This window comes from Pyrus communis, chromosome 10, assembly GCF_041283825.1.
Source record: "Pyrus communis isolate YQ-2024b chromosome 10, ASM4128382v1, whole genome shotgun sequence".
Classification (NCBI taxonomy): Eukaryota; Viridiplantae; Streptophyta; class Magnoliopsida; order Rosales; family Rosaceae; genus Pyrus; species Pyrus communis.
Genome location: NC_142574.1, coordinates 32,012,185 through 32,135,445, shown reverse-complemented (window position 1 = coordinate 32,135,445; position 123,261 = coordinate 32,012,185). Strand labels below are relative to the sequence as shown.

Below are 123,261 nucleotides of genomic sequence, written 5' to 3'. Positions count from 1 at the left end.
TTAAAACCTAAATTTAAAGATATTCTCATATTTTCAACTTTAAAAATCAATAAAAAATAATTTCATGAAAAGAAATTCAATGGAAAAAGAAAAAGAAAAAGACAAAAGGAGGGGTAAAAATGTTACGATCGGTACTTTTATTCCTATTGTCCTTGAAGTGAGTTGCTAGTTAGCTAGCGATCATATACAAGTACAATCGCTACGTAACTAGCCGTTGTTATCAAAAAAAGTCGCTACGTTCATACCGATCATCTCCTTTTCAATTTTTTTCTTTTTTTTTTATTTCTCTTACCATAACTACAACCTAATCATATTCATGTTCTTCAAAATATATTTTCCCATGATAAATCTATTATAATTAATATTTAAACAATTGAAATTAATGATTTAAAACCTAAATTTAAAGATCGTCTCATATTTTCAACTTTAAAAATCAATAAAAAATAGTTTCTTGAAAAGAAATTCAATGGAAAAAGAAAAAGAAAAAAGGAGGGGTAAAAATGTTATGATCGGTGCTTTCATTCCTATCGTTCTTGAAGAGAGTTGCTAGTAAGCTAGCGATCGTATAGAAATGTAATCGCTAACTAACTAGCAATTATGATCGGATAAGGTCGCTAATGTCTTACAGATCCTCCTCTTTTCAAATTTTTTTTATTTCTCTTACCATAACTACAAATTATCATATTCATGTTCCTCAAAATATATTTTCCCATGCTAAATCTATATAATTGATATTTAAACAATTGAAATTAACGATTTAAAACCTAAATTTAAAGATATTCTCATATTTTCAACTTTAAAAATCAATAAAAAATAATTTCATGAAAAGAAATTCAATGGAAAAAGAAAAAGAAAAAGAAAAAAGAAGGGGTAAAAATGTTACGATCGGTACTTTTATTCCTATTGTCCTTGCAGTAAGTTGCTAGTTAGCTAGCGATCATATACAAGTACAATCGCTACGTAACTAGCAATTATTTTCACATAGAGTCGCTACGTTCATACCGATCATCTCCTTTTCAATTTTTATTTTTTATTTTTTATTTCTCTTACCATAACTACAAACTAATCATATTCATGTTCTTCAAAATATATTTTCCCATGCTAAATCTATTATAATTAATATTTAAACAATTGAAATTAATGATTTAAAACCTAAATTTAAAGATAGTCTCATATTTTCAACTTTAAAAATCAATAAAAAATAGTTTGTTGAAAAGAAATTCAATGGAAAAAGAAAAAGAAAAAAGGAGGGGTAAAAATGTTATGATCGGTGCTTTCATTCCTATCGTTCTTGAAGAGAGTTGCTAGTAAGCTAGCGATCGTATAGAAATGTAATCGCTAACTAACTAGCAATTATGATCGGATAAGGTCGCTAATGTCTTACATATCCTCCTCTTTTCAAATTTTTTTTATTTCTCTTACCATAACTACAAATTATCATATTCATGTTCCTCAAAATATATTTTCCCATGCTAAATCTATATAATTGATATTTAAACAATTGAAATTAACGATTTAAAACCTAAATTTAAAGATATTCTCATATTTTCAACTTTAAAAATCAATAAAAAATAATTTCATGAAAAGAAATTCAATGGAAAAAGAAAAAGAAAAAGAAAAAAGGAGGGGTAAAAATGTTACGATCGGTACTTTTATTCCTATTGTCCTTGAAGTGAGTTGCTAGTTAGCTAGCGATCATATACAAGTACAATCGCTACGTAACTAGCCGTTGTTATCAAAAAAAGTCGCTACGTTCATACCGATCATCTCCTTTTCAATTTTTTTCTTTTTTTTTTATTTCTCTTACCATAACTACAAACTAATCATATTCATGTTCTTCAAAATATATTTTCCCATGATAAATCTATTATAATTAATATTTAAACAATTGAAATTAATGATTTAAAACCTAAATTTAAAGATAGTCTCATATTTTCAACTTTAAAAATCAATAAAAAATAGTTTCTTGAAAAGAAATTCAATGGAAAAAGAAAAAGAAAAAAGGAGGGGTAAAAATGTTATGATCGGTGCTTTCATTCCTATCGTTCTTGAAGAGAGTTGCTAGTAAGCTAGCGATCGTATAGAAATGTAATCGCTAACTAACTAGCAATTATGATCGGATAAGGTCGCTAATGTCTTACAGATCCTCCTCTTTTCAAATTTTTTTTATTTCTCTTACCATAACTACAAATTATCATATTCATGTTCCTCAAAATATATTTTCCCATGCTAAATCTATATAATTGATATTTAAACAATTGGAATTAACGATTTAAAACCTAAATTTAAAGATATTCTCATATTTTCAACTTTAAAAATCAATAAAAAATAATTTCATGAAAAGAAATTCAATGGAAAAAGAAAAAGAAAAAGACAAAAGGAGGGGTAAAAATGTTACGATCGGTACTTTTATTCCTATTGTCCTTGAAGTGAGTTGCTAGTTAGCTAGCGATCATATACAAGTACAATCGCTACGTAACTAGCCGTTGTTATCAAAAAAAGTCGCTACGTTCATACCGATCATCTCCTTTTCAATTTTTTTCTTTTTTTTTTATTTCTCTTACCATAACTACAACCTAATCATATTCATGTTCTTCAAAATATATTTTCCCATGATAAATCTATTATAATTAATATTTAAACAATTGAAATTAATGATTTAAAACCTAAATTTAAAGATCGTCTCATATTTTCAACTTTAAAAATCAATAAAAAATAGTTTCTTGAAAAGAAATTCAATGGAAAAAGAAAAAGAAAAAAGGAGGGGTAAAAATGTTATGATCGGTGCTTTCATTCCTATCGTTCTTGAAGAGAGTTGCTAGTAAGCTAGCGATCGTATAGAAATGTAATCGCTAACTAACTAGCAATTATGATCGGATAAGGTCGCTAATGTCTTACAGATCCTCCTCTTTTCAAATTTTTTTTATTTCTCTTACCATAACTACAAATTATCATATTCATGTTCCTCAAAATATATTTTCCCATGCTAAATCTATATAATTGATATTTAAACAATTGAAATTAACGATTTAAAACCTAAATTTAAAGATATTCTCATATTTTCAACTTTAAAAATCAATAAAAAATAATTTCATGAAAAGAAATTCAATGGAAAAAGAAAAAGAAAAAGAAAAAAGAAGGGGTAAAAATGTTACGATCGGTACTTTTATTCCTATTGTCCTTGCAGTAAGTTGCTAGTTAGCTAGCGATCATATACAAGTACAATCGCTACGTAACTAGCAATTATTTTCACTTAAAGTCGCTACGTTCATACCGATCATCTCCTTTTCAATTTTTATTTTTTATGTTTTATTTCTCTTACCATAACTACAAACTAATCATATTCATGTTCTTCAAAATATATTTTCCCATGCTAAATCTATTATAATTAATATTTAAACAATTGAAATTAATGATTTAAAACCTAAATTTAAAGATATTCTCATATTTTCAACTTTAAAAATCAATAAAAAATAGTTTCTTGAAAAGAAATTCAATGGAAAAAGAAAAAGAAAAAAGGAGGGGTAAAAATGTTATGATCGGTGCTTTCATTCCTATCGTTCTTGAAGAGAGTTGCTAGTAAGCTAGCGATCGTATAGAAATGTAATCGCTAACTAACTAGCAATTATGATCGGATAAGGTCGCTAATGTCTTACAGATCCTCCTCTTTTCAAATTTTTTTTATTTCTCTTACCATAACTACAAATTATCATATTCATGTTCCTCAAAATATATTTTCCCATGCTAAATCTATATAATTGATATTTAAACAATTGAAATTAACGATTTAAAACCTAAATTTAAAGATATTCTCATATTTTCAACTTTAAAAATCAATAAAAAATAATTTCATGAAAAGAAATTCAATGGAAAAAGAAAAAGAAAAAGAAAAAAGAAGGGGTAAAAATGTTACGATCGGTACTTTTATTCCTATTGTCCTTGCAGTAAGTTGCTAGTTAGCTAGCGATCATTTACAAGTACAATCGCTACGTAACTAGCAATTATTTTCACATAGAGTCGCTACGTTCATACCGATCATCTCCTTTTCAATTTTTATTTTTTATTTTTTATTTCTCTTACCATAACTACAAACTAATCATATTCATGTTCTTCAAAATATATTTTCCCATGCTAAATCTATTATAATTAATATTTAAACAATTGAAATTAATGATTTAAAACCTAAATTTAAAGATATTCTCATATTTTCAACTTTAAAAATCAATAAAAAATAGTTTCTTGAAAAGAAATTCAATGGAAAAAGAAAAAGAAAAAAGGAGGGGTAAAAATGTTATGATCGGTGCTTTCATTCCTATCGTTCTTGAAGAGAGTTGCTAGTAAGCTAGCGATCGTATAGAAATGTAATCGCTAACTAACTAGCAATTATGATCGGATAAGGTCGCTAATGTCTTACAGATCCTCCTCTTTTCAAATTTTTTTTATTTCTCTTACCATAACTACAAATTATCATATTCATGTTCCTCAAAATATATTTTCCCATGCTAAATCTATATAATTGATATTTAAACAATTGAAATTAACGATTTAAAACCTAAATTTAAAGATATTCTCATATTTTCAACTTTAAAAATCAATAAAAAATAATTTCATGAAAAGAAATTCAATGGAAAAAGAAAAAGAAAAAGAAAAAAGAAGGGGTAAAAATGTTACGATCGGTACTTTTATTCCTATTGTCCTTGCAGTAAGTTGCTAGTTAGCTAGCGATCATATACAAGTACAATCGCTACGTAACTAGCAATTATTTTCACATAAAGTCGCTACGTTCATACCGATCATCTCCTTTTCAATTTTTATTTTTTATTTTTTATTTCTCTTACCATAACTACAAACTAATCATATTCATGTTCTTCAAAATATATTTTCCCATGCTAAATCTATTATAATTAATATTTAAACAATTGAAATTAATGATTTAAAACCTAAATTTAAAGATATTCTCATATTTTCAACTTTAAAAATCAATAAAAAATAGTTTCTTGAAAAGAAATTCAATGGAAAAAGAAAAAGAAAAAAGGAGGGGTAAAAATGTTATGATCGGTGCTTTCATTCCTATCGTTCTTGAAGAGAGTTGCTAGTAAGCTAGCGATCGTATAGAAATGTAATCGCTAACTAACTAGCAATTATGATCGGATAAGGTCGCTAATGTCTTACAGATCCTCCTCTTTTCAAATTTTTTTTATTTCTCTTACCATAACTACAAATTATCATATTCATGTTCCTCAAAATATATTTTCCCATGCTAAATCTATATAATTGATATTTAAACAATTGAAATTAACGATTTAAAACCTAAATTTAAAGATATTCTCATATTTTCAACTTTAAAAATCAATAAAAAATAATTTCATGAAAAGAAATTCAATGGAAAAAGAAAAAGAAAAAGAAAAAAGGAGGGGTAAAAATGTTACGATCGGTACTTTTATTCCTATTGTCCTTGAAATGAGTTGCTAGTTAGCTAGCGATCATATACACGTACAATCGCTACGTAACTAGCAATTATTATGAAATAAAGTCGCTACGTTCGTACGGATCATCTCCTTTTCAATTTTTATTTTTTATTTTTTATTTCTCTTTCCATAACTACAAACTAATCATATTCATGTTCTTCAAAATATATTTTCCCATGCTAAATCTATTATAATTAATATTTAAACAATTGAAATTAATGATTTAAAACCTAAATTTAAAGATATTCTCATATTAAGTGGTTTGAAGGGTTCCAAGAGCTTGATTCACCCAATTTCTCCTCTTCATGTAAAAATTCTTTCAAAAAGCTTAAACATCTTCTGATTCAAATAACATTAACTTTCTGTAACAATCGAATCATAATTTTTCATGCAGATTCCGTAGAAACGTGCAATGTGCGGGTACTATTTCTAGTATTTAACTAAAATCTATTGAAGAAATAGTAGATCAATTGATGTGGATCCAAATAGTCAGTTAAAGTATTACTTACCCAAATCCCCAAAACTCCCCATTCCAAAAACGATATCCAATTTGCTTACGATTTTCTCATCGCAAACAGCCGTCCTAACCATCATAGCTTAGTTGTCGTCGACGGAATATGAGCTATCATGCTATAGGATTGCAGTTCTGCTATTGGAAGGGTAGTTTGAAGGATGTTTTAAAAAAGAGAAAAGGATGGATGTGAATGATATAGAGACCTCACTTTTATAGTGAAAATATAAAAAAAATAATAATCCGGCGGATGAGATTAAGATAAGAAAATCAATCCAACAGATGCAAAAAGTTGCAATATGGTTTAGGGTTGGTGGAGCTCCTTAATGTGTTATGAAGGTGGTGATATTGGAGATGTTGTTATAGTTTAGGATTTTAAGTTCGAATATTGTGAATGTCGAACTCGATATCAATTTATTCTTGGACTAGTCATGGATTCAAGTTCCATTTCACTACTAATGTGGCGAGGTGGGTTCGGTGAGTTCATGTCAAGTAGATGATCCTTTTCATGGTGATTTGATCTTAGGAAGCCAACAAATAAAATTGATTTGAAGGTAACTTTGGAAACACAAAACGTATGAAATATTACATACAAACATAATTAGGTAATTAACCTAGTTGAATTCTATTAGCAAGTTGTAGCAAAGAAAAAAGACGCATAGTTATCACGTTGCAGTCACGAAAAAAAAGACAATGGACTTAAGACAAAGAGAAATATGAGGTTATCTTTTTTTTATTTTTTTTTTTATTTTTTTTATGAATGTTTTAACCTAAATAAATTAAAATTCTGACAGTTTAGAAAACCGAACAAATCACACCAACCAAACTTCATTTCACACATTAACCAAACTTTAATAAACAAACCAACAACCAAACTTTAATACACGCACCAACCAAACTTTAATACACGCACAACCATTCAAACTTCAATACATACACCAGCCAAACTTCAATATCCACAAGTGAAAACTACCTAAACAATCACCAAACAACAATAAATTTTCCTTCCTCCCTATCCTCTGTATGAGGGGAATTTAACAAGATCATAAAACACATCATCCTCGTATCTAGAGTGATAAACTTTGTTATTTCAACGGTTTTGAGATGTAGTTTGTATTCGAGACATAGTTTGGCGATGAAAATAATATTACAATGGGCCTGTCTAAAAAAGTTTATTTAAAATAAGTTTGACCGTTGGATTTGAAAAGCAATACCCGAATCATTAGATCAAATTCAAAAGATTGCCGAAAAAAAATTGTAATCTGAATTCGTTGATGACCAACGATCAAAAAATCGAATGGTGCGTAGTTAATTCAGATTGCTGTTGGACACACGACATGCGAAGCCAACTGTCGGCCACCACATCCAAGGTCCTGTGCCCTTTTTTTTTTAAAAAGGACGCCCCACCGCATTACAAAGCTAACACCGGTGGTGGGGGATGTATTCAAGCTTTCAAAGCAAAAGGCTGAAATCGAACTCGTCGAACCTCGACTTGTTGCGAAGGTCGTAAGTCGTATACAATTGAGGATAAAGATGACTTTCCCGACATATGCATAATACCAGGAACACGGTATATCTTCATGCATATGTCAGGAATGTCATCTTTCTCCACGGTCACTGGTATATGTTATGGTCTCATCTCCCTCAATTCCCCAGCTTCCATGAAAGCTTCCTCTTTGAGTGTCGCGTCAAAAACCCAGTAAGCCTTTCAGCGTTTGAGGCCCAGCATTGTCTGCGTTCTTCCTCCTACTTCTGTCGATCGTTTCGAGAATGTTGTAGTCCAAGAATATAAGAAGAAAACAGAAGCAGGTGAGAAAGAAAACCTAGACCACATCTTCACGAAACAAACAACATGGTAACCAAGCAATTGATGAACTTCTCGACCACGGTTGGATTTCACTTCGCGAATGTTCTTTGTTCCTCATATCGCATTTGGTTATAGTGCAAATTTTGCTTCATGAAATAAAATAGCCATACAATCACATGTAGAACAAAGAATTATGTCATCAGTAAAAATCAAGCACTTCTATGACCCTCTTCATTCGAGTTTTAATCTCTTCGATTCCCTTTTTCCCCTCAGAAATCAGAACCCGAACTAAATATTGACAAAATAAAAATCCAACCAAAACACAGATGATTCCAATATATGGGGCCCATGGGCCTGAGAGCCCAAAAACTCAATAGTCACGAAACAGTAGCGATAAGCGTCTAAGGAATTAGATCTCATCCGGATTCAATTTGTGGGTATCCTAAGGATTTAGAATTATCACATCTTAGTCATTTATTGTGTGTCATGAGGTAAAAAATTATTTAAATTAAACACAAATAATATATGACAAAAACTGACCGCAAGATGAACGATTATGATGTGAGAATTCCTAAGATTCCGCAAAGTAGATCCGGAGAGGATCTTCTTCCAACATCTACAAGTCCAACATGAGAGGAACAACATGGTTGGTCCGTGACAGTCACTCGCTCTCTGATTGGCCCTTGATTCTGTTTATGGTATCCTAGGATTTATGATTCCCACATCTTAATCATTCATTGTGTATCATACAGTAAAAAAATATTTATTTTATTTAAAATTAAACACAAATAATATCTGACGAAAACTGATTGTAAGATGAATGATTAAGATGTGGGAATTACTAAGATTCCGCAAAGTAGATCTGGAGAGGATCCTCTTCCAATGTCTACGAGTCCAATATGAGAGGAACAACATGGTTAGTCCGTGACAGTCACTCGCTCTCTGATTGGCCCTTGATTTGTCATCCCAGTACAGGCGAGATACACAAGAGCAATACCCGTCTCTCGTGACTATCGTCTCTTCTCTTCCCTTGAATCCCTCGCATCGCAAAAATCTCATCTTTTTTTTTTTTCCTGCGAAATTTCCAAACCCTCAAAAAAATTGGTCGGATTTTGCTTCGAGCTGTAAATTGATTGCATAATCATGGCTCAGGCAGTCGAAGAATGGTACAAGCAGATGCCCGTCATCACCCGCTCGTACCTCACCGCAGCTGTTCTCACCAACATCGGTTGCTCCCTCGACGTATGCCTCTCTCTCTCTCTCATCGAAAATTTTCAATCTTTCTCGCTCTAGAATCGTCCCTATTAGCTCTGTGCAAATGGGTTTCTCTGATTTTGTCTAATTTCAATTGGGTTTTGACCGAACTTTAGAAATTTGTTTGTTCTAGCTTTGATTTTTACTTGGGCAGCTGAATGTTATGGCTTTTGTATAAATTTGTTCGGGAATGATTATTTTCGAAATTTGTGCTTTTATGTAAATATGTTTAATTGTTTATTACTGTTATCTTGTACTTCAATGGAGCTTAAGATCTGGCAGCTGGGATTAAATTTTAGCATTAATTTTATTTTTTTTCTCTAATTTTGTTCTGGATTTGGTAGTTATTAGTTGATTCTGTGTTGAAATTTTCATGCTTCATAGGATTTGTTGGAAGTTTGGAAGGTTTTAGGTAGTTTTTGTAGTTACTTCTCTCTCTTTGTTTACTGATTGTTTTCGTCGTTTAACGGTAAACTTTCGCAGATAATTTCTCCTCACAATCTGTACTTGAACCCTAATCTAGTGGTCAAGCAGTATCAATTCTGGCGGCTCGTTACTAATTTCCTTTACTTCCGGAAAATGGGTAATTGCTACTATCTACTTTTAAAATACTTTCAATTGTTGGGAGCGAAATTCATGTCGGATAGTTGTAACTGGTTTTTTTTATCTTTCTTGAAATGGTTTTATATTTGGCATTGCCAGACTTGGATTTCATGTTCCACATGTTCTTTCTTGCTCGGTACTGCAAGCTTCTTGAAGAGAACTCTTTTCGAGGACGGACTGCGGATTTCTTTTATATGCTCTTATTTGGTGCCACTATGTTGACTGGGATAGTTCTGGTCGGAGGGATGATACCTCATTTGTCTGAGTCGTTTGCAAAGATTATATTCCTCAGCAACTCACTAACGTTCATGATGGTTCGATACATTTTCTTTGTTGAGTTTCAATGGATTTGTTCCAAAGTTTGGTATGTTCGTATTGTTTTTAGAGGACTCTTATGCATCCTGTTTTACAGGTCTATGTGTGGAGCAAGCAAAATCCTTTCATTCATATGAGCTTCTTGGGCCTCTTTACCTTCACAGCAGCTTACCTACCTTGGGTCAGTAATCTTGAATTGTTTTCTTGATTTCTGTTGTTGAACGTATATCTCTTTGGAATTAATCTTAGACGAGTTATCCTGAAACGGTTCTTTCGTTTTTCCTCCAGGTTCTTCTGACGTTCTCCGTCTTGGTCGGAGCTAGCCCTTGGGTGGATCTTTTGGTGCGTTATCTTTTCTAGGACTCTGCACTGTTATTGATATATCAATTTAGTTTACTGATAGTTTCAAAAACAGTTGTGTTAATTCACACATAAATCACTTATGAATCTGCCTCACTGGTTATACAACGATGCTTTAACGTTTTGAGGTTTACATGTACTAATCCTTTTCTTTCTGTTTAATCAGGGAATGATTGCCGGTCATGCCTATTACTTTCTAGAAGATGTTTACCCACGAATGACAGGTCGCCGGCCCTTGAGAACCCCTTCACTTATCAAAGCACTATTTGCTGATGACCCTGTTGTGGTGGCACGACCAAATGTGAGATTTGCACCACCACCCGTGGAGGAACTTCACCAAGATTAATCAGATGTCGAGGAAAGCCAGGTTGATGAGGGTTATAGCTTTTGGTATATTTATCTGGCATTTAGGATGGATTTTCGGCTTTGTAATATATAAAAAGATGTTCACTGATATGTATTGTTTTTGAGTGGTGCTACACACCCTTTTTTTTCCTTCCACACACCTCTCTTTTTCTACGGTCGGATCGAATGAATTGAAAAAAAATCAAATAACAGAAATTAACAAGGAGTGTGTGGATAGCACCACCCTTGGCTTTTTTGTTTTACTCGTCGAGGTTGTTTAGGGTTGCACCAATCTCAAAATTCATCTGATTCTACTCTTACTGCTACGAGGTCGTTTAGGGTTGCTACCCTGAAGTACTCCAGTTTACAAACAGGTGTTACTTATGCAGGTTGAAATTCTTGTTAAAAATTCCAAGTGCTTCGAAAAAAAAGCACTCGGACGTGCTCAGCATGAATGCTTTTCCACAGAGCACTTTTCCCATCCATAGACACTTCGGTTTTCTGTCAAAATGCTGCCCCTACGCATTTTTGGTTGACAGTAAACACTTTTTGCAAACATAGGCGTAAAACAAAAGCATGAAAAATGACCTGCTTACATTATTTCACATCAATTGTCTACCGAGGAAAAGAGAACAAATCGATTCAGCTTCAGCATAACCATGATGTGGAACTCAGAACAAATAGAAACAAAACCTACAACAATAAAATTACGCGAACATTTCCTTTCGACACAACGTTGATCGAATAAACCGTAACTGTCAAAATAACCGTCGAATCGATTTAACCATCTTCCCTTGGCTAGCTCTACAGAGCTGTGTAATATACATGCATCTAAAAAAACTGCCGGCAGCATGAGCCACGCCAGAATTCTACATCTGGACTTTTTTCAGGCTTTTCCTCTTGTCGATCAATTTCATTTGCACCAAACTCCCTATCCGTAAAGAATAATCCTAGGGGGGCAAAATTAACATAAAAGAATAAAAATGGATCATACTAACGGATCGGATGATACTGAGCCGATACTCTCTTGGGGGGCAATTTGCGCAAGATGTAAAGGACTAGTGCTGAAGGCAGGATCTCAACCAGCTGCAGAGGACAGATTTCAAATTTTAAGGGGGAAAAGTAAAAGAGTTGAAGAATAAGAACGGAAAATTATCCTTAGAAATAGACAAGCTTAGTAGATTACCATGTAGTAGATCACATTCAAAACCGGGTGATCCAAAACATCAAGTGACAAGTCTGTATCGAAAGCTGAAAGGACAACCTACATTTTTCAATCGAGTTAATGAAACTCCGAGCAAACCGAATATATGCGGGTAAAAGCAAGACCTCATAAAGCAAAACAAGAAAGTAGTGCAACTAATGAAGAAATATTATTGCTCTTTTGGGTTTTCGTTTAATTTATGTACATCTTATTTTGGAAGTAAGGTGTGTAAGACAGGCACAAAGATAACTTTCTTCAACTGGAATGTTAACTGTTCTTCTATAAGAATGCAAGATAAGGGTTCTTCAAATCACTACTGCATTAGAATGGTTTGAACCTTACCACAAAGCATCTTATGAGAAAGCAGGTGAAACATATGCCTGTAACGGATCCGACCTGCAATGTCAACAACTTGTTAGTCAATATAACTAGTTATTTGTTCGCCCATGTTTTCTCTTGCTTTCAGAACCCAGAAACTTGATCTACATGAAACTCACAACACGCAAAAAGAGATTTTATGATGGAATTACTTCAAGATAGTACAAAATCCTCCCACTTAAATGCTTTGTGCGTGTGTTTTAACTGAATAAGGTTTATTATACTGCCTTAAGCATGCACATATATAATTGTATTCTGAAGAGTAAACTTTGATAAACAAAATTTCACAATAAAGAAACGAATAAATCTAGCCAAGAAGATCCTATGCCATCAGTCTAGCAATAAGGTCTTCTAATCTGATGACGAAATGTATACGCAAGACACAAACCTCATGAAGTTTCTTCCTTCTCCCTTTAGATTCAATGGGGAAGCGCCTTAGCATGAAAAATAACCTGAACAAATTGTTGATAATAATCCACCCATTAGACATGCACAGGCAGTAGCACAAACACAGAATAGACAAAGCTCCATATACTTTAAATACGATACAGAACACTAACCTTCCTCCGTATATCAAGAAGCCTAGTGCAGCCACAAATGACATGGCTAGAACAAAGTAGGCACCATATAATGAGTATTATTATTAAACAAGAGAAGCATAGACCAGTATGCATGCCCGAACAAGTCATTTTCAATAATTGGATCCTTGTGAAACCTATAGCATGACTCGAAACAGGCCTTACCTGCAACAAATATCTTTCCAATGAACTCCACGACACTGTTGTCATCTATCCAGAGGTATACCCAGATGCAAACCTGAAGACAAAACCACATTATTCATAAGGTAAACTAAAATCTGTGTCCAGTACAAGAAGTTAAATATGAACAAACATGTGCCAATCCACGTTAGAAAACACATCAAATTGTGTATTAAACAGGAAAACTATAACAGTCTTTTTTCTATGTAAGTTAGCTACAAAATGGGTGAAAAAGAAACAACCTAGGAGGGTCAACCATACTCTTTTAACAGTTGTAGAACTTTTCCCACCAACCTTCTTGAGAAAAAACATGCGGGATGAAGCTAATAATTTTACAGTTCAAAGAAACCTAAGATCAAGAAGATTAGCACAGAATGAATGACCAGAAGGTGAGCCAGCTGCTTTCGTAAGTAATACTCTCAGTAATGGCAAGGCTTTATAAACAAAAAAATTACACTAAAGCTATCAATGCCCATGTAGACAAAGAAAAATTAGCTACAAAATACAAGTTATGTTATCTAGAGTAACCATGTGATGAATGAAGCATGCTAAGAAAGGGAAAATGGAGTGCACCTGTATAAAGTACATGACAGCATTGACCGATATATAAACAATCCTCAGCTTATCTGTTGGTAAACTTCTCGCCTGTTCAATGATAGTAAGAAAGAAGTCAGAAGTCTTCATTCGTTGAAAGAAACGACCACATTCAAAATTTGTACATCTCAGTAGAATTGAAGTCTGGTTTGAACCACTACTTCAACAAAAACATGCACTTACCTGGTGATATATCTCCGCCCAAAAGAGGACAAGAAGCGTGTATGTAGAGAAAAATAGCAGTCCAGGAAGATCCAGCAAGACCAATATTAGTACCTGGTTCAAGACGCAGCTGCCCAATTTTAGCATACCACCCCAAGGATGTTCCTTTCATTTTGTATTATAGTCTTTTCAATCAACCAGCCTTAAAATCCCTTAAATCGCAACCACCCCACAAGTAAAAGGGGCAGTGAACAAGATGTAAGTTTGTACATTTTACAATTATACATTTCAAAAGCTACTACAAGTGTGAAGTATCATACAAGGGTAGGTTTAAGATGTGAACTAATTGAAGCTACACAAGACTAACCTTCGGGTGCAAACTAAACACTTGACCATGAAATCCGAAAACAACTGCTCGTACTGTAATATCAACACCAAAACATTTCAAACTCACAATCAAAGGGCAAAATACTAAAAAGAGACTCTGAATGGCAGTAAGTCACCGGGAATCACCTCCGTTAACGATGAAGTTCATAAGATGAAAAACCTTCTGTGTCGTCCACCCATATTCCGGCACTCTCAATTCAATCCTTATTAGTTGAAACTGTGCACCACAAGCACAATCACTCAACTTAGCACCATTTCACAAATTTTTCTATAAAAAACAGGTAGAATTTTAGTAACTTGTGAAGTGAACGGATCCTGCTACTTTCGCACATCAACAGCGACAGTTTTCGCAATCGATTTATCCAAAATTTGAACCACCAATATAACATAAAATAAAAAATTGGTTGTAATCAACAACTGTTTGATGTAATTTTTAGGATAATTATATAAATTTCAGTTTACTGAGAGCTCCGATCTTGAAACATTACTCGAATTCATGGAAAATCAGCTACTAATTTACCAAATAAGAAGCATGAAATCCAATCATATGCACTAAATATATGAAGTTAGAGAGAGAGAGAGACCAGAGCGACGGAGGAGACGAGGGCGTAGGCGGCGCAGAGAGCGTAGAAGATGCCGTCCTGCCACCGGGAGGACTCGTTGATCTCGTCCCACCAGCTGAAGAACATGGAGACGACCTCCATGGGCGCAGAGCTCAATAATGGCAGTGGCATTCTCGTCATTTCGCGACGGAGCTTCCTCCGAGAGCGCGAGAAGCTCAGCGAGCGAGCCAAGGTCAAAACGCTTGAGAAGCGGAGAGCAGAAGAAACCCAACTCGTCAAACTTCACAGCTCAGCTCAGAGAGAGAGAGAGAGAGAGAGAGAGAGAGAGTGGTGAGAGAGAGGAGGTGGAGGGAGGGGTAGTCTGCCAGTACTGCCCCTACCAGACGGTCCAAGAGAGACGGAGAGGGCGAGGGCTCTTTGGGGGTTTTGGTGCCTCTCACCTAAGCTTCTACGCTGACGACTTACACTGGGAGTGGTGCGGTTGTAAAGTATTGCCCTTTATTATTAGTATAACCGCCCTCTTATCCTCTCTCTTTCTATTATTAGTATATAACCGCCCTTTTGATGAGCTCTCTCCCACTTTCCGCTCCTTTTTTGTATTTTTCATTTTTGTTGTGGGATATTGTTTACGTACTAATTTTTACTTATTAGTTTATTTTTAATTTTTGACATCAGCGAATTGGATAAATTATATTAGCAAGAGTATGTAGAAGATAAAAATGAGAGTGTTGCACTTTCCTTTTTATTTTCTGACGGACGCTTACTTGTCTCTTGCTTGATTTTCTATGCTGCAAATCAAGTGCATTAGACAGAGCTGTATATTAGATCAGTTAATTAAGTATTAGTGAGGAAACTTTGTTTTGTTGTAGCCTCTTGCCGCACGCCAATTGAATTTTTTTATTTATTGATTTGTTGTAATTTTTGTGTCAGCAAATTGGATAAATTGTATTAGTGAGAGTATGTATAAAATAAAAATGAGTGTGTTACACTTTTCCTTCTATTTTCTAGAGGATGCTTACTTGTCTCTTGCTTGATTTTCTTTGCTGCAAATCAAGTGCATTCTTTTTTTTTAATTTTAATGAGAAAATGGCATTTTGGGTATTATGAAAGCTTCGCACTTTTTACATTCTCCCTTTATACATATACAAGTTCAAATGTCTCTCTCTATGGAGTACGATAGTTTAGTTATTTTACTTTGCTCACGAACGTATGAGTTAATGGCTCTTGTAAATTAGAATAATTTAAAACTTAATAACTCGTTTAGACTATTTGTTCTTTTGAAAAATACTTTTCAAATTTCCAATACATGTCAACAGAAAAGACAACATATACAACCAGTTCCAAATAGTTTACCAATCTGGATTTTTATAATATAATTGACGAAATACGCAAACAAAATTATATATTAAAACCTCCATATGAAGTTGATAGAAATTAGAATAGAGTGTCGATAAAACAAAATATCGGCCTTTAATCTAATTTGATTTCTTTGAAGACCTAAACACTTAATCAAACTGGGCCTGTTGATCATGACCTAGACGGTAGTAACCAATCGAATAAGATCGGTTCGATTTGGTTTACTAAGATTATTTTCAAAGAAAATGTCAAATTATAACAGTCAAATTTCAATTGATTGCTGATGCGATAATCTGAAGTCTTATGTCAAATTTTTTACTTCTCCAAACGAATTGTCAAATGATATTTTATTATTAATATAGAGTTTTAAATGGTTGTATTTATTGGTTGAAATGTTACCGAAATAAGGGACTCACCATTAAAAAAAAAAGGTTAAATTTGACTTGTAATCACAAATGCTTCAAATTCAGTCAATAAAAAATACTTCGGTTGAGTTTAATGTCAAGATGCTCTAAAACATTTTTCATTATAAAAAAAAATCTATTTGGTTTTGTTAGTTTCAAAAACATCTTTCATATTTTCAGAAATTAATAATATGCCAAATTTCAATAAAATGGGCAAATTATTAGTTGGGAATTAGGCGCCAAAGAAAGTTGGCAGGGGGCGCCTAAACCTGGGAATTGGTTTAAAATTTTGGGAACGTGGATGGGGCTGATGACCACGTGATGCGAGTGCGGAGATGCGATAGCAGATTCGCTTATGCCGTGGGGTCCCCCACCTCCCATTCCAGACAACCGTTGATTGGCCAGCTGAATAATACTAATTTTACATGAAGGTGACGCGAAGTTTCTTGCCTGGATTACGTGGCGTGGCCGGTTTGGCCGTGTGGTTTGCGCCAAATTTTCTAATTTTGTAAATTAAAATGAAAATTATTGATTTAATTATTATTTAAGTAGTGATTAATGTTTTTTTTTTTGTAACATATTATTTAATATGAAAATTTAGTCTAAAAATTTAACTTAACTAGAATTACTCTTTTCGAATTTCATAAAACTCGCCACAAAACTAATCTAATTTACTTACATACATAGCAAATATTGCCTTTGTTTAGGCATGTTATTAAGTTAACCAGTGCGAGTTGAAACACGTTTACATGAAAAAGAATATTATGGCCCATTAGTTGGTTAACTAGAGTTTTAATATATATATTAGCATTTTTGTATTTGATGAGCCTCCTGTTTGATTTAAACCAACCATCATAAATGATGTTGCTGGAGTCCCTCGAACCCGTTTTGTGTTTGCTCTTTAGGTTGTATTCCCCGTTCTTCACCACAAAAACAAAAGAAAAAAAATACATTGTTATGTGTAACTAGCTTTATGGTTAAGAGAAAAACTGCTTGAGTTGTTTATACTAAGCATGACTAATTTTGAGATTCATTTTTTTTTTTAACAAACAGTATTATCTATACTATAGGGGTAGAGGATTGGATTAAGTCTCACATTGGACTAGTAAAAATATGGTTCAATTTGCCTTTGACAATAATCGAACTTAAGATTTCTTACTTACAAGTGAATAAAAATACCACTAAACCGTAATACTAAGTGACCTAATTATTTTGTCTTCTTGTGTGTATACTTTATTTATATAATTAAACGCGCGAAACATTATCAAACATTGGTCAAAAATGACATTGTGGATTTGAGTCCCACCTCTCAACAGTCAAAATGTCAAATGACTCGTGTTCATGCAGAATTTGAGACGTGTGGTACTTCAACAAGAAAAACCGATGCGCAGACGTCGACAAAACTTACAAGTTCCTCGCCAATATTTGGCTTGCTTTCATGACTTTGACATGCATAATATACATATAACTCGTATACTTGGATACCAATCATGCCACCACACCAACTTATATGTTACTCCTTCAACTGCGTCCTACCACCTAACGTTATTTCTTAGTAGGTGGGTCAATGACACTCAATATTTCTTAGTTTAAATTTCACTTACAATTATAGTAAGTTTTATTAGAGCTGCATACTTGTTTTGCTCATGCTTAAAGTCTTGAAATCGTAAGAGATTAGGGTTAATCAAAGTCATTAAGGGAATAGATTCCTATTTTCTTTTACGAATGGGGATTAATCGTGAGACCCATATCACATCGAACTTTAACGATCCGAACCATCTATTTTTCAAGTTGTACCTTATGGATCATCCTTACAAAATATTAACTAAATCGACAATATTTGAGGCAATAATTAAAGTATATAATTTTATGAGAATTGAATTACAGCAGAATAGGCACTTAACCTAACTTTTTGGAATGAAGCATTTAGGCATGTTGCTTACTCTCTTTAGGCATGAAAAAGATATTTGAAAAAGACCTAGCTAGTTGTTTGGGTACGAGATAAAAAATCACTCTTGAATACAATACAGAATTAGGTCTGGCAACCTAATTTCGAAGTGTTCACAAATTCATGACATGATACCAACAAAAATGAAGAGATTTTTCAATGTGTCAGAAACACGATTCGGTAAACCAAGTGTAATAAAAATTCAACCAATTGTACTATGACATTTGATTTAGTAGACCGTATTTACAGTAAACTGAAAAACTTCTCCAAAAAATGATACTCGCATATCCAAACATGCCTTAATCTAGAACATTTCTCTAGTAACCATCACCACTGTAGCTAACTCGAGGGCCTAATGTGAGTTGGTTTAACTAAACACATGTGAATTGTGAATTGTGGATTGTGGATGCCATTTTTCTTGCAATACTTTATATATACAAAAAATGTAAAATTTTCATTTAAATGCTGTCACATTCCGATGACCTACTAAATAAAAGTTTAGATTTAAAGGCCCCATGTGTTCGGGTGATATTTATAGAAATATGGACTGTATAGCGGTGTCGGGCCTGTCGACCGTGATCTAATTTTTTTGTGATTTTATTTTGTTTGGTCTTACACCTTGTGTCTTGTGAGTTCCTACTTTTATTAATACTACAATCTAAATCACATATTAATAAAATTCTATTTGTCAATTAAAATTTTAATAAATGATCATTTTAACTCTCTTATCATAACTGAATAAAAAAAAAAGGACAATTTAGTAAATACACCTAACACAAATTTAATTGTTTTTATACTAATATCACAGCCATGCAAATATAGCATATCCTATTTAAAAATTTAAAAATAAATAAATAAACTCCACTTTTCTCATCTTCTTCCTCTCTAGTCTCTATACATTCCCCTCCTTTTCTCTTCTTTTATTTTTATTTTTATGGGAATTGTTATTGGCACTAAAAAATCTCATTCTACACTCCAAACTTTCTATATTTGAAAAGAAAAATACATTTGTGAGGAGTGTAGAATGAGATTTTTAGAGTGCCAATAACACTTCTCTTTTTTATTTGTCTTTTTGTCTTTTTTTTTTTTTTTGAGTTGTCACTTGTGCTCATTAATGATAAGTCATAGTAAAATAAAAAACAAATTTAGTTGCACACGTGGAGCATGCATGCCGATTGCTAGTCAATAATTAATATAGCATAATTAAGTTAATTATAAATAAGTCATTTAGTATTACGGTCTGGTGATATTCTTTTTCATTTTAATTAGAGAGGTCTTAAATTCGATTTTTTTTTTTCAAAAATGAATTCGAACTAAATTATTATGGCTAACCTATTTCAAGACTTTATATAAGTTCATTGGAACAAAGGAAACGCATTCGTGCGTCGGGTTTGTGTCGACGATAATAAGATACAAACATACCTAGAGTTAACCTGAACGTGAAACAAATATTGTATTGCTAATCCTATAAGTAATAACATGATTAAACCGCTTAATATTCATAAGCAAAAAAATTGCCCATTTTAAACAAATGAACGAGTTAAATTTGTACTTTCACATTGAATTTAGACCATTTTGTACGGAATAAGAGTCGTATGCGAATTAACAGCTTACATGATTCTTTAGACATGTTAAAACATGTCACATGTTTTACTGACCATGCGAACTGGGTCAACAAATCGAATTATAACACAAAAATTATGACCAAACAGATTCCTTTCTTTTTTGTGTTGCTTTCAACTGGACTTATCTATACAACTATATAAAGCCAGAATCTTATTTGGGTAACGGGCTTTACAAAAAATAATGGGACAGCAATGGTCTTCAAACAAAAAAAAATTAAAAGCAACTCAAAATAATGAATCAAATAATACATGAGTGCTCTTGTCATATAAATAGTGTTTTTTAATAATTAATTTTTTTTGTACAATTTTTTTTAATTAGTAATTCACAATAAGTTAGCAATAATGTGATTCAATTATTTGTTTATTAAATATTATTTTTTATTTTTATTTTTAAATACGTTCAAAACATTTTAAGAGGCGCATAGTGCCGGTTATAAAAAGGGTTTTTCGCACGCGTATAATAATTTGATTCAATTAGTTGTCAAATGAATTTTTTTTTTTTTTGAACAAACGATATTATCTACATCAAAGGAGAGGAGGTGAGCTTAGCCTCAAAATGGATTAGCAATAATGTGTTTCAAAAAATGTGTAGTCACCCGTAGGCGTAGCATGCCGTGTTTCAAAAAAATGCCTTTTACGACGAAGGCTAGTTTATAAATAAGATGACACGTCAGAAACAATCAGCCGGGGATCCGTGGCGCAATGGTAGCGCGTCTGACTCCAGATCAGAAGGTTGCGTGTTCGATTCACGTCGGGTTCAAAACCCCTAACCCCCGATTTTCCTTTTTTTTTTTTTTTTCCATGACGGAGACGGACTCACTAACGTCACCCACACCGGATCACAAACCCAAAACTTTTTTCTCGGTCACTGTCCCTCTCACCCTCTTTCCCTAATCCCTCTGCAAAACCCTAAACCCAGCCTCCATTTCTCTCTCTCTCTCTCTCTCTGAAAGCCATGTCTCTTCTATCTCGCCTTCGCCACGCCGCCCTCACCAGCCATGCCCGCCACCTCTCCACGGCGGCCCCACTCTCCTCAAAGGACAAAACTAGGACCGCCATCGCCCTCCTCAAATCCGAGAAAGACCCCTCCAAAATCCTTGAAATCTGCAAATCCGCCTCCCTAACTCCCGAATCCCACCTCGATCGCATTGCTTTCTCCGTCGCCATCAACCGCCTCCGTGACGACAACCACTACGACTTCATCCGCCAGTTCCTCGACGACCTCTTCGCCTCCCGCCCCGATCTCAAAACGCAGCGATTCGCCTCCCACGCCATCATCCTCTACGGCCAGGCCGGCATGCCCGACCACGCCGTCCGCACCTTCGAGCGCTGCCATGAATTGGGGATTCCTCGGAACGTCAAGACGCTCAACGCGTTGCTGCTGGCCTGTATATTCTCCAGGAATTACAAGGAAGTGAACCGGGTTTTTCTCGAGTTCCCGAAGATTTACGGGATCCAGCCCGATTTGGAGACTTACAATTACGTGATCAAGGCGTTTTCGGAGGCGGGCACCACCAGCTCCGCCTACTCGGTGCTGGCGGAGATGGAGAGGAAGAATGTGAAGCCGGATGCCAACACTTTCGGTCATTTGCTCACCGGGTTTTACACCGAAATGAAGTTTGAAGACGTTGGGAAGGTGACGAATTTGATGGAGAAGCACGGGTTTCAGCCAGGGCTTTCTACTTACAACATTAGGATCAAGAGTTTGTGTAAATTGAGGAGGTCTTCCGAGGCGAAAGCGTTGCTGGACGGGATGCTTTCGAGGGGGATGAAGCCGAATGCAGTCACGTTTTGCCATTTGATTCATGGGTTTTGCAAGGAAGGGAAATTGGACGAGGCGAAGAACTTGTTTAAGAACATGGTGAACCGCGGATTTAAGCCGGATGCTAACTGCTACTTCACTCTTGTGTATTTCCTGTCCAAAGGTGGGGAGTTTGAGAGTGCGTTGCAGTTTGCTAAGGAGAGCATTGAGAAGAATTGGGTTCCGAATTTCGGAACAATGAAGCTGCTTGTGGACGGGCTGGTGAAGGCTTCCAAGGTGGCGGAGGCAAGGGAGGTCATCGGACAGATGAAGGAGAAGTTTTCGGCGAATCAAGATCAGTGGAATGAAGTTGAAGCTGGATTGCCGCAGTGAGAACTCAGTGAGGAAGAAGATGGTTTACTTCTTGTTATGATTTTCTTGTTTCTTGCTCGAAATACAATCTTCTGTTTCAGTGTTTTTTGGTTGAAGAAATTTTGTTGCTGAGTTGCCCTACACAATCTCGTGTGTATAAGAATGTTTGAACAACCATACATTTTGCCTTGGCATTCAGTTCTCCGGTCAACTTTTGTGTCGATAAATCCTGCGCACAAGGTCAACTTTGTGCAAGCAAAATGTATCAACGATACATTGTCGACATTATTCCGACCAATGACGTTATCAATACAAAAATCCGTCGTTTTAATGGATCAATGGCAAAATGTCGTACCAATGACATTATCAATGCAAACAAAATCCGTCCTTTTAACGAATCAAGGGCAAACTGTCAACGAGTAATCGAATCATTATTCAAATTGCTGGTACAAAATCCATCCGTCCATTTTGTAGAGTAAATTGTAACAATGGTCTCTCAACTCTAATCAAATTAGTCCCTCAACTCATTATAATGTGTACCCTATGATCATTTTCATCAACTTCGTTAGAATTTTGTCAAAATAAGTTAAACATGTAGGTAGATATAGTCATTTTCGTCAACTTCGTAAGAATTTTGTCAAAATGAGTTATGTTGGAAGGACCATTGCTATAATTGAGTTAAAGTTGAGATACCATTTCTCTAGAGACCATAGTCGGACGTTTTGATGAGTTGATAGACAATTGCTTCAATTGAGTTAAAATTGAAGGACCATTGCTACAATTTACTTTATATTTACGTCTAGCACAGAGAATTTCTACGTTGTCATGGTTCAATGCACGACGAGTGCATTACATATGTAACAAATACATGCATTCGATCGGCTTGGAGTTGACCTTGACCTGGGGTAAAAGTAAATACGGATTTACAGTAATGTCGATCAAATTAAATATTTACACTGAAGCTAAAAATTGTGAAACTCCATAAAAAATTCTTCTGTAAAACTTGGCCCAAAAAAAACACTTTGGTTAGTCTGATAAGTTAGTATTTTACATCTGCATGAAACTTCGGCCAGCTTTGCGAGGTAAACAGCGCAGGACTCCGGGCAGCTGATCCTGTCTATGCCGAGTCCTTTTGACAAAGGGGGTGCAGCAAGATTCGCATCGTTAGAAGAGTTGAACCCGAAAAAGCAAGTTAGCAAATTGCAATCTGAAGAAGGGTAAAAGATCATATTTCCGGCTTCTCCATACAATGAGCTACTCGATCAAAACTTTCGTAATTCAATCTCCGAGCAACTCGATCCTTGCTTCATGTTTTAGCCCTCTTGTTCTGCCTAACCTCGTCCTCGTTCAAGGCTGCCTCCGCCACCTAAAAAGAGTCGTGAATAGTGGAAGTATTATGTATATGCACTCATATTCAACTTAGTTAACACTCATTCAGAAAGAGCGAGTGCCAGAGAGAACAGAATTACGTACCATTTTAGGATTGTCGAGCAAAGACTTGATACCGCTGGGAATTGTAACTAGATCATGAACTGTATTAACCAGCTCTTGAACAACAGCAGTAACATGACCCAATTCAGCATTGGCACTTGCGATTAATCTGTTGTGAAGTTTTCTTAGAACATAGACATTCTTTGCTCGTTCTTTCTCTTTACGGTACATCAATCTCAAATCCCTTAAGTATATTAATTGGTTCATATTTTGTTCATCCAATGAATGTCCACAATTTGCCCAGCTGTAGGACAAGTGGTTTGTCTCCACCGAGGCTTCAATATAAATGATAGACAACTCATTTAAACCGGTCTTCGCAAGCTTCTCAAACAGCAGCGGAACCAAGTTCTCTTCAAGCCACATCCTTATTCTCTCTCCACCTCTCTGTACAATAACAGCAGCAATCAATATTGTACACCACAGCACAATTACTATCAGAAAAAATGCTTATTGCCATGCGTTCAATCAACGTTGCATATAATTTGTAAAAGATCTGTTAAGGAAAAGTAAAGAGTACTGATTTCTGTTGACTTACTCGAAATGACTTTTCTTATATAATGTTCATTATAATTTTCTTGGAAAGCATTATTTGTTCGTATTTACAAAGAAGCAAGCTTTATTCAGTGTTAATATGGATATGAGAAATCTAGAAGATTGGGGGACAATAGCTCCTTTCCAGCTCTCCACAATACATCTGAACTAGTTTACTTGGTTAACCTAGCTGTTTGTTTCCTTTTTTCTGATATAAATAGTTAATTTTTACTCCAGGTTTTCACAGTTCCAGTAGGAAAGATCGCCACTTATGAAAAACATACGATTCTATCTCCAAGCCAAGTTGACCTCTGGACGATAATATCTAATGCAGCTTCAGATGGGTATATAATGAGGCCCTTCTGCGTCATACAGCTGGCAATGTCCCTTAGCTGCAGTCTAGCAACCGCCTTCAACTGCTGAACAGATAGAGACCTAATTCCAATCACATCATCCAAATATTCAAGCAACTGAGGTCTGAAATGCTGTTTTGCCTGCAAAAGAGAAGATCCAAAGGTGATTTGGGTAAACATGATAATGGTTTCCTTTCAACAAAATAATATAGATATGAATTTCCCAACATTTACCTCCCTCAGAAGAGAAAGGTAACATAAATTGTGTTTTGTTTCCCATTCATCATCATATAATCCTTCTTTGACGGGGAACTTCTGAACTTCATCTGCACATTTGCAATTCCATGGCCAGTATTTATCACATCCAACATTCGTTGTCATGATTATCAATGTTTTAGTGAAGTCAACAATGTTCCCCTGACCATCTATTAGATGACCAAAACCTATAATCTCGGTCAGAATGTCAATAACAGATTCATGAGCCTTGTCAACATTGTCAAACAAAATGACACCTATAGGCCTCTTCTTAACAGCCTCTGAGCGTTCCCTCTTCATGCCTGGCTCCACATGACTACAGGAGCAAAAGTCCAGAAATAATGTAAAAATAAACTTACGAAAAATTCAAACTGAAAAAAGAAAAAAATGTTGGAAAGCATCACTCAATTGACAAATTACCTAGAAAGAACTCCAACGAGGCGTGAGAAAGAATTTGGACCTGAGTATTTTGCCAGGTCAAACTCTGCTATCATGTCTTTGTTATCAAAAAGTAGTCCGGCTAAAGATTTGGCCATTTCTGTCCTCCCATAACCGGAGCCGCACATGAAGAGGAAGGATCCAATAGGGCGTTGCTCAGGCCTCTGCTTTGATAGAGCAGCAGTTATTGCAAGTAGAACATGTTCTTGCCCAACTACCCTCTTAGCAATTCTTTGTTCAAGGTTCTTAGGCAGTGTAGGTTCAGAAAGCAACAATGGCGGTGGAGCATCAATCAAGGGGCTTGCCGCCTACATATGATGCAAAACTATTGAGACCGAGAAAGTGAATCACTTTTCAATTTCTAATAAGAACAAAAAAGGCCAGTCACCTAGAGTGTCATGTCATATGTCAGTAAAGGAAGCAAAAGTCTAGCACAGGAGTAAGTAAAAAATATATCCACCTTCGCAACAACATGCGGGCTAACGGTTAGCTCATGCTTAAAATCTTTGCGAGTTGTATATAAAAGCTCGGTCACATGGTCATCAATCCATTGCAACATCCCAGAGAAACTGTTCACCATCTTTAGTCTTGCCTCATTTATACAAAAGACCAACCTTTCATGCATCCTTTCCAACAAAAGCGCCTCTCGAGCTCTGATGTCATATCTCTGCCGTGAAGTTTTTACTTGCATCCAGTTCATCTCCAACTGGTTCCACATAACCTTCAATTCTTCATGTTCCCTTGTCAACTGAGTGACATGAACCCAACATTGCATATTTCTTAGGAAAACAGTGAATACCGAAAAAGAAAAAGTGAAAAAATACCAATGTTGCTTGTAACTAATAAGTGTAGCTTACACGATCACTCCACTTTTGTGTGGATGGATCTCTTTCTTTCTTGATTTCGTTTAACTCAACTAGTGTGCGATGCAACTGGTACTCACCAACATCTAGATCATCCTCTTCTTGTCTAGAATACTCAAATTTATGCCTCAATTTTACACAAGCTTCCTCTAAAAGCTCAACAACCTTATTTTGCAAAATTTCCTTCCGGGTGTCATCGAATTCTCCTCCACTACTATTGAACTGAAAAACTGAACAACAAAAAAAATGACAAAACCTTAACTAACATGGCATTTTCACACTAAAGATTGAGAAAAGAATAGCGGTACCAATCAACTAACCATCGGGGTATTGCATGATGATGCGGGAAGCAACTACCACTGCCTCGGCTTCGATTTCAACACCATAAGCCAGCTCCAACTTCTCCTGATCTTCAACCTGGAGCTTCTTAACAAACTCCCCCATCCATTGCTCTGTACCCATCTCTGCCACACCTACAACTTCATCACAATTTCTCTGTCAGAAACACAAAACTTCGGATTTTCGGTCATTAACCAAAACCCATAATTGAAAACACACTAATTATGCAAAAAATCCAGAACCCTTCAAACCTAATTTACAATTTTGTTGGGCAGCCCCAAATTAATTTGATTTTTGTTTAATTAAATAAAGAACAAAGATTAAACACAGTATAGTTTCCTACTGCAATAAGAAGTATTCCTGAAACTAACTTGTCCAACCAAAAATTTCAATTCCAATTGAACTAGACTTACTGTGGATGTGGGCTAAAATCGAATTTACTTAATTTTCAGGGACTGTCGTGAAAACCCCAAACCACCATTGTCCCCGACAATTAACGTGCGATTGCGTTACATTGGAAATTCAGAAGCTTCAAGTTCCTACCTTTTCTCGGCCACGAAACGAAATTTCACTCTAATCCGACAGAAATTACGCAGACGGATGTTTCAATTTTGGTTAATGAACAAGGAAGAGGGGAGGGACAAAAGGAAGAGAAAGCCCTAATTTTTACGAAACAACGTTAAAATCTCAAAACCCTAACCTGGTTTTTCGCAGTGTCGGAGAGGTGAAGTCTCGCCCGTGAGAGATCGCTTAAAGCCTTTTAATTGGCCCTTTTTTTTTTTTGTTTTTTTTTTTTTTTTGGGGGAAAAGAGCGCAAATGAGGAGGGAGGGAGTGAGGTTTTAACTGCCAATTGCTAACCGACCTCACCCGGTCGTTCGAACCGGCTGAAACGAAACGACCGAGACCGATGTGGTCATTTGGGTCCTACAAAGCGCATAGGCCCACCGTTTAGAGCACTTCCAGTGTTGGAAGGTCTCAGGGCAATTGCCTACTAAATCTCCTTCATTCAATGAATAGTAATTATTTTTAATGAATAGTAATTATTTTTTGCATTTTCATCTTTAAACTGAATAGCAATAACAATAGGTAATAAAATATTAGTATTTTTTTTATTTTATAAAATAATAAAAAAATAATTTTATTTGTAATTTTGGATATGATTTTTAATCTTTCTCATTGCACCACGTGTCATTAAATAAGAATTTACAACCCAAAATACTGGAGAAAATATAAAATTATGGTGTAAGGTGGAGGATAATGATAAACTATTTATAGAAATTTTTTTATTAATTTTATTAAATTTTATTACATTTTTTTTTTAATTTTATAACCTAGCTGACGTCGCCTTGCATCAACGCCCTCAGGTGCTTGGGCCTTGGATTCGTGCCTCCCCTCTCACACAGGCCCCCTTTAGCCCAATCGCCTGCATGGGCTGGAGCAAGAAAGAGAGGGGATTGCGTTGAAAAGGTCCCTTATCCACAGGGCCAAAGCTTCCGTTGGACTTGCTTGCTCTTAAAGAAGACCAACAATGCTTCGGTAGGACATCCGACCACGTCATTTTAAAATAAGTTCCACAAAAATATAAGTTTTGTATACTTTAATTTCAACCATTAAATCTTTAATTAAAAACATAAAAATGCATGTTTTATGTACTTTAATCCCAACCGTTGGATCTTTGACTAAAACACAAAAGTAAGAAGTAAGGTTTACAAGTCTGCAGCGTCGTACACTCTGTAAAAACACAAGTCTTATGTTCTATGGTACTTTCGACGTCACACTAATCCTGTTTAGCCTGGGAGAAGCCTGTTTAGAGCAACCTCTCGAGAGATCGTACTGCTTCTTGATTGATTTAGAGTACTGCTTCTTGATTGATTTAGAATACCGTCAACACCACTTTGGTTTTTTGTTACTTTTCAAAATTTAGGAAGCTTCTATAAGCCTATAAGCCAACTGAAAAGTCATCACACCCCACTGGAAGGGTAATTTCTCATATATACCGTTACGAGTTCCGGCATGGCAAGCAGTGTTCTGAACCCGAAAAGTTTTCGAAAAGCTACGAAGTTTGGACGTCAAGAACTTTAACCCGACATCAGTATATCTGTTACATTTCTCTTTTCCAAAATTTCTCTAAGGCTATACAAAGGTAAGGAATCTCTCATTTCTACTGTTCACATCTTCACTGAGTTGACATCCCGTTGCAATTTTCTTTTACGCAATCAGCGTCTGTAGCTCACAAAAAACTGCGGGCGTGATCGGTTTCCCAAGTGTGAAAAACGAGTAGCTTGTTTGTCAAAATTCTTATTTATGCTGCGCATTGGAACTCCATGATGTTGCAGGCTGAAAGAGTTACAGCGTTACTTAAATTAGGATTTCCGAGCGGTCAATGCAGATCTCCCCAAGTGTTGTGCCCCGTACGCTGCTGTGGAAGCCACTGTTGTTGATGCAACTAACCAACTGCACCAATTCGAGATGAACAATGAGCTCTCTGAACATATATAATACCAAAGAAAACAAGTTACAAGACAGCTGATTTCTGCGTCAGATCACCTCAAGTATTTAATGTACGACTGAGTTTCTTGCGTTCCAAACTCTGGTTGAAGGAGAACTGCCGCTACTAAAATCAACTGGAAGACCGTGTTAAGCTGTAAACGTCCATATTATTATTTGTTAGGAAACAGAGAAGGCGCCTTAATCACAACCAAACAACAACCGCAAGCACCACAGAAATTTTATCTCAATCTCTAGGCTCGGGCACTGTGTGATACTTGGTAGAGAATAAAGCTTACCTTACTAATAAAGAGCGGTTCGACCTTCTCGGGACGGGTTCCATCAAGGTTGAAAAAGTCGGACCAACTATTCCACTGAAAAAATTCAACATTGTCAAATCAGATTTTGGCAACATGAGTAACCAAACTATTTGGGCCAAGACGTTGATAAGAAAAATGAACAAAAGATCTCACCTTCCACCCCAAGCTACTAGCTCTTTGATAAACTGCACCACCAACAAGGCCAACATCCCGGAACACAATGAGTCCAACCAGTCCAGCTTCAGAATCCCAAAATCAAACGCAATTAGTTCCAATGGCAAACTAGTTTCCCAACGCACATCTTTAGAGTAAACCAATAAAGGCTTCAGATACCAAAGATAAACTAAGAAACTAACTGAAAAAAGCAAACATAGGCCAAGTATTTACTCAGATAGGTACGCCGAGAATGTGGCTGTGAACAAAATTTCTTTGTGTATAGTTGCAATCTAAATACAGTCTCTGAATCAATGTGCATGTGTGGAGCCTGTGTTTGTATTAACGACAATAGCTCAATCATCAATGTGATATGAAAATCAAATATGTAAACGGACAATTTGGTACTTACGGTGAAGAAGACCCTTATGCACCAAGGCCAAAGCAACGCATCCTATAAGAACCTGTATCACAAGGACATCACAAAGCAACACACAATGGCATATCAACAACCCAAACCACAAGCAACTAGGAATTCAAAGGCACCACTTTTGAAAGAACCGAAAACTGAAAAGCACTTATACCTTATCAGCAAGGGGATCCAGATAGGACCCAACAACAGAATTGATCTTCATCCTCCTAGCCATGTATCCATCCAACTATACAATCAACGCACAAGTAAAATCAAATCTCACGAAAACTAGCAACCGTGTCCAGCTTAAAATTCCTGTCTCCGAAAAAGGCTTCGCAATAACTTACCCAGTCACTTGCCCCAGAGACTGCCAATCCCACCATTGCAGAAGAGTACCATTCATTTGTGATCATCCTGCATACCATACCAGTTCCAAATTACAAATTAATTAAACTAAAAACACACACCCACAAAATAAAATAGAGGAATTGTGAAAGAAAAAAAAGGTTTTACCATCCAAGCAAAGGACCCGAAATCAACCGACTCATGGAGATCATATTGGGCAAATTGACGAAATCGTCACTGACATCTTTCAACCCGACACCGCGATCCACCACCGTCGGAGCCGGCGAGAGTGACCCAACCTCCAATGGGAGCGAGAAGCTCGGTCTCCTCCTTAGCAGGTTCAAGTGCAATGAAGCTTCGATCTTTCTGAGGACGACGCCGTTTCCGCCGAGGTAGAGCGGAGTGGAGGACTGCGAGAGCTTCCATGGAGGGCAGGAGAGGAAGAGCGGTCCGTGAAAAGGAACGATCCAATTGGAGAGCGGAGAGAGGAAGGTCCTGGAAATCTGAGACGGCAATCGGAAGAGGGGGTAAGAGAGAGGGTAGGAGAGAGGAGAGTAGTGAAGAGGGGCGGAGATGGAGGAGGAGGAAGCGGTGGCGGTGAGGAAGGCTCTGGATGATTTCTTAGGGTTTTGGATTAGGGCTTTCAGGGACCGGAAGACCGCCATGGCTGAATTGAAGCATTCTGGGGAAGGAAAAAATATTGGCGGAAAACTCAACTGTAAAATTTGGGTTTTGCTGGGGAAAAAATATTGGCGGAAAACTCAACTGTAAAGGGCTTGTGAACCCTACTCAACAAAAGAAATAAGCCATAGGACCAACCGGCTGGTCCAAATCAGCCAGCCAGCCCTGGACGGAGCCATATGAAGATGTCATATTTAATTTATTTTTTTATTTATTTTTTTGGGGCCAAAATTTAAAAAAAATATTTAATTATGGGTTTAGATTTTTTGGGCCAAGAAAGGTGATTTGGTCAAAGTTGGGGTGTTCATTTTATAAGTATGTTTCCTTGCTCATTCATCTTCCATTGCTAATGTGAGACAATTATAAAAGGTGTAGTTGTAGTTCCTTTCACAATTTATTTTAAATATTTAATTATATTACATTTAATTTGTTTGGCTCTATGGCCATTGGTTGAAGACGGTTTTTTGTGACAAGGCTAAAATGAGCCTTATGGCCTTCGGTTGCAGATGGTAAGAAGTATGGTCCTGCACTGTTAATTAAAATATCAATTTATTGAAGGACTAGAGGGTTAAAATGAGCCATTTGGCCAGCCTTCGGTTGAAGATGGTCTTAGGTCGGCTTGGCGGTCCGATTGACACGTGGCGATTACATGTCACTCTTGTCTTTTACACGTGGAATTTCCTCTCTTTTGTATTTTTATTCACTTTTAAATGGTTTGGACTTTTTGCCATTGTAGTCCATGAACAAAGGCCCATCCCAATTTTTATTGGGCTTAGTATTTCTAATTTTATATTACTTGTTAATTTATCAATACCATCAAAGTACTATAGTCAAATCTCGAAAGTTTCATCAAATTAAGGGTGATATTTTCTTCATTCAAACTCTAATGTGGTATGATATACTCGTTTGAGTTTTCTCGAAAGTGTAGAAGTTTGTTGACATAATTAAACAACATTAGCAAAACTGTTCTAGAGAACGCGTCTGTTGAATTATACGGCTCTAACTCAATGGTTCCAATTTTGTCCGAAAACATAAAAACTCAATGGTCTTTACCAATGTTGGTTTCAAACTTCCAACTTCAAAGCTTTTTCTTCACATTTGTTGCTGCCAATTGCTGATGTAGTTTTTATGCTTGCCATTGGCATTCATTGAGAGTTTGCAGAACCAATGACGGCTCTGTCAGCGGCAGAGGCGCCGGGGAGGGAGGAGAGCAGGATGACTTGCTTCTCATGTTGCAAGGTGGACGTCGACGAGCCTGAAGAGTCTGTGAGGAGGGCCAGAATAATAAGGCCATACTGTAGTGGTGGGATGAGATTGAACTCGCTTTTAGCAACTTTTTCGGTTAAGTCAGGTCCAGAAAACGTTACTGATTTCTCATTTAGTTTTAGTTTTAATGCAATGCAATGAAGGTGATTTCTCATTTAGTTTTAGTTTTAATGCAATGCAATGAAGGTTTTGGTAGGTGAAGATGTTTGCTAACTGGAATTTATGTAAAACGATGCAGGGTTGGTTAAATTGCTGGAATTTATAGACTAGATTTCGATTTTTGACCATATTTTTGCGTTGAAACATACACATTATGCATGAAAAGAAAACTGTAGTTGTGGAAATATGATGTTTACATAGGCAATGTGATCAATGTGCAGGTAGCAGCCAATGCAGGAATTTACAGAAGGAGATACTAAAGACGGGACAGGCGAAGAAATCTGCGCAGCTTTTTACATACGAGGAACTGGCTGCTGCAACTGATAACTTCAATCCTGATTCTCTGCTGGGAGAAGGTGGATTTGGGAAGGTGTACAAAGGTTACTTGGACAGCATTAAACAGGTATGTTTCTCTCCCCATCTCTTACGCGTGCGTGCGCACTTCTGCATTCACACGTTTTGATGACAGTCATAAGAAGATCTTGCTGTTCTTGTTTTCAATTACATTCATTTCAGATTGTGGCGGTGAAGAAACTCGACAGGAAAGGGTTGCAAGGGAGCAGAGAGTTCTGCTCTGAAGTTATCATGTTGAGTTTGGTTCAACATGCGAACCTCGTCAATCTTATTGGCTATTGTGCAGAAGGAGATCAGAGAATTTTAGTGTATGAATTTATGGTCAATGGATCTTTGGAGAATCACCTTCTAGGTATGCACAAACACAATGTGTAACCCGAAGATTTTCGCTCTTCTATGGCACAAAAGTAACCACATTTTCTTTGTCTTTAGATATATATCCAAATAGGGAGCCTCTTGATTGGTACACAAGGATGAAAATAGCCGAAGGAGCAGCAAAAGGGCTTGAGTACTTGCACGAAACTGCCAATCCGCCAGTGATTTACCGTGATTTGAAAGCTTCAAACATTTTGCTAGACGAAAAATTATGTCCAAAGCTCTCTGATTTTGGACTTGCTAAGTTAGGTCCAACCGGAGACAAGGACCATGTGACTACTAGAGTGATGGGGACTTATGGCTACTGTGCACCGGAATATGCTTCAACAGGACAGCTGACAATAATGTCCGATGTCTACAGCTTCGGAGTTGTGTTTCTCGAGTTAATCACAGGAAGGAGAGCTATTGATGATCAAAGACCGGTTGGGGAGCAGATCCTAGTCAGTTGGGTATGCTAACAATCCTGGAGTAGCTAAACTACTTGTAATTGGAAACTTGAAAATCTTTTTACCTCTTACCATCTTTTGATTTTCATCCTATAGCAGTCCGACTTTGTACAAGGCGTCCTGTCTTTCTTAAAGATATGACGTTTTGAGAAAACCTCACTTTTACTAGTAGAAGAAAATTGAAAGAAGTGAGGTTTTCTCAACGCATTCCTATCTCTAAGAAAGACTAGACGTGTTGCACAAAGAATTTCTCATCATATAAGACTACAAGTTTCTTGCAACCCTAATACTGGTCCCTTTCCATTCATGCAGGCAAAGCCAAAGCTAAAGGACAGAAAGAAATACGCATCGATGATTGACCCGTTACTTCGAGGAAGATATCCGGCGAAGGGTCTGAACCAAGCTGTTGCAATTGCAGCAATGTGTCTGAACGAGGAAGCTGATTACCGGCCTGCGATGGGTGATGTTGTGACCGCTCTCGGGCACCTATCGTTGCCAGTATATGACAGAAAAAGTGCCAAGGGTGCATTGGGAAACAGAGGCGCTCACGTTGAGTCGGTAAGCAAAGGAAGTTTCGGAGGTGACAAATAGCTATAGCAATAGGATCAATGTGCAAGCTGAAGAATGTGCCATGCAGCTATTCAAGCTATATCTAACTGTAATGTAAGAAGGGGATCTTTTATTTATAATTTTCCTTACAAAGTATAAGAATTTGGCAATCACGCACTATCATGCATTTTAAATTTCCTAACACAACAATGATTGATTGGCTAAGGATATCATCACATTCTGCATTGCCATCCATGAAAACCTGTTCCGCTTCGCTAATTAGCCCTCTCTCTCTTTAGGGGTATTTTTGTGATGGGTTCTATAGCAACTGACGATCCAGTTTGATCAGATACAGAGCAACAAACTTCTTCTCTATATCTGGGAATGGCAACGTGATCCAAATGTCCTGTCCAAACAAAGGAACTCACTCCGAATAGTCCTATAAAAATCATGATTCAGACGAGATTTGGCAAAAGAAAAACTATTAACAAGGTCCTATAACAAAATTGTACAAAAAAGCTCAATAAATAAAAAATAAAAAATAAAAATTCAAAAGCGCTTTTGAGAATTTGCCTTAAGTTAAATGCTCAAGTTGTTCATGTCATCCTTGAGGATCTTGTAACTAAACCCGGGAACCCCATGTCGCCGATTGGTTTCCGCAACTTCTGCAGCAAAACACATACTTGACAAGAACCCTCTGCCGCTGCCACTGCCGCTGCCGCCTCTCCTCTTCCTCCTCCTCCATGCCATTAACAATAGCCGCAAACCAGACTTGCCACAATGACTACCACTACCGCCAGAAGTCAAGCCAAGTATCTGTCCCAGAGGCTTCATTGAGCTTGAGCTACCACGCCGGTCGAGCTCAATCTTGCTGAAGTACTCGATCTCCTTCAGGACAAGCGATCCAACAGTGCCTCGCGTGCCTATAGCGATCGGAGCTGTTGCTGCAGCCATGGGATTTGTTTGAGGGAAGCTGGTTTCTGTTGCGCTGCCGGCTTTATACTGCATGATTTATTTTATTTTCATAAAAAGGTGTGGAGAGTGATGTAAGAAGAAGCTTGTGGGTGAAGAAAAGTTGAGGGGAAGGAAGGAAGGATTGCTTTAAAATTAGGGCATCTTCTGCTTCCATGTTTATAAAACTCTTGATGCAGTGTGCTTTTGGTAAAGCGGACAGCCTGCGATTCTGCATAATTGGCGCATCGGTTAAGACATCATGTGATCCGGGTGGTTGCAGTAAAAGCATGCATAATCTCCGGATTAATTTTTTGCCCTTTTGACTGTGGAACTCCAATTCACTTCCATGGTAGGGTTGGTTGATCAAAACAGTGGGTAATTTTTCAGTTTGACCGTCACACCGGCATGCATTATTTAGAAGAAAAAAAAACTAGTTTCACGTGTAAATGTGCGTCAACCAAGTACTGGTAACACAATTGGTTAATTAAAACAGAGTTTTGGTACTTTTTGCAACAAAGAGTAGAAAAATTCGCATTGAGATTCTCTTTGGATATCATATTTCGTAGCGCGCAGATCAAGCAATCCAAACTGTTTGAGGGAGAGGCATATGAGTGTTGGACAAAGAGATTGTGTGTAAGGTGGGTCAGTGAAATGAACTAATGCAGACCGTATGATTTAAATTGAACAATCCAAATTGTTTAATCCGCGGGCTTCGGAAGCAGTGTCAATCCGAAAAATACCGCCATCTTTATACTTTCCTTGCAAACTATGCAAGGTTCTACGTTCTTTCGATCTAACCAATGAATAGGGGTAATAAGAAGAGAAATATTATAATCTTTACTTCTTATCATCTGTTTTTCGTGTTTCTTATTTATTTTGGATGAGAAGTAAAACAATGAAAATTTTTTTTCTTATTTTATTTGGGCGACGTTATAAATTTATAACTTTAATCTAAATTATAGAGAAACAAATTAAACTTAAATGTATATCAGAGAAACACTATTCAAACCAACTTGATTACGCTCGGGTTTGCAATAATGCAATTGTTAAATGCTGATGACTTTTCATATAAAATGTTTGAGTTCAGGCATGCGATTGATTGATTTTGTCCCTGAACCTCAGCAGAATAGGCATGAATGGAGGGTGCCTAAAGGACATATGCAATTGATTAAACACAAAAGCTTTAGTGACAAACATCATTTCTTTCGGTTAATAATTAAATAGGAGGCCCTGTGAATTTTTTATAATAATTGATTAGTTTTTTCTTTCTTTCCGAGATTGGTGGTCGGTCCAATTGTGTTTTTATGGGGTTTTTTTTTAATTAAAATGGTCTTTGAGATTTTTATAACGCATAACTTTGGTTTTTGATATTTAAAATCAATAGAAATGGTTCTTGAGATTGTCCACCCTTCATTATTTTGGTCATTCCATTAAAAAAACTCCGTTAAGTGGTCTTGCTTTTTAATGGAAGGACCAAAATAATGGATGATAGACAATCTTAGTGACCACTTTTACTAATTTTAAATCTCAGGGACCAAAATTATGTATTTTGCAAATCTCAAGGACCAAATTTATGTGTTATACCCTTAACTTAACAGAATCTTTTAATGGAATGATCAAAATAATGGATGGTGGACAATCCCAGGGAGCATTCTATTGATTTTAAATCTCAGAAACCAAATTTATGTGTTATGCAAATTTCAGTAACCATTTTGACTAAAAAGCCTTTTTATGGAGAAAAGTTAAAAAGATAGATGAAGGCACTTATGGTTGTGCTCCAATTAGGTTTTTTTTATAACACTTTGCCTACCGAAGATTTGTGGATGCTCTGGTTAGAGATATGATTATAAAATAGAGGCTCAGACAAAAAGAGATGAAGATCTAAGAGGACTTTGAACGAGGCTCTAAGAACATACATGAGATACTTGGAGCTAACATAAGACTTGACACAAAACCGAGCATAATCGCGTTTTAGGATTCATTCAGCAAACCCGTTTTAGTGAAAAGAGCGCCTAAACCCTAAACTGGAATGCGATGCTGGCTGTATCTCAAGCAAGCACTGCGCTGTGTTTTAACTTCCATGCACAAGTGTGCGAATGAATTGAATTTAGATACCGACATTGTGGCATCCAAGCGCATGGAAGTTCTTCTTCGAAGATTAAGTTGTGTAAACGATAAATAGACGATACAACGACATTAACCTTTTTATTAGTGAAGCAGAGGAGATGGCTGACAAGTTAACAACATTGGAAAAAATGAGAACATCTAAGCTCACATATATAATACCATAAACGTTACAACACTTCACTCTTCTTTTGTGTTTGTAAGCCTCAAAAATGGAAGTTTCCTCTTATTTCCTCATTTCTCTTTTCTATTTTCCTATCATTTTTGTTTCAATTTTCTTTATTTTCCTGTGTGAGATCTAGTTAACAATCTAGTGTATACTGGGAAGATGGCATGAATACCTCAACTTCCGATGCGAGGCAAGAGCTTGTCGTAGAGCAGCATCCACGCTCACGCCCTCTCTAAACAGTGACTCGTATAACTGACAAACAAATTGCGACACCTCTTCCTCATCGTCATCCCAAAAACCTGTAGATGGGTCCCCGTTTTCACTATCTTCCCAGTCGCTCAGCGGACTGCTACGCTCAGCCTCCTCATCTTCGATTTCATCTTCAGCGTCTTCCTCGCCAATCTCAAACTTCCCGTTTTCAAAAGCACTGAACTCTGCAGATCCGTGGAGCGCTGTCAGCTGTGTTTCCGGGGGCTGAGCTAAAGAACTTATAACAGCTTTAGCGCCAGAGTCTAAAAATGCTTTAATCAGTGGTGGCGTAGGTCCATATGTCCCTGTGCAAACAATGATTCTATCTCTCCAAGCTCCGACCTATAGTTATCAAAGACAAAAAGCATCAGTTTGATCACTAAAATCATGCGCCCATATGCATATTTAACTTAACAAACGTAAAGGTGATGGTGTACCATCCAACGAACATCATCGGGTGTTAAATGGATAGAAGGGACAGTTCTACGAAACAAATATGCTCCAATTTCTTGGCCGTCGTCCATAACCTTTAAAAAATTCCATCATCCAACAAATCAGAGTTAGTAGTTTGGCAAACAATCCAATAAGTAGCAAAAAATAAATGGTTTCAATGCTAAAGTAACATACTTGAGTTTGGCGTCCCATATAACGGTGAACGATGCCTCCAAGTTGGAAGTATGGTCTACATGCAACCAAATCAGAAATAGTTGAAATATTGGTGAACGATGAATCAGCCTTCCTGCGGTGGTTTCGCATCACTGATATCAAACTCAGTTTCACACTCTGAAGAAAATTATCTGCAAGCTCTCCGGGTTCAGCAACCACAAATACATCATTCTGCCAACTACAGAAACAAACAGCTGGTAAATTAGGACTAAAGCTGAAATAACATTAACTTGCAATTATAAAAGATCAGTCCAGCAACACTGACCTTAATATTGAGCCAAGTGAGTCATTTTGAAGGGCTAAATGCACAATGCCCACTTGGGGCGAGTTCTGTAACTTCTCGTGCAATGACTGGACGGGTAAAGAAAGCTGTCTAGGTCCTAAAGGAGACTCAGGTGGTGACACAGCTCCTTTTCCAGACTGCGCATCTAAGCTTAAAGGTGGGACCATATCGATTCGGCCAACCCTCTGTGGCCCAAAATCAGGACTGTAGAAAAGTGGACTTGATGGGATGCTTGGAGGAAATAAAGGTGATGCAAATGGCGTTGGGAATGTTGTTGCTGGTACTGTTTTCAAAAATCCTGATATGCCTTGCATTAGCGATAATCGTATTCCATTACGAGCACAAAATGACTCAAGTGCATGAGCATGGTTCTGAGTGCGACCAGAATTGGGGCTATGTGAAGCTTCAACAAGTAGTACATTACGCCTCCAACCTAGAGATGGGCCTTTTTCCCCTGTTACAGAAAAGTATCAACAAAAAACGAATAAAAACTAAAATTCACAGAGGCAAATTAAGAAAGATGTCAGCATCAATACCGTCACTTGATGCCTTTGACTTAGGGACATGTTGAGATCTTAAATTCTCGGACCACTTCTCATCATGTTGGAATGGCATAAGTAGTCTCTCACAGGCATCCTTAAGTACAAGAGAATTTTTCTGAATATATTCCTCAACTGCATCTTCCAATTTCATCCAGACTGCAGGATCAGTCTCATCCAGTTCCATATCACAGCGTTCATCAACTGGAGGAGAAAAGATAGAAGTGTGCTGTTGAGAATAGTACTTGAAATAAAACACCACATCAGAGAAAAAATCAATGCATGGAAGCAAAAATAGTCAGTTAGAAAAAATGTTAAGACTTTATCCAAATTGGTTTTGCTTGCAGTGGGTTGAAATTCTTGACATTTCATGCTCATGTACATATTACTCACACTTAACGCATACCTGGATTAAACCGAAAATATTGTATTCCAGGGAGCATGGGTAGCAGTGTGCTCAAAGCTTCCTCAACCCGTTCCACAGAGCATGCACTTTCTATCAATACCTGACCAGTATCCAGATAACGCCAACCACCTTTTCGCACCTACACTAGCAGATTTTGAGTGAACCAATAAAGTGGAGCAACCACTCTCTAATATTGCACATGTATTATAAAATATTACATAATTGACTCTTCAAAAACATAGGAGATGTTATGATTTTACCTTCGTTGGAACAGAACCACAGCCAATGGAAACTAAGCAGTCAATTTTTGTGTCTGGCCATAAAAGTTGTGCTTCTCTAATGGAAAAGATCGTTGGATTGTTTGCCACTATTGCACCATCTTGCCAACGATTCACATCTGTAGACATTGTAGGATAGAAACATTTACAAACAAATTAAAACCAATGAAGAGGTAATATGCATGCTCAATTTAATCCCTAAAAGCCTACTGATGAGATTTCCAAAACAACATAAGAGAGTACCATCTGAGAAATCATCAAGATAATACGGAGCAGCAGATGATGCTCTTATAGCTTGCCATACTTGATGCTTACAGCTTCCTATAAAGGCACTGCGCTTATAGCCTTCAGCACATCCAGGAGGTGGTCCAGTTATTCCTGAACTCTCTGAAATTGCAGGAGGCACCTCTAGTGTTCCCGCAGGATACTAGAAATGAAGTACAAAATACCAAGTTAAAGTGTAAACAGTAAATTGATGACGTTTCAACAAAGGAACAAGTGGTCTCAAACCTGATAATTTCGGAATAGGAAAGGCTGAGCTGGCATCACACTCACCAAAGTTGATACAACAAAAACTTTGGGAATGTTTTTCACTGCAGACTCTATTAACAGATCCCCATCCTCATTGGCACACATTTCCTTCAACAATCTCTCAAACTGATCTGCACTATGCTGCAAGACAATATGTCACACCTATCCTTTAGAACTCAAAGCAACAGGGCGGCAAAATATAAATAAATAAGAGAACAGACAAAAATGATTGCAGTAAAAATCAGAAACCTCCTGAATTAGATACAGGAAGGACAAAGAGGAGGAGAGAGGAAGAGAGGGGGGGGGGGAGAGAATCTCTTCCTCCCTCAAAATATTCTTGCGTGAAGAACATAAATTTACATATCAATCTTGAAATCCAAAATAAGTAAGGGAAAATGAACTAAAGTTACAAACAAAACAAATATAAAGCATAGAGAACATACTTTAGATCCATGTACAACAACTCTAAAACTCTGGGACGAACTTTTATAGAGCTGATCCAACTTCTCTCTCCAAGTTGCAGCTTCATTATCCTTTGGAGCAGGTTCAGCAAAGACAAGTTTTCCTACGAATCATGATATCAGACATGTAAAGAATAAAAAAAAAAAAAAAACATGATTGATGAGCAAGCTTTGTGCACACTCATTCCTAATACAGCATACTAACCAAGATTTTTGTATATTTCTTCACATTTGTCTAATGACATTAGCTTAATGCCAAGTGCAACAGCAAGCATTCCACCCGTTGATGTGCCGCATATGAGGTCAAACAACTCATGTATCTGTTTTCCAGTTCCCTTCTCAATTGCTTTAAGAATTTGCACAGTTGCCAGACCTTTCATACCACCACCATCCATTGAAAGTATGCGCAGTCCTTGCTTTGGCACTGGTCTCCCCCTTATGGCACGTCGCAGCAGTCCATTCTCCCCTGCAAAAGGCATGGCATTGAACAAAGCTTATAAGGCTTGGAATCTAAAGACTAAACACTCGAAAACAAATTAAACTTAAGAGACAAACCGAGAATCGCCAAAGCACGAGCCGCAGCTTTATGCACACGGGGCTCAGGTGCAGCCGTCAAGCGCATTAGAAGTTCGCACAAGCTTTCAGAAGTAACCAAAATACGGCGATTCTCCAAACAGAAGGCCAAATTACCTACTGCCAACAAAGCTAATCTTTGTACCTAATGCAAGGTCAACTTTAATTACATGACAATACTAACAAGAAGAGTAAGATAATCAGTGCCTTACGAAAAAAGTAAAGAACTTGCCTCAGGGATTTTGTGGGCACACAATAATTTCAAAGATTTCAATACATCCTTGGTCAGCATCTTCTGAGCTACAGCATCAGATGCAAAAGCCAGCTTCACCACAACTTGCAACACAGAAATTACTTCCCCTTGGGGCATAGACTTCAACACTGTCTCGATGGGTTGCATAATGTCGGATTTCATCAACTGCATGGCAATTGAAACATCTGCAGCAAGAGATGAAAGAGCAGAACATGCTTGTTCAACCTGCCAGAAGTTGGAACTCTTAAACCATATGCAGCAGAAGAGTGATAAGCAGTGAAATCTTTGTCAGGACAGCTAACCAACATACCACATGACGGTTGTCACTGCTTATCATACTTATAAGCTGCCTCACTGCATTCTCATCTTTGCCAACGACTGCGCGATTTCCTTGGTCTTGCATAATCTTTGCAAGTGCAGATGCTAGTAAAGGGTGATGACAAGAAGAAAACCGAAATATAAGAGAGAAAAAGGCGCTTAGCTTATGCCTAGACGCACCAAAATAGGAACTATTTTCCATCTGCAATTACCAACAAATATTTTTCAATGTAAAGTCTGAGATTATAAATTGTAACGAACAAAAACTTCTATAGAAATTGCATTAATCACTACCTCTATTTGCACATTCACTGATCTCAAGTTATCATCTGCCACAATCCTGATATTTGCAAGAGACAAGTGATGAAGTTTGTGGAGAGGCAGGATTTCAGGAAGAAATTCAAGAGGGTTTCCAAATAGCCTAAGAACTCGTAGCTCAGCCATAGCCCTGCCATAAATTTGGACGGAACCATTAGACCCTAGAGAAAATCATGCTTTACAAAACTTAGAAAAAAATATGCAGACAATTAACTATGTCCAAATGCTGATGAAATGACCTGAAATCAAGCAAAGGCCGTACAAGCTTGTTGTGTTCCAATGAAAGTTCCACTAATCCAACACACTGTCTTAACTCTACTGTTTCAAGTCCAACAGAAATAATAAATGAATATGAAACATTTGACCTCCAAAATATGAACTTCATGCTGATTAGGTTTACAAGGGGAATCCAAACTTACAAGGTACTGAAACCAGCATGTTGTAGTCTACCCTGAGGACTTTTAAGCTTTTCAGTTCGCCAAGCTCAGAAGGCAAAAGTGACAACTTATTGTTATCAAGGTACAGCTTTTCGAGAAGAGGCAGTCGAGTTAGCTCTACTGGTAAAACCTGCGAGTAGTATGCAAGATATAGAGATATAAACTCAGAACTAATCTCAGCAATCCTTAATCTCACCCAATCACCAAAAAGAAAACCACTTTCTTGAATTTTAACAAAGCACACACTAGGTGTATTAAAAGATACTTATAAAACAAATCGATCTTGGTATTGTTAGAGAAACTAATACCATAAACTTCTGGTTTTGCTAAAAGATTAAGAAAACTACACCAAGAACAGTCATCTGTTTCAAAGACTACACAGCAATCAATCAAAGTCTAATAGATCGATTACATATTTATACAGACAATCAGAAATACAATAAATGAACAAAAAGATTAAAGAAAGACTCACCGACAACCCACAACCACTCAGATTGACGATGGTGACGCACTGCCAATGCACACCGCAGGCCGCCTCGCCGTCGGCAACTGCAGGCATTGTCGAAGCGAAATTGGAGCGCAACAAACGAGTCAAGACTCCAGTGCCATCGCTTTGCTGGCTGGAGCCGGCCGTCTTGGTCATGGTCACGGCTCTCAAAGGCTCTCTGCGCCTCACCACTCTCATGTCCACACCCACATTAGCCTCCTCAGCTTCCTCGATCCTCAATTCAACCACCACCGTGTCCTGAGGCATCGGTAACGCCACCATTAGCTGCGACTTGAGCCTCAGAGCCACCTGCTCCTCATCATCTCCAGCCTGCCATTCCAAGTCGATCCGAAACCCTAATTCCTGATCCTGATTCACCACGGAAGACAAGGACGACGATGACGAAGAGGACGCCGAAGACGTACGGTCGAAGGTCTCCGGCGGACCCTCGGTGCCGTAATTGAGCATGAGATGGAAGATCTCCGAGGGCCGCTTCCATCCCAGTCCCCAAGACATTATGATCAGCCGCAACTAGGGTTCAAGTTCAGCGGCGATCTTGATCGGACGGGTGGGAGTTCAGCTGGAGTGGCATTTGGAAATTCACGGCGCGATTGCGATCACGCCGGCGAGAGAGGGAATTGTGGGCCCGACTGAAGTTGGAGGTTGGATTTGGGGGAGAAATGTGAGGGTTGAGGGTTAGGGTTTTATGAGGAAGTAGAATTGGGATTAATGGCGGGAGAGAAATGCAGGCGCTCTGTGTACGTCTTGAGCTTTGGAATTTTCGGAGAGAGATAACAAACCTGAAAGCCGGAAACGAACTGAAGGAACATGTAATATTCTTCTTCATTGTCAAACGACGTCGTACCTTGCCTTGTTTCTTGTCTTTTTTTTTTATTTTTTTATTTTTTATTTATTTATTTTAAATATCCGATGAGGTGAGAATTTGAACTTTTGAACTTGGTTGTAGACGGGAGAGAACACTGCACGGCACTTGCTTTATGTGGTAAGTATAGAACAATACTGTTCATAATCATTCACACGTGTATGTATTAATCATAACTGCACGATCGACATAATTCATCTCGTCGCTCCTCGTTGCTTTCTTATTTGACTAGTATGCCTTGAGTTTTTCATGCACCTAAAGTTGCTTTCTTAAGGGAGAAAAAGCATGTCCACATGGTAAAATGGAAAAGGCACCATAGAAATTCAATACACTCACCTGCTCTTCAATTCATTTCCCATGGCTCTGCAATTTTTGTTCCTATGGCGACCCGAAACGCCATTTTCAAACATGAGAAACAAATTCACTTGTTCGAAAGTTCCGTCACGAAATTCGTTATATTCAATCAAGATTGTAAATTCATTCAAAGCAAAGATGAACCATTGTAAATCTACCAGCTACTTCTGACTACACTAGGACACTCTAATAACTAGATAAGAAATCTGCAATGTTGAATTCCGGCGCATCAGTTGGCGTCCGGCTGCAGTTGAGAAACAAATTTTGCTGGCGGAAATGAGTAGTTCTAGGGACTGCCAGCAACTATACTACGTGCAGTTACACATGCCTTGTAACTGCAATGGTAATTCATAGATCTAGCTTCTTTTCAGCGGAATTGACGATTTCCTTCAATTCTCTCTTCACTCCATCATCAGCAAATACAAAGTCGATTGAATTTCTTGCTAGTTGAAATAGTTCCCTCTTTCCAAGTCCTAAGAAGTCAAGAAAACAAACAAGCAGCGTTTATCAGCCATCAGTTTAATTCACGTTACACGATCCAATGAAATCAGACCTACCAAATGCAGCTGCAGCGAGGTTGTACTCGTTGGAAAGACTAGTAGAGAACACCCCAGAATCATCTGTGCAGATGACTAAAGGATGTTTTGCATTATACAGATCAGCTGCATCACCAAACAAAAGAGGTTTGTTTAGGAGAAGGAAATTTTAACAATATTTTTAAAGTATTTCTGATTTCAGATAATTAAGCCACGATAAATGGAAGCAGAAAGCCTAACCAAAATGATGTACGTCAAGTGACGGAATTGTATTAGTCCTAATGTTGGACGTCAAACAAATCTCAACCTGAAACACAAACAATGATGATGATACAAAGAAGTTAGCTATTCTAACCTACTAAAAGTCTCAAACTGTCAACAATTTTAAGGAAACAACGTAAAAGTTACAACAACGAACATAAAAAACGAGAAAACTAAAAGTTGTATCTACTTTTTCTGCTCATGTGTTTATAAGCAAAGATGGAACTGACCAAAAAATCAGTACCCTATTTGGAAATAAGAACTTAGCAATGATGTTTAAATCCCAATTATGAATGGTCATAAGGATATTCTGATCGAACTGCCAGAAACCCCAGACCGAATCATATTTTGGACGTCTCCTTGGCATCCATCCTATGGCAGTCAGAAAGACAATTATCTAGAATTCCGTGGTAAGGAAAGTTATATACAACATAATGACTGATTGCACAATTATCTCACCGGAATACTTAAAGATTTCAAAGTCTTCCATTCCTCTTCCTCGAAGCAACAGGCATGGCCAATCCTCTGTGGTTGAAAATCTAGCATTGCTCGTATCTCCTTTGGATTAGGCACCTACAAGCACTTGAAGAAATAAACAAGTAAGGGTGATCATAAGGGCAGACGCTGCAGGCATTAGAAGAACAAACGCACCTCTCCACAATGAAGGGTTACATAAAGACCCTGCTCTCTAGCAAATTTTAAGGCTGGAAAAAATGTAACCCTGCCACAGAAACAATATAATACACATATAAATATATGTACCACAGTCGGGTTAAATGAAACAGTCATCTGCAACAAACTCAGGATACTGTTTTAAGTACCATTCTCCCACAATCGGGTTTCCAGAAAGGTCAATACCAACTACCCCTAAATCTCTCATTTCCAGAGCAAGCTTCACCTACAGTAAATGACAAAACTAGTCAAACTTAAAAAAAATGCATGTGCTCAAATATTTCTTCATAATACATTTCATCACATTACAGTTTCCATTGCAGCCTCTGTGGTTTCCCGGCGGTCAATGCTCAAAAGAATCCTAACATAAATCTTTTTTCTTGCACTTCCGCTACATGTATGGTTTATAAGTGAAGAATTCTTCTGACTGCCAACATCAGAACTGTGAGGCCTAAAAGCGACATCAACTGCAGTGACTGCCTTTATACCCTCCAGTACTGCTCCCAAGTAAGAGCGCTTGCTCATTCCTATCGACGCATTATTCTACACAGAATGAAACACATCAATATCATATCAATGAAATGTATGACATAAGTCATTTTAGTATGAATACTTCACGCAGTCGGCTAATTTTAGAAAACCACCTTCGGAGTTGTTCTTAGCTCCAGATACACAACATTCTCAGAAGCAAAATCTTCAATAACCTGTGGGGGAAAATGTAGTAACAAGTATCGAAATGGAATTGTTGGAAGTAAAGACAAACCAAATTCGAAAGTTTATCATACTTCTTTCGTAATTCTTGTGATAACTTTGTGGTCAGTTGTAAGAATGTGGATCAAGTCAAACAACCTGAACACTTCGGTTAAAGAACGGTCATCTGAGTGCAAGAAAAGACATATTTCCAATGTTAGGATTCAAGAAAGAATTGAAATTACATTGTTCAAAAAACACATGTCCTAGTACAAATCAACTGAAAAAATTTCAAACTACTCTGATCGACGGGAATTATTCTAAACTACAGTAACAGAGATTCGAACTCAGGTGCAAGCGAGCGGGAATCCCTGCCCAACTGACCTAACCCTTATCTGCTAAAATCACTAAACATCATTAATTGACATGCAATGCGGACAATTCGGTTGAGGATTTAGAAATACAAGGCATGAAAAATGTAAAATTTAAGATGGGTAAGAATCGTAAGACTAAATTTTCCTTCTTGACCCTACATTTTCCCAGCAACCAAACAGAAAACAAGCAAGAAAGAGAAAAGGGGCATACTTTTCCGAATAACGTGCTCCACATCTGAGAAAACTATGACACCCTTCTCACCCAAAACACTAGCAAGTTCTCTGCACACAAAACAAAACAAAACACCAGAGATTAGATTGTGTTTCCTGAAAATAAAGCGAGAGAGAGAGAGAGAGAGAGAGAGAGAGGAAAGATAAGTAACAGTAAAGTGGAGTCTCTGACGGATCCGTTGAGGTGAGCGTGAAGTTCCACCTTTGGCATTGACAGCCAGTCCTCCATTGTTAACTCTGTTTCTTTTTGTTCTTATCTTGCTTTTAGCTGCCTGGACCTCTACAGCTTCAAGCAGTAGAAAATCCCCATCTGTGCTGTGTCAATGACATGATAAGCAAGCCAACGTCGATGGTGATTGCTGACGGTAGAAAGAAGACAAAGCCCATAATTGTTTTGGTAACTTTTTAATAGTCCGACTAATTCAGTTTTATAATTATTGTTTGGATAATGTTAAAGGAAATTAAATTTTTTCAACTAAATTTATTCACCAGATAATGTGTGGTCGTAGATTATTAAATTATTAATTAAGTATTGATTAATGTGTTTGATTCTTATTGATGATGCATCATTTGGTTTTAATAATCCGGGCTAATTCAGTTTTATATTTATTGTTTGGTTAATGTTAAGGAGATCAAATCTTTTCAACTAAATTTACTAATGTGGTTGTAGATTATTAGATTATTAATTAAGTGTCGATTAACGTGTTTAATTCTTATTTAGTTTGCAAAGTTGGTTTCAAAATTTAGACTCTCTAACATTATTCTTATTGTTTTAGTGCATACAGTTGTCCACACACAAGAACTTCTTAATCTAGATCACGTTTAGAAGTACTTCTAAAATGGTTAAAAACGTTTTTGGTGAAATTATTTTTGGAACCAATCATTAGTTAAACTGCAAGTGAATCTTGGAAAATCACTTGAAGGATTTCATGGTGTTTTTTGCAGGAATTGCTTCAAATGCTTTTGGATCCCAAATATATTTTTACTAAAAGTACTTTCAGTTATTTTAAATACACTTCTAAACGAGCTCCTATAGGTAGAAAAAAAGCCTAAGAACTTCAACGGGCCCAACTCAAGGGTAGTGGTAACGCAGGCCCAATCACTAGTGGACTGGATCGAGCTTGGATAATGTTTCATGGACCCGGTCCATTACTCTGTAAAAACCCGACCCACAACCCGGCTTTTAGAAATCAAAATCTCAGTTAAACCTCACCTCAAATAGCAGCTTGTACCATCCAGCTTCGGCCTCCGGAGGAAGAAGATGGGGCCGATGAGCTTCTCCTCAATGTTGGCCAACGGCTGCCGGAGTTTCAGTGCGCCTGCGGCCCTTGTGCGCACGTTAGCACTCACCCACGTTGCTCTTAGTGAACACTCCAACAGCTACAGGCACGTTAAAGTGGCATGGTTTTCTCGGAGTTCGAATAAACGAAAATCTGCACGTCAGTCCCTGAAACAAGATGTTTCGCAGCCAACTACCGTTTCTTCTGTAAATGGGTACCTTAAATTTTGACTTTGATGCTTTTTTGTTTGTTTTTGTTTTTGGGTTTCTGAGATTTTGGCTTAATTGTTGGTATTTATTTGTTGAAAGTGAGAGTTCGAATAAAGGTCGAACTTGGAAGCAGTTTGTTTGGTAACCGAGAAAATGATCAGAGATTAAGAATGTGGAATGGAAAATTTGAATCTTTATTGTTTTAGAATACCAAATTCTTTCTTTGTAATGGAAATGGAAGCTCTGAGATTTTGGCTTAATTGTTAATATCTATTTGTTGAAAGTGAGGATTGGATTAAACTGGTCGAATTGGGAAGCAGTTTGTTTGGTTACTGAGAAAATGAGCAAAGCAAAAGAATCTGGAAATGAAAATTTGAATCTCTATCGTTTTAGAGTTTTACAATTTTGATCGTTGTAATGGATAATGTGTCGATATAATTGTCGCCAACAACAAAATGTTACATAGAGTTTCTGCCATTTTGTGTTCTATGGTTTGCCGACTTTGATATCATATCTTCTTTCAGCTACCCTGAATATACTCGGTGGCTTCCATGTCCCTCAGACAATGGATCACCAAGAATCGAGCACTTGGTTGTTTCAGAAGGGGGGCCTGTACTAGAATATATCTGCAAAGTTCTGGATCTTCCTCTTCAGTGAGTGCTGCTCCTTTTGTCTTCTCATTGTTTTTTTGTTGATGTATGGCATATGATTTCCGTCATTATCAAGTTCGAGTTGATTAATAGAAAAAAAATTTCATTCTTTGAAGGTTTGTTGCAGATCTCATCCATTTTGGAGCTGCAACCCCAGAGCAGATGAGGGTATTTAAATAAGTTACAGCACCATCAGTACTAAAAGATAGAACTGCCATCAAAGGAAAAACTGTAAGAGAAGCACAGAAGACTTTCCGCATAACACATCCAGACCAATTTCAGTTTTCAAAAAAGTGAAAACAAGAACTGAAAGCTGAAAACAAAATAGTTATCAAACGTTGTTATATATCTTGGATTGTTGCGATGCAGCATAGCAGCAGTAATGTGTACTATAAATAAGTCTTTTATTTCTCAAAGAAAAGTACACTTGATTAACGCATAAAGCGATCTACAACATCGGAGAAAAACTCGAAATATGCATCTCGCCATGACCTGCTCAAAGCTAAAGGGCCACAAACTCCCCAAAACCCTACAATGAAACCAAGAGATACTGAAATTTGAAGCCATGGAATTCCATCCCCAGAGTCGTGCACATCTTCCCGGTCCTTAGTCGTATCACTATCACCTGGACTCTTCTTCGGGCACTTATTTGGAAGCGGGGAACCGCAAAGTCCCGGGTTACCCTCAAAGGCAGTAGCATTGAAGCCTTGGAGCTGAGTGCCTAACGGTATTTGGCCTTGGAGGTTATTGTGGGCAACACTAAATGAAGACAAAAAATTAAGATTTGATAGTGATGCTGGGATTTCACCAAAAAGACGGTTTCCTGAGAGGTCTAACATCTCCAAGTTTCGGAGTCTCGAGATTTCGTGTGGAATGTTGCCAGATAATTTGTTAAAACTCATATCCAGTTTTTGGAGAAGTAGCAATTTCCCAATATCGCGGGGTATATTGCCACTTAGACTGTTGTTCCTGAGGCTGATTCTTGCCTCCATGTTGGAGAAATTCTTGTACTGTAAAATAGTTGCCCCAGTAAAGCTGTAGTAGACAGGCAACTCTAAGTCGTTGTGACCTGTTTGAGTTGCAGCCTTTTCCGACCTGAGGGCTTGTAGTCTGCAAAGCTCCTTTGGAAATTCACCTGAAATGAAGTTATTATCCAAGTATATATGGGAAAGACTAGGAAGAGTCCCCAACCAACCAGGCATAGGTCCCGTGAGTCCGTTAGAAGACAGGTCCAGAACTACCAATTTCTCGAGCTTCGACAGCCATACAGGTACTTTTCCTCTCAGTTGGCACCCTGAAAAACTGATCATGCTGAGATTTTGGAACCCAGATGAATCAACCATGAGATCACCATCTGGCATTTCTTCACCTAGAAAATTATTTGTCAAAATGAGTACCCTTAAACTTTTGCAATCCTTCAATATCTTCATTGCCCCTGTGACATTGGTCAATCTGTTGTAAGCAAGCGCAAGGAATGACAAGGATTTCAAAGAAAGAATTTCATGTTGTAATTGTCCCTCTAGATCATTTGCACTCAGTCGGAGTGCTATCAAGGACTTGCATGAGTAAACGTTTATTGGCAAGGGACCCGTGAAGTGATTACGCATTAGGTCAAGTTTAATAAGATGAGTAAGTTTGGAGAAATTAAGCACAGAGAGATCTCCTTCCAACTGGTTGAATCCTAGATTCAGTTCTGTAAGGCTTGAGCAATTCATCAAAGACGGAGGCAGAAAACCCTCTAGATTGTTGAAATGGAGGATTAGGAGCTTCAATCTGGAGAGCTTCCCAATATGAAGAGGAAGTGTGCCACTCAGCTGATTAGAGTAGAGATCCAAGATTGCGAGGTTGGTAAGATTGGCAATGTTCTCACCAATGGCCCTGGAAAGCTTATTGGAAGGCAACGAAATTTCTTCAAGTGCTCGAGCATTGTGAATATCGCTTGGAAGTGTCCCCGAAAGGTTATTGAAGCCTGCACGAAAGAGCTCCAATTTTGAACAGTTACCAAGTCCAAGGGGAATTATGCCACTGAAATCATTGTGGGAGAAATCCAAGCTTCTAACACAAGGAGAATAAGAACAGTTGAAAGATGGTATTTGGCCCTCAAGGAGATTGTTGCTGACATTTAAATGTCTCAAATTCCATGCACGCTGGAGGAACGATGTTGGAGTGGTTCCGTTGAATTGATTGCTAGACAAATCCACTATTCGGATACAACTTGGCGGTGGAGATAGCGGTAGTTCTCCAGAGAGAAGGTTGTAGCTCAAATCAAGGATCTGAAGGCGACCCAAGGACAGAAAGAATCCAGCTTCCAGGCGACCAGAAAGAATATTATGGGAGAGATTGAGGTGGGTGAGATGCGTGAGATTTCCAAGAGATGGAGAAATGACTCCTTTGAGGCGTTTGGAGGGCAACAACAGATGGGTGACTCTACCAGCCATATCACAAGTGATGCCCTCCCATCGACAACAATCGCTGGAAGACCAGTTTAAACTAGAAGAAGCGATATCAAATGAAGAAAAAAGAGACTGTTGGTCCATTTTGCTGCAAGCAGCATGGGTTGTAGAAATACCGCTTGTGGTAAACAAGATGAAAAGTGGGAGGACATATGATTTAGTTAGATGATTAGGCTGCACCGCCATGGTTCTTGTTGAAAGTGGCATACAAGTATATTAGATTGCTCAAAGGTGTATACTGCTTTTATAGACAAAAAGATGTAGAAACAACATCGGAACACAGAATTATGCGCTGCTGGAAGGTGCATATTTGTAGAAATTGCAAACATATCACATCGTCGTATATGCACGGCCGTTTATGCAGGTGGGATCCTCTCCGGATCCCTTCTTCCATATCTACCAAATTAGGAGATCCGTGCTGTTAAAATTTAATCCAACGGCTACAAACAAGGCCCACTTTAAAAGTTATAATAACTTCAGTCGTTAACTCAATTTTCAACGGCACGGATCCCTGATTTGGTGGATTAGGAGGAAGGGATCTAGAGAGGATCCCTTTCCGTTTCTAGAAGTTGTTATCTATCCCACATCGGTGGGGCAAAGAAAATAATGGGTTTAAATATGATTACCCTACTCTAAATAATATTGATGTTTTTTGTGATAAAACCACACTTGACGAATTTGGTAAGTGGTAATTACTAAGTTGGAGACTCTATTGGTCTCGTTAGAGTGGGGTCCTCGGGCTCGTCGATCTAAAAATTCCAACATAATATCAGACCACACGTTTATGGGCATGTGCGAGCCAAAGACTTGTCATCGGGAAGTGTCCTGAAAAGAGGCTTTCGTCACCAAGAAGTGTGGGTTCAACATCTGAGTTATTAAGAAGCACTTCCTGAAAAAAATTGAAAAACAAATCCGGTCTATGGTAACGTATTTTCAAGCGAATGGGATTGAGAGGGAGGTTTGATATTTTGGTTTGGAATGTTAGAATTTGGTGACACTAAGATCCAAATCTTGAAAAAGTTTCAGTTGGCCAATCTCAATATGTACGTATATTGCGGCTTAGACTGTGTTTTTTTAAGGGACAAGGATTGTCTGCCCTTCCATTTTCCGTACCCTCATGTTTTGTGTGATCACGGTTAAACTATGTCAACATTTTATATTGTTTTTTTTTAATAAAGATAATAAGACAAAGATGAATAGTAATATAAAATGTTGACGTGACTTAACCGTGATCGCACAAACAGAAGGACACGGAAGGACATGGAAAGTGGGAGGGCAGACAACCCTTGTCCTTTTTTCAGAGTTAAATTTCCTGTGGCATGTTGGACATAAACTTTTACTGTAAAGTAAAGCAGTTAAATTGCCTGTGGAATGTTTAAGTTGCAGCCTTTTGCGATACTAGCCCTCGTGGTATGGAGAGCATAGAGAATAAATTGGTGACAGATTCATCATTTTTGAAATTCGAACTTAACACATTTTACTTATAATTAAAAGAATACCCATAGATCGTTATACTAAATGACTCTAATTTTAGATATTTTGCTAGCCAGGCATATGCTATTAGATAATGTTTATAATTCACTGGAATGTGGACCGTGCATCTTTAAGTAAAAATCGTATCATTAATAGGAGATATTTTTCAATGTGTTCGGAACACGGAATGGTACACCGCGTATCACTAGATATGCAAGTGGTGAGATACTTGTGTTAAAAAATTAACAACTTAAAAAATAAAATTTCCTTTCATTTATATAATAACACATGATATACTAATTGTATTCTAGGCATAATAAAAAAATTTCTCTATCAATAGCGTTTTTCATAATAATTTGGCAGCACAAATATATATATATATATATATATATAGCAGCAACTTTTTGTATTGTACATAAGAGTGTGCGTGTGTGTGTACATTCCCATTTGCAAAGGAAAACATTAATCCACTTCAACTCCTGAGTCATATATTTGCCCAACTTTTCAGTGTCGTGGTATGTTATTATTGGAGTAAATATGTTTTTATTTAAATATTTTAAACATATTTATATTTTAGTTTATTATAAACATTAAATATAAAACGTAAATTGTTACTAACCTTATAAATTATTATTAACCTATGATTTGACAAGGAGCATTCTCCTCCACAAAAAGAAACGCGAGAAAGCTTCTCACCTTAAAGATGGGATTACTTCTCCGAACGGAGATCAAGATCACCTTAAAGATGGAATTTCTTCTCTGAATAAAGATAAAGATCAAGTCAATAGACAGAAATTTGTTCCGTTGTGATTTGTACGTTTTGACTTTGTCCCTTTTGTTTTCTTCTGCTATAATTCCTTGCGGTTCTCAAGTCCCTAAATTATTTAGCCCCACAACTTTTATTTTATCTCTCTATATAAATTGATCTCATGCACGAAAGACCAAAATATAGAGAAAGAAACAACGGTTTATATAGTTTTCAAAACAAAAATTGAGTTTTGAAAGCAACATATTGAAAATGGTGTACGACTGATGATAGAGGTAGAAGAGGAGGGTATCAGTTGATGATAGTGAGAAAGAAGGTAGGATTGAAAAATTGAAAAGTTCTTTTATTTTTTACTGTTCATCCGTGTTTTACCAAAATAAGCTATTTTGTTGAAGTGGCTATTTTCAGCTTTTTTTTTTCACCTATAACTTTAAAAAAAAATTGATTTAAAGTGTTTACCAAACACTTAAAATGCTCCAATTTTTTTTCTACTCACTGTTTTTAAAAATTAAGCTAAGCCAAACCAGGGCTTACTGTGAGGAAGAACCCAATTCTCATCACCATCATCATTACTAATTAACATTCTTCTTACGAGGTTGTTGTCCAAACTGCTCCATAACTCCTCTCTAAGACTTTGCATACAAAGTTGTTTGTCTGCAAAGTTTTTATATTATTTCAATTAATATGTCATGATGAGGGTAACATAAGAATAAAGCAAATAAATTCAACAGATACAAGAACGAGAGTTTAGCTAAAAGATATCAACTTGACTGAATTCATACGCTGCTCCTTGTTATATATTTTATTTGGTGTATAACTATAAGTCTTAACTTAACTTTTGTTTCCTTTTGAAGAAAAAACAATTGCTTGCAAAGAGCTGAGCAATGAAAGAGCCGGGCACACTACCCTGATCAACTAGCTAGCGTAATTCACATTTGTGGGTTGGTTGGTTCATAAATATTGACATAATGAAATTAAGCACAAATTTGTAAGTAATAATAAAAGAGCATATAATGTACCTCAAATAGCGGGATAGCTGTGATATTTTTCTTCCGTTGCTGGTACAATATTGCAAAAGCCAAATATATGAAGATAATTACGGTTCTCTTCAATCTCGATCGTAATATTTTTGTTTGGATAGCTGCATGAAACAGTGTTTTGTGAAGAGAGACAGATAGAGCTACCTGAGTCAGTTTTTAGTCACGAAAAATTTACCAAATGCTTGTTTGCTCAGGATGAAATCTGTGCGGTTTTTTTGATCAACGGGCACTGTTGGTGCACCTCACCTAATGAACCATTAAGCAAAACTAGATAGTATACATGACCAGAAACAAATAACCCGTGCGCGTGCACACATATACTCATATCTTCGTGCTTAGAATCGTGCATTCTCACCTGGTAACAAGTACCACATCAAACACCATTGCGATAAAGGTCAGAGGCACCTGAGACATCCCCACCATTGATCGTTGCTCCAAATGAACCAAACCCACACGCACCAACTGCGGCTCGATACAAAAAAAAGTATCAGTAAGCATGCCTGCCGCATAAAATATTTCTGTTAAATTTTTTTTGGGTAAAATACAAAAAACTACCTCAACTATTGGTTTCACGACACTTTAATATCTTATTTTTTAAAATTGACAATGTCATACCTCATCTTTAGAATTTATGCCAATGTTATACCTTCCGTTAGCTTGGCATTTATTTCTCAGTTAAATGCTGACGTAATTTGATCTGGACCCATTTTCTATTAAAAAATTATTAAAAACTAAAAAAAATTATTTAAAGAAAAGTAAAAAAATTAAATTAAAATAAGAAAAGTAAAAAAATTAAATTAAAATTAAAAAAAAAACCCTCACGTCCCCTTTCCCCCCACACCCCCCCCCCCCCGGGTCTCTCTCTTCTCCCCCATCTTCATCTTCTTCCCCTTCTAGCGTCTTTCCTGCAACTCAGGAAAAAAAAAAAAAAAACCAATTTATCCCCCCCCCCCACTCGCGATTTTCCCCGACCCCCCTTCCTTTCTTCCCCCCTCCCGTCTTCCCTAAACCCGCACCCACCCTCGCAATCACTACCTGCAACCCAAAAAAAAAACCCAGTTCCGTCCCCTCCCCCCCCCCTCAACCCAACCTGCAGAAGAAGAAAAAGAAGAGAGAAGGAAAAAACAAAAAAGAAACCCAATTCGCCCGTCCCCACCCCACCCCCCCCCCCCCCACCCCACAAAAAAAACCTGTAGAAGAAGAAAAAGAAGAAGAGAGAGAAAGAAAAAAAAAAACCCAGTTCGCCCGTCCCCCCCCCCCCCCCCCCCCCAAAAAAAAATTGCAGAAGAAAAAAAAGGGGAGAAGAAGAGAGAGAAGGAAAAAAATCACAACTAAGTTTTGGTTTTTTTTTTTAATTTATAACTTTTCTTTATTATTTTAATATTAAAAAAATATTAAATGATTTTTTTAGTGTTAATAATTTTTTAATAGAAAATGGGCCCCAGATCAAGTTACGTCAGCATTTAGCTGAGAAATTCACATCAAGCTAACGACAGGTATAACATTGGTACAAATTCGTAAGATGAGGTATGCCATTGTCAATTTTAAAAGATGAGGTATGAAAGTGTCGTGACACTAATAGTTGAGGTAGTTTTTTGTATTTTACCCATTTTTTTTCTTTAATTAAAAGTCCAAATGTTTGATATATAGAGGAGTCCATAATGTTGTGCAGCATACAATATTTCTGTTAAATTGTTTTTCTTTAAGGTTAATTTATAGGTTGATGTACAGAGGAGTCCATAATGTTGTGCAGATCATTGTATGCTGCAGTAAATGATGAAGACAAGAAAGGAAAAACTTGACAGTGTAAATGGGATTCCGCCTGATTTCTTGGGAGCTCTAATCTTTCCAAGCTTGTGAGTTCCGAATCTATTCTGAGAAAGTGAGAGGAAGGACAGAGATTTCAGTCGAAAAAAAGAGGTCTTTGGACACAAAATCTCGATTGCAGGAATAAACATTGTTATCGTCCATTTGAGCTGCCCCTTGCAATTGAACAAGAAATTAAAAGCACAAAAATAAAAACTCAAACAAGGAAAACCGAAACCAAGCAGTAATCAATGAAGTAGATAATTTTGTTATTGTGATGTCGAAGCAAGAGGAGGTTTTGCCAAAAACAGAATGGAGTCTGTCACTGTCGAAAATTGAATGACATAATAAGCTAGTTTCTTGTTCGGATGGAGGGCGTACTAGTTCAAGGGCTTCACCAGCTCTCATTTTTGTGGATAGTCTGAGCTTTCTATAATCTTCATAGGTAAAAGGGACACAGAGTCGAGGGTGCTTTGAATCCACAAATTCTGGAAGAGCTTCAACTGCTTCTTCCTTGGGTCCCAAGAGAAATGTAGCCATCGAAACTCGGATGGTTGCCTCCCTGCATTGTTTTACAGGTCCTTGTTATAATTTATACTAGTGTTATTCTTGTTCACATCAAAATTTTGATCAGGTGTTATGAAATTGACTGGAAATCAAGAATTGTAGCTGTAACTGATGAATTCGTGGTTTTGGACAAACCTGCTAGTACAACAGTATGTATCATTACAGACACATTTCTTCATGGTACGTTTCATCACATACAGTTTCCATTGCAGCCTCCGGTTTCCCGGCGGTCAATGCTCAAAAGAAGCCTAACATAAATATTTTTTCTTGCACTTCCGCTACATGTATGGTTTATAAGTGAAGAATTCTTCTGACTGCCAATGTCAGAACTGTGAGGGAGAGAGAGAGGGAGAGAGAGAGAGAGAGAACAAAACACTAGCAACTATATAAACCCTTCTCACCCAAAACACTAGCAAGTTCTCTGCACACAAAACAAAACACCAAAGATTAGATTGGGTTTCCTGAAAACAAAGCGAGAGAGAGAGAGAGAGGAGAGAGAAGTAACAGTAAAGTGGAGTCTCTGACGGATCCGTTGAGGTGAGCGTGAAGTTCCACCTTTAGCATTGATAGCCAGTCCTCTATTGATAACTCTGTTTCTTTTTGTTCTTATATTGCATTTAGCTGCCTGGACCTCTATAGCTTCAAGCAGTAGAAATTCTACATCTGCGCTGTGTCAATGACATGACAAGCAAGCCAAGTCAACGCTGATATCTGATGGTAGAAAGAAGACAAAGCCCATAATGTTTTTCGCTTCGGTAACTTTTCATTAGTCTGGACTAATTCAGTTCTATATTTATTGTTTGAATAATATTTGGACGATCAAATTTTTTCAACTAAATTTACTAATCAAATAATGTTGTCACATCCCCGTCCGGGCAGGACCACTTCCCGGACTCGCTCTACCACCGTAGCACGATATTGTCCGCTTTGGGCTTATCATTCCCTCACGGTTTTGTTTTTGGGAACTTACGAGCAACTTCCCAGTGGGTCACCCATCATGGGATTGCTCTAGCTCCCTTCTCGCTTAACTTCGGAGTTCCTACCGAACCCGAGCAACTTCCCAGTGGGTCACCCATCATGGGATTGCTCTAGCCCCCTTCTCGCTTAACTTCGGAGTTCCTACCGAACCCGAAGCTAGTGAGCTCCCAAAAGGCCTCGTGCTAGGTAGGGATGGGAATATACATTTAAGAATCACTCCCCTGACCGATGTGAGATGTCACAATCCACCCCCCTTAGGGGGCCCGACGTCTTCGTTGGCACACACGCGGCCAAAGTTAGGCTCTGATACCAAATTGTCACATCTTGGCCCAGCGCGGGACCACTTCCCGGGCCCGCTCCACCATCGTAGCACGGGCCCGCTCCACCACCCTAGCACGATATTGTCCGCTTTGGGCTTACCATTCCCTCACGGTTTTATTTTTGAGAACTCACGAGCAACTTCCCAGTGGGTCACCCATCATGGGATTGCTCTAGCCCCCTTCTCGCTTAACTTCGGAGTTCCTATGGAACCCGAAGCTAGTGAGCTCCCAAAAGACCTCGTGCTAGGTAGGGATGAGAATATACATTTAAGGATCACTCCCCTGGCCAATGTGGGATGTTATAAGCCACCACCCTTAGAGGGCCCGACGTCTTCGTCGGCACACACGCGGCCAGGGTTAGGCTCTGATACCAAATTGTCATATCCCGACTCGGGAGGACCACTTCCCGGGCCCGCTCCACCATCGTAGCACGATATTGTCCGCTTTGGGCTTACCATTCCCTCACAGTTTTGTTTTTGGGAACTCACGAGCAACTTCCCAGTAGGTCACCCATCATGGGATTGCTCTCGCGCACTACTCGCTTAACTTCGGAGTTCCTATGGAACCCAAAGCTAGTGAGCTCCCAAAAGGCCTCGTGCTAGGTAGGGATGAGAATATACATTTAAGGATCACCCCCTGGCCGATGTGGGATGTCACAGATGTCATTGTAGATTATTGGATTATTAATTAAGTGTCGATTAACGTATTTAGTTCTTATTGGTGACACATCATTTGGTTTGCAAATTTGGTTTTAAAATTTGGGCTCCCTAAGATTATTCTTATTATTTTAGTGTATATAGTTGTCCACACACAAGAACTTCTCAACCTATAGCTCATTTGGAAATATTTTTAAAATAATTAAAAGCGTTTTTGGTGAAAATATTTTTAGAACCAATCGGTAGTTAAACTGCAAGTGAATCTTGGAAAAGCTCTTGAAAGATTTCATGGTGTTTTTTGCTGGAAACGCTTCAAATACTTTTGGGCCCCAAAGATATTTTCATTAACAGCGCTTTCAGTTATTTTAAATACACTTCTAAACGACCTTCTAGAGGGTAGAAAAATAAAAGGAAAAACTAATGAAAATGACTTGAAAATTTTGAGTTTTAACGATAAGGACAAAATAAAGAGTAAAGTGAATAGTACTAAGATTGATTTTTTAGTGTAAAAATATAGTTTTTCGTTAAAGTGAACAGTACAAAAGCCTTTAATTAAAATTTCCAAAAAAAAAAAAAGCCTAAGAACTTCATCGGGCCCAACTCAAGGGTAGTTGGGTAACAGAGGCCCAATCACTAGTGGACTCGATCGAGCTTGGATAACGCTTTTGGACGCGGTCCATTACTCTGTAAAAACCCGACCCACAACCCGGCTTTTAGAAATCAAAATCTGAGTTAAACCTCACCTCAAAAATCAACTCAAATAGCAGCTTGTACTATCCAGCTTCAGCCTCCGGAGGAAGAAGATGGCGCCGGTGAGCTTCTCCTCAATGTTGGCCAACGGCTGCCGGAGTTTCAGTGCGCCGGCGGCCCTTGTGCGCACGTTAGCACTCACCCACGTTGCTCTCAGTGAACACTCCAACAGCTACAGGCACGTTAAGGTGGCATGGTTTTCTCGGAGTTCGAATAAACGAAAATCTGCACGTCAGTCCCTGAAACAAGATGTTTCGCAGCCAACTTCCGTTTCTTCTGCAAATGGGTACCTTAAATTTTCCGACTTTGATGCTTTTTTGTTTGTTTTTGTTTTTGGGTTTCTGAGATTTTGGCTTAATTGTTGGTATTTATTTGTTGAAAGTGAGAGTTCGAATGAAGGTCGAACTTGGAAGCAGTTTATTTGGTAACCGAGAAAATGATCAGAGATTAAGATGTGGATTGGAAATTTTGAATCTTTATCGTTTTAGAATACCAAATTCTTTCTTTGTAATGGAAATGGAAGCTCTGAGATTTTGGCTTTTAATTGTTAGTATCAATTTGTTGAAAGTGAGGCTTGGATTAAACTGGTAGAATTTGGAAGCACTTTGTTTGGTTACTGAGAAAATGAGCAGAGCAAAAGAATCTGGAAATGAAAATTTGAATCTCTATCGTTTTAGAGTTTTATAATTTTGAACATTGTGATGGATAATGTGTCGATATAATTGTCGCCAACAACAAAATGTTACATAGAGTTTCTGCCATTTCGTGTTCTATGGTTTGCTGACTTTGATATCATATCTTCTTTCAGCTACCCTGAATATACTCGGTTGCTTCCATGTCCCTCAGACAACGGACCACCAAGAATTGAGCACTTGGTTGTTTCAGAAGGGGGGCCTGTTCTAGAATATATCTGCAAAGTTCTGGATCTTCCTCTTCAGTGAGTGCTGCTCCTTTTGTCTTCTCACAGTTTTTTTGTTGATGTATGGCATATGATTTCCGTCATTATCAAGTTTGAGTTGATAAATAGAAAAAAAATTTCATTCTTTGAAGGTTTGTTGCAGATCTCATCCATTTTGGAGCTGTATATTATGCCCTTGTCTGTCCACGGCCTCCTCCAACTGCAACCCAAGAGCAGATGAGGGTATTTAAAGAAGTTACAGCACCATCAGTACTAAAAGATAGAACTTCCATCAAAGGAAAAACTGTAAGAGAAGCACAGAAGACTTTCCGCATAACACATCCAGACCAATTTGTTGAAACCGGAACCTACTTACGTGTTCATGTACACCCAAAGCGTTTTCCTAGGTAAAACACAATGTTTTATGCGTCCTTATGATAATTTTTACTAGTGTTATTCTTGTTCACATCAAATTTTGATCAGGTGCTATGAAATTGACTGGAAATCAAGAATTGTAGCTGTAACTGATGAATTCGTGGTTTTGGACAAACCTGCTGGTACAACAGTACGTATCATTACAGACACATTTCGATATCTGTTATCTGGCACTATCAAATGTTTTTTTGAGTAGTTAATTAGTTGCTTACATCAACTATGATTGGATAACAATTTTTGTCCAGGTAGGAGGAACTACAGACAACATTGAAGAAAGTTGTGCAACCTTTGCCACTCGTGCCTTGGGACTAACAACGTCCCTGATGACTACACATCAGATTGATAATTGTACAGAAGGATGGTATGTTCTATTATACTAGTTTGTTGTTTTTCTTGTTGTTGAGATTCGAGACAGAGAGGGTAATGCTACTCACTCACTTGCAGTGTTGTCTTAGCTAGAACCAAGGAGTATTGCTCAGTTTTTCACGGAAAAATCAGAGTAAGTTTTGCAATTTCATGCTTTGGCATACATAATTTTGATAGCCATAATTACTGGGAGGGGGAGGGCAGAGTGTGATAACTCAGAAGCTGAGGGGTTCCTTATTACTTCCCTCCAACACGGAGTTTGTTTTCTTTAGGTCATTAAGTTTATTTATCTTTTCTTTCACCCAGGAGAAAAAGGTGAAGAAGCATTATCTTGCTCTTGCCGCTGCCCCTGTGCCAATTGGAACAATTACTCACTACATGCGTCCAATTAACATGGCTCCAAGACTCACTTCAGAAGGTAATAGTCTATGTCAAGCACTGCATAGAAACTAGTTTGGTGTTTGAGGAGTTGCACTTTGAATGTGTCAAGTGCCTTGAGGGATTTACATCCTCACTACATTGTTTTGCCAATATCTTTTCTTTCTGTTTCCTATTTGGAGCTGAAATGACACCTTCAGTGTGTGCTGCTTGTGTGCTGAACTAAAAACCATTATTTCTCATGACGGGCATTTGGTGGGATGATTCAAATAGACAGGACATGACTGTTGTTTGACGTAATTTCAGGATTATGTCTTGTCCTTTCGGTTTTTATAAATGTTTTTAAAAACCAATTTAAGGTTTTAATTAATTGAAGCCCACCCATAGAAAGCTTTCTTTAACTTGATGTCACATCTTCATAACCACAGTTGAAGAAACAAACTTTGTGAATAGAAATACACTTTGTGAAATTTTTACACTTAGTAGTAAACTCCTGTATGAAGCTAAACAATTATTGGCAACGCAGATTTCATGGAACGGTGGAGTTTGTGTCAACTTGAAGTCATGGAATGCAAGGAGGTTCCCTGGCCAAGTTCTGTTGTGGAAAAAAAATATTGTATTGAAGACTGTGGGTGGCCTTCAAAAGAATATGCATATGAGTGTAAAATCAACCTTCTGACTGGGCGGACTCATCAGGTTACGAGCAAAAATCTACACTGATACATGAATTCAATTAGTTTCATTTTCTTTTCGGACTCTGATTTGGAGCGAGATGGTGATCATTTTCTCAATTTGTTGTTTTTCTGAGATCTTTGAGATATGGTCTTATTAATATTGACTTTAAATTGGTTCAAATAAAAGGAGACGTCCTGCTGCTTCAAGCATATAATATTTCAAAAGGAATAAGATTTTCAGTAGTTTAGAATTCAAGATTTTGGGAAGATGACTTATAACTAGATATCTAAAAACTTTGACTTCTCGTTCTTTGGCACAAGGAATGTATCACTTGAATCTTACATGGTTACTGTATTCTGTTTCCATTAGTTATGTCATTGGATTCTAAGGAACTAGGAGTTAAAAAGAATATCGACGATTCTCTTAATAGTTTGTGTTGCAAGTAAGGTCAGATAATGATAATTTCTTTGGAAATAACTACATTGATGATGCAGGTTCGAGCACAACTGGCAGCGCTTGGTGCACCAATAGTTGGCGATTCCATGTACATGCCAGCTGCAGTTGCAGAAATGGCAAGTCCTGGGCGGAACCCCTTTGGCAAATATAAGAAGCATTATACTCATGTAACTGATAAAGAAGTAGCGATTGAAGAGTGGAGTGCACAGCATGGAAAGGAACCTGGTGTTGCTATTGGTCTTCAAGCATGTCAGATATCATGGGATGATGGGAAGTACACTTTTGAGGCTGGAGCTCCTTGGTGGAGGTGCAATTAAAATTAGAAGAGGTGGATGCGGATTGATTGCATGGTATGGTATTCTCCTTTTGGTGGAGTTAGGGTGTCTGCCTGGATCATATGCTTGATTTCTATAATTACAAGGCACAATGTAGACATACTTTTGCTTATAAGTTCATAGTTGGATATGCCTGCGGCCTGCCCTTGTATTTTGGTAATCTCTCTCTCTCTCTCTCTCTCTCTCTCTCTAATCATTTGCATTCAAAATGGGTGTGGCCTCAATTATTGATTGACACCTGTTTATAAACTCATTTTGGGTGCAAAAGATTTGATCTCACAGCAGGACGAGGACAATACTCTCTGCAAACATATATAATATTGCATCGCTCCTTCCAAATCACCCAACTGCAAATGCCCATGAACCTACGGAATTGAGCTTCATGAGTGGTGGAAAACTCCCACAAAACCCTAGCTAATCGTATGACTAAAACATGGTATTACGTCGGAATAAAAACGGACTATCGGGTTACCGAATCTGATTATTATCAGATCATATTTGCTACAAAAGACACCAGATTTGAATCATTAACGAATTGTCAGATTGAAGTCTCAAATCTATATCCTATTAATACATTGGATTCGGATCGAAATCCAATTAAGTATAGGTGTAAAACCAAGAAGAAGAAGAACAAAGATAAATAAGAAACAAAAGACTCAAGCTCAAAATGTAAAAACTCAAGGTCAAATTGGAACTGAAAGCCAAAATGTGAAAACTCAGGGTCAAATTTTGAAAACTCAAGGAAGTAGTTCTCAGTTTTTCGTTTTAAGTTTTCAATGTTACCAAACAAAATTTCAGTTTTCGGAAAAGTAAAAACAAAAATTGAAAGCTGAAAACAAAATGGTTATCAAACACTATTGTATATTAGATTGTTGCGATGTAGCATAACAGCAGTAATGTGTACTAGTAAATAAGCCTTTTATTTATCAAAGAAAAGTACACTTGATTAACGCACAAAGCGATCTACAACCCTAGAGAAAAATTCGAAATATGCATATCGCCATGACCTACTCAAAGCTAAAGGGCCACAAACTCCCCAAAACCCTACAATGAAACCAAGAGACACTGAAATTTGAAGCCATGGAATTCCATTCCCAGAGTCATGTGCATCTTCCCGGTCCTTAGTCGTATCACTATCATCTGGACTGTTCTTCGGGCACTTATTTGGAAGTGGGGAACCGCAAAGTCCAGGGTTACCCTCAAAGGCAGTAGCATTGAAGCCTTGGAGCTGAGTGCCTAACGGTATTTGGCCTTGGAGGTTATTGAAGGCTGTTGGTATTTTACAGTTTACTAACTCAATACCAAAATATGTGGGTGATAAGTTTACAAACTCTATCACACCTCTTTCACTTTCCACTCTCAAATAAAATTGGACAAAAAAAGAAATAGAGAAAGGAGGGAAGCAACAAGCTTTGGCTAAACACTTGGACTTTGATATATGAAAAGGTTTACAAACTATTGGAATAAGAAAGCTTACAAGCTTCTTCTCAATTGGAAGTGGGATTCAAAATGGGATGATTTACAATGCTTGAGAACTTGGGTATTTATAGCAAACCAAATGATTAAACTAAGATTATTTATTACCACACAAAACACATTAATTGCACCTAATAATTTTTATTCAACCATACCTAACATTGCCTAACTTTCAATGCCTAACTTTGACATTGATTTTCAACAATAGCAACCTATTTTGATTTGAATTTCCAACACACCTCCTCAAATCAAAACGCCTTCATTCCTAGCATTTCACGCAGTAGCCGGAATGTTTCAATTGGCAATGGCTTTGTGAAGATGTCTGCCACTTGTTCCTTGGTGTGACAGTAGACAAGTTCAATTGTCTTTTGCTTCACATGGTCCCTTAGAAAATGGAACCTGGTATCAATGTGCTTGCTCCTTCCATGTTGAACAGGATTCTTTGCAAGTTTGATTGCAGACACGTTATCTACATGAATCACAGTCGATTCCACTTGTGGATGACACACTGACTTCAACAGATTTCTTAACCAAATTGCCTCACACACGGTTGAGGCTACAGCAACATACTCGGCTTCACATGATGACAAAGCAACAATTGATTGCTTCTTTGAAGTCCATGAGAAAGCTGTTGATCCTAGAAAAAACACATAGCCAGTTGTGTTTTTCCTTTCATCTTGGTCACCTCCCCAATCACTATCTGAATAACCAAATAATTTTGCATCTTCACCAAAATTATAAAATAGACCATAGTTTAGAGTACCTCTTATGTACCTCAAAATTCTCTTGGCGGCCAGCCAATGAGACTCCCTTGGTGTTTCCATGTATCGACTCACGAGTCCAACACCATAAACTATATCAGGTCTTGTGATTGTAAGGTACCTTAGGCTTCCAACGAGGCTTTTGTACACTGTTGAGTTTACAAACTCACCCTCTCCTCCTTTGGACAGCTTCAATCCAGTTGCGACTGGGGTATTGACAGTGTTGCACTTGTCCATATTGAACTTCTTCAATATGTCTCTCATGTACCTTTGTTGAGAGATGTAGATACCATCACTTTCTTGCTTCACTTCTATGCCAAGAAAGTATGCCATTAATCCATTGTCAGTCATCTCGAATTCACTGAACATGGATTGCTTGAACTCATGGAACATTGCCTCATTGTTTCCTGTAAACAATAAATCATCTACATAGAGACAAATAATTAAGAACTCCCCTTTTTCACCATTCTTCATGTAAACTGAATGCTCGTATGGACATTTCTGAAATCCATTTTGGTGAAGGTAGTTGTCGATCCTTGAGTTCCAAGCTCGTGGTGCTTGCTTGAGGCCGTACAAAGCCTTCTTCAAACGATACACCTTATCTTCTTCTCCTTGTACTTGGAAGCCTTCCGGTTGTTCCACGTACACTTCTTCCTCAAGTACTCCATTAAGGAAGGCTGACTTGACATCTAGTTGATAAATTTTCCATTTATGATGTGCGGCAAGAGAGATTAGCAATCTTACCGTGTCAAGTCTCGCAACTGGAGCATAGACTTCATCATAGTCCACTCCATACTTCTGTTTGTAGCCCTTTGCTACAAGCCTTGATTTGTATCGATCCACACTCCCATCTGCAGTGCGTTTGATCTTGTAAACCCACTTGACACCAATAGCCTTCTGATTTGGTGGGAGCTTTGTCAGCTCCCAAGTGTCATTCTTCTCGATGGCATGGATCTCTTCTTCCATGGCTTTCTTCCAACAATCTTCTTCCACAACTTCATTGAATGAGAAAGGCTCGTGGTCTGCATACAAGCAGAAAAAGTTGGTTTCTTCTTCTTCTTCTTGTCCATAAATCTCTGTGAGACTCCTTAACCTCACTGGAGTTGAGGAGCTGCTTTCCTCACTAGATGTAGGACCACTCCTTGCAATTCTGTGCACTGGAGTTGTTGTGATTGTTTGAGCAGGCTGTTGCTCAATCGGTGGTACAACTTCTGGTTCTTCAAAATCAGTGGAGACGATCTTCTCTTTACTGACTTCTTTGTTGTTCCACGTCCATGTCTCTTCCTCACTGAAGATGACATCTCTACTAACCACTAGTTTGCCAGTTAGTGGATTGTAGAGCTTGTATGCCTTGGACTCTTCACTATAGCCCACAAACACACACTTCTCACCTCTATCATCAAGTTTCCTCCTCTTGGCTTCTGGAACTTGAGCATATGCAACACACCCAAAAATTCTTAGGTGTGTAACATTCGGCTTGTATCCACTCCAAGCCTCTTGTGGTGTCATCCTCTTGACACTCTTTGTTGGACATCGATTCAACAAATAAATCGAACAAGCTACAGCTTCTGCCCATAACTCTTTTGGCAAATTCTTCTCCTTAAGCATGGACCTTGTCATGTCAAGGATGGTTCGATTCTTTCTTTCGGCTATCCCATTTTGCTGTGGGGTATAGGCAGCAGTAAGTTGATGCCTAATTCCTTGCTCCTTGCAGTATGCTTGGAAAGCATTGGAGGTGTACTCTCCACCTCTATCTGATCTCACAGCCACAAGCTTGTGGTTACTTTCTGCCTCTGTGAGTGCCTTGAACTCCTTGAAAATTTTTAGGGCAGCTGACTTCTCCTTGAGAAAATAGACCCAAGTCTTTCTACTTAAATCATCAATGAAGGTAATAAAATACCTATTACCTCCATAAGACATGGGATCCAATGGACCACATATATCTGTGTGCACCAACTGCAGTGGTGCCTTTGCTCTCCATGTATCACCAACAGGGAACGATAGTCGTGCTTGCTTGCCAAGCACACAACCTTCACATACTTGGCGTGTGGCTTCAATCTGGGGTAGACCACGAACCATTCCTCCACTTGACAGCAACTTTAGGCCATTGAAATTAAGATGGCCAAATCGAATATGCCATTTCCATGACTCATCTTCCATTACACCGATGTTGCAGCTTCCAATCTTTGTGTTCAAATTCAACGGAAACATCCGGTTCTTTGACATTCGAACACGTGCAATAAGCTTTCTCCTTGCATTCCTGAGAGTGAGAAGCATGTTCTCCATATGTATAATGTACCCTTTCTGGAGCAGTTGACCAATGCTCAGAATGTTGCTCTTCATACCTGGTATGTAGTAGGTATCGGAGATGTATTCTTCTCTTCCATCCTTCTGGATGATCTTGATCTTCCCTTTGCCTTCAACTGGCAACTTTGAGGAGTCACCAAGACTTACAGATCCATAGGCCCCTTCTTTGAGTTCGGCAAAAAACTCCTTCTTTCCACACATGTGATTGCTTGCACCAGAGTCCAAATACCAAACATCTTGTTGGCTTCTGGAATCATGGTGTGCTAGTAAGACTGTAAGTTCTTCATCAGTATTTCCACTTGATTCTGCCATGTTGACATGCTCACCATTTTTATGTGAACATTCATTGGCATAATGTCCATATTGCTTACAGTTGTGACACTGGATATGAGCATTTCCTCGAGTAGATCTCCACTCCTGAGACTGACCTTGATTTTGTGCATAGCCTCGACCTCTTCCTCGGGCTCGTCCTCGGCTACGGTTGGATGAGCTCCCACGACGTGAGTTCCACTGCCCACGACCTTTATTTGGTTTGTCAATATTCAACTTTGACTCCAAAGCTTGCTCTAGCGTTGTGGGGCTTGCATTCTTCTGAATGCGTTGCTCGTGAACTAGGAGGGATCCTAGTAGCTCTTCTGCGCTCATCACCTCCAAATCCTTGGTTTCCTCAATGGCAGTCACCACATGCTCAAACTTAGATGTGAGTGACCGGAGTATCTTCTCCACAACTCGTACTTCATCGAGTCTCTCGCCATTTCTCCTCATCTGATTTACTATCACAATGAGCCTTGAGTGATAGTCGGAGATGCTCTCCCCTTCATTCATATGAGCAGTTTCAAAATCTGCTCGAAGTGATTGTAACCTCACTTTCTTGACTCGATCTACTCCTTTGTAGATTGTATTGAGTGTATCCCATACTTGCTTGCTCGTTGTTGCTTCTGCAACCTTCTCGAACGTTGAATCTTCCAAACCCTGGTATAGAAGATACAGCGCCTTTTGGTCCTTCTTTCGTAAGTCCTTGAGAGTGTTCCTTTGATCCGCAGTATATACGGCTTCTTGCTCGGCAGTGGGTACAACATACCCACTATTGACAACTTCCCATAGCTCCTGTGATCCAAACAATGCTTTGAATTGGATGCACCATCTTTCATAATTTTCTTTCTTCAATGTGGGAACTTGGAGTTGCACTAAGTTGGACGCCATAACTGCTGCACCTGCCAGAATGGTATTCTGGCTCTGATACCAATTGTTGGTATTTTACAGTTTACTAACTCAATACCAAAATATGTGGGTGATAAGTTTACAAACTCTATCACACCTCTTTCACTTTCCACTCTCAAATAAAATTGGACAAAAAAAGAAATAGAGAAAGGAGGGAAGCAACAAGCTTTGGCTAAACACTTGGACTTTGATATATGAAAAGGTTTACAAACTATTGGAATAAGAAAGCTTACAAGCTTCTTCTCAATTGGAAGTGGGATTCAAAATGGGATGATTTACAATGCTTGAGAACTTGGGTATTTATAGCAAACCAAATGATTAAACTAAGATGATTTATTACCACACAAAACACATTAATTGCACCTAATAATTTTTATTCAACCATACCTAACATTGCCTAACTTTCAATGCCTAACTTTGACATTGATTTTCAACAATAGCAACCTATTTTGATTTGAATTTCCAACAAAGGCAACACCAAATGAAGACAAGAAGCTAAGACTTGATAGTGATGCTGGGATTTCACCAGAAAGATGGTTTCTTGAGAGGTCCAATATCTCCAAGTTTCGGAGGTTCGAGATTTGGTGTGGAATGCTGCCAGAGAATTTGTTAAAACCAATATTCAGTTCTTGGAGAAGTTGCAATTGCCCAATATCGCGGGGTATATTGCCACTTAGACTGTTGTTCCTGAGGGCGATTAGTGTCGGCATGTTGGACAAATACTTGACCTGTAACCTAGTTACAGACCCATTAACGCTTTGGTAGTAGACGGGCAACTCTATAATGCCGTGACGTGTTTGAGTTGCAGCCTTTTCCGATCTGAGCGCTTGTAGTCTGCAAAGCTCCTTTGGAAATTCACCTGAAATGAAGTTACTTTGCAAGTTTATAAAGGAAAGACTTGGAAGAGTCCCCAACCAACCAGGTATTGGTCCCGTGAGTCTGTTAAAAGACAGATCCAACCCTTTCAATTTCTCGAGCTTCGACAGCCATACAGGTACTTTTCCTGTCAACTGGCAGCTTGACAAACCGATAATGTAGAGATTCTGGAACCCAGATGAACCAACCATGAGATCACCATCTGGCATTTCTTCACCTAGAAAATTATTTGCCAAAATGAGTACCCCTAAACTTTTGCAATCCTTCAATATCTTCATTGCCCCTGTGACATTGGACAATCTGTTATAAGAAAGCGAAAGGAATGACAAGGACTTCAAAGAAAGAATTTCATGTTGTATTTGTCCTTCTAGATCATTTGAGCTAAGTCGAAGTGCAATCAAGGACTTGCATGAGTAAACACTTATTGGCAAGGGACCGGTGAAGTGATTATTCTTAAGATCAAGTTTAATAAACACTTATTGGCAAGGGACCGGTGAAGTGATTATTCTTAAGATCAAGTTTAATAAGTTGAGTAAGCTTGGAGAAATTAAGCACGGAGAGATCTCCTTCCAATTGGTTGTATCCTAGATTCAGTTCTGTAAGGCTTGAGCAATTCATCAAAGACGGAGGCAGCAAACTCTCTAGATTGTTGAAATGGAGGATTATGAGCTTCAATCTGGACAGCTTCCCAATATGAAGAGGAAGTGCGCCGCTCAGCTGATTAAAGTTGAGATCCAGGATTCTGAGGTTGGTAAGATTGACAATATTCTCATCAATGGTCCCAGAAAGCTTATTGGAGGGCAACGAAACTTCTTCTAGTGCTCGAGCCTTGTGAATATCACTTGGAAGTGTCCCCAAAAGGTTATTGAAGCCTGCACGAAAGAGCTCCAATTTTGAACAGTTACCAAGTCCAAGGGGAATTATGCCACTGAAATCATTGTGGGAGAAATCCAAGCTTCTAACGAAAGGAGAATAAGAACATTTGAAAGATGGTATTTGGCCCTTAAGGAGATTGTTGCTGACATTTAAGTTGCTCAAATTCCATGCACGCTGGAGGAACGATGATGGAGTTTTTCCGTTGAATTGATTGCTGGACAAATCCACTACTCGGATACAACTTGGCGGTGGAGATAGCGGTAGTTCTCCAGAGAGAAGGTTGTAGCTCAAATCAAGGACCTGAAGACGACCCAAGGACAGAAAGAATCCAGCTTCCAGGTGACCAGAAAGTATATTATGGGAGAGATTGAGGTGGGTGAGATGCGTGAGATTTCCAAGAGATGGAGAAATGACTCCTTTGAGGCGTTTGGAGGGCAACAATAGATGGGTGACTCTACCAGCCATATCACAAGTGATGCCCTCTCATCGACAACAGTCGTTGGAAGACCAGTTTAAACTAGAAGAAGCGATATCAAATGAAGAAAAAAGAGATTGTTGGTCCATTTTGCTGCAAGCAGCATGGGTTGTAGAAATACCGCTTGTGATAAACAAGATGAAGAGTGGGAGGAAATATGATTTAGTTAGATGACTAGGCTGCACCGCCATGGTTCTTGTTGAAGGTGGCATACGAGTATATTAGATTGCTCAAAGGTGTATACTGCTTTTATAGACAAAAAGATGTAGAAACAGCATCGGAACACAGAATTATGCGTTAAACAGACGCCTTTGAACGAGATATTTTTCAATGTCACAAGTACACCGAGTGGTATACCACGTGTTACTATATAAATGGTGGAATATATGTATTAAAAAGTTAATAACTTAAAATATAAAATTTCTCACCACTTACATAAAAATACGTAGTATAACACATATGTTTCTGTCACAATAAAAAGTTTCTTCCATTGAACAGAACTCTAAGTAGGGCCCCGAGAGACCCGTAGATCTAAAAATTCCACGATTTTAGTCTTGGTCTATGGTAACGTTTTTTCAAGCTTTCATTATGAAGTGTTGATTTTATGTTTCAACTATGTGCATATTTCATAATAAGATCATTACAAGGTTACAAAGACATATGTAAGAGAATGGGATTGACAGGGTGGGCATGAATTGCCGGACAACACAGACAACACGCCTCACTTTCTCGTCAAGTCAAAGATAAGGAACACCAAATACAAGGCACAATCAGCTACCATAAATCAACGGGAAAAGGTGGTAATCACAACTCATCAGAAGACTAGGGATGGGGAACAGGGATTTGGATTCTCAGATCCATTCTATTCGTTCATCGTACAACATGCGATCAGAAATCATTATGATTTTTTTTTTAAAATTAAATACAAAAAGTACTTAACAAACAATAACCGCACGATATACAATAACGGTGTAATTGTAGATACACACACACTTGAATATTCAACAGCTGGTTAGATCATTGTATGCAATAGTAAATGATGACAAGAAATGACGACTTGATAGCGAAACTGGGTTTCTGCATAACCAAGAGATTTCTGCGCAAAGAGGTCCAATCCCTCCAATCTTGCGCGGTTTGATATTTGAAGTAGAATTTTCTTCTTTCTTTTTTTTTCTCCCCTTCCATACCCTCCCATTTGAATGGTCACAATTAAGCCACATCAACATCTTATATTAATTTTTCACTAGAAAGAGAAAAATAAAATAAAGAATGTGAGAGGAGAAAATGGAAGGAGATGAAAAGAGGAGAATAAAGAATCCTAATCCTTGATATTTTGGTTTGGAATCTTAGAAGTTGGTGACACTAGGATCCAACTCATCAAAAGTTTCAATTGGCCAATCTTCGTGTGTACGTATATTGCTATTCAAACTGTTGTTTCAGAGTTAAATTTATTGTGGCATGTCGGATAGAACTTTTTACTATAAAGTAAAGTAGTTAAATTGCCTGTGGAATGTTTGAGTTGCAGCCTTTTGCGATACTTGCCCTTGTAGTATGGAGAGTATCGTGGAATAAATTGGTTACGAATTCATTGTGGAGCCAAAAATAATTGAGAAAAATATGAAAACGATACGTGGATTTTTAGATGAAAATGATAAAATTACCCTCGAGGCACATCGAGATTTCTACACACGAGCAGCAAACAATCATCCCTCAACCAAGTCAAAAGTGCCCAAAATAGGTATTAATTCAAAACCTATTTTATCTATTCTCATCAAATCTTCTCTACAAGGTAACCCCCAAAATCATTCATTTTCAATTATATTAATTAGCTAATTAATTGATTTATTATTCAATTAATTTACTAATTAGCTACAAATCAAGGACCAAACCCAAAAAGCCATCCAAGTGGCCGGTCCATCTCCTCCTAAGGGGGTCGGCCACACCCCTATATAAACACTATCATTCTCTCCAAAACTCAATTTCAATTCTTTTATTAAATTCTCCAAACACTTTTCTCTCAAAATTCTAACTTTGGCATCAGGGGTTCTTCAGCCAAAACCCCCCCATTCATCGTGGGCGCGTGAGGTTATTGGCCTTGACCTAAGGTGTTGTTTGTTTCGTAGGTGCAATTTTGTCCAAGAACAAGGAGGAAGAAATTTGCATCCACAAATTGGTGCTTTTAATAAGACTTCGATTCACACACTTGAAGAAGACTATCGCATTCAGCGTTTATAATTTCTTATTCATTTGTAGATTTTTTGTACGTTCTAGTTCCTAGAATTTTTTGTAAAATTCTTTGAATAAACGTAAAAGAAAAATACAAAGACAAGAAATTTGGAAACCACAACGAACGAAACTTCCTACGTTCAAAGATCTGGATCAAGTGATGGAGATTGCGATGTAGCCTCACCATGACGATCCACAAGGCTCAACGCAATGACAAGAGGAACAACTTTGCCATCATGGAGCACCACCACCATGGCAGCCACGGGGACTAAAGTGGCAGTGGGCCAGCTTCATGGCAGCAGACCATGGCCTTATGCGTTGCCACTATAGCGGCACAAAACCCAAGACCAAGCCTAGGCCCATGCGCTGGCAGCAACTGCGTAAGAAGCCAAGCAGGCGGCCCAATCTACAGCCCATACTGTAGGGCAGTCGACCCAAGCGCAGTGCGAGCAGGCTCAAATCGCTGCCTAAGACACATCGCAGACCCAAGTTGTGCTGACCATTCCCTCGGCCCAGATCCAATGCGCTTCCAGCACTGCACCTCGCTCACGCGCCCCGTACGTGGCACGGCTCACTTCCGTGGCCCAGCCCAAGCCAGTTTAAGATCGGTTCAACTGTCCCGGTTCCAAATTTCTGGGCCGACTATTGAATCAAGGGCATTTTCACCCCATTTCTCCGCGGATTTGACATTTCCCAACTCAAATTTTGCACTCGAAGTCCACTACACTTTCGCTACTCAAGGATACGCATTTCGTCCAAACTCTTCCAACCCGAATGGTGAACAACATTTGTCTCAACAAGTCATAGAGTTGACAAACGCCCTCGCATAGCAAACAACCTTGGTGAATTAGCTCTTGCAGCGTACCGAGATGCAACGTGCCCCAGACAAGGTGTCCTAAAATAGGATAAGGGCAAACGATGAACCTCTCCAACAACGTCTCGACAAGCAGCCACTTAACCAGTCACGAACGGAGCGTTCTAGTGGAGTACATTCCCGATTGGACCATCGAGATAACGTATATTCTTGTCTTAGTGAGCAGAGAAGTGTGTACCCTCAGTTAGGCCTACGGACGAACATACACTCACGATTGGGGTCATACTCTGATAATCAATATGAGTAACCTTTTAGGCGAAGTGTTTATTCGTGGCAAGGCTCTGAAGGAGCATCCTCCACCTCACATCGGAGTAGGCAGCACAACGGACAGAGAGAATCAGTCATTCAATCCAGCTCAAGTTCAACCAGCAGCCTGCAAGTTCGCCTGCTAGGAACATACCACATGCACAGCAGCTGTGACATAAACGAGCCAAACACAAGGAAGAACAGCCTAGACCAGCAGGTCACGACAGGGGGCAGTCGAGAGCTCCGCTACCCCAATAAAGGAAAATTCTGGAAGAAGTAGAGAGGCTTCTAACCGAGCAATTACTCGATTTCCAGTGCAACGAAGCTACTGACAAAGCGTTCCGATGAGATATGAACAACATAAATGGGTCACCTTTCAATGAAAAGGTCGAGCAGATAGGATTATCCCACAAAAATTGTCGAATACAAAGATTACTTCTGTTCTGGCAAAGGTAACAGCTCAATCTAATGGTGCACATGGGGCAAACGAGTACTAGAAGGACACACCAGCCCAATTACCAAGAATCGCGGGCATGTCTTGTTCTTAACACTCTCGACGATTTAATAATGAAGCAGCACATCACCAGTAGTTGAGCATCACAAACCTAGTGGTCCAATGAGCCCTGCCAATCTAGCCTTGTGGCTCCTAATTACGCCAACCAAGCCCATGACACTCCAAACTTTAAAGCATCCAACGATGAAGCAGAAGACAAAGCTTTATTAGCAGCCCCTACTAGCGAAAGACTAAGTGGTGAAGAAGCTTACAATCCATTCAGATTCTCAACTGATCACCAACTAAGCCTCAAAAGGGCACACGACGAAACATCTAATGATGGCTCAATAATTATGGGAGCAGTTCACTGCGCTTACACCCTTAAGCAAGTTCCACAAGCAGTTTGAAGTCTCAAGCAGATTGCCAAACAAGACCTCCCAGGCTGAGGATTATTACATATGTTTAGCATTCCAACTTTCCTTAGCTACATTCACGACAACGACTTTCATGCTCTCCAGTGCAAAAGGGTAAACCAATTCCCCCACACCTATCTGGGTAAGCTCTCCAATGCGAGAGGGTAAACTAATTCACCGACACCCATATGGGTCCCCTTTCCAGTGTGAGAGGATAAACTAGTTGCTCTCCAGTGCGAAAGGGTAAACTAATTGCTCTCCAGTGCAAGATGGTAAACTAATTGCTTTCCAGTGCGATAGGGTAAACTAATTCTCCGACACCCATATGGGTCTGTTCTTCAGTACGAGAGGATAAACTAATTGTTCTCCAGTGCGAGAGAGTAAACTAATTCTCCGACACCCATATAGGTTTGCTCTCTAGTGCGAGATGATAAACTAATTGGTCTTCAGTGCGAGAGAATAAACTAATTGCTCTCCAGTGCGAGAGGGTAAACCAATTCCATGACATCCATATGGGTTTGCTCTCCAGTGCGAAAGGATAAACTAATTACTCTCCAGTGCGAGAAGGTAAACCAATTCCCTGACATCCAAAAGGGTCTACTATTCAGTGCGAGACGTTAAACTAATTGATTTCCAGTGCGAGAGGGTAAACCAATTTCTCGACACCTATATGGGTCTGCTCTCCAGTGCGAGAGGATAAACTAATTGCTATACAGTGCAAAAGAGTAAACTAATTTCCCGACATACACATGGGTCTGCTCTCCAGTGCGAGAGGATAAACTAATTGTTCTCTAGCTCAAAAGCAGTGAATGGTCAGGGGGCATCATACACTTTGCACTCAACAATTTGTTAATCCGACACCTTATCTTTAGTAGCTTCGATCTTGGTAGCTTCATCCTTGACTGCTCAATCTACGGTAACTGAGAAATCAAACTCAAGCAATTTCCTCATTTTTGGCAAGCAATCCAAACGTGGAAGCTCAAACCGTGGCCCATGCCACGCCACTTCCTCGGCTCATATTGAGCCAGTTCTTGGCTTCAGTCAAGCCGAACATCACAAGTAATGGCCCCTGCCACACCACCTTCTTTGCCCATGCCAAGTTGACTCCTGGCCCCTGCTAGCCGACGTGCTGCACCATCCCGATGGCTGTCCCGTGGCAGCACCACTCAAGAAGAAGACAAGGAAAATAAGAGTGCTAGGGAAGGGGGAACAAATATCTTCTAATTTTCTCTCTTCTTGTAAAGATAAATAATTGCCCTCCGAAGTTGATTTAATCCCCTACTTAAGGTAGACTTAAATAGGCTTTGGAGGCGATTTATTTCCCTTTCCTAAAAGAATTTAATTCCAAGTCCAAACGAGAATCTACATCAAAGTTGGAGATCTGTACACCTGCTGCCCTTTTCTGCGAGCAGTCCAGTAGGTGTGGGGGCATTTGTGGAGCCAAAAATGTAACATTCCACATCAACCAACGAAAATGGGGTGATGTGCTTTATATGTACATGCCCACCTCCATATAACACGACGCCTTTTGGGAACTCATTGGCTTCGGATTCCATCAGAACTCCGAAGTTAAGCGAGTTCAGGTTAGAGCAATCCTAGGATGGGTGACCCACTGGGAAGTTCTTGTCTGAGTTCCTAGAAACAAAATCATGAAGGCGTGACCAAAGCCCAAAGCGGATAATATTGTGCTACGGCTGAGTCGAGACAGGGATGTGACAAAAAAAATTGAGAAAAATATGGAGGCGACACGTGGATTTTTGGGTGAAAAGTACAAAATTACCCTCGAGGCACATCGAGATTTCTACGCATGAGCAGCGGGCAATCATCCCTCAACCAAGCTAAAAGTGCCCAAAATAGGTATTAATTCAAAACCTGTTTCATCCATCCTCATCAAATCTTCTCCACAAGGTAATCCCCAATTCATTCCTTTTAATTATATTAATTAACTAATTAATTGATTTATTATTCAATTTATTTACTAATTAGCAACAAATTAATAACCTAACCCAAAAAGCCATCCAAGTGGCCGGTCCCTCTCCTTCCAAGGGGGTTGGCCACACCCCTATATAAACACCCTCATTCTCTCCAAAACTCAATTCCAATTCTCTTACTAAATTCTCCAAACACTTTTCCCTCAAAATTCTAACTTTGGCATCGAAGGTTCTTCGGCCAAAGCCCCCCATTCATCGTGAGCGCGTGAGGCTCTTGGCCTTGACCTAAGGTGTTGTTTGTTTTGTAGGTGCAATTTTCTCCAAAAATAAGGAGGAAGAAATTTGCATCCACACTCATCATTTCTAATTTTTGAACTTAACACATCTATTTACAAGTGAAAGAATAAAATAGATCGTAACACTAAGTGACTCTAATTTTAGATATTTTGCTAGCCAGACATACGTAGTTAGATAATGTTTATAATTCATTGGAATGTGGACCATGCATCTTCAAGTATCATATCATTAATATGAAAGATTTTTCAAAGTGCCCGGAACACGGAGTGGTACACTACGTGTCACTATCGATGCAAGTGGTGAGATACTTATATTAAAAAAATTAACAAGTTAAAAAATAAAACTTCCCTTCATTTATGTAATGATATGTGATATGCTATGTATTCTAGACACAAAGAAAAAATTCTCATCAACAACGCTTTTCATAATAATTTGGCAGCCCAAATATATATAGGCTAAACTGTCAATTTGCCTCCTGAATTATTACTTGACTTTCGATTTCCCCTTGAACTTTTTAATTGGAAAATTAAGGACTTAAACTTTTATTTTTTTAGTGGATTTCCACTATTTTTTTTTTTGGCCGATTTCCCCCATACCATTAGGTTTTCATAGATTTTATCCAAATTAACGTTAACTCTTATCACATGTACACCACATGACTCTCTTTTGTGGACAAAAGCGTCACTTTGCTAGACCTTCAGACATAAAAGCTATAGAATCACACATATTTGCATAGGTTTATATTTTAGAAATCTAAGGTTTTCAATTATTAAAGAATGAAGTGACCGAACCATCCTTACATGTTGTGCACATGCTTCCATTTAACAAAAATTTGGATGGAATGAATGAAAAATTAATAGTATGGAGCAAATCGGCCAAAAAAAATTAGTTTAAGTCCTTAATTTTCCAATTAAAAAGTTCAAGGCAAATTGAAAGTTAGGTGATAATTTAGGGGGCAAATCAGCATTTTATTTTGTATATAGCAACTATTTGTATTGTACGTAACAACTTAGAATGTCAACAAGAAAAATATAATACGATGATTGTGACATCCCACATCGCCCAGGGGAGTGATCCTTATATGTATATTCACATCCCTACCTAGCACGAGGCCTTTTGGGAGCTCATTGGCTTCAGGTTCCGTAGGAACTCCGAAGTTAAGCGAGAAGGGGGCTAGAGCAATCCCATGATGGGTGACCCATTGGGAAGTTGTTCATGAGTTCCCAAAAGCAAAACCGTGAGGGAATGGTAAGCCTAAAGCGGACAATATCATGCTACGGTGATGGAGCGGGCCCGGGAAGTGGTCCCCCCCGGGTCGGGATGTGACAATTTGGTATCAGAGCCTAACCCTGGCCGTGGTGTGCCGATGAGGACATCGGGCCCTTAAGGGGGTGGATTGTGACATCCCACATCGTCCAGGGGAGTGATCCTTATATGTATATTTTCATCCCTACCTAGCACGAGGCCTTTTGGGAGCTCACTGGCTTCGAGTTCCGTAGGAACTCTGAAGTTAAGCGAGAAGGGGGCTAGAGCAATCCCATGATGGGTGACCCACTGGGAAGTTGCTCGTGAGTTCCCAAAAGCAAAACCGTGAGGGAATGGTAAGCCCAAAGCGGACAATATCGTGCTACGGTGGTGGAGCGGGTCTGGGAAGTGGTCCCCCCAGGTCGGGATGTGACAATGATCACATTAAGGAATTCTGATATCAAGCATATATATATATATATATTCCCATTTACAGAAGAAAACATTAATTCACTTGAACTCTTGAGTCATATATTTGTCCAACTTTCGAGTGTCGTGGTATGTTGTTGTGAGGAAGAACCCAAGTCTCATCACAATCATCATTACTAAATAACATTCTTATTTGCAAGGATCCACTTGGGGGGCGAGGTTGTTGTCCAAACTACTCCATAACTCCTGTCTACTACTTTGCATACAAAGTTGTTTGTCTGCAAAGTTTTTATATTATTTCAATTAATATGTCATGATGAGGGTAACATAAGAATAGAGCAAATAAATTCAACAGATACAAGAACAAGAGTTTAGCTAAAAGATAACAACTTGACTGAGTTCATATGCAGCTCTTTATTATATATTTTCTTTGGTGTATAAGTCTAAATTAACTGTTGTTTCCTTTTGAAGAAAAAACAAGTGCTTGCAAAGAGCTGAGCAATGAAAAAGCCGAGCACACTACCCTGACCAACTAGCTAACGTAACCCACATTTGTAGGTTGGTTCATAAATATTGACGGAATGAAATTAAGCACAAGTTTACAGGTAATAGTGGAGCATATAATATACCTCACATAGCTGGATAGCTGTGATATCTTTCTTCCCTTGTTGGTACAATGTTGCAAGAGCCAAATAATGAAGATAATTACTGTTCTCTTCAATCAGGATCGTAATATTTTTGTTTGGATAGCTGCATGAAACACTGTTTTGTGAAGAGAGACAGATAGAGCTACCTGAGTCAGTTTATCACAAAATTTGTCATGAAGTTTCCTCAAAGTTGCTTTCAAGACTTGTATGCTCTTACCGTCTGTATTCGATGTCAACGATAGCAAGAGAAAACAGAGAAGCAGCTGCATTAGTAGTTTTAGCCATACGACCAAATGCTCGTTTGCTCAGGATGAAATCTGTGCGGTCACTGGAGCCTTGGTCTGTTATAACTACAGTTACTCCTTTTTTTGAGCAACGGGCACTGTTGGTGCACCTCACCTAATGAACCATTAAGAAAAACTAATTATTATATATGACCAGAAACAAATAACCCGTGCACGTGCACACATATATCTTCGTGCTTAGAATCATGCATTCTCACCTGGTAACAAGTACCACATCCAACACCATTGCGATAGAGGTCAGAGGCACCTGAGACACCCCCACCATTGATCATTGCTCCAAATGAACCAAACCCACACGCACCAACTGCAGTTAGATACAAAAAAAAAAAATGTATTAGTAAGCATGCCTGCAGCATAAAATATTTCTGTTAATTTGTTTTTCTTTAATTAAAAGTCCAAATGTTTGATATACAGAGGAGTCCATAATGTTGTGCAGCTTAAAATATTTCTGTTAATTTGTTTTTCCTTAAGGTTAATTTATAGTTCGATATACAGAGGAGTCCATAATGTTGTGCAGATCATTGTATGCTGCAGTAAATGATGAAGAGAAGAAATGAAAGAGTTGACAGTGTAAATGGGATTCCACCTGATTTCTTGGGAGGTCTAATTTTTCCAAGCTTGTGAGTTCCGAATCTGTTCTGAGAAAGTGAGAGGAAGGACAGAGATTTCAGTTGAAGAAAAAGTGGTTTGAGAGACTAGCAAGAAGTGTCTACTTCGCTGATGTTTTAAATCACAAAGAAGCAAAGTTAATTAATTGTATCCAACTAATTTTCGATTAGCCCAGCTCTCTTAATTTCCCTTGTGAAACAAGATTTTTGTTTATTAATTTACCTTTTTTCTTTATACAAGCGATATTGCCCAAGGGAGGATTCTAATAATCGAAAAATAAAGAGGTATTTGGACACAAAACCTCGACTGCAGGAATAAATATTGTTATCATCCATTTGAGCTGCCCCTTGCAGTTGAACAAGAAATCAAAAGCACAAAAATAGTCTCAAACAAGGAAAGCCGAAACCAAGCAGTAATCAATGAAGTAGACAATTTTGTTCTTGTGATGCCGAAGCAAGGGGAGGTTTTGCCAAAAACAGAATGGAGTCTGTCACTGTCGAAAATTGAATGACATAACCAGCTAGTTTCTTGTTGGGTTAACAAAGTCTCTAATGGAAAGCATTCTGTTTCTCATACATTAAGGTTTAGCAAGAAATACTGTCAAGAAACTAGCTATGTTTTAAAGACGACTCCTAGGAATTGTTGGGCATGTCATAGACTCCAAAAATGAAATCCGTCTTCTCTTCCAGTTATATATCAAGATCTTTGATTTTGTGTCAATCGAAACTCTTAATTCTCTTGTTTGAAAGAGCAACAACAAAACCAGCTAGCATGGTAATACGTCTATCGCTTTCCCCAAATTTAGCTACTTCATATATGGGATCCTGCCTTGCCTCCTCATACTCAACTTTTGTTACCAAGTACAACATAATTGGAGAATAATCAGGAGAGCCAAAGTATCAGGGACGGACCTGCCTCAAGGGCTATATGGCGATCAGTAGAAAGCAAGGATACAGTGGCCGGTCGAGTCTTACGACGACCACTATTTTTTATTTCACGGTGGCAGTTGTATCAACACTTATACCAAAACACACTTGGTACTCCAAATACAACATAATTAGGCTTAATCGACAGCCTTTACCCATACACAGAGTTAGAGCCACTGAAGTGGCCTGTTATCAGCAAAGCAAAGCATAAGTCCAATTTGCCTGGTATCAGCAATGAGGATGGGGTGCGTAGTGGTTCAAGGGGCTTCACCAGCTCTCATTTTTGTGGATAGTCTGAGCTTTCTAAAAGGGACAGAGAGTCGAGGGTGCTCTGAATCCACAAATTCTGGAAGAGCTTCAACTGCTTCTTCCTTGGATCCCAATAGAAAAGTAGCGATCGAAACTCGGGTAGTTACCACCCTGCATCGTACTCTATGCTTCGCATTGCACAACATCCCATTGCTCCATGCCTTGATATGAAAATATCAACAAGAAGATTAGATTGCCTTATTATGGTGCAAATTAGCGAAAAATTAACACGACAGTCTTATTATAGTCCTAGAGTTTGGCTTAATTTTTTGGTATTTATTTGTTGTAAGTGAGAGTTCGAGTGAACTGGTCGAACATGGAAGCAGTTTGTTTGGTAACCGAGAAAATAATCAGAGATTTAAGTATGTGGAATGAAAATTTTGAATCTTTATCGTTTTAGAATACCCAGTTCTTTCTTTGTAATGGAAATGGAAGTTCTGAGATTTTGGCTTAATTGTTAGTATTTATTTGTTGAAAGTGAGGCTTGGATTAAACTGGTCGAATTCGGAAGCACTTTGTTTGGTTACTGAGAAAATGAGCAGAGCAAAAGAATCTGGAAATGAAAATTTGAATCTCTATCGTTTTATAATTTTGATCATTGTGATGGATAATGTGTCGATATAATCGTCACCAACAACAAAATGTTACATAGAGTTTCTGCCATTTCATGTTCTATGGTTTGCTGACTTTGATATCATATCTTCTTTCAGCTACCCTGAATATACTCGCTTACTTCCACGTCCCTCAGACAATGGACCACCAAGAATTGAGCACTTAATGCAGTAAACTCATAGTGGGCTAATTCATGAATTGAATCAAATGGACCTTTTTAACTAAGCGGTAGAGTCGCGCTCTTTAAACTTGGTTGTTTCAGAAGGGGGGCTTGTTCTAGAATATATCTGCAAAGTTCTGGATCTTCCTCTTCAGTGAGTGCTGCTCCTTTTGTCTTCTTATTGTCTTTTTTGTTGATGTATGGCATATGATTTCCGTCATTATCAAGTTCAAGTTGATAAATAGAAAAAAAAATTTCATTCTTTGAAGGTTTGTTGCAGATCTCATCCATTTTGGAGCTGTATATTATGCCCTTGTCTGTCCACGGCCTCCTCCAACTGCAACCCAAGAGCAGATGAGGGTATTTAAAGAAGTTACAGCACCATCAGTACTAAAAGATAGGGCTTCCATCAAAGGAAAAACTGTAAGAGAAGCACAGAAGACTTTCCGCATAACACATCCAGACCAATTTGTTGAAACTGGAACCTACTTATGTGTTCATGTACACCCAAAGCATTTTCCTAGGTAAAACACAATGTTTTACGCGTCCTTATGATAATTTTTACTAGTGTTATTCTTGTTCACATCAAATTTTGATCAGGTGCTATGAAATTGACTGGAAATCAAGAATTGTAGCTCTAACTGATGAATTCGTGGTTTTGGACAAACCTGCTGGTACAACAGTACGGATCATTACAGACATATTTCGATATCTGTTATCTGGCACTATCAAATGTTTTTTTTGAGTACTTAATTAGTTGCTTACATCAACTATGATTTGATAACAATTTTTGTCCAGGTAGGAGGAACTACAGACAAACATTGAAGAAAGTTGTGCAACCTTTGCCACTCGTGCCTTGGGACTAACAACGCCCCTGATGACTACACATCAGATTGATAATTGTACAGAAGGATGGTATGTTCTATTATACTAGTTTGTTGTTTTTCTTGTTGTTGAGACTCGAGACAGAGAGGGTAATGCTACTCACTCACTTGCAGTGTTGTCTTAGCTAGAACCAAGGAGTATTGCTCAGTTTTTCACGGAAAAATCAGAGTAAGTTTTGCAATTTCATGCTTTGGCATGCATAATTTTGATAGCCATAATTACTGGGAGGGGAAGGGCAGAGTGTGATAACTCAGAAGCTGAGGGGTTCCTTATTACTTCCCTCCAACACGGAGTTTGTTTTCTTTAGGTCATTAAGTTTATTTATCTTTTCTTTCACCCAGGAGAAAAAGGTGAAGAAGCATTATCTTGCTCTTGCCGCTGCCCCTGTGCCAATTGGAACAATTACTCACTACATGCGTCCAATTAACATGGCTCCAAGACTCATTTCAGAAGGCAATAGTCTATGTCAAGCACTGCATAGAAACTAGTTTGGTGTTTGAGGAGTTGCATTTTGAATGTATCAAGTGCCTTGAGGGATTTACATCCTCACCACATTGTTTTGCCAATATCTTTCCTTTCTGTTTTCCTATTTGGCGCTGAAATGACACCTCCAGTGTGTGCTGCTTGTGTGTAGAACTAAAAACCATTATTTCTCACGACAGGTATTTGGTGGGATGATTCAAACAGACAGGACATAACCGTTGTTTGAAGCAATTTCAGGATTATGTCTTGTTCTTTCGGTTTTTATAAATGTTTTTAAAAGCCAATTTAAAGTTTTAATGAATTGAAGCCCACCCATAGAAAGCTTTCTTTAACTTGATGTAACATCTTCATAACCACAGTTGAAGAAACAAACTTTGTGAATAGAAATACACTTTGTGAAATTATTACACTTAGTAGTAAACTCCTTCTGTACGAAGCTAAACAATTATTGGCAATGCAGATTTCATGGAACGGTGGAGTTTGTATCAACTTGAAGTCATGGAATGCAAGGAGGTTCCCTGGCCAAGTTCTGTTGTTGAACAGAAATATTGTGTTGAAGACTGTGGGTGGCCAGTGGCCTTCAAAAGAATATGCATATGAGTGTAAAATCAACCTTCTGACTGATACATGAATTCAATTAGTTTCATTTTCTTTTCAGACTCTGATTTGGAGCGAGATGTGGTCTAATTAATTTGTTTTTTTCTTTCTGAGATCACTGAGATATGGTCTAATTAATATTGGCTTTAAATTGGCTCAAATAAAAGGAGACGTCCTGCTGATTCAAGCATATAATATTTCAAAAGGAATAAGATTTTCTGTAGTTCAGAATTCAAGATTTTGGGAAGATGAGTTATAACTAAACATCTAAAAACTCTGACTTCTCATTCTTTGGCACAAGGAAAGTTACATGGTTACTGTATTCTGTATCCGTTAGTTATGTCATTGGATTCTAAGGAACTAGGAGTTAAAAGAATATTGATGATTCTTTTAATAGTTTGTGTTGCAAGTAAGGCCAGATAATGATAATTTCTTTGGAAATAACAACATTGATGATGCAGGTTCGAGCACAACTGGCAGCGCTTGGTGCACCAATAGTTGGCGATTCCATGTACATGCCAGCTGCAGTTGCAGAAATGGCAAGTCCTGGGCGGAACCCGTTTGGCAAATATAAGAAGCATTATACTCATGTAACTGATAAAGAAGTAGCTATCGAACAGTGGAGTGCACAGCATGGGAAGGAACCTGGCGTTGCTATCTGTCTTCAAGCATGTCAGATATCATGGGATGATGGGAAGTGCACTTTTGAGGCTGGAGCTCCTTGGTGGAGGTGCCAATAAAATTAGAAGAGGTGGATGCGGATCGATTGCATGGTACGGTATTCTCCTTTTGGTGGAGTTAGGGTGTCTGCCTGGATCATATGCTTGATTTCTATAATTACAAGGCACAAAGTAGACATACTTTTGCTTATAAGTTCATATTTGGATATGGCTGCGGCCTGCCCTTGTATTTTGGTAATCTCTCTCTCTCTCTCTCTCTCTCTCTAATCATCTGCATTCAAAATGGTTGTGGCCTCAATTATTGATTGACACTTGTTTATAAACTCATTTTGGGTGCAAAAGATTTGATCTCGCAGTAGGACGAGGACAATACTCTCTCCAAACATATATAACATTGCATCGCTCCTTCCAAATCACCCAACAGCAAATGCCCATGAACCTAAAGAATTGAGCTTCATGAGTGGTGGAAAACTCCCACAAACCCCTAGCTAATCGCAAAATGATTAAAACATGGTATTACGTCGGAATGAAAACGGACTATCGGGTTACCGAATCCGATTATTATCAGATAATATTTGCTATAAAAGACACCAGATTTGAATCATTATCGAACTGTCGGATTCAAGTGTCAAATCTATATCCTATTAATACATTGGATTCGGATCGAAATCCAATTAAAGTAAAGGTGTAAAACCAAGAAGAAGAACAACAAAGATAAATAAGAAACAAAAGGACTATGACTTAAGAAATTAAATAACTTGCCTTTAAAAGTGAAATCTTGTTTGGAACTGAAAGCCAAAAAGTAAACACTCAAGGTCAAATTTTGAAAACTCAAGGAAGTTGTTTTCAGTTTTTTGTTTTAAGTTTTCAATGTTGCCAAACAAAATTTCAGTTTTTGGAAAAGTAAAAACAAAAATTGAAAGCTAAAAACAAAATGGTTATCAAACGCTCTTGTATACCTTAGATTGTTGCGATGCAGCAGTAATGTGTACTAGTAAATAAGTCTTTTATTTCTCAAAGAAAAGTACACTTGATTAACGCACAAAACGATCTACAATATTGGAGAAAAACTCGAAATATGTGTATCGCCATGACCTGCTTAAAGCTAAAGGGCCACAAACTCCCCAAAACCCTACAATGAAACCAAGAGATACTGAAATTTGAAGCCATGGAATTCCATTCCCAGAGTCGTGTGCATCTTCCCGGTCCTTAGTCGTATCACTATCACCTGGACTCTTCTTCGGGCACTTATTTGGAAGCGGGGAACCGCAAAGTCCCGGGTTACCCTCAAAGGCAGTAGCATTGAAGCCTTGGAGCTGAGTGCCTAACGGTATTTGGCCTTGGAGGTTATTGTAGGCAACACTAAATGAAGACAAGAAATTAAGATTTGATAGTGATGCTGGGATTTCACCAAAAAGATGGTTTCCTGAGAGGTCTAATTTCTCCAAGTTTCGGAGGTTTGAGATTTGGTGTGGAATGTTGCCAGAGAATTTGTTAAAACCAATATCCAGTCGGTGGAGAAGTTGCAATTGCCCAATATCGCGGGGTATATTGCCACTTAGACTGTTGTTCCTGAGGCTGATTGTTGGCGGCATGTTGGACAAATATTTGTACTGTAACACAGATGCAGACACATTAACGCTTCGGTAGTAGATGGGCAACTCAAAATCGCCGTGATCTGTTTGAGTTGCAGCCTTTTCCGATCTGAGCGCTTTTAGTCTGCAAAGCACCTTTGGAAATTCACCTGAAATGAAGTTATTATCCAAGTATATATGGGAAAGACTTGGAAGAGTCCCCAACCAACCAGGTATTGATCCAGTGAGTCTGTTAGAAGACAGATCAAACACCTCCATTTTCTTGAGCTTCGACAGCCACACAGGTACTTTTCCTGTCAATTGGCACCCTGCGAGACTGATATAGGAGAGATTTTGGAACCCAGATGAATCAACCATGAGATCACCATCTGGCATTTCTTCACCTAGAAAACTATTTGTAAAAAGAAGTGCCCTTAAACTTTCGCAATCCTTCAATATCTTCATTGCTCCTGTGACATTGGTCAATCTGTTAAAAGAAAGCGAAAGGAATGACAAGGATTTTAAAGAAAGAATTTCATGCTGTATTTGTCCCTCTAGATCATTTGAGCTAAGTCGGAGTGCTATCAAGGACTTGCATGAGTAAACACTTGTTGGCAAGGGACCCGTGAAGTGATTACTCATTAGGTCAAGTTTAATAAGTTGAGTAAGTTTGGAGAAATTAAGCACGGAGAGATCTCCTTCCAATTGGTTGAATCCTAGATTCAGTTCTGTAAGGCTTGAGCAATTCATCAAAGACGGAGGCAGAAAACTCTCTAGATTGTTGAAATGGAGGATTATGAGCTTCAATCTGGAGAGCTTCCCAATATGAAGAGGAAGTGTGCCACTCAACTGATTAGAGTAGAGATCCAAGATTGCGAGGTTGGTAAGATTGGCAATGTTCTCACCAATGGCCCCGGAAAGCTTATTGGAAGGCAACGAAACTTCTTCTAGTGCTCGAGCCTTGTGAATGTCACTTGGAAGTGTCCCCAAAAGGTTATTGAAGCCAGCACGAAAGAGCTCCAATTTTGAACAGTTACCAAGTCCAAGGGGAATTATGCCACTGAAATCATTGTGGGAGAAATCCAAGCTTCTAAGAAAAGGAGAATAAGAACAGTTGAAAGATGGTATTTGGCCCTTGAGGAGATTGTTGCTGACATTTAAATTGCTCAAATTCCAGGCACGCTGGAGGAACGAAGGTGGAATTGTTCCGTTGAATTGATTGCTGGACAAATCCACTATTCGGATATAAATTGGTGGTGGAGATAGCGGTAGTTCTCCAGAGAGAAGGTTGTAGCTCAAATCAAGGATCTGAAGGCGACTCAAGGACAAAAAGAATCCAGCTTCCAGGTGGCCATAAAGTATATTATGGGAAAGATTGAGGTGGGAGAGATGCGTGAGATTTCCAAGAAAGGGAGAAATGACTCCTTTGAGGCGTTTGGAGGGCAACAACAGACGGGTGACCCTACCAGCCGGATCACAAGTGATGCCCTCCCATCGACAACAATCTTGGGAAGTCCAGTTTAAACTAGAAGAAGCGATGTCAAACGAAGAAAAAAGAGAGTGTTGGTCCATTTTGCTGCATGCAGCATGGGTTGTAGAAATAAAGCTTGTGATAAACAAGATGAAAAGGAGGAGGACATATGATCTAGTTAGATGCTTAGGCTGCAGTGCCATGGTTCTTGTTGAAAGTGGCATACAAGTATATTAGATCGCTCAAAGGTCTATACTGCTTTTTATAGGAAAAAATGATGTAGAAACAGCAGCGGAACACAGAATTAGCGTGCTGGAAGGTGCATTTGTAGAAATTGCAAACAAATCATATTATTATATATGCACGGCCGTTTCTTTTGACTATATTGCACTTGCAACAATGTAGTGATTACTATTGCTAATCTAGAGCCAAGAAGACTGCAGGTGAAAAATGATTTTAGTCTTGGTCTGTGGTAGCGGTATTTCAAGCTTTCGGAACTTCAATTTCAAAAGAAAACATGACAGGATGACTAGGTAGCATTTTAATATTCAACAGCTGGCCAGATTATTGTATGCAACAGTAAATGATGACAAGAAATGACGACTTGATAGCGAAACTAGGATGCTGCACGACTGATAGATTTCTGGAGAGAGGTCCAATGTCCCCAATCTTGCGAGGTTTGATATTTTAGTCTGGTATGTTAGAAGTTGTTGACACTAGGATCCAACTCTTTAAAAAGTTTCGGTTGGCCAATCTCAGTAGTTACATATATTGCTGTTCAGACTGTTGAGTCGGAGTTAAATTTCTTGTGGCATGCTGGATAGAAACTTGTACTGTATAGCAGCTAGATTGTTTGTGGAATGTTTGAGTTGCAGCCTTTTGCGATACCAGCCCTCGTTGTCTGCCAAGCTAAATTTGGTAGTTCACCTGAAACTTAGTTATTACCGAAAGCTTGTAACGAAAAGACGGAGATTTGGAAACCCCAAATCAATCATGCCATCTCAGTTGGGACCAAAACAGTCATTACACGTTGCAGCCTTGCTCGGACTTTGTGCTACAGGCAGAAGAATGGAATAAATTGAGCATAAGGATCAAATAATCAATACTGTTGAAAGTTGATCCAACGACTATAATTATTATAACTTGTACAAGGAGCCCTGTTTGTGGTCATTAAATTAAATTTCAACGGTTCATATCCTTTGCTCAGAGGACTCAGTTTATTTGGGTTCCTTTGTGAAAAGAGGATTGTTTCCTGAGAAAAAATCCATAATACTTTTGGGCAAATGTTTTAGTTTAGGGTGATGCTATCTTTACACCCGTTTTTAATTTTTTACACATTTCTTGTTTATTTATGTATTTTAATCTTTTTCAATTCATTAATTTGAAGGCTAAAAAATAAAAAAAGTATGTAAGATGAAAAAATGATGTGTGAATAAAACCACTCTTAATTTAATGTTTAGAATTATATTTTGGTCGACAACTAAAAAAAGAATTGTATTTTATTGATGGGTAGTTGGATTTAAGGGAAAATGATTTCGCTAGAGCCTTTTTCTGGGAATCCCATAATTGCGACCATTCATCATACATCGTACGATAATAAATTATTTAAAATTTAAAATTTAAAATTAAATATAAATAATACCTAACGAAAATTGATCATATAATATACAATGAATGATTACGATTACGAAATCTCTAGAAAAAAAAGATCCGGCCAGGATCCTTTTCCGGATTTAAGGACTCGGAATGTCTGTTCACTTTGCTTTTGAGTTTTGACCAGATGGTTTGACACTTCCACTTCCTGCCGGGAAGTTGGGGGCATAACTTTTTTTTTCTTTTCAAAAGTTTAATTAGTTTAATACCCATAAAATGGTTATTGTCATTGTCCCGTCGTGGCCGTCGCCGTCATCGTCTTCACGTCCTGCACATTTTTCATTTTATATGTGACTTTAGCTTGTGGGTTGCTCTGTTGGCTCTGTCTCTCCAAATTGACTAGAATTCTACACAAGCTTGTACGTATTGCAATCTTGTTACAATCTTGTATTATACTGTTCAAAATTGAGGAGGAGTTCCTCTTTAATTCATTTAGTGACTGATTTATAAAATTTTGTGTTCCAAAATCGTTCATATTATGAATTTCTATGTAGTGATCATCTCTATAAAAATTAATTAAAACTAAAATATGCAAATAGCGTTGTTCTAAATATGTGTAAACAAAGTTATCGTCAGTGAGTTCAAACAAGCTTATTAAACCGCATGCTACATGTGTTTCCTATGCAATCACATTGTATTGTGATCACTTTCTGTTAAAATATTTAATTTTGTTCTATTATTTGTATTAAATGTCACTTGCTTTGATGTGATGTTGTTCTCCAAATAACCAAAAAAAAAAAATTACCACTCTTCTTTAAGATATGATTTGAATCGCAAGACAATTTTTTTAGCCCATCGCAACGCGCGGGCATCAATTCTTCTAGTGATTTCTATTACATGATGTTATTTATATATCTTTGTTATGCTTCTTCTTAGTTTTGCTTTTAGAGGATGCTTTCCTACAATGCTTTTGGGAATGAGAATGAGAGGGATATAAATGGGTAGACTGATGCCTAATTGTCCACGTATCAGATAAAGGTTCTGTCATTGGTAATGATACTTTGTTGAGACGTACATATTTTACTACATAGGACCGACTTATTTTGTTCATTTTTTTGTGTGTTAGTAAATAAAAGATTTGTCGAGAATAAACATTATGGCTTACCGATTTACTGACTACTGTTGCTAATCTAGTACCATGTGAAAAACGGATTTTGGTCTTGGCCGGTGGTAAAGATAAGAAACGAAAGACTTGGTGGTATAAATGAGATTCCGCCTGATTTCTTGGGAGGTCTAATTTTTCCAAGCTTGTGAGTTCCGATTCTGTTCTGAGAAAGTGAGAGGAAGGACAGAGATTTCAGTCGAAGAAACCGAGGTTTGAAAGACTAGCAAGATGTGTCTACTCCACTGATGTTTTAAATCATAAAGAAAGAAAGTTATTTAATTGTATCCAACTATTTTTTCGATTAGCCCAGTTCTCTAAGACCAACTTTAATGGTGGGCTAAAAGCTAAATTACTTCTCAAAATTTCCCCCCAAACCCACTCCAATCCAAGGGGAAATTTTGGGCTAAATGCTAAATGCTAAACCAATGCCAAATTCCCCCCAAAATTTAGCCCAGAAATCGGAGTGGACTCCACCCAATATTTATTGGAATTTAAATTTTTTTAGATTAAAATGTTCATAAAATTAATTTACGATAGTCTACATATTTATTTATTTTTTTAAAAAAATTAATCTAACAAAAAAAAATAGCCTAAGTGCATTTTTTAATAATCCCGGACTAAAATTTTATGTTAGAACGGTTGGAGCAGAAAAATTGTTTCTAGGCTAAAAGCTAAATTTTTCGGGCTAAATACTTTGGCTTTTAGCCCAACCATTGGAGATGGTCTAAGAGGCCTATTTGTTTTAGTAAGAGAGAGTTATATCCATTAACGTCTTGAGGAGTCACATGCCACTTACGCATGTATGCTGATTTTCTGCAGATTGGTTTCATTGAGATGAGTAGAGTAGGCAGGTAACGAAATAATTGAACAATGTTTTTTTATTAATCGATATTGGACGATGGGGATTGAATAAGGGACCTCGAGTGCAAGAATAAACATTCTTAACTACTTGAACTACAGACTCTTTGTGAAACAAGACTTTTGTTTATTAATTTACCTTTTTTCTTTATACAAGCGATATTGCCGAAGGGAGGATTCTAAGAATCGCAACAATAGAGATATTTGAACACAGAATCTCGATTGCAGGAATATATATGTTTATCGTCCATTTGAGCTGCCCCTTGCAATTGAAAAAGAAACTAAAAGCACAAAAATAGAGTCTCAAACAAGGAAAACCGAAACCAAGCGCAGTAATCAATTGAAGTGGATAACTTAGTTATTGGGATGCTGAAGCAAGAGGAGGTTTTGCCAAAAACAGAACCGAGTCTGTCACTGTCAAAAATTGAATGACATAACTAGCAAGTTTCTTGTTTGGTTAACAATGTAACATCCCACATCGCTTAAGAAGTGATCCTCGTTTGGTATGCAGACAGGACGGGACGGAACGGAATGGGACGGGACGGGACGGGACAGGACGGAACGGAACGGAACGGGAGCAAAGATGCCCTCGGATGGAAACAAGGAGGAAGAAGAAGGAGACGGAAATGTTATAATTTTGTGTTCCACGAATGTGGAATGAGTCGTTCCAGGAGGGTGAGGTGGAACGAAAATTCACCCAAAACTCGTCCCGTGGAACAGCTCGTTCCACTCGTTTTGGGCACACCAAAAGTGGGACGGAACGCCTTGTCCCACTCTGTTCCGTCCCGTCCCACGTACCAAATGGTACCTAAATGTATATTCTCATCCCTACCTAGCATGAGGCATTTTGGGAGCTCATTGGCTTCGGGTTCCATGGGAACTCCGAAGTTAAGCGAGTAGTGCACGAGAGCACTCCCAGGATGGGTGATCCATTGGGAAGTTCTCGTGTGAGTTCCCAGAAACAAAACTGTGAGGGCGTGGTCGGGGCCCAAAGCGGACAATATCGTGCTACGGTGGTGGAGCGGGGCCGGGAAGTGGTCCTCCCGGGCCGGGATGTGACAATTTGGTATCAGAGCCTAACCCTGGTCGCATGTGTGCCGACGAGGACGTCGGGCCCCTAAGGAGGGTGGATTGTAACATGCCACATCGCCCAAGGGAGTGATCCTTAAATGTATATTCTCATCCCTACCTAGCACGAGGCCTTTTGGGAGCTCACCGGCTTCGGGTTCCATGGGAACTCCGAAGTTAAGCGAGTAGCGCACGAAAGCACTCCCAGGATGGATGACCCATTGGGAAGTTCTAGTGTGAGTTCCCAGAAACAAAACCGTGAGGGCGTGGTCGGAGCCCAAAGCGGACAACATCGTGCTACGGTGGTAGAGTGGGCCCATGAAGTGGTCCCCCCGGGCCGGGATGTGAGAAACAAAGTCTCTAATGGAAAGCACTCTGTTTCTCATACAATAAGGTTTAGCAAGACATACTGTCAACAACTCCATCTGCTCAAAGAATTATGTAGATAAGGGGATAATTGTTGGGCATGTTTTTAAGACAACTCCTAAGAATTGTTGGGCATGTCACAGACTCCAAAAATGAAATCCATCATCTCTTCCAGATATATATTAAGATCTTGGATTTTGGGTCAATCAAAACTTACAACAATTAGGAGTAGTCCTGTCAAAGAACAAGCACGAGAGGCAAGTATCATGGACGGACCGGCGATCAGTAGAACCAATGAAGCAGTGGCCGGTCGAGTCTTGCTGCCAAGACCTATTCTTTTTTTATTTCAAGGTGGCAGTTGTATCAACACTTACACCAACACACATTTGATACTCCAAATACAACACAACTAGGCTTAATTTACAGCCTAATTTACCCACATAGCAGAGTTAGAGCCACTGAAGTGGCCTGTTATCAGCAAAGCAAAGCATAAGTCTAATGACAGTAAATGAATATTACATTTCATATCACACCAACACTAGGAAATGAAATTTAACAAGCTGAGCAATTTGCCTCATATCAGCAATCAGGATGGGGTGCGTAGGAGTTCAAGGGCTTCACCAGCTCTCATTTTTGTGGATAGTCTGATCTTTCTATAATCTTCATAAGTAAAAGGGACATAGAGTCGAGGGTGCTCTGAATCCACAAATTCTGGAAGAGCTTCAACTGCTTCTTCCTTGGGTCCCAAGAGAAATGTAGCGATCGAAACTCGAGTAGTTGCCTCCCTGCATTGTACTCTATGCTTCACATTACACAACCTCCCATTGCTCCATGCCTTGATATGAAAATATCAATAAGAAGATTAGATTGCCTTATTATAGTGCAAATTAGCGAAAAATTAACAAGACAATCTTTTTGTGCATATATATATATATATATATACCTGAGCAACATCCCCAAAATTGATAAGGAGAGTGCCTGGGCAAGGATCAACTGCTACAAAAGCACCAGACTTGTCCATCACTTCTAGACCACCAACGTTTTCATCGTCTTGAAGAATGGTTAGAAATCCTGAATCTGTGTGTAGTTGTACACCAGAAGAGCCCACTGATTCAGGGGTGTAGTTGTACTTGTTTATCCTAAACTGGCAGGGCCAGCCCTTGTGAAAATCACTATCAAACAGTCCATAACTCTCTGCCAACTTGCGCCCTATATCCACACACTGCTCATACACTGCTTGAGCATACTTCTCCATCACCTCTCTGCTCATTCAATAAGAAAACCAACTTCAAGACTCTCATCAATAACGTATCCGGCTATGAAAAGACCACGTAGATGTATGTGTACATATATGTTATTTATTAGAAAACAAGTTAAAGAGATGCAATCGATCGATAATGTGTCGATGTCATTGGTGTCAACATATTACCAATGCCCGTCCATTCTTTAAAAGAATAATGGACGTCATACACCCAAATAGGCTACAGCAGATTGCTTCCCATCCGCACCAAAGTTTGAATTCTCATTCCACAGTTTAAATCAAATTAATTAGAATATTGCTCAAACAAAAAAATTAATAGACGTCCAACACATAAAATGATTATATATAACACTACAGACGAATGTAGAATATTGAAGTTGCAACTTGCAACTTCCTTTTTCTGTTCAACAAATTATCATCCACTAAACTTTGCGAAGACATAGAAAGTGCGATGAAAGAAAAGAGGTGTGCGGAAATTATTTTCCTAAGCAAAAGAGAGCCAAAAAGCTAACCTCTGGTGGGAAGAAGCATCCAACTGAGAGCAAAAGCTATGCACAGCCTGAGATGAGCCCAAGTCATAAAGACCCAGAGCCTCATAGAGAGGGTTGGCTTTGCTGGGTGCCACGTAGCCACTGCCAGCAATGACATCTTTGTTCTGCATCTTCATCTCCATGGGCAGGTCAAGGAAACATCTGACCACAGCCTTCATCTCTGCCATCAGACTCAGTGGGATCTTATGGTTGACAAGTCTGAAGCAACCCCATGTCTCAGACGCTTCCCTCAGTTTCTTGTACGCTTGTGCATCTGGAAACTGGTTCAGATCAATCAGTGGGACGGTCGCACAGCGCTCACCATCTCCCATTTCTGATTTCTGATTTCTTGGGTTTGTTCTGGTTCTTCCTGGATCTCTACCCTTTTTCCACTTTTTCTTCTGGAAATGGATTTCACCGTTCTCTGGGATCCCTTGAATTATTCACTTGGAATTAAGGATTAGAATAGTTAACGGGCCGGCAACCCGATTTCGAACTCTTACGAATATATTTTTTTGGCAATCGACTCTGTTCGCGTGTAACGACGTGAATCGTTTGACTTATAAGAGTTTAAAGTAAGAAAAATTAATGAAAATGATTTGAAGGTTTTAAGTTTTAATGATAAGGATAAAATAATAAGTAAAGTGAATAGTATAAGAATTGATTTTTTAATGTAAAAATATGATTTTTCGTTAAAATAAACAATACCGTTGACTTTTTGTTAAAACTCTTTTTAAAGTAAGCTGGCATCTCATACATACAATATTAAAAAGAAAAATTAAGGAGACAGCAAAGTAGAAGACTTAAAATTAACGCCACCCATTACACATGTGAGGTTTCACTTAATAGAAATTTTTTTTTTCAATATTTTTATAACACAGTTGATACATCAAATATTATAATATAAATAATTAATACCGAAAAATCTCCCGACTTCCTGCTAACAAATGGAGGACAGAAAAACAAAAATTAAATAGTTTTGTGTAATGCATGCGAGTGCTTTTATCATTTTTGTCTCTTTTCGGACATTCCACCGATTCCAACATTTCCCTGTCACCTAGGGGACGATTACTTGATTGTTTTATCTTTTATGTTTTGTTGGGGGCTCCATCTCTATACGTATTGTACAGTTACTCTAGGAACATAAATTCATGTGTATTTTGAAAAAGATCATCCAATTCTACTAGTTAACCAATTGCGATGTAATGATTCGTACATTTGTATTTTGAAAAAAAAATACAAGGATAAAGGATTCGAGGAAACAATAACAGCTTTCTTTTTATCGAATCATTAAAAGGATTAGTTACCATAAATTATCTTCAACGCAATGCACCAAATTCTATACGTATTGTACAGTTGCTGTAGTATAATGCTTATGTCTGCAAGCAATGTAGCATAATGTTGAGGCAGTGAGGTGTCCACTATATTATAAAAGCCTTATTTTAAACACGGAATGAGTACAGACATTTTTCTACACTAATACCAGTAATTATCTGTTAACTGCAAGGTAGGTCATAAACTTCAAGTCAGCTCTTTCTCCTTGTTGGCTTCTTGTGCTTCAAACTTTTTGTATACGAAAAGTTTAGCAACAAATACGTAAACGCACAAATTCAAAGTGCCCAAAGCTGCAATTACCCAATAAAAGGAATCGAGGTGGGCACGATTGATATTGTTACCAAGCCATTTTTCACCATGCATTGAGCTAATTTCTTGCACCACAGATATTATAGCATTGCTCAAGAAGTTTCCAACACCTATTGCACTGAGGTATGCTGCTGCTCCCATGCTTCTCATTTCCTCCGGCATTTGATCGTAGAAGAATTCTTGGAGTCCAACGAATGTAAATACATCAGACAGACCACATATCATGTACGGTGGAATTAACCACCACACTCTCATTGGCACTATTGTTTTCGGGTTGTCCAAGAGGTTTTGGTCTCTTGCAATGCGAACCCTTTTGGCTTCTACCAAAGCTGACACAACCATAGTGAATATGGATACAAATAGGCCAATGCCGATTCTTCGTAGGGTGGTGATGCCGGAGGAGTGTCCCGTGATTTTTCGGGCTGCTGGGACAAAAACACGATCATAGATTGGAACGACAACTATAATCGTAAGGCCAATGAAGACTTGAAGTGATGCTTGGGGAAGCTTAAAGTTCGAACCAATTGAGCGGACCATTGTGCTTCCTTGCTTCGTGAAGAAGGTTACACTAAAAGATTGGACTACAGCAAACATTAAGCAACATAACCATATGGGAATGAGGCGTAGGACGAGCTTTACTTGTTCCACTTGATTTTGTGAGCACAATCTCCAAGGATTTCTGGTCATGCTTGAAGCATCAAGTTGGTCAATGATCATTGCCTTGTCCAAGCATCTACATTTTTCAGCTCGTAAGACAAACCATAGACTTAACCAAAAAAAAAAAAAAAAAAATTAAGACAAAAAAATCAGGATTGAACTTCCAGGAGAAAAAGGTTAGCAATACAAAGAACTTTTAGCGGTTAGAGCTAGACTACTTGAGTTTGATTTTAATAAAGTATTTTTAGTAGTGCGAGTTTAATAGATTAGAGAGCCATATACTTTTGAAGGATTCAAACTCAAAAGACTCATCATTATTTGACTTAAATTATAGGCTTACTGTGTGAGTTTTATTTCCAAACTCGAAAATTCCGGCCACTGTAAAAGGCCTAACGCAAATCATGTTGATCATACATGCCTTAGTGCTAGAACCAATACAAATTTAAATATTGTATAAATTAGGGATAAGGTGTCATGTGGTAGACATAAAGTTCCATATTGATTTATATATAATTTATAAATGTAACTATTGGAATCTCAAGAGATGTCATCAAAGTGAAGTTTTGTGTTTATAAAATTGCACCTAATTAAAAATAAGATAAGGCTTATCAACGTGGTGGCCTGTGATCATACCTGTATTGACTGGTATGTGCTAAATTCCTCCTAGTATCATGCTGACTCTCGTCATCTTTGTACACACCAAAACCAGTCATGAGTGTTCCATCCACGCACCGCTTCCTCGCTGCCGCCACTAGCACCTGAACCACCTTGGTGAAGGGGCTGCCTAAGGGTCCTTGCTTTCTGTATCTCTTGTAACCCAACAGAAACAGAACCAATGCCACCACCATTGCCCCTGTCAATATTCCAAACCCCGCCGCCCACCCAACATTATCCTGCACCAAAGCATAGTCACTAATTTTGGGATTCAGCATTTCAATAACTATTCACCACTTTCTTTTTCTAAAATCACAAAGTTGCATCCTCGGTTTCTTACTGGTTGTAAGTAGATGAGGTTTAGAGTCGACTCATACTAGAAAACAAAAGACGGTTAATGCTAAAACAACATTTGAGTTTAAGTGGCTAAAATTTCAGAAAACCCCTATCTGTGCTTGCAAATATGATCTATGTTGACCTGCACATATATGACTGCCAAAGTAGCAGTGGAGGCACCAACAACGATCCCCATGTACCACCAGTTGAAGAATGAGCTCTTCGCCTTCTTCTCCTCCGGCGAGTCTTCATCAAACTGGTCGGCCGCAAAGGTTTGTACACATGGTTTGTGGCCACCTTGCCCAATTGCCAATAGGTAAAGTGATACAAAGAACATTGCTTTCTGATAATGCCGAGGCATTATTGAAACCGTTAAGGTTAACATTATCAGTGCCTGAAATTAATATGAAACTTAGCAATCATGGTCTGAAATTAAAAGAGTAGTAAAATAAATGAAGGTTCTGGATTTAATTGTGGTGTCACATTTTCGGAGTTGGTCAATAAGTGTGGGGGTTTCTATACAAAATGCATCGACACAATTAGTAGCAGAACCATTCAATATTATAAGTTTTCATGCTGCAACAGACGTACAAAGCAATAAATGATTGATGAGCCGAGAATGGTGTTGAATCGACCGAGAAAGGCATCGGCGACGAAGGCCCCGATTATTGGGAGGAGAGATGAAACTCCAACCCAAGTGTTGACATTCTTTGCAGCCATGGGGATGGGCTCATGGAGTTCATTTGTGAGGTATGTGATGAGGTTTCCAGCCGTGCCATAGTAAGCAAATCTCTCTGCCATCTCAACAACTACAACTACAAAATAAATTACCAAAAAGAAAAAAAAGTAGTCTGAATTGAATAGTTGTAAGAAGATGAAAAGGTTGGCTTACAGATGATGAAAATTGCAGCACTCCAGCCACCTCTTGAACTGGAAGGTTGTTCTTGTCTGATGAGATTCTTCTCTGTGTCTTCACGGCCACAGTGAATACTTAGGTGAGATGGAGATTCAGAGTTCGCCATAGAATATTTGTGTCTTTTTATCAAACATGGATCAAACAACTATTTTCTAAGTGAGGTCACCATTTTGCTTGGCAAATATACTTAGCAAACACTCACATATATACAGGATCTGTCTACCGTCAGATTCACTGTATTTTTCCAACCTTAAATTTTCAGGCATATTTATAGTTCATGTTATGCATTCCAAAAAATTTATTGTGCATCCAAACATTCTATATTATAAATAAAATAAAATAAAACTAATGAACAGTGCGCAATTACAATATATTTTTGACTTATTTTTAGTTATGATACTTGCACTCTTCACAAAATCTTACTTTATTCCCTACACTTTATGTTGTGGCATTTTAACTCTTGTACTCTTCTTTTGGGTTCCACTGTACCACATTCTGTCAATTGGGTTGAAGAAAACGTTAGTTTCGTTGACATGACAGTTACTCTTTGGTCTTTTCAACTTGTTTTCACATTTGAGACATTTGAAAAAACCTAAAAAATCAACTTGGCACGAAAAAAGCATTGTTCCAAAAATCTCCGCCTAGCGCTGCCTAGGCGCTAGGCGGCTGGGCACCGTCTCAATTAATGCCTAGGTATTTGAAAATTAATTGAAAGGGCGTCTACACCTGCTAAGGTGCCCGCCTAGACTGCCGAGGCACCTGCCTAGACTGCCTACACACCCGCCTAGGACGTGACTCACTTAAAGAAAAAATAAATAACTTTCATCTTGCATTTTATTTTTTTCAATAAATTGTAAGAGACTTGTTGCATACTTAAATGAACACACTTTATATCCTTGTTCCCCATGTTTTCATTATATTCCAACACTTTATAATGTATATGTCATTCTATTTTCTAGTTTATGATGAAATTATATATATATTTAAAGTATATGCAAACACTTATTTACACGAAATATAATAGATTTACTTAAACCCGCCTAGTCCGTCTAGGCGCCCGCCTAACCACCTAGACACTAAGCTCCAACCCGTCGTCCGACTAATATCTAGCGTCTTTTAGAACCTTACGAAAAAGAACTCAAAACTCTCCACCCAAATTCCCTCTTGGCAACCTTAAATGTTATATTTCACAAAATTTTCATTCACAACTAGAAAGGCCAAGACCCCGTGTCTCATTAGTAATACAAACGTTTTTATCAACACAGTTGATGATTTAAGATAAAGTGAGATACGTAATAAGATTACAAGAAGTAATGTCAAATAAAATAAAGTATAGAGGTAAAGTGAGCTATTTGTGAATAGTACAAGTGTCATAACTAAAATATAGACAACATATATTTTTGAATATTTCGGGAAAAATAAAAATTTAAAAGTGTGAATAATACCACCAAATTATAACATGTCAATTGTCAATGTCATTTTATATAGACACTAGTGCACACAGAGGAGACGTCAAAGTTTGAGGTTTTGCTGCCAGTGGAGGGGTTGCTTTTCTTAATCAGGAGTGGATTAAAAAATTATTAGTGTGCTTTTATGCTTTTATTTACAAAGTTGTTTGTTTATTCTCAACAATTTTTCCTACCGCAATCAAGTGTTGGTTAGGCTCACCAAATTCCGGGAAGATACCTTAACCCGGTCAAAATACATTCCCAGTGTTTTTCTGGTTTCTCAACTCATCAAAACGTGTATAATCCTTTTCGTCAACTTCATCAAAATTTTATCAAAATGAGTTATGTTGGAATGAACATTACTACAATTGGGTTAAAGTTAAATGACCATTGCTCCAATTGGGTTAAAGTTGATGGATCATTTCTCCAGTTGGATTAAAGTTGAGGGACCAATGATAATAGATTTTTAGTTGAGGGACCATAGCTACACATTTTTATGAGTTGAGAGACCAATGGTAATAGATTTTGTCACATCCCGACCCGGACCCCTACCACATTCCGGGCTTGACTCCACCATAGCACGATATTGTCCGCTTTGGGCCCCGACCACGCCCTCACGGTTTTGTTTCTGGGAACTCACGAGCAACTTCCCAGTGGGTCACCCGTCCTGGGGTTGCTCTAACTCAAACTCGCTTAACTTCGGAGTTTCGATGGAATCCGAAGCTAGTGAGCTCCCAAAAGACCTCGTGCTAGGTACAGATAGGAATATACATATAAGGCTTAAAGGATCCACTCCCCTGGACGATGTGGGATGTTACAGATTTTTAGATGAGGAATCATTGATCCAATTGAGTTAAAGTTAAAGGACAATAGCTACAATTTACTCAAAAAAAAAAAGACCCATAACAGTTATGGCACATGCCTTGAGAAAATTGGTTCTACTTGAGAATTGAAATTTAATTTCCAACTATTATTCTGCCTCAAAACAAACATTCTTCTTATTGACTACAAAAATTTACGATACAATTTTTCAACCGATGAACGCAATCTAATTAAACCATATCGGGCGCGTAACAGAGCGTACGTGATTTCGTAAACCAACTCTATGAATCCATGACCATGAAGTTCGGCTGACCATACTCATACACCCTGTGATTGATTCTTACACACTTTCATATCCATAGGAAGAGCAGTCTCTTTGTCTCTCTTCATCATCTATCATACAAGCTAACTTTGGCATCTTCAAACATTCCTCATTGCTTGCCCTGCAAACAAAGTTAATGGCGAAATCGTCAGCCAAATCGAGCCATAACTACATCGAAAATTCCAACCTTCAAAAGGGTAGTCAAGCAACTCTTTGGAGATGGCCATTTTAATAGACTGTGATTTAAATGGCATATCAAATGAAAATGTCTTTGCTCACTTGTATGTATGTGTAACCTGGAGTGTATACACTTATGTGCCATCTCTCTCTCTTCAATGTCATGTGAGGAGAGAGAGACACAGAAAGGAGTATACAATCAACTGCAAGTTTCTCTCAGATGACTAAATTTTCTCCTTGCAGACCGTCTCTAACTTAACCACTCAACGCATGTGCTTGAGGACTTTTGAGTCCAAATCTCTCAGCGGAATGTGTGAAACTCCGACTCTTAATATTTCATCAGATTGAACCATTTGTAAATTTGTAATCCAATGTGAAACAAATTACTCTACCTAAAATCTCCTAACAAACTTTCTCATACAAGGAGTGGGGGGCTTACTTGTGAGTAGAGGAAGGTTCCAAGGATTGCAATGGCTGCTCCGAGTGCGTTGACGGGTTGGATAGGTGTGTGGAAGATGATGATGGACGCGACTATGACGGATATCCGCTTCATTGTGTTCCCAACGCTGAATGTTAAGGGAGATATCTGATCTAGTGACATGTATGAAACCTGATTATACAAGTGATAGAAGACACTCTGTGCCACCACCCACCTGTTAACATATAGATGTACGTATTAAATAAGTAAAACAATTAAGGTGAAAGGTAATTAACGGTTTAATCAAGCAAAATCTCAGTTACTTAATCTCTTCAAAACTTTTATGATCCAAATTAGCAGATAACTAAAACTAAATGCAATTCAGAAAACAAATTGTGCAGGAGTCAACAACTAAAATCACCATCTAGATTAAATATTAGATTAGCAAATGATTCAATGCGGAGCTGAATTTAGTCAAGTTCGTTAGAATTGTTTTAAAAAAAAAACACAAATGATTCAAGGACTCCTCTATGTCCATCACCAAAGACAACAATTTTACAGACAGTTAGAAGTCATTATATATTTACCATACGAAGTTGGGACCGATCTGCGCAAGAGCTGTGTTCCATCCAGCAGCCCACATCTTGGGTCCCTCCACGGCGATGGCAAATGGAATCAGGATCAGTAGAGACAACATAGACAGACAAGCATAGTAGTTCATCCCACTAACAGACTTGCCCTTCATCCCTTTCTTCGAAAATATATTCCTGAACACGAATGCCAGGTTCGATATCATAGCCCCCATGAACCCTGATGCAAATATCAGCATACTTTCAGTCCTCATAACAATTTAACACACCAAAAGCACTAAAACCCCAATTTATCAAATCCCTTCAAGATTTTTCGTTTTAATATCAAAATGCGGCGAATGTTGAACAAGTTTTCTCACCAATCATGTTGAAATTGAGCTCGGTAACAGCAGCGAGCGCGCATCCTCCAATGATCGGAAAGAGCGAGAGGTAAACTGGGAGAGGAAACGTTTCACCTAACAAGAACCTCGAAACCAATACACTGAATGCAGGCTCACTACTCTTGATGATGTGAGTGAATGAAACCGCCACCTTCGCCATGCTCACAGTCGCCGCAACATGCCCAATTGTATGTGCCACCGCAACCTGCACACATAACCAAAACAAAAACAAGACAAATTAAGAAAACAGAGCAGCATAATTAGACTTGGGAAAATAATAAATAATTTCTGCACACCTATGCACATTACGGCTTATTTCTGTCCCTTATTCTCCGCTAATTTATTCAATCCAAAGACCAATAAAAGGATAAACACAATATGCATGGGAGAAAATAGGTGTGCGGACATCATTGCACTTTTACTTACCGGAAGCAGAGTCTTCCAAAAATCTAGATCAGTTTTCGGGGCCTCGGCTATCCTGGTGGCCCATGAAACGAGCATCATGAGCGATCCGGTTGCGAGGGAGAGCGTGGAGGTGAGCCATGGATATGGAAACACATTCAAAACCTTCTTGTTGTAGATATTGAACACAACATTAAGTGCCCACCAGGTAGCAAAATATAAACCAATTTTCAGCCTCTGGGCCGCCTCCCGCTGGTCCGGCAACTCAATGTTGATTTCCAGCGGCCGTGACTGGTCCGCCTCGTAGGCCTTGCAGACGGCGGTTCCCTTCTCGGCTTTGCCCGCCAATGCGAAACAGTCCCCGGAAGATATGTGAAGGGGTTTGAGGGAAGAGGAAGAGGAAGAAGAAGCGGTTTTTTGGGCATTGTGGAAATTGGGTAGTGATAAAGAGTGAGACTTTATGAGGCACCTCCGGCTCAAGAACTCCGGCGACGCGAAAGCCGGAGTTCTGAGCTTCACTGAAGAGATCTGCATGGTGGGGTTTGGGGTCTAGATTCAATAAAAAAAGTTTCTTGGGATTGATTTGTAATAAGTTGGTGATTACTGAAAGGAAAGCTTTTGAAACGGTCTTTCTTGGGATGCATGTGAGAGGCAGGGCAGGAGGGTTTATATACGAGTTGGAAGGAAGGAGGGAGGGAGTTGAGTGGAAATTTTGACCTAGTATTTGTTGGTGACAAACCACTACAAGAAAAAATTTTATTTTTGTTTTTGAAATAGGAGAGGGTAAAAGAGTGATATAGAATGTGGGAGTGGGAATATTTTTTTATTTTATTTATTTTTATTTTAATTAGAGATATATTAGGATTACATGTAAGTGAGGCATTGAAAAAAAAAATAACGAAATTTGGTTGTATGAAATTACATTTATGCCCCATATTTCTTATTCATGTTATGTTTTAATTAGAGAGTTAAACTGGTAATTTCATAGGATTTTGGTTGACAATGAGTGTTTTATTAATTAGTAGAGATATTAGAAAGATTTTTAGCCTTTTTTTTCTAAGAATTAGAGGCTCACTTGAGCAGTTGTTGAGCCCTAAGATTAGATATTTTTTAGTGTGCTAGGCTCGGTACATCAAATATAATAAGATAATTAGTTAGAAATTTAGAAGAAAAAATAGTTTCTAACCAAGTGTACTATGACACTTAGTGTATCAAACCGGAATTTTGACATGCTAAATATTTTTCTGTAACGTTTTGGTGATGTCTCATCATCATTTTAAGGATGGCCACCACATAATTGCTCTTAGTTTGATGGCTATCGGGATTTGGATGTGTCATTTTCAATGATATTATAAAGTTTCTTCTAAATTTTCTGTAAATACTAGTTGAATAAAAAAAAATTCCGGTATTTGAAACAGAAAATTTCCTGTAAAGTCTGAGCCTCTAACTAAATTATAACTTATTGACCAAAAGAATAAGCTTAGCAACAACTTGCTTCATTGATTCAGGGTTGTCGCCTAAGGAAACATACTTCCACTTCCATCTTTCCCTTCCTTCTTCTCAGAGTCCGTTAAAAAATCTCACCCATCTTTATTTGGAAATACCGACATCATAACAAACGATATTATATTTTAATTTAATTTAAATTGCCAGAAGAAAATTTTGAATCTAAATTTATAACATAAGCACTTCTACTTTGATTAATGTGGCCACAGGCGTACAAGGTGGTCAGATGACTCCCAAGCTCAGCAATCTTTCACGGAAGAGCTGTAGGTGCAGTCTTTTAAAAATCTGAGATGTCCTTGAAAGTTACCCTCTAATTGCTCAACGAATTTACTTTGATGGGCACTCGGCAAGGTAGCTGCTAGTCTCATGCCTTTGTATGCGTTGTCATGGGTATCTGTTGATAGGCTCACTCGTCATATATTGACATTTGTCGTTATGCTCACTCAAATGCTATTAACACCAGTCGACCTGCTCGCTCGAAAGTTATTAACATCTCTCGACGTGTGCAATATAACTTGAAAAATAACCTCAAAACCAACAAAGATGAAATGTCAATTGGAGTGGCCAACCCTCCAAAAAATTTCCACCTACTTCTACAACTTGGCCCATTTTTTTCATTCACCTACTTATCAAGCTACCCAAGATTGATGTAACCAAACACTGTACTCCAGCTGCTGCTGCAAATTCTGGACCGCAAACTCAAGCCACGTTCCAAAGTCTACATGTAAACGACAACACTCTGAGCAGAATGATTGAGAAGAAGCACAAAATATCTGATACCTGGGGCCTCTCGCTGTAAGGCACTTTGTCCATGCGTTGCAATTTGCATTTGCATTTGCATCCCATGTTGTTCTTAAAATACACAACATGATGCTGATTTCCCAATGTTCCTTTCAATATTGCGTATTAATATATTGAACGATCCAAAAAAAATCCAATGAAAAATGTATTTAATTGACTCTGCAACAATGGTTTGGTTTGATTCGATTTTAATTATGATTTTAATTAAAACCAAACCAATCTGTTACAGAGTAATTGGTTTGTCGTTATCTAAATGTAAAACCAACAAAAACCCGGCCCATGCCTAACCCTAATTTGCATCTCATCATTTTGCTTTAGTAATACATGGTTTTAGTATCAAATGATCAAAATTTTTTAATTATGTGTTGAAATCTTTTAACTAAATCCATTACGTAATAATTGGTTTGCCGCAATTTGTATATCAAACCAATACAAACTGAACCGTGCTTGCTCCTAATCTATTCCGACATCGTTCTTTTCAGTTAAATACGATTTCTAATGTTTCTTAAAACAATACATCATATTTTAATTTTGAACGATGGAAAAAAATTGGACTAAAATGTTAATATTGACGGCTAATGTAAAAGATTGTACTAATTAGTTGGCCTAGTTGGAGGTTTGGCTGGCTGCTAACGACAGTGGTTTTGTTTGCATTAAGGCTGTATTATTTGACCGGAAATGTATTTGTGCAGGCACGAGTTGTTTGGCCGTGGCTGAAAGAAGTGGTAGGGGACCTTTCTTTGGTCTGAGCCTCCGGTGTCGTTTTTAGGTTTGGTGGGATGGGATGGGTACACATGCACGTGACTTTAAGGCAGGTGCGTTCGCAAGCTCACATGAACAAAGTCAATGGTATCTAACATTCACATCATTGTATAATGTTACAGATTTTTTTTTTTTTTTTTTTTTTTTTTAAAATGTAGAAAAATTTGTTGATGGTTTTGTCATGATAGTCTATTTTTTCCGTGAACTACCGAGAGTTGAGAAGACTTAAAAAGACATTTCAACCCTCTTCTGACCACCATCCATCGTGTGTTTCACCCAGAACGGATCTATTAAGGGACCGAGGTGATCCCGACTCCGAGACCACCTGAAAGCTCGAATGAGCGGCTATGGGGACTATCAGGTCTGGGTTGCGGCGGAGGAGGAGCAGCCATGGCTGCAGATTAAGTTGTAGGTTCTGCTATTGCAAACGGAAAGAGGAAGAACAATTTTTTTTTTCTTAAATGACTTGGCCAAAACGACATCATTTTGAGTCAAGTCATCTAAAGCTAAAAGTTAATCCCAGTTTACCATCCAAAAATTTTTTGGTTTTCAACATTTGGTACATGAAATTTTTTTTCGTTCTAGTCTGATACCTAAAGTCATAATTCTAAAATATTTTCATATATGTATTAATTTTCCGTCAGAACCTCCGTTAACTGATGACATGGCATCCACATGAACAATGATTGAGCGCTACGTGTCAATATGAGCCCATGTAGATATTAAAATATAAAAATAAAATAATAAAATAATATAAAAAAAATTAAAATCTGGAACATCAAATGTAAAAAGTGGAGTTTCACCAACTAAAGCAGATAAAATATCCATTGGTAATATTTTTACCCTGCTAAATAACAGCTTAAGCCAGTAATCCCTGCTAAATTACACAAAAGATCATAGCAAGTCAACAGGTTCAAAAGGAAGGCATGTCAAAGCACGAAGCCTAAGTCGAAAACATATATTAAAAACTCAACGAAGCACAACTTCACAGCTTCCTGATGCTCTCGGAAAATCAAATACCGGTTTGGTGATCTCCGCTTTCTGCTCTGCCCCCGCTGTAAAATACTTGGGCCAAGATATATCCAGCTTCTTCAAGACCTTTGCATTCTTCAGCAAAATCCTTACTGCGTTAAGCTCGTTATACTGATCTCCATTAAATTCACCGACTTCAATCCTCTTAAGATGCGACAAGAAACACGGAGGCAGTGGCTCCAACACCCCCTCATCTTCTACCCATTCCGGGGACATGCCAATCCCCTGTATCATCAAACTACAGTCATTATACCAACGTTACATGCAGACACGATACCGGAAAAAAAAAAATTAGTGTATGTGAAGTTACCTCAGCAAATATCAGTGTTTCAAGATGAGGAAAGTACTGAAGCATCGTCAATAGTGCTTCGTCATCAATAAATGCTACGTCTTCCAATACAAAAGTTGTCAGATTATTGAACAAGGGCATCTTGGAAAGAAGTTCTGGTGCATTGTCTACAACAAGCTATCAGGAGGACTAAGGGATTTTAGACAAGCGACTTGTACCACAAAATGCTAATGCAATAGCAGCAATTTGTAAACACGTATTAACGTATCAAATTAACAGGTGTGATCAATAAAACATGAAGAAACCATACCCGAAAGGCATTATATGAGGAGAAAGTTAGCCTCTCCATGCTGGTGAGCCCTCTAAGGAGCTTACACAACCGGTAACCAGCATGTCTTAGGTTCTTATTAGAATCATAAGAAAGATGGATCTCAGCGTTTTTTGATGAGGAGGAATCATAAAAGCAATACTCATTTTGGAGCTCACCCCTGTAACAAAAGCTTTGGAGACTAACTTCATATATCATAAACTGACAACCATCTGAACCTTCAGGAAGTATCATATCGCTTTCATTTATAAACAATGTCAAAAGCTTGGGGGAACAAATACTCACAAACTTGTAATTCAACCAAATGCAATTCTCTAGATATAATTCCTCAAGGACCGGACAACCAGAAAACAGACGCTGTGCTGAGTCATCAGAAAACACCACGTCCCTGTAGGCTATGGAGATAGATATAAAGTTCCTGAACATTGCGCCTTAATGCGGCAGAAATCCATGCCTTAACACGACATGCATCACCTAGCACCAGAAAAGTAAGTTCGAACACTTTTATATCAGGAGGGCCGCGAAGAAGAAGCGCTCTTTCCACAATATTCCACAGGGTAGATCTTGGAGTAGACGGCTGAGGACGAAATCCAAGATTAGGAATTGAAGTCCATAAGTATTCCCATCTTTTCGACAATATGCTTGTTCTGATTGCATCGTTTCAAGTAGGGAGATAATTGCTAGAAGAATCTCATCAGGCAAATTGAATAATTCCTTTCTCCTTCCTTCCATCTCTTCTCCACCATCCAGCTTCTGCCTTTTCGGGCTTAGTATTACAGAACTTGTCTCCATAGTTCAGATAGTTTCCTTACTATACAAAACAAACTCTCGAGGTAAGAAATCACTTGAAAACTTGTTTAGGAAATGATAGAAACCTTATAATTAACAGCAAGTGCAAACATTCAGCTAAAAAAAGTGAATTGCAGCAAAAGGACCTGTATATATTCGGAATTTTATTACGCTTTAAAGGTGATTTACAGAAAATACAGCCATTGAAAACTTAATACTCAAAACAGAAAGATTAACTAGAGCAATATAACTCCAAGAAACACAAGAACCATATCAAAATTGTTCATATATGGATGGCAAGAACATAATCGCTTACACTGACTATTAGCATTTCGCAGTGATCACACAAATAGCAAATACAAAAGTTTCAGGTTTTTCTAGCCCAGATATAATCAAATTAAAGAAAAGGCCATTACTATGAAATGTAACACGCATCACATGAGAGTGAAAGCAAACATTCTACAAATTTCCAAACATGACTCGATTGATCCTTCCCTTGGATAAATACACAAATAAAACCCGATTTAAATTTCCATTCGACCGGCTTTTGATGCAGAACAAGCGAACCTACATCGAAAAACCAATTCCAGAAACCCTCAAAATACTCGCACACAAACAAAAATGTACAAACTTTCTTCAACAGCGAAGAAAAATTGGCAAAAACAGAAAATCCCAAGACATTATTTTGGAACGAAGGCTGCTAAAAAATAAGTAGGAACTTCTACTTAAAATTTTTAGTGTTTTAATCACAGAGCTTTGTGCTTGTGATTAGAACCGTTTATACTATAAATCACACTGTAAAAATCATATCTGCAAAAAAATAAATTAAAACTAAGGTTGTTTAGTTAACCTATTGTAATATATATAGATGTGTAATGCTTTTACTAATACCGTTTATTTGTTTTTAAACAGTTTGATGACTAAACGATTTAGTTTTAATTGATTTTTTGCAGAGACGATATTTATATGGTGATTTATAATATGAACGATTCTGATTATAAAACATGAAGTTCTATAAATTGATAACAAATAATTTTGAAATTTTTTTAGTACGAGTCTCTACCCATTTTTCAGTAGATAATATTGTTCTTTTGGAATAAGAAAGCGAGCAACATTCATCAGCAGAAATCAGAAATGCATGAATGGTAAGGAAGAAGGAAACTGACCCAGAAAACGCTGTCGCACAACTCTTCGTCTTCTCGTCTCCTCGTCTCCTCGTCGCTTGGTCTGCTTAAGGGTTTGCTGTTCTAAGTCCCCCGTCCAAAGTTTCCTTCTTTTTTGAGTGAGAGTTCTGTTTTTAGAGGGTACTTATAAACCTAGAAAACGACATGTCGGTGTACTCGATCAACCAAGGCCAAACTGTGATTTTGTTCCTTATTTCGGACAAAGTTTCACTTTGGTCCATCTGGTTTCAAATTCAATTGTTGCGTTTTTTAAATTATGGGGTTTAATGTTCTACACTAACGGGACGCTTGTTACTTTAGCAGTTAAAAATAATTACTTTTAATTTTCATTATCGTGACGATATCTCAAATCAATCAAACGTTGTTATGTACGTAACTTAAAAATAATTTGAACCAGGATGCCAGGAGTAGAGTAAATAACACGGAAGATATCATTGCAAGTCGGCAGATTCAAAAGGAGGCAACCAAATAACAAAGTACATCACTGCAAGTTAGTAGGTTCAAAAGGAAGCCATGTCAAAGCACGAAGCTTACGTCTAGAGCTCAAATTACAAACTTAATGAAGGACAATCTCAATTTCGCTGCTTTCTGGTCCTCTGGGAAGATCAGTTAACTGTGTGGTGATCTCCGTCTTCTTCTCTGGTCCCCCTTCGAGGTTCGTGGAGCAAACGAGATCCACCTTCTCCAAGACCATTGCATTCTTTACCAAAATCTTCAATGCGCTAAACTCATCCTGTTGTCCCACTTCAATCGTTTTAAGATGAGCATGAAACATGGAGGCAGTGGCTCCAACACCTCACCATCTTCAACGCGATCCGAGGACAGGCAGATCCCCTAAATCATCAAACCTTAGCCATTTTAACAACATTACAGGAAAACAGAACACAAGAGAAAACAATACAGTGCCGTGCTCAGGAAGTAACCTCAAGAAATACCGGAGTTTCAAGACAAGGACAGTATTGGAGCGTCGTGAATAGTGGTTTTTGACCAATATCTATCGGTTCTTCCAATATCAAAGTGGTCAAATCATTGAAATAGGGCATCTGGGAACGAAGTTCTGGTGCAGTATTTAGAACCACCTAAGAACAGGGTGAAGCCAATCATCAAAATTAGGCGATTTTAGACATTAACAAGTGTAATCAAAGGAGAAGACAATATACCTCAAAGGCATAATTGGAGATTATTAGGCCATCTCCAAACCGAGCGTTGACTAGAGGGTTTGTTTTAATCCTATAGCCCTCCAAGAAATTAATATTTTAATGAACAGTATATGATCATATTTGTTTCCATCTTCAACCGAGAGTCAAAGGGCCATAGGGCTCGTTTTAGCCCTGTCACAAAAAACCGTCTCCAACCGAGGACCAAAGGGTCATAAGGCCAAACATAATTTATTATTTATATTTAATGTTGTTTCATGTTACTTAATTTAATGTTGTATAATGGTTTAGGAAGTTATAGGAAACAAATAGAATTTAAAAATTTTGTAAAAAAAAAAAAATTAAAAAATAACGGCTAGCTGACATTAGCTAGCCGTTATATTAAAAATTTTCCATATTTGTGTCGGTTATAACCGACACTACTTCTGTTCAAAATTGTCCGACTATTTGTGTCGGTTATAACCGACAATACTTCAAAAAATTCCAGCCAGCCTGGCTGCATGTGGCCATCCCTTTGGCCCTTTGGCCCTTTCAGATTCCATGGGGCCCACGAGCCCTCTGGCCTAGCCCTCGGTTGGAAATGATTTTTAGGCTATTTTCAGCCCTTTGGCCCTCTAAACCCTTCGGTTGGAAATGGCCTTAGGTCCTCCACATAGAGAGCCCTTTAAGGAGCTTATAGAACCGGTAAGCAATATGTCTCTGTTTCTTACCAGAATAAGTGAAATATGTGAGACTAACACCAAATATCATAATCTGACAGCCATCTGAATCTCTGGAAAGTAGCGGTCTTCATCTATAGTCAATTTCAAAAGCTTGGGAGCTTGTATACTCACAAACTTGACATTCGACCAACTGCAATTTTCTAGTGATAATTCCTCAAGAACCGGACAGAACCGGACAACCAAAAAACGGATGCTGCATTGAGTCATCAGGGAACACCACGGACCAGAAAGCGGTCTTCATAAACATAAACTTCATAGATTGACATGTACAATCCAAGATTTCAGCAGCAACCATTTCAAAATTGTTGGTATATCGAATTACATTGGCTTACAATCATAGACCGTTAAAATTTTGGTACTAATTAAACGCCTAATTTAACAATTTTTTTCGGAAATTACACAAATTAGCAAATATAAGATTCAAACTTTTGCATGTTTAACACCATAAAATGTAAAGGGTATAAGCTTTCTTCAACAATAAACGAAAAGGCAAAAGGCAAAAGCAGAATACCCCAAATGCTGTATATATGGAGTTTTGGTTTTGGAGGTTATAGTTAAACCTAGAAAACGACATGTCGGTGCACTTAATCTAACGACTTGTCGTTCCTTGGAAGAGAAAGCCGAAAAGAGAGGGAAAGGCCTCTCGGGTCACGTCACGAGGTAAGTAACCAGTTCTCAGAATCAAAAGCCAAAACCACGCCGTTTTCTTCTACTTCTACGGTGGTGGTGGGAACACCAAACCCTAATTCTTATGTAATCCTCCTCCCCCTTCCGCCGTGGGTCAACACCCAAAGCCGCTCCTCAGTAACCCTAATTTCCCCAACAGCCCCAATTTCTCCAATAACCCACTTCGACACTCCCAACTCTGTCCATGGACTCGGAAAGGCTCACACTTTCCCGAGAAAACCCTAGAGTCGCTTTTTCCCCGCACACCGCTGGAAAGGCCATGCCCGGTTCTGAGTTGGCTCAGAAGCCCCAGCCTCCGACTCCGATAGTGGACCGATTCAGGGCTCTGCTCAAGCAGCGGGAGGAGGACCTCAGGGTTTCGCCCGACGACGAGGTTTCGCCGCCCAGCACCGAAGAAATCGTCCATCTTTACGAGATTGTATTGTCGGAGCTCATCTTTAATTCGAAGCCCATCATTACCGATCTCACCATCATCGCCGGCGAACAGAGAGACCACGGAAAGGGCATCGCCAACGCCATCTGCGCCCGCATTCTCGAGGTCTGTTTCGGTATCTGCGGGTTGCTTCTACCTCTTTTGATTATTCGACGGAGCTTTGCTGAATTGGTGTATGCCAATTGGGGATCCTTTTGGGGGGTGTTTTCTGTTTCTGTACAACCCAGATTGGACTTGTGTAATTGTTTGAGTTCTAGGAATTGTAAAAATACCAATCTTTACTCTAAAAGTTCTAATTCCTACCACGCTTCCCAGTTCATCTTTTGCTCAGTTTGGTTTGATAGAAATTTAAATTTTAGATTCTTGATGTTACTCAATTGGGAAGAACAACTTCAAAAGTTGTAATCTTTACTTTCTCTGTCTTTTTCTTTGGTTGCGTTTGGGTATTATGAACATAATGACCTGCAAAAAACATGTCCATTAAGCTTGATCACATAGAAGCATTGTTTTGATGAACAACCAAGCAAAACTTCCCAGTGAGTTGTTAGCCATTCTTGAATCAACAACCCTAATGCTACAGGAATTGCAATAAAAACTAGGATCAACACCAAATTTGTGATAATATGTTTAAGATGCAGCTCCAAGTCAATTGTCGTTTCTCTAATAGAGCATTAATCTGCAGTTGAATTTTAATAACTGTGTTAAGCCTGCTGCAAATGAAGTTGCAGTGCTTCACATATTAGTCAAGTTGAAGATTGCCCTAATTGTGTGATACTTGTCTATTGCAGGTCCCGGTTGAGCATAAACTGCCTTCACTGTATCTTTTAGACAGTATTGTCAAGAATATTGGCCGAGAATATGCCAAGTTTCTCTCTTCCCGTCTTCCTGAGGTGATAAAACTCAACTGCAGATGTATTTTTGTTATCCCTAATTTCAAGTCTATGTATAAGTAGTGTTCTTTGATAATTAAACAATTCTAACATGATTTTATATATGCATTAGGTCTTTTGCGAGGCATACAGGCAAGTACACCCTAATCAGCACCCTGCCATGCGCCACCTCTTTGGCACTTGGTCAGCAGTATTTCCACCTTCAGTCCTTCGCAGGATCGAAGAGCAACTGCAATTTTCTCCGCAAGCAAACCAACAATCATCAGGATTACCACCTTTGAGGACTTCTGAATCTCCTCGACCAGCTCATGGCATCCATGTCAATCCAAAATATTTGCGTCAGTTGGACAGTTCAGATGTAGATGGTGTAAGCTTTCCGTGTAATCTCCCTATTTTAATCTGCTCAAAATACACCTTAACCTGCATTTAGTGTACTAGTGGAAAATTTATCTATGTTTCCATTGGTTAACATTTTTTGGTAGGGGATCTATTATTCAGACACTTTGATGTAGCTTTACCACCAATCATCAGCAGTAGAAAAAGATAATATGACATTTAATGTTTTTAGAAGAGTTCACTTTTCTTTTATTACAAGGATTTTGAGTTTCTTTTAACAATAAGGATTTTGGTTCGCCTTTCCTAGTTGGTTCATGATTTACTTTAAGTTTTGTCAAATAGGACATCCAATTGTTAGTAACGATTTTCCAAGTCCATGTAGAATTTGGATTTGATCCCCAAACAAAGGCCTAGACTATAATTGTATTTGTAGCATCATATTATTAAACAAATTTTGGGACTTCTTCCAACGTGAAAAATTCAAGCATATAGTATAAAAGAAATTCAAGTTGATCATTTTATCGAATACGGTGCTTGTCTAAACTGTTTCTGTTTCACACTCTATGGAACTGTGGCATTCAAATCTGTACCTCTATTAATCCTGCAGAGTATTTAGCATTTAGTAGGAGCTTAAAGGTCAAACTTGTATTCTTAAAATCCTGCCATTATGCATGACAAGTGTGATTCTAATAATGCAAAGGTTGTATCCTTGCAGGTTGTATCCCAAAGATTTAACTCAACAGGAAGTGTGAGTCATTCACCTTTTGCCCTGGGGTCCAATCAATTACACCCATCTTCAACTGCTAGGCTTGCAAGATCTTCGTCGCCTTCTAATATTGGGCTTGATAGGTCTTTGCCATCAGCAGTTGATGAATATGCAGCAGAACAGTCTCCAAGAAGGTTTGTTGAGAGGGCTTCTCCATCTAATTCCGTGTTTGATTATAGACTTGGTGGAGCAATGGGTAAAGATGAGGAGTCGAATGAATGGCGGAGAAAACGCTATCTTGATGGTAGTCAGAAGCGGTTTGATACTTCTGCTGCATATAATGGAGTTGACCATCCGAACCCAAGAGCTTTAATTGACGCATATGGGAAGGACAGTGCAGATAGAAGTTTAAATGATAAGCCTCTGCTGGTTGGGCGGCTGGGCCTGAACGGTCTAGATCATAAGGCAACTCCAATGTCATGGCAGAATACTGAGGAGGAAGAGTTTGACTGGGAAGATATGACCCCAAATTTAGCAGACCATGGTCAGGGTAACGATTTCATGGCTTCAACTGTACCGCCTTCTAGAAGCTACAAGGCAAGCCATGGAACACAGAATGCAAGCTCCTTGGAGCCAGATGTTAGGAGTACTTGGTCTAGTCAGGCACATCCACCTTCAGCCGAACAGTCCTCTATTATAGCTGAAGATTCAGTTCCCCCACTTGGTGTATGTTCCCTCTACTAGTTTGTTAAGCATTTTTGTTTAGTTAACATGAAAAATTAAATGATTTTTATGTTTGCCTTAACGTAATTAGTTAGATTGTAAACTTTTCATAATTTCTTCCCTTATATTTACATATTATTTCTACCTATATCCTGCAAATTTTATTATTCTGTTTTATTTATTTCTAATGTTAGGTTTTTTTTAATAATATTTTTTTTTTGGTTGTGGAGTGGCACCTTATTTGAGGTCCTGGTCAACTGACATTAATATATTCTTTTTCTGCATCCGTGACTGCATTAATGCTTAAACCACAACAATATTCATTGGAACTTTCCATCACTGAAATTCCATCCTTGAAAACCCATAATTTGCTTGACTTAAAATAAAACTTTAGCACCAGAAGATCCCTCAATCAGTCTCTGTTTCAGTCAGGCTCAGTCCATGACCACTTACCTTTTCTTGTGTATAGTATTCCAAACTGATGGTATTCCAATCATGAATGTTCTCTATTATTGATTTCTGCTATCAAGTTTTCTTTAAATTACATGAAAAATTATTCCAAGTTATTTGAGCTCATCTCCGAACATTTAATACCGTTCTTGCAGTTCGGTCATGGATCATCGGGTGCTGTGTCTCGATTTCAGTCTGAGAAAAATCATAATCTGGGTTCTCGCTACCCTCAAGAAGCCTGGAATATGCCTTTCCATCACTTGCAGCCTTTGCTGAATCCCCTTAATGCCAAAGGAAGAGGAGGGAATATTCAGACGCCCTTTGTGACAAGCGGTATATCTTCAGGTGGTGAGAAAATGTCTGCCTTTAATGACAAGCTTCTAGATGTTGATACACGACTTCATGGGCCCATTACATCAAGAATGGGTTCCTCTAGTGTTCACTCTGTTACTGCTGACTCTCGATCTGTGATGCCAGTGTCAATGGGTTTAAGGCCTCCAGTAAACGTGCATAATTCTCACCCTCCCCAAGTGCACTCAGTTTTTGCAATGCAGAACCAGAGGAATCTGTACGGTTCAATAAATTATAGCAATACTGTAAAAAATCAAGGCCCATATAATCCTTTATGCCTGCCGGAGCAGCAGTTAGATGGCTATGAAAACAAGGAGTCAAGATCGACAAAGTCAACTCAGGTGCCACAATATCGTCCCTTACAACCACAGTATCGTCCACCTCAGGAGGCACGGGAGAATATTTTTTCATCTGCAGAAACTCAGGTGCCATCTTATTTAGGGGTACCACCCTTAAATCACGGATACACTTTGCGAGGTCCCGTACCTCGTCAACACTTGGGCATACCAACCCCCTATAACCCAAATGGCAGTTCGCAGTTCTCCTTGCCACCTCTACCACCAGGTCCCCCTCCCTCGCAAGGCATACTTTCCGTCCAAAACCCTGGTTCAGTTGTCTCTAGCAATCAGCCCGGCAATGCCTATTCTGGTTTGATTAGTTCTCTCATGGCTCAAGGTTTGATCTCATTGACAAATCAAAGCCCTGTCCAGGTATTTACATGACATCCTTCTATATTTTTCTTTTGGAATATTTGATATTATAATTCAATGCTGGGGATGCTCAACCAAGTTATTAAATGTTTAGGATTCTGTAGGAGTCGAATTTAATGCCGACCTTCTCAAGGTGCGTCATGAATCTGTAATAAGTGCCCTATATGGTGATCTCCCTAGACAATGCACAACCTGTGGCCTTAGGTTCAAGTGCCAAGAAGAGCACAGTAGTCATATGGATTGGCATGTAACAAAGAATCGCATGTCTAAAAACCGCAAGCAGAAGCCCTCTCGCAAATGGTTTGTAAATACAAGTATGTGGCTCACTGGTGCAGAGGCATTGGGTACTGAGGCAGTCCCTGGATTTTTGCCTGCTGAGACCATAGTGGAAAAGAAGAGTGATGAAGAAATGGCTGTTCCTGCCGATGAGGATCAGAATTCGTGTGCATTATGTGGAGAGACTTTTGATGACTTTTATAGTGATGAGAATGAAGAGTGGATGTATAAAGATGCTGTGTACATGAATGCACCTGACGGAGCAACAGGAGGCATGGATAGGTCACAATTAGGTCCTATTGTGCATGCTAAATGCAGATCCGAGTCAAGTGTGGTCTCCCCTGAAGGTTTTGGACAAGATCAAGGGGTACATCTCCACTTTTCATAGTAATTTTCATTGCTTATAACTGCTTTCTCAAAAATATATCTGATAACGGTAAATTCCCAGTTTTGTTTTAAATGTTTTGCATCGATAAGCATTTTCATCTTTAGAAGATAACAATTTTCTATATCATATTTGTATTAGTCCTATGCCCATGGTTTTCTGAATATTATGGTGTGCATGCGGCTCCCAGTTATTTTCATGCTATTATAGGATGTTTAGTGATTACCAAGATTGAATATGTTATGCTTTACTGGTACTATGTAACATTATGTCTTTTGCATGCACCGGAGACCTATTTGGTTTCTGCTGAAAATTTGTGTACTTAAATTTGAACAATGGAAAAGCCGGATGTGTAACATTATGTCTTTTGCATGTACCCGAGACATATTTGGTTTCTGCAAGCTGTGCTGAAAATTTATGTACTTATCTTGAACACTTTTCTTTGGACTCGCAGGGAATTATTGAAGAGGGTAGTCAAAGAAAACGATTGCGGAGTTAACATAGTTAGATCGACTTCCATGTTCACTGTAACATTATATGAGTTTCTTCATTTTTATGGTATTCTCTCAACTTTTTTTTTTTTCCTCATTTTGTTGGAGTATGCAGCACATTGGCTTTTTCAAGCCAGCTTGTACATGAATAGTGGAATTTGTGCTCATGCACATTATCTTGCGGCAAAAGGTTACAGCTTCTCTTGCCATGTTGAGTATCTGGCATTTTATGTTTGCTGTCAAAACAACCCAGATAGGGCTCTTAAAACCGAAATCTGTCGTCTTTTTTCAGACATTTAGACTATCTTTTAAACACGATAAGAGTGGGGATGGCTTGGTTTTACTTTGCACTTTGCAGCGTGCTCCGAGAGAGTAGGGAGAACTGTTGGATCAAATTCTGTTAACTGATGGAACTTCTGCAATACATATTTTGTGCATCTTTGCGTATACATTCTGCAGGGGAGTGCTTTCTTGCTCTTCTCAGAAACATCAATTTAATGGAAGCTCAAGGGGAACCGAAATGTGAAGATGTTGATGCCCATTTTCTTTTTTATTTGTTTTCTGAAGTCATTTAAAATTACAATGTACGCTGGTTCTGCTGACTTTTCCAGATAGCAATTGTGAAGTTCGTGGAATTGCCAAATTAGTTGTACTGTGGATTCTGTTGAAATTTTAATAAAAGTTATATTCATATCAATTTATTATTTTGTTTTGATTTGTTACATCGTGCCACTCATCTTTTAGTCATTGGCACTCGAAAAAATCTGCTTACGATTTCTCGTTCTTGTTTATTCATTTCATCCGAAAAATGTCTATTTTATGATTTCTTTTACTTGGAAATAAGAGCGTGAAAGAGTAAAAAGGAGATTTAATATTTTTGGCCGTTAATCTAAAACTTGTTTTCTAATCATTTAGCATCAAAATAATTTAGATGTAGTGATTCCATATCTAAGGATCTACAAGTTAACTTGTTTATTTGGGTCATTTCTCAATCCTTGCATTTAATGCAAAGATTATAAAAATAATTTTTATTATACAATTCAAAATATAAAATTAAATAACAAAAAAAAAAGGGTTTCGGGGACCGAATATTAATATTTATCGTGCAAAGTTTTAAAAAACAAAAAAAAGAAAATAATTTTATTTTACAATTTAAAATATAAAATAAAATAAAAAATAGAGTTTAGGCGACGGAATATTGATATTCGTCGCACAAAATTTCTACAAAAAATAAATAAAGAAAATAATTTTCTTCTACAATTTAAAATATAAAATTGAATAACCACATTATTACTAGCCCATTATGATGCTAAGCTCACACCTTCCTCCTTGGTGTGGATAATATTGTTTGTTAAAAAAATATAAAATTAAATAAAAATAGATAATTAATAGGTTTTAAGCGACGAAATATTGATATCCGTCGCGCAAAGTTAAAAAACAAATAAAGAAAACAATTTTATTTTACAATTTAAAATATAAAATTAAATAAACAAAAGAAAATAAATTGAGTTTAGGTGATGAAATATTTCGTCGCACAAATGTTTAAAAAATAATTTTAATTCTATTTATTTTTTAAATATATTGCACAATGATTTTTAAAATTCCGTTATGCAAAGTCACTTTGCGCGACGATGTGTACATTGTCGCACAAAGATTTTTTTTACTAGTGTGTGGCCTTGGCCTTTCTTCCTTTGGGTTTGTTGGGGTCGGGAAGGACCCTACGATAACATAAACCATCATGTCTCTTTTTAGTTTAGATTAGAGTAGTAATATCGTTGTAATAAAGAATAGATAAATACACTTATATCTCAATCTAATATATTACTTAATCTTCGTAGAAATGATAAAATTAAGTTTGTGTGGAAATTTTGATATTATTTTCACTCCTATCTCACATCCTGGCCCGAGCCTCCACCGCAACCCAGGTTCGACTCCGTCGTAGTACAATATTGTCCGCTTTGGGCCCTAACCATGCCTTCACGGTTTTTTTTTTCTTTTTTTCTGGGAACTCACACGAGAACTTCCTAATGGGTCACCCATCCTAGGATTGCTCTTGCAAGAACTCGCTTAACTTCAAAGTTCCAATGGAACCCGAAGCCAGTGAGCTCCCAAAAAGCCTTGTGCTAGGAAGATATGAGAATATACATATAAGGCATAGAAGATCCACTCCCCTAGGCGATGTGGGATGTTACAATCCACCCCCCTTAGGGGCCCGACGTCCTTGTCGGCACACTTCTGGCCAGGGATATACCAAATTGTCACATCCCGGCCAGGTCCCCCACCACAACTCGGGCTCGACTTCGCCATAGCACGATATTGTCCGCTTTGGGCCCCGGCCATGCCTTCACAGTTTTGTTTCTGGGAACTCACACTAGAACTTCCCAGTGGGTCCCCCATCCTGGGATTGCTCTTGCGCGAACTCACTTAACTTCGAAGTTCCAATGGAACCCGAAGCCAGTGACCTCCCAAAAGGTCTTGTGCTAAAAAGATATGAGAATATACATATAAGGCATAGAGGATCCACTCCCTTGGGCGATGTAGGATGTTACAATCCACCCCCCTTAGGGGCCCAGTGTCCTCGTCAGCACACTTCCGGCCAGGGATTGGCTCTAATACCAAATTGTCACATCTTGACCTGGGCCCCCACCACAACCCTGGCTTGACTCCGCCACAACACGATATTATCTGTTTTGGGCCCCGACCACGCCTTCACGGTTTTGTTTCTGGGAACTCACACTAGAACTTCTCAATGGGTCACCCATCCTGGGATTGCTCTAGCGCGAACTCGCTTAACTTCGGAGTTCCAATGGAACCCGAAGCCAGTGAGCGCCCAAAAAGCCTTGTGCTAGGAAGATATGAGAATATACATATAAGGCATAGAGGATCCACTCCCCTGGGCGATGTGGAATGTTACAATCCACCCCCTTAGGCGCCCGACGTCCTCGTTGGCACACTTCCGGCCAGGGATTGACTCTGATACCAAATTGTCACATCCCGGCCCAGGCCCCCACCACAACCCGGGCTCAACTCCGCCGTAGCACGATATTGTCCGCTTTGGGCCCCGACCACGCCCTCACGGTTTTGTTTCTGGGAACTCACACAAGAACTTCCCAGTGGGTCACCCATCCTGGGATTGCTCTCGTGCGAACTCGCTTAACTTCAGAGTTCCAATGGAACCTGAAACCAGTGAGCTCCCAAAAGGCCTCATGCTAGGAAGAGATGAGAATATACATATAAGGCATAGATGATCCACTCCCCTGGACGATGTGGGATGTTCTATCCTAGGAGGCAAATATATAGTAGAAAAATCCTAATTACAATAAGGAAAACAATAACTGCTAATCCTAATTACAGTAGAAAAATGCTAAATAAAAATTGTGTCCCACTAATTACAAGTAATCCCTACAAATTAATAAACTTGAGCCAACCGCAAGGACTTTTTTTATTAGTACCCCACATAATGTTGAATACATCCCACATTAAAATTTAATATTAGATGATTTATATACCCTATTATGCAATGACAATTTCAACCTTATAAGGTTTAAAAAAATTTTAAAGGATAAATCTCAGTTTACTACCTTCAAGTTTTGTGGTTTTCAACATTTGGTACATGAAGTTTTTTTTGTCCCAGAGTCATACCTAAAATGTTAATTTTAAGACAGTCTCATACATCCGTTAGTCTGGCTGTTAATTCTTCCGTTAATTGATGATGTGGTGCCCATGCGGAC

General features: G+C 38.4%; 15 protein-coding genes, 1 non-coding gene and 8 pseudogenes across 37 annotated transcripts; 8 read left to right on the top strand and 16 right to left on the bottom strand.

Moving 5' to 3' along the window:
• The first annotated feature begins 8,759 nt into the window (after positions 1-8,759).
• Positions 8,760-10,819, top strand: LOC137727963 (derlin-2.2). The gene is made up of 6 exons (XM_068466826.2): positions 8,760-9,028; positions 9,524-9,623; positions 9,743-9,957; positions 10,056-10,139; positions 10,247-10,300; positions 10,485-10,819. Exons 1-6 carry the CDS (start codon positions 8,930-8,932, stop codon positions 10,662-10,664), a joined length of 732 nt encoding a protein of 243 aa, XP_068322927.1. The 5' UTR covers positions 8,760-8,929; the 3' UTR covers positions 10,665-10,819.
• Positions 10,820-11,240: 421 nt separating this feature from the next.
• Positions 11,241-15,220, bottom strand: TOM1 (tobamovirus multiplication 1). Of its 2 annotated transcripts, none has more exons than XM_068466825.2 (11): positions 14,731-15,220; positions 14,273-14,363; positions 14,127-14,179; positions 13,781-13,873; positions 13,577-13,648; positions 12,989-13,061; positions 12,806-12,851; positions 12,634-12,697; positions 12,210-12,263; positions 11,850-11,927; positions 11,241-11,749 (listed from the first exon to the last, which is right to left on the bottom strand). In XM_068466825.2, the coding sequence occupies exons 1-11, from the start codon at positions 14,887-14,889 to the stop codon at positions 11,657-11,659; spliced, it is 876 nt and encodes a 291-aa protein (XP_068322926.2). In that variant the 5' UTR covers positions 14,890-15,220; the 3' UTR covers positions 11,241-11,656. The 2 variants fall into 2 exon arrangements, with proteins under 2 accessions (XP_068322926.2, XP_088533943.1); XM_088677817.1 differs by having other exon boundaries at positions 14,273-14,414; positions 14,731-14,870.
• A 5,510-nt stretch (positions 15,221-20,730) lies between these two features.
• On the top strand, positions 20,731-20,802 carry TRNAW-CCA (transfer RNA tryptophan (anticodon CCA)). Its single transcript has one exon. It is a non-coding gene; the product is annotated as a tRNA-Trp (tRNA).
• LOC137729576 (small ribosomal subunit protein mS86 (rPPR1)) lies at positions 20,774-22,332 on the top strand. Its single transcript, XM_068468551.2, has one exon. The coding sequence runs from the start codon at positions 20,998-21,000 to the stop codon at positions 22,174-22,176; it is 1,179 nt and encodes a 392-aa protein (XP_068324652.1). The 5' UTR covers positions 20,774-20,997; the 3' UTR covers positions 22,177-22,332.
• A 595-nt stretch (positions 22,333-22,927) lies between these two features.
• LOC137729055 (chaperone protein ClpB1) lies at positions 22,928-27,291 on the bottom strand. 6 transcript variants are annotated; one of them, XM_088677773.1, is made up of 9 exons: positions 27,126-27,291; positions 26,407-26,565; positions 26,081-26,316; positions 25,684-25,971; positions 25,206-25,531; positions 24,765-25,101; positions 24,462-24,671; positions 23,629-24,030; positions 22,928-23,521 (listed from the first exon to the last, which is right to left on the bottom strand). In XM_088677773.1, the coding sequence occupies exons 2-9, from the start codon at positions 26,546-26,548 to the stop codon at positions 23,462-23,464; spliced, it is 2,001 nt and encodes a 666-aa protein (XP_088533899.1). In that variant the 5' UTR covers positions 26,549-26,565; positions 27,126-27,291; the 3' UTR covers positions 22,928-23,461. The 6 variants fall into 6 exon arrangements, with proteins under 6 accessions (XP_088533899.1, XP_068323978.2, XP_088533901.1 ...); XM_068467877.2 differs by having other exon boundaries at positions 26,407-26,559; XM_088677775.1 differs by having other exon boundaries at positions 26,969-27,285.
• Positions 27,292-28,384: 1,093 nt separating this feature from the next.
• On the bottom strand, positions 28,385-30,977 carry CLS (cardiolipin synthase). 2 transcript variants are annotated; one of them, XR_015952753.1, is made up of 8 exons: positions 30,312-30,923; positions 30,146-30,212; positions 29,971-30,045; positions 29,799-29,850; positions 29,387-29,534; positions 29,213-29,287; positions 28,974-29,068; positions 28,385-28,880 (listed from the first exon to the last, which is right to left on the bottom strand). XR_015952753.1 is itself a non-coding variant. In XM_068468713.2 (8 exons), exons 1-8 carry the CDS (start codon positions 30,806-30,808, stop codon positions 28,790-28,792), a joined length of 1,038 nt encoding a protein of 345 aa, XP_068324814.2. In that variant the 5' UTR covers positions 30,809-30,977; the 3' UTR covers positions 28,385-28,789. The 2 variants fall into 2 exon arrangements, 1 of the variants encoding a protein (XP_068324814.2); XM_068468713.2 differs by having other exon boundaries at positions 29,387-29,472; positions 30,312-30,977.
• Positions 30,978-31,973: 996 nt separating this feature from the next.
• LOC137728613 (putative serine/threonine-protein kinase PBL23) lies at positions 31,974-34,101 on the top strand. Its single transcript, XM_068467345.2, has 5 exons — positions 31,974-32,175; positions 32,471-32,652; positions 32,766-32,955; positions 33,036-33,427; positions 33,737-34,101. The coding sequence occupies exons 1-5, from the start codon at positions 31,992-31,994 to the stop codon at positions 34,013-34,015; spliced, it is 1,227 nt and encodes a 408-aa protein (XP_068323446.2). The 5' UTR covers positions 31,974-31,991; the 3' UTR covers positions 34,016-34,101.
• A 173-nt stretch (positions 34,102-34,274) lies between these two features.
• Positions 34,275-35,114, bottom strand: LOC137728612 (uncharacterized). The gene is made up of 2 exons (XM_068467344.2): positions 34,547-35,114; positions 34,275-34,412 (listed from the first exon to the last, which is right to left on the bottom strand). The coding sequence occupies exon 1, from the start codon at positions 34,979-34,981 to the stop codon at positions 34,553-34,555; it is 429 nt and encodes a 142-aa protein (XP_068323445.2). The 5' UTR covers positions 34,982-35,114; the 3' UTR covers positions 34,275-34,412; positions 34,547-34,552.
• A 1,992-nt stretch (positions 35,115-37,106) lies between these two features.
• LOC137728702 (phospholipase A I) lies at positions 37,107-43,864 on the bottom strand. 3 transcript variants are annotated; one of them, XM_068467441.2, is made up of 18 exons: positions 43,005-43,854; positions 42,515-42,662; positions 42,335-42,413; positions 42,072-42,225; positions 41,770-41,979; positions 41,439-41,684; positions 41,189-41,351; positions 40,839-41,099; positions 40,616-40,737; positions 40,152-40,313; positions 39,885-40,068; positions 39,624-39,760; positions 39,364-39,502; positions 38,955-39,161; positions 38,401-38,872; positions 38,097-38,313; positions 37,907-37,996; positions 37,107-37,811 (listed from the first exon to the last, which is right to left on the bottom strand). In XM_068467441.2, exons 1-18 carry the CDS (start codon positions 43,533-43,535, stop codon positions 37,362-37,364), a joined length of 3,972 nt encoding a protein of 1,323 aa, XP_068323542.2. In that variant the 5' UTR covers positions 43,536-43,854; the 3' UTR covers positions 37,107-37,361. The 3 variants fall into 3 exon arrangements, with proteins under 3 accessions (XP_068323542.2, XP_088534872.1, XP_068323543.2); XM_088678746.1 differs by lacking the exon at positions 42,335-42,413 and having other exon boundaries at positions 43,005-43,864; XM_068467442.2 differs by lacking the exon at positions 43,005-43,854 and having other exon boundaries at positions 42,335-42,410; positions 42,515-42,555.
• Positions 43,865-44,327: 463 nt separating this feature from the next.
• On the bottom strand, positions 44,328-47,416 carry LOC137727920 (adenosine/AMP deaminase family protein). Its single transcript, XM_068466784.2, has 11 exons — positions 47,173-47,416; positions 47,001-47,071; positions 46,511-46,602; positions 46,370-46,429; positions 46,035-46,268; positions 45,875-45,951; positions 45,705-45,774; positions 45,513-45,626; positions 45,033-45,099; positions 44,814-44,918; positions 44,328-44,729 (listed from the first exon to the last, which is right to left on the bottom strand). The coding sequence occupies exons 1-11, from the start codon at positions 47,247-47,249 to the stop codon at positions 44,605-44,607; spliced, it is 1,092 nt and encodes a 363-aa protein (XP_068322885.1). The 5' UTR covers positions 47,250-47,416; the 3' UTR covers positions 44,328-44,604.
• An 823-nt stretch (positions 47,417-48,239) lies between these two features.
• On the top strand, positions 48,240-51,931 carry LOC137727922 (RNA pseudouridine synthase 6, chloroplastic-like). The gene is made up of 4 exons (XM_088677949.1): positions 48,240-48,514; positions 49,034-49,162; positions 49,276-49,312; positions 49,351-51,931. Exons 1-4 carry the CDS (start codon positions 48,282-48,284, stop codon positions 49,366-49,368), a joined length of 417 nt encoding a protein of 138 aa, XP_088534075.1. The 5' UTR covers positions 48,240-48,281; the 3' UTR covers positions 49,369-51,931.
• Positions 49,545-51,819, bottom strand: LOC137727918 (receptor-like protein 3 pseudogene; annotated as a pseudogene). Its single transcript, XR_015952376.1, has one exon. The product of XR_015952376.1 is annotated as a receptor-like protein 3 pseudogene (transcript).
• A 1,888-nt stretch (positions 51,932-53,819) lies between the features above and the next one.
• LOC137728608 (expansin-like B1) lies at positions 53,820-57,237 on the bottom strand (annotated as a pseudogene).
• A 2,722-nt stretch (positions 57,238-59,959) lies between these two features.
• LOC137727921 (RNA pseudouridine synthase 6, chloroplastic) lies at positions 59,960-63,671 on the top strand. Its single transcript, XM_088677948.1, has 9 exons — positions 59,960-60,254; positions 60,777-60,905; positions 61,019-61,273; positions 61,350-61,431; positions 61,547-61,662; positions 61,746-61,800; positions 61,974-62,085; positions 62,572-62,741; positions 63,215-63,671. Exons 1-9 carry the CDS (start codon positions 60,022-60,024, stop codon positions 63,491-63,493), a joined length of 1,431 nt encoding a protein of 476 aa, XP_088534074.1. The 5' UTR covers positions 59,960-60,021; the 3' UTR covers positions 63,494-63,671.
• A 739-nt stretch (positions 63,672-64,410) lies between these two features.
• Positions 64,411-71,740, bottom strand: LOC148693928 (tyrosine-sulfated glycopeptide receptor 1-like; annotated as a pseudogene).
• Positions 71,741-79,733: 7,993 nt separating this feature from the next.
• LOC148693927 (expansin-like B1) lies at positions 79,734-82,087 on the bottom strand (annotated as a pseudogene).
• A 291-nt stretch (positions 82,088-82,378) lies between these two features.
• Positions 82,379-86,240, top strand: LOC137730040 (RNA pseudouridine synthase 6, chloroplastic-like; annotated as a pseudogene). The gene is made up of 9 exons (XR_015952464.1): positions 82,379-82,571; positions 83,298-83,379; positions 83,495-83,749; positions 83,826-83,907; positions 84,024-84,140; positions 84,224-84,278; positions 84,452-84,563; positions 85,054-85,233; positions 85,652-86,240. The product of XR_015952464.1 is annotated as an RNA pseudouridine synthase 6, chloroplastic-like (transcript).
• Positions 86,241-86,860: 620 nt separating this feature from the next.
• On the bottom strand, positions 86,861-89,120 carry LOC148693926 (receptor-like protein 3 pseudogene; annotated as a pseudogene). The gene has a single exon (XR_015952630.1). The product of XR_015952630.1 is annotated as a receptor-like protein 3 pseudogene (transcript).
• Positions 89,121-94,282: 5,162 nt separating this feature from the next.
• Positions 94,283-96,290, bottom strand: LOC137729432 (2-oxoglutarate-dependent dioxygenase DAO). The gene is made up of 3 exons (XM_068468378.2): positions 95,739-96,290; positions 94,909-95,227; positions 94,283-94,800 (listed from the first exon to the last, which is right to left on the bottom strand). The coding sequence occupies exons 1-3, from the start codon at positions 96,086-96,088 to the stop codon at positions 94,552-94,554; spliced, it is 918 nt and encodes a 305-aa protein (XP_068324479.2). The 5' UTR covers positions 96,089-96,290; the 3' UTR covers positions 94,283-94,551.
• Positions 96,291-97,008: 718 nt separating this feature from the next.
• On the bottom strand, positions 97,009-100,210 carry LOC137729731 (protein NRT1/ PTR FAMILY 5.4). 2 transcript variants are annotated; one of them, XR_015952783.1, is made up of 6 exons: positions 99,940-100,210; positions 99,639-99,856; positions 99,190-99,441; positions 98,691-98,950; positions 97,179-98,133; positions 97,009-97,128 (listed from the first exon to the last, which is right to left on the bottom strand). XR_015952783.1 is itself a non-coding variant. In XM_068468740.2 (5 exons), the coding sequence occupies exons 1-5, from the start codon at positions 100,067-100,069 to the stop codon at positions 97,278-97,280; spliced, it is 1,716 nt and encodes a 571-aa protein (XP_068324841.2). In that variant the 5' UTR covers positions 100,070-100,210; the 3' UTR covers positions 97,029-97,277. The 2 variants fall into 2 exon arrangements, 1 of the variants encoding a protein (XP_068324841.2); XM_068468740.2 differs by having other exon boundaries at positions 97,029-98,133.
• A 2,124-nt stretch (positions 100,211-102,334) lies between these two features.
• On the bottom strand, positions 102,335-105,290 carry LOC137729269 (glucose-6-phosphate/phosphate translocator 2, chloroplastic). 2 transcript variants are annotated; one of them, XM_068468141.2, is made up of 5 exons: positions 104,547-105,290; positions 104,100-104,325; positions 103,738-103,960; positions 103,172-103,385; positions 102,335-102,676 (listed from the first exon to the last, which is right to left on the bottom strand). In XM_068468141.2, the coding sequence occupies exons 1-5, from the start codon at positions 105,054-105,056 to the stop codon at positions 102,665-102,667; spliced, it is 1,185 nt and encodes a 394-aa protein (XP_068324242.2). In that variant the 5' UTR covers positions 105,057-105,290; the 3' UTR covers positions 102,335-102,664. The 2 variants fall into 2 exon arrangements, with proteins under 2 accessions (XP_068324242.2, XP_088534389.1); XM_088678263.1 differs by lacking the exon at positions 102,335-102,676 and having other exon boundaries at positions 103,133-103,385; positions 104,547-105,180.
• A 3,086-nt stretch (positions 105,291-108,376) lies between these two features.
• On the bottom strand, positions 108,377-111,301 carry LOC137727553 (F-box/LRR-repeat protein At3g59190-like; annotated as a pseudogene). The gene is made up of 4 exons (XR_015951978.1): positions 111,196-111,301; positions 109,223-110,051; positions 108,934-109,089; positions 108,377-108,848 (listed from the first exon to the last, which is right to left on the bottom strand). The product of XR_015951978.1 is annotated as an F-box/LRR-repeat protein At3g59190-like (transcript).
• A 412-nt stretch (positions 111,302-111,713) lies between these two features.
• Positions 111,714-113,299, bottom strand: LOC137728604 (F-box/LRR-repeat protein At4g14096-like; annotated as a pseudogene).
• A 420-nt stretch (positions 113,300-113,719) lies between these two features.
• LOC137729809 (polyadenylation and cleavage factor homolog 4) lies at positions 113,720-120,227 on the top strand. Of its 7 annotated transcripts, none has more exons than XM_068468846.2 (8): positions 113,720-114,317; positions 115,001-115,102; positions 115,215-115,469; positions 116,154-116,870; positions 117,473-117,662; positions 117,795-118,378; positions 118,473-119,021; positions 119,494-120,227. In XM_068468846.2, exons 1-8 carry the CDS (start codon positions 113,964-113,966, stop codon positions 119,536-119,538), a joined length of 2,796 nt encoding a protein of 931 aa, XP_068324947.2. In that variant the 5' UTR covers positions 113,720-113,963; the 3' UTR covers positions 119,539-120,227. The 7 variants fall into 7 exon arrangements, 6 of the variants coding, with proteins under 6 accessions (XP_068324947.2, XP_088534109.1, XP_068324945.2 ...); XM_088677983.1 differs by having other exon boundaries at positions 113,738-114,317; positions 117,473-118,378; positions 119,646-119,720; positions 119,823-120,227; XM_088677984.1 differs by having other exon boundaries at positions 113,810-114,317; positions 118,473-119,041.
• The last annotated feature ends 3,034 nt before the right edge of the window (positions 120,228-123,261 follow it).

Excerpts from the sequence above, each read along its gene's own strand:
- LOC137727963 (XM_068466826.2), top strand. The coding sequence starts at position 8,930 with ATGGCTCAGGCAGTCGAAGAATGGTACAAGCAGATGCCCGTCATCACC. Across the intron at positions 9,958-10,055 it reads ACTCACTAACGTTCATGATG|GTCTATGTGTGGAGCAAGCA; the intron begins GTTCGATACATT and ends CCTGTTTTACAG. Across the intron at positions 10,140-10,246 it reads CAGCAGCTTACCTACCTTGG|GTTCTTCTGACGTTCTCCGT; the intron begins GTCAGTAATCTT and ends TTTTTCCTCCAG.
- TOM1 (XM_068466825.2), bottom strand. The coding sequence starts at position 14,889 with ATGACGAGAATGCCACTGCCATTATTGAGCTCTGCGCCCATGGAGGTC. Across the intron at positions 13,874-14,126 it reads TGTTTAGTTTGCACCCGAAG|GTACTAATATTGGTCTTGCT; the intron begins GTTAGTCTTGTG and ends GTCTTGAACCAG. Across the intron at positions 12,264-12,633 it reads GAAGGAAGAAACTTCATGAG|GTCGGATCCGTTACAGGCAT; the intron begins GTTTGTGTCTTG and ends TTGACATTGCAG.
- LOC137729576 (XM_068468551.2), top strand. The coding sequence starts at position 20,998 with ATGTCTCTTCTATCTCGCCTTCGCCACGCCGCCCTCACCAGCCATGCC.
- LOC137729055 (XM_088677773.1), bottom strand. The coding sequence starts at position 26,548 with ATGGGTACAGAGCAATGGATGGGGGAGTTTGTTAAGAAGCTCCAGGTT. Across the intron at positions 25,532-25,683 it reads GCCCGCATGTTGTTGCGAAG|GCGGCAAGCCCCTTGATTGA; the intron begins GTGGATATATTT and ends CATCATATGTAG. Across the intron at positions 24,672-24,764 it reads ACCTTTCTCTTCTGAGGGAG|GCAAAACAGCATTTCAGACC; the intron begins GTAAATGTTGGG and ends TCTCTTTTGCAG.
- CLS (XM_068468713.2), bottom strand. The coding sequence starts at position 30,808 with ATGGCGGTCTTCCGGTCCCTGAAAGCCCTAATCCAAAACCCTAAGAAA. Across the intron at positions 30,213-30,311 it reads TCGGGTCCTTTGCTTGGATG|GATGATCACAAATGAATGGT; the intron begins GTAAAACCTTTT and ends TATGGTATGCAG. Across the intron at positions 29,069-29,212 it reads AACCGCTCTTTATTAGTAAG|CTTAACACGGTCTTCCAGTT; the intron begins GTAAGCTTTATT and ends GGACGTTTACAG.
- LOC137728613 (XM_068467345.2), top strand. The coding sequence starts at position 31,992 with ATGACGGCTCTGTCAGCGGCAGAGGCGCCGGGGAGGGAGGAGAGCAGG. Across the intron at positions 32,653-32,765 it reads ACTTGGACAGCATTAAACAG|ATTGTGGCGGTGAAGAAACT; the intron begins GTATGTTTCTCT and ends CATTCATTTCAG. Across the intron at positions 32,956-33,035 it reads TTTGGAGAATCACCTTCTAG|ATATATATCCAAATAGGGAG; the intron begins GTATGCACAAAC and ends CTTTGTCTTTAG.
- LOC137728612 (XM_068467344.2), bottom strand. The coding sequence starts at position 34,981 with ATGCAGTATAAAGCCGGCAGCGCAACAGAAACCAGCTTCCCTCAAACA.
- LOC137728702 (XM_068467441.2), bottom strand. The coding sequence starts at position 43,535 with ATGTCTTGGGGACTGGGATGGAAGCGGCCCTCGGAGATCTTCCATCTC. Across the intron at positions 42,414-42,514 it reads CATGCTGGTTTCAGTACCTT|TAGAGTTAAGACAGTGTGTT; the intron begins GTAAGTTTGGAT and ends GACTTGAAACAG. Across the intron at positions 39,761-39,884 it reads TCTTGATGATTTCTCAGATG|ATGTGAATCGTTGGCAAGAT; the intron begins GTACTCTCTTAT and ends CAATGTCTACAG.
- LOC137727920 (XM_068466784.2), bottom strand. The coding sequence starts at position 47,249 with ATGGAGGACTGGCTGTCAATGCCAAAGGTGGAACTTCACGCTCACCTC. Across the intron at positions 45,775-45,874 it reads AACCCGATTGTGGGAGAATG|GGTTACATTTTTTCCAGCCT; the intron begins GTACTTAAAACA and ends TTTCTGTGGCAG. Across the intron at positions 44,730-44,813 it reads CCTCGCTGCAGCTGCATTTG|GACTTGGAAAGAGGGAACTA; the intron begins GTAGGTCTGATT and ends TTGACTTCTTAG.
- LOC137727922 (XM_088677949.1), top strand. The coding sequence starts at position 48,282 with ATGGGGCCGATGAGCTTCTCCTCAATGTTGGCCAACGGCTGCCGGAGT. Across the intron at positions 48,515-49,033 it reads ACCGTTTCTTCTGTAAATGG|CTACCCTGAATATACTCGGT; the intron begins GTACCTTAAATT and ends ATCTTCTTTCAG. Across the intron at positions 49,163-49,275 it reads GTTCTGGATCTTCCTCTTCA|GTTTGTTGCAGATCTCATCC; the intron begins GTGAGTGCTGCT and ends CATTCTTTGAAG.
- LOC137727921 (XM_088677948.1), top strand. The coding sequence starts at position 60,022 with ATGGCGCCGGTGAGCTTCTCCTCAATGTTGGCCAACGGCTGCCGGAGT. Across the intron at positions 60,906-61,018 it reads GTTCTGGATCTTCCTCTTCA|GTTTGTTGCAGATCTCATCC; the intron begins GTGAGTGCTGCT and ends CATTCTTTGAAG. Across the intron at positions 61,801-61,973 it reads TTTTTCACGGAAAAATCAGA|GAGAAAAAGGTGAAGAAGCA; the intron begins GTAAGTTTTGCA and ends TCTTTCACCCAG.
- LOC137729432 (XM_068468378.2), bottom strand. The coding sequence starts at position 96,088 with ATGGGAGATGGTGAGCGCTGTGCGACCGTCCCACTGATTGATCTGAAC. Across the intron at positions 95,228-95,738 it reads GATGCTTCTTCCCACCAGAG|AGAGGTGATGGAGAAGTATG; the intron begins GTTAGCTTTTTG and ends TTGAATGAGCAG. Across the intron at positions 94,801-94,908 it reads ATTTTGGGGATGTTGCTCAG|GCATGGAGCAATGGGAGGTT; the intron begins GTATATATATAT and ends TTTCATATCAAG.
- LOC137729731 (XM_068468740.2), bottom strand. The coding sequence starts at position 100,069 with ATGGCGAACTCTGAATCTCCATCTCACCTAAGTATTCACTGTGGCCGT. Across the intron at positions 98,951-99,189 it reads TGGCAGTCATATATGTGCAG|GATAATGTTGGGTGGGCGGC; the intron begins GTCAACATAGAT and ends GCTTTGGTGCAG. Across the intron at positions 98,134-98,690 it reads GCACATACCAGTCAATACAG|ATGCTTGGACAAGGCAATGA; the intron begins GTATGATCACAG and ends TGAAAAATGTAG.
- LOC137729269 (XM_088678263.1), bottom strand. The coding sequence starts at position 105,056 with ATGCAGATCTCTTCAGTGAAGCTCAGAACTCCGGCTTTCGCGTCGCCG. Across the intron at positions 104,326-104,546 it reads TTTGGAAGACTCTGCTTCCG|GTTGCGGTGGCACATACAAT; the intron begins GTAAGTAAAAGT and ends TTATGTGTGCAG. Across the intron at positions 103,386-103,737 it reads ATCGGTCCCAACTTCGTATG|GTGGGTGGTGGCACAGAGTG; the intron begins GTAAATATATAA and ends ATATGTTAACAG.
- LOC137729809 (XM_068468844.2), top strand. The coding sequence starts at position 113,964 with ATGGACTCGGAAAGGCTCACACTTTCCCGAGAAAACCCTAGAGTCGCT. Across the intron at positions 114,318-115,000 it reads TCTGCGCCCGCATTCTCGAG|GTCCCGGTTGAGCATAAACT; the intron begins GTCTGTTTCGGT and ends TGTCTATTGCAG. Across the intron at positions 115,470-116,153 it reads ACAGTTCAGATGTAGATGGT|GTTGTATCCCAAAGATTTAA; the intron begins GTAAGCTTTCCG and ends GTATCCTTGCAG.